Here is a 143341-nt window from a genome sequence, read left to right as displayed (position 1 = left end):
AAAATACACTTCAAAGTGAAATGGAAGTTTTAAAAAAATTTTTTTTAATTTGTTCTAATTTGTTGTATTTGACAGTTTTTTCAAAAGAAAATAATCACTATCTCAATGATTGAAAGAAATGGTGAATTTCCAAGGTAACTTGGAAGGAGTCAGGAAGGGAGGCCAGAATCAAAGCCACATCTGAGGGTTTTAAGGGAAAAAGAGACTTCTTTTCAGAAGAAATCAAATATTTAGGGAGGGGTGACAGAGGGTGGCTGTGACAATGTGGTTAACTAGAGAGCATGCAGGATGAAATCAGTACCATATCTGGATACAACAAAACAAAATTTCAATTTTTTAGGTAACACAAAAAAAATTGAAAAAAATTAAAATTGCATTTAAATGAAAGGAGTCATTCGGTACAATTTCTAGATTTGTTGTAAAACTCAGTCCTGGAAACTCAATGTACTTGAAGCTCCCAAATCCCTCTCTGTTGCTATCCAACTGAGTAGTGTTGGCTGTCATGCGCTCTTCAAAAGGAAGTCACTGGGCTGTCAGCACTCCGTGTTTAGGTCGACCTAGCCCATCACGGCGGTGAGGGCAGGTGGCTCATTTTCAATTCTGATTTTCCTAAAAGCATACTTTGACAAGTTCAGGGGGCAGAGTTGCCAAAGCTCAGTGCCTAACTCAGCTCCTGTCAGGCAGAAATGGTAACCAAATTCACAGAGCCTGCAGGACTCACTGCTGGTACACAACACTTGGCTGCCAACACTGTAATGGTTTATTAACTTAATTACCCTGTAAGGATTTTACACTTCAGTTATGTGTCAAAGTTAGAAATGTGAGACACAATTCCAAGGTTGCTGCTAGGGTTATAATTGTGTCTCTTTCCTTCTTTCTGTGACATTAAGTTTTCAATATTAAAAGATTATTTTATGACAATGTTCTAATTCTTTCCAAATCTAATAATGGCACATTTCTGCTCTGGCCAAGATGAAGTAGCAGCAGCCCTCCTGCCTTACACAATTAGACAATGTTGAATATGTGAAATAATATGTTCTAGAATGTGGGTAACTCAAAGGGAAAAATCCCTAAGAGAAGAGAAATAAAGCAATGCCTCAACTTAAAGACTGAAAGCAGTTTCCAAGCTACAGCATAGGAAGAAGAATCCGAAAGAGCCCAGTGGTCTCCCTGAGCTAAAGAAAAAGAGATTGAAATCTGGGAAGGTCAAGGTGGCAAGAATTTTCAAGGCAAAATACTGGAGAAAAAAGAGAAAAAAAAAAAAAAAAAAAAGAATGAGTGAGGGTTCTAGATATTTCCAGAGAGGAACTCTTTAGCTAATGTTGATCTGTGACTATGTGAGAGGCAACTCTCAAAGTCCAAGAAAAGAACTACTGGAAAGTAGAATGCAGAGCAGTGCCCTGTGCTCACACAGGGCTGGAAATGGTCTGTGTCCCCACCATCCAGGAGGGAAAGACCTTGTGATACCTGAGGCCATCCTCAGAAGAGACCTGCTTTGATGTGGGCTACCAGTCCAAACATTGCCCTAGACTAAAAGTCTTAACAAAGCTAAAAGCAAGCCTCAAAAATATCTGATTCCAAAAAATTTAAGTGATAGAATAAAATTCAACACTAGTGAAGAATAGAAAAAACCTACTGCTCAGGAAGAAGAAAAACTTACACTGTACTGCATCCAACAAAAGCCACCTTGCAAAGAGACATGAGAAAAGTTATGGCAGCAGGAATAGCTAGAAACAGGAGTAGTGACTCAACATCTGAAGAGGATGAATGATTGCTATAAATAGCCCACATATGTTCAAGAAGGTGTAGGAAAACATGAGCATGATGTGAGAAATGTAACAAATGCAAAGATCCAAACAGACTTCTAGAGATGGAAAGGAAGATGTCTGAAATGAAAAATGCACTGGGTAAATTAGACACTGTGGAAGAGAAGATCAGTGGACATGAGCACGACAGGATAGACGCTATTCAGAATGAAGTAGAAAAACGACGGGGGGACATCCAAGTCTTGGTGATGATGAACAATGCCATGTAGTCTAACCTACATTTTTCTTCCACACCGGGAATTGAACCCAGGAACTCACAGGATGAACCAAGGAGCTACACCCGTAGCCCATAACTAAATTTCTGGAACCTAGCTACAAAGAGAATAATTTTCGAACCTGTCCCCAAAACACACACGTTAAGCAAGAGAAAAAGATATAAGAATGACAGAGACTTCGCAGGAGTTATGACTTTTAGGAGATAATGAAGCAACAGTATTTAAAGAGTTAGAAGGGAAAAAAATCTCCCAACCAAAAAATCTTCACTTAGTAAGAAAGTTTTAATTAGAAATCCTTGAGGAATCATTAGAAGGGCAAACTGAAGAGGAACAACTATCATTAAAAGAAGTCAATTCAAAAGAAGTCAGAGAAAAATATTACCATGAAAACAGGAAACAAATATAAAAAATAAATAGAAAGATGACGACTTTAACTTCAACTCTATCAACAATTACACTCAATGTAAAGGGTCCCTCATGATCAGGCCCCCTGTGATGGTCTTCTGGTGTGCCCACTTGTCTGAATCACAATTTCATACTTTAATCAGGCAGTAATCTATGCTGCTGTGGAGTTATTTTGTAGATGTGATTAAATTGGGCAGCTTTAAGCAAGTGAGATTATCCTGGATAATCTGGGCAGGCCTTATTCAGTCGGTTGAAAGGTCAAAAGGAAGCTGAGTGGTTATATTAATATCAAAGTAATTTTAGATGAAGCAAATTAAAAGGGATAAAGCAGGTGCATTTTTAAATTGTAAATGAATCAATTCCTCAAGAAGATAAAAACACGTGTATTTATCCAATAACAGAATTTCAAAATACATAAAGTAAAATCTGGCAGAAATCAAAAGAAATTGGCAAATTCACAGTTACACTCTGAGATTTCAATCCTATTTTGTTTTTCAATAAAATAGAGCAAATAGACCCAAATAGTAGATAGGCCAAGATACTAAAGGTATAGAAAACTTGAACAAGAGACCGTGAGAGACCTTTTTTTTTTTTTTTTTTTTGAGAGCCCTTTTAAAACTACGTTTTATGACCTAGCCTCAGAAGGCAAGCATTGTCACTCTGTCATATTCTAGGGGCACACAGATTCGGGGTGGAGGGTCCTGAAGATGAGAATCGCAGGAGGAAATCTCAGAAGCTGGATATTGCAGATAACAGAAGCCGGAAGGCCAGGGTGGAATATCATTACCTAAGATTGGATATACTTTTATACACTCTTAAATTGTCCACTCGACAATGGCGGACGAGAGCAGCCGGGGGGGCTTGCAATGCAAACGCTCGGCTCTCGTGCAGGGTGGATGGGGGTATTTGAAACGAAGACACCTACTCTTGGACTCTGATTTCTCTCTCACTTGGTACAACATGTTTTTTCTTTTTTTTAAGGGTTTTGCTAACCTCATCTGACAGGGTCTGGCTTGATTTTTATTTTCCTCGATCAACTGTAGAATGAAGTCATCAAAATCATTTTGGCAGATATTAAACTCTTTTCTTCAAGAAAAATCAGTGAGCATCAGAGTTTGTGGTGAGAATCTGCTTCCCAGTGAACAGCTTGAGCTGTATCAGGGGTCTTGTGACAATTTTTTCCCCTCCTTCTCAAGCTGCTACGATAATATTTCCATCGTGGAGAAGAGGAGACACCCCCGGCTTCCTCGTGCCGGTCTCTCTGGTGCTCCTGCGAAGCCGCTGCCTCCTGCTTTGTATTTTTTATTTGGCACCGTGCGTAGCTGTTGCTGAAGGAAAGACTCCAACTATTTAAAAATTGATGTATTATCTTTCATTAAAGTCAGAATATCCCTGTAGCTGCTGCAACTTGAGTGGAATCAGGAGCAACAGATGAGGAATTTGTAACCAGGCAAAGCACCATGGCAACAAGTAATTAAAGTTGATTATAATTGTAAGACATTTATTCAGGATTTTTTTTTTAAATCCTTCAGAAAAATTCAACATGAACGAACGTGTCTCAGAGTTTCAAGGCACACACATGGACAATAAGTAAGCAGCGCTCCTGTTAGACTCGGTCATGCAAGCAGGGGAGCACGTTCTGAGCTTGAGAAAGACCTGCGCTCCCGCGCTCCCGCCCTCCTGCCCGGCAGCCGGCCCTAATTAAGCCCAGGTGGAATTCTGCAGGGAAGCCGGCCGCAGCCCGGAGTAGACCCTCGCTCAGAGGCAACCTCGCTCCTGCTGGTTTGCCGTCCAGGCTGGTCCTCAGAAACTTGTCTGATCCACATGCACTCAAATTTCAGCCCTAATGATATCATTTCAGGTGCATCTAGCTGCACTGTTCTGGGATGCACATCATCCCTGAACCTGGAGCCTGAGAGGTAACCGCAGTGGGATTGAACTTCACTTACCCAAGTATAACTCCAGGTGAGCCTTCCCCAGAGCATCCCTCAGGGAGCATCTCAAAAAGGGCTGGGGAGTCTCTGGTTCGATAAACTTAGGAAGCACAGCACACCCTCTCTTTGCCCTAGGAACATTCTGTTGACATTGGCCAACTCCCAGCAACTGCTGGACTTTTTCATTAACCCAGTGTTTCCCAAAGATATTTGACTACGGAACCTCTTACCTAATATCTGTTTTATTAACATCTGGCCTTGGCCACATTGTAAGGACGCTGGTGTTCCACGGAGTGCCCAGTGCGAGTGCTGCCCTGTCATGCTCCCTGCCTGGAGCCAGTGACGTCGTTGGTTCTCAGGCCTCTCTGGACACTGGGATCGTTTGAGGTGCTGTGATGCCCAGCTTCTGGCCCTGGGCGTGGTTGTCCCAGCAGCAGAACTGAGACGCTCCAGTGATGGCTCTGGGCTGCCCGGGGACAGAGGTGAGGCTGGGGTGGCCTTGCCTGGCTCTGGTCAGCAGTAGCCCTAAGTCTGTCCTGCACTGGGCAGCACACTGCAGATTGTCACATGTAAGATCAACTCTTTAGCATCAAAAAAAAAGAGAGAAAAAAATCCAGAAAAGGGCTGTGGCTTTGTTTTCCGGGGAACCCTCCACCGATTGACCATCACAGGATGTGATCAGGATGGCTTTGTGACTGTCATGGGCTCAGGGTATCAGTGCCCCTACATGAAAACTCTATTTACAACTCCACGGGGTAAAGACAAAGATTACCCAGGCCGACTAAGAAGTCGAGCATTTTTTCAACTATTAAAGTTCTTTTGTTTCCTTCTGATTTTAAAAGAAACTTTTTCCTGGTCCTCTCAAAGTCTTCTCCCCGCCTGGCCAATGGAGAACCAGCTCTGGATGTGACTTCACTGAAGGACTGTGGACCAGATGCAGGAAAGCTAGTGCTAGGTCAGGTGTGCAGAGCAGCAACTCCTAATAATTCCTCGTTGGACTTGGGTCCACGAGACTCAAAGTCACTAGCTAACTAAAGGGTTGATTGATCCTTTACCCCATAGGAAGAGCAGGTTCTCTGGAGCAGTAAGAATTGTTGTTTTTAAACACCAAGGGGCAGGGGTCACAGTTTGTCCTCTTTAAAGTCTTTAGTCTTGCTCCCATCAGTGACAGTGATATAGTACGGATTCCCTGCCACTCAAAGAATGGATTATGTCAAGGAGTGCCTGGTGTCCTCATTTGCGAGTTTTTGGATGGGCGACATCTTGGGTCTAACCCCAGACCCAATGAACTAGAATTTATGTTTTAATAAGAACCCTAGGTAATTCATGTGCACATTAAAATTCAAGATGCATGCCTATGAATAATTTATTTAAATAATCAGACCTAAGAATCAGTGATTCCTTGTTCCAACAGAGGCCAAGGAGAGAGAGGGAGAGATTTTAGAGCTTCCCAGGAAACCTACCCATCCTGGTCACAGGTTGTAAAGTTAACTTGGTTCCTAGTGGTGCTCCTGGTAGATGTGTCAATCAGCTTTCCATCACTAGGATGAAATGCCTGAGATAATCAGCTTATCAAAAGAAAAGATTCATTTTGGCTCACAAAATAAGTGAACCATGTGGAGCTCTCTGTCCACGACGAATTGGCCCATGCCTGTGGGAAGCAGCCCATTACGGAGAGAGCTCATGGTGGAACGAATCCTCTTGCTTTGTGCCCAGGGAGCAAAATGGTGCAGGAGGAAGAGATGGAGGTCCCACAACACCCTTTAAAGGGCATGCCCCCAGTGACCTAAATACACCCCACCTTCTACAGGTTCTCCCACTTCCAACAAGGCTACTGAAGAACAAGGCCTTTGGGGGCCATTCCAGACTGCAACCACAGCAACGGTCTGAACAATTGGACCTTGAATAAATGAAACCAACACTAACAATGACCACGAGCCCGATAGAGGAAGAACTCTGGATGTCGTAAATTAAGTTGCAGGTCAGAGAAAGGAGGGAGAAAAGAGAGAAGTTTAATCGTATGCTTCAAGCTAAATCAAGAGAGATGAAGAAGCAGCAGCCCTATGTTCCTTTCCTAAGTGATACATTCAGCCACCCAGGCCAGACCCTGTTCTGCTTTTAGAACCAACCAGCCAAGAAGCACCAGAAGCTTCTCTCTGGATGACCCTCTGACTGTAAGACTCGGCCTGCTTCACATCCTGCTCACTGGTCCTCAGCCTATGCAGGTTTCATGTGAGCAATGTGTGTTTCACCCCACGTTTGCAGTGTAAAACACCTGGCCCCGTAGGTCACCTGGACCTTGGCCCAACAGCTCTCTGGCCATGCTGCTGGCTTAGGGACTGTCTGGGGACCGTGCTTTCATTTTTGGTTAGCATCAGTAATAACTCAGTAAGCCATTTCAGAGACCTCTTGTTCCCACAAGTTTGATATAACAAGCCTGCTGTCACAATAGCACTTGACAATGCAGAAGATGGCTCAGGGGTCCCAGGGAGGAGGCTTTGACTCAGTGAAGGGAGAGGCCGGACTTTCTAGGGTATAGGTTCTTGGCCACCCAGGCTGGGACTCAAGGAAAGGCTACATTCCCTTGAGGGAGGGGTTGGAAGAAGCCAAGCAGAGGAAAACAAAGCAAGGCAGAAGCCCAGACCAGGAAACTGAGCCCACGAGACCCTTTGGGGCCAACATGGGACACGGCTGGCTCTGAGGATGGAGGAGTCCCCAGCCCTGAGCTGTCACTCATCAGCCACTGAGCCTTGGTGCTGTCTGGACCACACGGCAACCAGGATTAGTAAGGAGCCATCAGGGGAAGAAAGGAGAGTCAGGCCTGGGCTCAGAGCTGCTGACGAATGAAGTCCCTGGAGGTGCAAAACCTCTCCGCCCTCCCGCAAGGCACCTCAAAGACACAGGCGAGCTTGTGCCAGGATCAGTGGGGTCTGGGCCCAGGAAACGCCCAAGCCTTTCGGCTACCCCACCACAGGACACTGCGTTCCGTCACTCTTCCCCTTAACCTCTCTCTCCTTTGTTCATTTTTCTTTTCTGAGTCCGTAAGTGAATAGCTTCTCCCCACCCCCGCCGCTCAACCCCTGTGGTTGAAAGAATACAAAACTGTGCTTCATCTTTTGGTTTCTCGCTGATGGGACAGTAAAGCTTAAAATGTTGGCCCATCTCTCTATGTTATTTTAAAATACATTTTGGGGGGAAATAGATAATAAACATATATAAGATGAAATTCAGAAAACGGCAAGTGCTGTACCATGAAACACTCCTGCCTCCTTCACTTGAGGTGGGACCCTTGTCCATCTTCTGATTTTCCTTAGTTACAGATTTTTCCACACACATATAACCAAGGCGCTTCAGCCCCAGCCCTATGCTGGGCTCGCCGGTGGTCTTTGGCTATTTTTTTTTTTTTTTTTTCCATTGACCTTTCAATCAGCTGAATGTCATCCTCTGGAAGTTTCTTCAAAAGCTTCTCATGGAACTGGCTGCCTAAGCTCTTGTAAATCCAAAGAGCTTCCATATTGGCCTTGCCTGGTACAGAGGCTCTGATACAGGTTTTTCTGTTAGGACTCTGTAGACCTCCTTCCACTGACTTCAGGTTTGCCACGGCTCTGGAGCCAGGCTGGCAATTCCCCGGGAGAGGTGATTCCATCTCTTGCCCCAGTTGTCCAAGGGATGCTTTCGTTCTCTCTGAGGTTCAAAAACCCAGGTGAGTACCCACACTGGTGTTTCCATTTAAATCTTTTCCTCCAGGGCATATGTTGTGATTTTTCAAACTAAACAGTCCAGTCTTCTTCTATTTCTGGGATTATCATTGAATTATACATTTATTTTCCCTTTTTTGTAGGAATGCTGCTTTTTAATTGGCAGGTGTAGGGGCATGCAGTTACCGTGCACGGCCTATTATTTTAAGGCGCATGCGCTTCGTGAAAAGACAAACGCAAGCTCTCTAACCTGCAGGACCTCATGGAGCTACCATTTTAATAGCACGAGCATTTTGCACCCATTCTTCGCATTTTCCAAGAATATAGTTACTGTTAGCGACAGCTGCCCTGCAGTACAATAGATCTCCTGAGCTCATTCCTTCGGGCGTGGGATTCTGTGTCCTTGGCTAACCTCTCCCCCTCTTCCCTAGCCCATCTCCAAGGGCTGTTTTCTTCTGCTGTTTTGCTTCCTTCTTTGGAGGCTTCGGCTATGCGTGTGTTGGGTCTCCTCAGTCTTGCCTCCCACGTCCTCTCCAGGCCTCTTTCCACTGTGGCTCTTGGGGACTGCCTCTTCCGTCTGTCAGTAACAGGCACAGAGTGAGGAAAGGGAGGCCATCCTTAAAACCAGGGCTAATGGCAGGGGCAACATGTTTTCTCCACGGATGGGTTGATTAGTTCACTTACTGTTCTTTTCCCTTGGGTTATTAGAGCAGCTACCCTTGACTTCAAATCTCTCTCTCTCTCTCTCTCTCTCTCTCTCTCTCTCTCTCTCTCTCTCTCCACTATAATTCCTCCTAGTTATTCAGAAGACTTCAACAAGCCCTATAGCATACACACAGCCCGGAGTTGCTGATTCATTAGGAAAATTGGGGGAAGAGGAAGAAAAGGGAAGAGTGGCCTTCTTTGTGCAGAGCCCCAGAAGGGAGCTCAACCCAGGCCCGGGTGAGAGGCACTGGCGAGGCACTTGTGAAACAGTGCCAGCAAACACCCCGGAAGGCGACGGACTCCACTTCCAGGTCATTGTTTGGGTCCCTTCTCTCTCCCCGAGAGGCACAGGCCCTGATCACCAGAGGCGTGGACGCATCCCGTAGGTAGCGAGGATTCGTAGGTGTGATCACTTGAGGTAGAGGAGAGGAGCCCTGGATGCCAACAAGAAAGAGAGTTGGTATTGCTTACAAAAATAAAAAGGTCACATTTTTGAGCCCCTTTTCAGAAATTCTTCCCTGTGACCCTCTCAAAGACCCTGTGAAGAAACTCAGGTTTAGAAAAGTCAAATGATTTGCTCAGAAAAATTCAGCTAAAATGTATTGAAAGTAGATTAGAATTCCACTGCACATCTGAAAGGTCTCCGCTCACAGCTCAGCCAGCCATTCCCCACCAGAGGCTGCCGACACCAAGAAACCCCCTGAAACATTCTCTCAGGCATGAAGCCTCCCTTGTCCAGCGTCTCCACGAGGCTCGCCGGCTTCATCTCAACCAGGGCCTTGCAGCCTCGAGGATCCGAGGGTGAAGAAGAAGGACTGGGGTGTCTGGACACTCCCGCCTCTGAGCTTCCAGCCCCCGGGTTGTCTGCGATCTCGGGACACCGTGGCTCCCGCCCTTCCCACACGACCCCTGAACAGCTGTGGGAGATTCCACGGCGCGAGGAAGCTGGAGCCCAGAGACCCTCCTACTTTCTCCTCCTCTGCAAAACCCTTGCAAAACTTCAGAAGACTTGAGCTCACCTCTGCTCAGAGTGGAAGGAAACTTTGAAGGAAGCCATAGAAGAGAAACGGGAGCCGACGCAGCTGTGCACCCTCTGCACCCAGTTGCAGCCCTCCTTACCCTCCATGATGAGTAGGAGCATCTCACCCTAGAGGCCAGCAAACTGAGGGTCAGTGGGGAAGAAGAGCCTGCCTGTGATCAAAGGCTCTTCAGTAGTAAAGTCCCACTCGGCTCTGGGTCTCCCTGGGCCATGCATTTGCCTCTGAGCAGGTAAGAAGTGTCTCTAGTGGACCAAGCAAAAGACCCTCCCCTCAAAAATGCCTCCATCTCTGATGAGGCACTTACCAGAAGCCAAATCCAGGACAGCCATCTTGTGGACTGTGTCCTTCTGCTCCTTGGAGGGTGGAATGGAAAAACGTCACACAAGAGTCCCACGCCTTCCCTGTGCCTGTCTCTGTGTCTCTGTCTGCCTCGCTGTCTCTCAAGTCTTCTCTCACCACCTCCACCCACCCCAGACCATAGGGTTGTCCCCATGGTGCCCAGGCAGAAACATTCTCCAAGGTCCAGGGATGGCACTGTAATTTGGCGTGCAAGAAGGAAAACAATTTTGGACTCAGGGTCAAACTACGGTTTCTAATCCGGCAGCTGCAAAGCAGGAGAGGTATTGGTGATTGGTGCCTAAGTCACACCATTCGGAACTCTGAGGACAGGGGCTCTGATTATTTATCCCCATTTAAACCCAACCAAGTAACTCGTCTTGTTATCTACCATGCCTCCAGGCCCAGCACACCGTCTGGCGTGTGAGACAGTCCACGTGTAATTAAAATGGTGCATATAGGTAGTGATGGGCTTCCCCCGAGAGGCGGCCGAGTCTGCAGACCCCAGGGCACTGCAGAGCTGGCCCTAAGACACAGGTGCCAACTCAGTCACACTGCTCTTGATCCGCTTTCCCCTCCAGTTCCAATTTTCAAGAGGATTGATGCCTCACCACAGATTTCCCTAAAATGTCACAAAAAGGGAATGATAATAAAGCTTACTTCGCCTATCTATCCTATTTTGATGTAATCCAAAACATCACATTTCCCCAAATATAAAACCTCTGCCAAAGACCCAGGATGTAGGTGATGGCTTGTCTTTATTAAATACATGCTGACTGTCTTAAAAGGCATCAACTCGTTAGACCAAGATGAGCTCTCTTCTTGCTGCCCAAGTGGCCCAGCCTGTACTGCTGCCTCGAGAGCCTACTTGGGCCTCCACTGCCCCCTGCTGCCGGGGCACAAGCTCGTCAGTTCCTCCTGGGTCCTTCCCAGCCAGCCTTCAGGAGAGACACCAGCCCTGGCCCACTGGATTGCACCTGTGGGAGACCTAAAGCAGCAAAGCCTTGCTCAGGTTCCTGAGCCACAGAAATATGGAAACAATCAAGGTGTTGTTTTAAGTGCCAAGTTTGTGGCAATGTGTGGAACCGCGGAGGATGGCTTCTCCCTGTGGAGAACCCCTCTCCCCAGACACCGGCTGTACTTCCTAGGGCTTCCATCCCGAAGGACCCAAACTGGCTGCCTTGGAAGTTTCTTGTCTCACAGACCTGAGGCCAGAAGTCCAAAATCAGTATGTTGGCAGAGTCCTGCTCACTTTGAAAGCACAGAGAGGTGGTTTCCTCTCACTTCTCGCCCTTTGGGGGTCTCTTCCACCTGCGCCCCTTGACAAACAACCATGCTGCTCTCGTCTCTGCTTCTGTTGCCCCAGGCTTCTCCCTGGGCTCCTGTTTTCAAGGTTCTCTTCTTAGAAGGACACAGGCATACTGGATTGGGGTCCCACCCTACTCCCATCTGACCCCATCGCAATTTAACTAATTCCTTCTGCACTGACCCTATTTTGAAACAAAACTACATTCAGAAAGGCTGAGGGTGAAAGACTTACACATAATTGTTTTCTGGGGGGAGGACAGTGAAAAGCTCAACTCATTCATTCCCTAGACCCAGGATGCTTTTAACTTGCATGCTGCCATATTCTGCATTAAACCAGCTTTATCTGTTTTGATCACAATCTCTTCACGGAGGGTAAGGGCCTGTGCTATTCCTGACCCCCATGTGACTGATTACATAGGAAATGAAAGTCGGAGGTTTCTGGGACATCCATCACCTTAACATTTAGCCAGCGCCCTGAAAGCCCACTGGTGCTCCACCGCCGAGTACATGCTTCTGCCGGACACCTTTGGAACATTTCCAGTTGACGTGGGCATTGCTTGGGGGAAGAAGTGGCAGAGCAGAAGGATGTTTCTTTTTACCACTATCGTGAGTCCTGGAAGACCCAGGGAGTCCAGGGTGCAGCAGATGACAAGAAGTTTAAGAAGAAATGGAAAGCTCCATGAGTCTCCAGATAAGTGTTTCGTAATGGCAAGAAGACCTTGCGCTTAGGCCTTATGCTCCAGTTTATGTGGATATGTCCTTCCTAGCAGCGGGCCTTTACCCAGCGGGCACCCAGGATGTGCCGGGGACCCCACCTCTGTAACAAGGTCGGGCTGCAGAGCAGCGCAGGCAGCTGTGGCGCTGGGTGGAATCACCACCTCCACGTGCAGCAGAGCCAGCCGAGCCCACTGAGCCCACACACCGAGTGGTTCCGCACCAGGTCGCCCCCAGAGGCCTCACAGGCCGTTGGTCTGATGGGTGACCTAGCACCCTTTTCCCGTTCTATACTACCCAGAGGAAGAACGAGAGAAGGCGCGTTTGTGGGAAAGGGGTCAGAGGAAGGATAGTGCCAGCCACGAGGGGGGACAGGGCCGCGGATTCACAGGATGAAGCAGGCCCAGGGGCACCGGAGGGCCACCCATTCCCCTCCCCTTCTCTGCCCGCGAGGCTCAGAAGTGAGTATGGGAGACGTCTCAGGAGTGTGAAGCCCCGCTGAGCACCAGCAGCCTGAAGATTCCGATTAAAGACAAGAAGCCAGAGCAGAGCAGGAGTCAGGCAGCACGCCCACCACACCAGAACCCCAAAATGTTGCTGGCCAGGCCAGCACCCTGGGGCTTGAGTCAGCTCAGGAGGGGCCTCGGTTGTTGGGTTGTGAAGAGGCCGTCCCCAAACAAACACTGTGCTTTCTCCGAGCGCTGAAGTCCCCAGGGGGGCAGCACATTTGGAAAGACCTGGGGAGGACCTGCCAGGTCCACAGGCTGTAGGTGGCGAGCCCTTTGGCCATTGGGACGCTGGGTCTTTCCTCTGACCTTGCCCTCAGTAGCCCATGAGCCGGGACAGCCCTTCAGCTTTGGCGGGCTGGGCTCTGGTTCTTGTGTAAGGAGAGATGTGTCCAAGGTGAGGGTGCCACACTGACACCCTGGCGCGAACCAGCCACCCACCATGACGGAAGCCACGAGGTCCGCAGCAACTCCAGAGTGCAGGCGCAGGGGGCCTGAGGCTTCAGGGAGTCTCTGGTCCTCTCAGCTCTGGCCTCGGCCGTGGGCCCGCTTCATCTCCAGCCTCGTAGCGGGAGGAGAGGCCTGAGAGCAAGACGGCGTGCGCAGGAGCCTCCAGCAGCCCTTCCTTGCCTGCCCCTGGCCTGAAGGAGGCAGGGCCCATTTCTGAACCAGTCGCTGGTCTGCCCACCAGGGCTCGAGCGCACAGGAAGGGAGGGCGAAGACTCTGATCTTGCCTGCAGGAGGCCTCGCAGGGTTCCTCCAACGTGGAAGAGCCAACAGGCTTTATGAAATAACAAAACCAGATAAAGCCTGGACAGAGCCGGGAAACCAAAAGCAAAGGTTTGGGGTTTTTTTTGTTGTTGTTGTTGTTGTTTTGTTTTTTTTTTTTTAAAGAAACTTAATTTTAGATAATTAAGCTAAATTGTTTCTGGGTTGTCTGGTGACCCCATGTACAACTTCAGGGCCAATGTTGGCTCTTCACCAACTTCAAAGAGACGTTCTGTGTGAACTGTCCCCCGTCCCGGGGGAGCACCCCACACAGGCCTCCCCCCCACGTGGTGCTGAGACCTCCCTAAAGAGGAGTTCCCGGCATGGACGTGCAGACAGGCAGGTGGAGAGCTGCTGCGTCTGCCCCGTGTTCCCAGCGTGCAAACACGTGTCGTCCAGGGCTCGTGTACGTACCCGTGTGTGTGTGCTGTGTGTTTCTTTAACTCAGAGTCAAGGAGCATCACTCAATAGTTACTGGCCAAAGTAGTGCTGGAGCTTTAATTCGACAGTGCTCATCAACTGCCTTCTCGATGACACTCGGTAAGTCACTTTCAGACTCTTAGAATTGCACACTCTTCTTATAAGCTCATGCCAGGCAGTGATCACATTTGTGCCTCAGCAGGATGGCTGGTGAGATAATAATTCTATGATTTCTTTCATTGTTTCTAATTATAACCTTGTGTATCAAAATAGCAGTTTGTATGACAATCAAGTGTTTTATGCTTGATGAGAAAAGATGGGACAGACCCCTGCCACACTGGTGTTTGCTCAGTGCAATTATTACCTTCGTGATGATTATTTTGGCAAGGTCTTCACTTAGATACCATCTTGAAGCCAAGTGATTCGATGTCCAGATGATGTGGTTCAGATGCAGTTGCTTCAGTACTTAGAAATGGACGCGCAGATGGCCTCCAAATGGGCCATTTGAGCATCGACAGGAGGAGGGGATCTCAGAAAGGCTGGACTCTATCCCACTATCCTTGTTGCCCAGAATATGTCACCAAGTTTAAGTGACACTCAAGCATTCCCAAGGAGCAAATAATTAGACGTTAGTGAAATATGAGTTGAGGCCCAGATGCTCTAGCTCTGAGGGACAGAGTTCACCGACCTTTCTCTGCTGCCTTCTCCAGAACAAAGGCGCCCAGACTCCCCAGGCCCCCAGGAAGGCCGGCAGCCCCAGCCTTTATTCTATTAAACAGCAAAGAACAGGAGCCAATGGACCCAAAGCATTTCTGTTCCAAGTGCTTCAGGATGGTTTGTTCTGACTCGGGATTTACTTTCAGGGTTGAGACCCATAAAAGAAAAGTCACAGAGACACACATTTTTAATCCATGTCTGGCACCAAAATCGAGGAACGTGAGCTATAGCCGTGATGACAATATGTCAAAAAGGTGACCAGACGGCCTAAGCGCCGGTTCGCGCCTGATTCTCGGAGTTCGTTTCCTGAGTGTCGCGGGCCGGATGCCTGCGATGGCTGAGTGGAAGTGAGTCACAGAGTGATCACGTCTTGCACCAACTAGTATAAAATAACATTTACAGGAATTGCAGGTTTCGAGTGAAGGGCTTCCTGCACACCTACCTGTCATTTGTCATGCTCCATGCCAAAATGAGGGTGTGTCCTTTGTCCCAGTAATTCACCTCTAGGAAATCTTCCTAAGCAAATGACTCGACACTCAAGACGTAAGTTCAGGTGTACTCAGCTCCTTATTATTCATCGTAGCTCAAAGGCAAAACATCAGGAGTTTGCAAGGCCTGCTCAAGTGCAGGGCAGGTGCTGTCTTAGGAAGGTCTCCTCGTTAAGGCATCAGTTTCCCAGGACTGCGGGAACAAAACACCACCCCCTGGGCACTTCCGGGCCTGCCTCACTGATGTCAGAATGCATGCCTGTGACAGGATGGGACTTCCAAGAAGACGGTGGGTGAAGAGCTCCTGCCACTGCCTTAGAAGCAGAATTCTCAAAGGAAACGAAGAAGAGCCCGTGGCCTGAGACCCAGAACTCAGACCTCTGGCATGACAGCCACCTTGCCAAGTGTCAGAAGGAGGGAGGCTTCTGAGGAGATGGTGAAGCGTGCTCCTTGGAGGGAGGAGCCCAGCCCTGGGGAGAAGGGCAGGAGAGGCCAGTGCCTGGGAGAAAGGATCAGGGACCATCTGAAGTCACTGATTCCGAGGGCTCGTGTCTGATCGGCAACTGAGGAGAGAATGCATGGGGCCTGGGGTCCAACTACCTCCAGGAGGTTGAGAAGACAAGGGAAGAGATGTCCAAGGGCTTTGGAGGCAGGGACAGGAGAGGGCTGCTCTGGGGGACTGGCCTGTCCAGTGTTTCTAGGGACAAAAGACACGTGGGCGTTTTCCAGGACCCCACAAGGTCAGCAGGGAGCAAACCAGTGTATTCACCTGCTAGGGCCACCATGGGGAAGGACCACAAATAGGGCCTGAAAGGACAGATGGATTTTTCTGTCACAGTTCTTGAGGCCAAAAGTGTGGGGTCAGGCGTTGGCAGGGCGGTGTCTCTCCTGGGCCCTGGTGACTCCAGCAGCGCTGGGCATTGCGTGACCTGTGCACCTGTGACTGCAACCTCTGCCTCCAGCCCCACAGCCTTCTTTCTGCCTCTTGTTTTCTTAACTTATGAGGACACGGCTCCTTCCAGGACAGCCGGCACCAGCACACAGTGGGTCTCCTCAGTGAGTCTGGCCTGACCATGTGGAAGCGGGAGACACTTAGAGAAAGACCAAAGTGCTGGAGGTTGGCCTGGGGCTGAGTGAGGAGTCACAGAGACCCTGAAGGACAGGCCTTCGTCCACTCGGGAATCCAAGGAGGAGGGAGCACAGGACAGCCCTGCAGAGCCTGAGAGGCCAGGCCAGGACACGAAGATGCCCAGCCTCCTAAGAGCCGGGCAGGCCCCGTGTCTGCTCACAGTGTGCTGGCACGGAGCCGACGCTCAGGCCCTAGGCCGCTGCCGTCAGGCTCACCTCCCACAGGTGTGAGGCGGGAGAGAAGAGGGCGGCCGCACAGGGGACAGGAGCTCACGTGCGTATGTCGGTGCGCACTAGGCGGGCATGCGTCCAAACACAGCACTATCCTAACGGAAGTCCTGCGTCTGTGGGGTGAATCTAACCAGAGAGCCTGTTGTTACCTGAGCGTGACCAGAGCCAGCCAACCTCGTCATTCCGGGTCGGAGGAGGATCCGCATGAGACTTTAAAGGAAGCACAGACACAATATATGTGTGAGCTCCTGGTTGGTCTTCTTTACTCACTGGTTTTCATGTAATGCTTTCTCTTAGAAAGCGTTTTCCTGAAACTCAGTCCTGCCATCCTGGAAGCCACCAGGGCTGAGAATGGAAGGTTCCTAACTGGCGCATGGTTGGGAGTGGGAGGCGATGACCTCCCTGTCCCCCGAAGCCCCAATGGCGTCCACCTGCAGGACACCCAACAGGAGACGGAGGAGAAAATGGGTAGCCAGGGAAAGAAAGGGGGCAGGCAGAGCGGGCTGAGCGGCGGGCGGGCTCTGCACCGCAGCAGCACGCGGGGCCTGCGCTGGGGAAGCGCAGCAGGCTTGCCCTCCTGCCCAAGAGCGAGACACGGCTTCCAATTTAACCACGACCTGGTACAGAACCTGGCGAAGACGCCCAGCCTGCTCTTCTCTCCACAAGCCCAGGCCTGGCCGCTCACTGAGCCACCCTTAGCAAACACAGCCACCTAGCGCCCTTGGCCCAGCGGCCCACGGCAGCTCCGAGCCACCCAGCCACCGTGCAAAGTGCCTTTGTTTTTCCTGCCCTCCTCCCGCAGGTCATTCAAAGCCATTCCTCCTCAGCCCGGTGCAGAGGAAGACAAGGCTCAGGGGTCCTGTCTGTTCATGAAGTTCGTTTTCCCTTCTGAGGGAGGTTTCATTTGGCTTTTAGGGAGGCCAATTTTCTGTTGAACGGGAGCCAAGGGAGTGTCTATGTGGATATCAAAAGAAAGAAGCCAGGCTCCTGGGCAAAGGACAACCTGGAAGTGCCCCAGCACCTGTCCGTGCCATGAGCCGAAATCCCAGGCTCTCGATTTAGAAAAGAAAAAGCCCACAGGCAAGACCGTGGGTGTTGAGCAGGGTCCTTTGGGGTAAAATAATTCCCATCCCCTGCAGAGTCCCCTGTGCTCTCAGAGGACCAAGGTTGCTGGACTGGCTTAGGGAGCCACCTAATGCGCAGGTACTGTGGGGCAGGGGCTTGCGAGGGGGCCAGGAACTGCTTTGTAAGAAGCAGACCCTGGGGGCCCTCAGGACGTGGCTGCCACCAGCCCCCTCCTTTTTTTTTATTTTTTACCTCTGCAGCTCCAAGGATTCTTTTCTTCTTTAGGGGCAAGGGGGACAGAATGGGAGAGCAGAGGTGGGAACCCTGATTTACCTCTCCCTAGTGATGGGACCAGGTGGTCTCCAAGCCCTCCTCGTTGGTCAGCCTCTACCCGACAAATTCTATGGCATCATGCAGGTAAAGAGCCTGTGTGGCCCGTGGCATCAATAACTGTCAGCTGTTTTGGACGATTTGACTGTGGTAGCTGGGAGGGGGCTGAATAATGCTCTCCCAAGCCCCAGGATGTCCTCCTGCCCATCTGTGATGTGACTATTTTACTGTATTAGTTTGCTAGGACTGCTGTAACAAAAGACCCTAGACGGAGTGGCTTGACAACAGAAATCTGTCCTCTTACAGTTCTGGAGGCTGGGGTCCAACATCAAGGTGTCGGCAGGATCATTCTGGGACCTACCTCCTTGGCTTGTACACGGCGTCTCCTTCCTGCATCTGCCCGAGGTCTTTCCTCCGTGTGTGTCTGGGTCCTGACTTCCTTGTCTTTTAAGGAGGAGAGTGTACACTGGGGCTCACTCTGGGTGTTGTGCAGTCTATGGATTTGGAAAAATACACATGTACGTATCCACAACTGCAGTTATTCAGGACAGCTTCCTGCCTGTCCTCTCTGCACGCGTTAGGGTAGACGGTGTCATTTAAGGCTGGCCCTCTTCATCATCTGTGGGTACAGATTTGCTCATGGTCTTCCTTTATTATCCTTTCAGTGTCCAGGGTTCCGCAGGGATGGTCTCCTGTCTTTTCTGATAGTTGTTTGTGTCATCTCACTGCTGTTCTTAATTAGCCCATAAGATCATCAATGTTATTGATCTTTTCCAAGAACCAGCTTTTGGTCTCATTGATTTTTCCCTGTTAATTTTCTGCACTCAATTTTGTTGATTTAAGCTCTAATCTTTATTATTTCTCTTCTGCTTACTTTGGGTTTAATTTTTTCTTCTTTTCTGGTTTTGGAAGGTGTAAGCTTAGATGATTGATTCTAGATCTTTCTTCTTTTCTTGTGTGAATATATTCAGTGCTATAAAGTTCCCTCGAAGCACTGCTTTCACTGCATCCCGAACCTTTGATAAGTTGTATTTTCATTTTTATTTAGTTAAAAATTTTTTTTCAAAATTTTTTTGAGATTTTTTTTTTCTCTTTAGCCCAGGTGCTATTCAAAAGTATGTTGTTTCATTTCCAAGTGTTTAGGGGATTTTCTAGCTGTCTTTCCGTTGTAGATTTAGAGTTTAGCCCCACTGTGTTCTGAGCGCAGGCACTATATGGTTTCTACTCCTCTAACTTTGCTAAGGTGTCTTTTACAGAGTGTGGTCCACCTTGGTTAAAGCACCATGTGAACTGAGAAGAACACAGAATCTACTCATTAGATGAGGCTGGCTGTGGATGTCACTTATATCCTGTTGAGTGGTGGTGCTGTTGAGTTTAACATGGACTTACTGATTGTCTGCCCGCCACGTGTTGAAGTTTCACAATGTCAGAGTGGACCCATGGAGTCTGGTTCCGTCGTTCTTCCTCTCATAGTCTGATGCTCTACTGCTAGGTGCGTACACACTACAGCCTGTTAGGTCCTCCAGAGATGCACCCTGTTGTCAGGGTGTAATTTCCCTCTTCATCCCTGACCACTTCCCTCGTGCCAAGTCTGCTCCATCTGAAATTAATGCACTCCTCTTGCTTCCTTTTGATTAGTGTCAGCATGTATATCTTTCTCCACATCTTTACTTCTAATCTGTGCACCTGTGCACTTAAAGCAGCATTGTTTTTGTAGACAAGATATAACTAGGTCTTGTTTTTCCATCCACTCTGATAACCTCTGTCTTTTAGTTGGTGTATCCAGACAGCTGGTGTTTAAATTGACTTATGATATGGCTGGATTAATATCTATCATATTTGCTATTATTTTCCGCTTCTTGCCCTTATTCCTTGCTCCTATTTTGTCTTCATACTTTTTCTTACTTTGGTGGTTTTGATTGGACATGTTATATAATTCTATTTGCTGCTCACCTCAAAGCCAGAAAGCAAAAGATAGGGAAAGGAAGGGCCTGGGGTCCCCCTCTCCCTTCCGAGGGCACACTCCCAGTGACCCAAGACCTCCCTGAAGGCCCCCTCTTTAAGGTTCCAGCACCTCCCAGTAGCATCACCTGCTGGACACCAAGCCTTTAAGACCTGGCCTTTGGTGGACGTTTCAGTTGAAACCACAGCAAACTGATTTCCTGAAGTTTGAATATGACATGCCTAGGTGTGTTTGCTTTCGGTATTTCTCCTGCCTGGTGTTCTCTGAGCTTCCTGGAACTGTGATTTAGTGACATTAACTTTGGGACACTCTGATTCATTATTGCTTCAAACATTGCTTTTGTTTCTGCCCCTCTTTTCCTTCCAGAGTTCTCTGTGCACACGGTACACCTCTCAGTTGACCTTTTTCTCTGCACTCTGCTCTTCAGTTTTTCATTTTGGAATTTTCTATTAATTTATCCTTGGTTCAGAGGTTTTCCTCAGTAGTTTGCAGTCTATTAAAGAGCCCATCAAAGGCATTCTTCCTTTCTTTTACAGCATTTTTATCTCTAACATTTCTTTTTGATTTTTCCATTTCTCTGATTACATTAGCCATCTGTTCTTGCATGCTATTTTCCACTTAAGCCTCTAGCATATTAATCATAATTTTAAAATATTATTTGCTATAACTTGAAAGTCCCTCCAAAATTCATATTAAAATTTAATTGCCATTGTGATAAAGAGATGAGACATTTAAGAGGTGATGAGGTCATGGGAATATCAACCTTATGAGTGAAACAAGGTTGTTTCATGGAAGTGAGTTAGTTATAGAAGGTGTATTTGGCCTGCTCTCTTGCTGTGTAATGCCATCTATCATGTTATGATGCATGAAGAAGGTCCTCACCAGATGCTGACCCTCAACCTTGAACTTCAGGCTTCAGAGACAAATAAAAGGGGTTTTTTTGCTTGAAATTTATCCAGTCTACGCATTCTGTTATAGTAGCAGAAAACAGACTAAGCCACTAAGACAAAAATCTGATAATTCTAATATTCCTGCAATATCTGACTCTGGGTCTGAAGTTTTTCACTCTATTTAAAGTGTGTGTATGTGTGTGTGTGCGTGTGTGTGAGTGTGTGTGTCAATTCCCCACTTGTCACACAGAATGACCTTATGGTCTGCCTCTTTGCTTCTCACCTTCACTTGTCCAGGTATCACCTCTCACCTTTTCCTCAAAGAAGCAAAGCCAGTTGCATCTTAAACCATGGATGTTTTTCCTCAGAGGCTTTAAATGGTTTCCTAGGCAGCGTGTCTTGTAGCACAAGTTACAAAAGTTGCAGTAAATTTTATTCTAATATTTTAACTTGTTAAATGCATGTGTTTTTTCTATACCCAAAGAGTGTGTGTGTGTGTGTGTGTGTGTGTGTGTGTGTGTGTGTGTGAAAGAGAGAGAGAGAGAGAGAGAGAGAGAGAAAGACTCTTTTCCTATTGGTGCACTTGAGCATTTTTTGTTCAATGATAAACATGATGTGGGGGGTGTTCACTGTGCAGGCCTGGTAAAGGTTCTGGAGATAAACCTCACCAAAGTGTGGAGGTGCACCCATGCCTACGAGGGGCCCCTGAGTTTTTAATCCTCAGACTTGTCCACTGTAAGCCTCCAGTAATTTGTCAATTACAGTTCAGGTTTTTCTATGCATGTGGATTTCAGCTATGCTGAGTTGTGACTTTCTGCACCTGCTGGTCTGTCTCTTATTTGGGGAACATCAGTCTACTTGTGACCTAATTTTTCTAAAGGATCTAAGAGTTGATTTTTAGCCTTTTCTACTCTTTACTTTTTGCTAAGAAGAGTGACAATTTCTAAGCTGCTTACACGCTGGACCAGAAAATCTGAGCTCTTATTTTAAAAGGGATTTCCTCCTGGTTAGCCATTTTGGGGTTCAGTCAGGGTGAGCTTGTTGGAAAGTAAATTATTGATTGAAAAACTGACCATTAACTCTATTAGTGTAGCCACATTCAAAGAGTACTTTAGAAATGAGTAGAGATCATTTGAAATAAAATAGACTTGCATAACACGCAGCACCAAAGGACAGCAGAGGGAAGCAGTTCATTTTAATACTGACTAAAGAGATAGTGAAAAATAAATGTTGGATGTTTTGTGAATTTGGTTCAACGAAGGATAATAACGGAAGCAATCTGCTACCAAGATGTAAAGGAAGGAAGCTAAACACAGACATTAGCACCCAAACTACATTCCAGGTTGGGAAGGCATGAATACACAAGCTGAGCTGGACCGGGAAGCTCAGCTCTCGGGATGGCAGGAGACCCTGCAAAGTGGAGATGATAGTGGTGTCAAGAGAGACTAGGGGAGCGTGTGGGCCAGGGTCCACATGCAAACCTAAGCACGTAAGCTTGAGGGACCGGGGGTCAAAGGCCTGGGGCTTCTCTCACTGACCTATCACTGTTCTGTACAAATAAATACTGTTGGCAAATTCACCAGCACAAACAGGTTTCGGTGACTCCTCCTCTTCTGCCCGTTAACATCTCCCTAAAGACTGGGCCTCGCACTGGGGAATCCATTCGTCTGCAGGGTCAGCTGGGAGTGGAGTGAAAATCCACAGCATACAGGACGCTCCTGTTCCTCTGGGAACAGGAGACAGCACAGGACAGGGACTGTGGGGTGGAGGTTGTCTGTGACCCTATCTCGCAGCGTTCCTGTGTAACCTCTCTGAGTCCAATGTCTCCTGAGTCAAATGTGTCTCCCCAAATTCGTGTGTTGAAGCTCTAATTACTAATTTGAAGGTAGGACTTTGGGGAGGTAAATAGGCTTAGTAAAGTCATGAGAGTAGGGTCCCCATGGTGGGGTTAGTATCCTTACAAGAAGAGGAACCAGGGCTTCATGTCTGCACTGTGTGAAGACATAGCGAATAGGCAGCCACCTGCAAGCCAGGAAGAGAGCTCTCCCCAGGACTCCTGGACTCCCAGCCTCCAGGACTGTGAGGAAGACACGTCTGCTGTTCAGGCTCCGCATCCATGGTATTTTGTTACAGCAGCACAAGCTGCAGCAAGCAGACTAAACATCAGTTTTACTTCATTTTTGAGTTACGCTGGTAGACCTGGAGTTCACTTTGAGTCTTTGAGTTTGTGAGCTGCTTGGACCAGTGGCTGCAGCTGCTACCATAGCAACTGTGTCTGAGCCTCTGACCACACAACAGCCACCTACCAACTGTGTTTAGGCTGAACCTCGGCCTCCTCCAGACGCCAGATGCCTGGGAGCACTGCTTCCTCACCCCAACTCTCTCTCCTTGCAAGCAATCTCATGTGGCAGGTGTTGAGGAAGTAGAGTAAGAAAGGAAGGAATAGTCTGGAAAACTCAGAGTTGACCCATCTGTTCATTTGAAAATGAACAGATTTTGAATCTAGCTTTGTTTTAAAAGTCTAGAGCTTGGCGATCTGAAGCAGGAGACATTCTACAGGGTCAGTCTAACTGGCCTTATGCATTTCCCTTACTTTTGTTCTGCACAGCACTAGCACCACACGGCCGCTGAACAAATTAAAAAATCTGGGTGAAATGCATGTGAAATCATTCTCACGATCGAAATTAAATGTCTTGTTGCAATCTGGAAAGGAAAGTAACGCAGAGCAGAGTCGGCCCCGGTGAGAACTGATTGTCCAGCTCCTCCCACATGTGGTGACCTGGATGGGGGTGGTGGACGATGTGATGTGTGACGTGTTGGCAACAGGCCTACTGAGACACTCCAGGGATGAAACCAAAAAGGAACATTAAATATTTGAATTCTGGGCAATTTTTAATCCCCAGCTGAGAAGGTACAGGAGAGTAAACACCCTCTCTAGAACCACGTGCACATTCCTGGGGTCCCCAAGAATGCCACACTGTTATTCCTGCTGCTGCTGATTCTCAGGGGAAAACCTCTCCCGACAGGTGGCTCCAGTCACACCTGCCTCTGGAGAGGGGCCAACATTTTTCTGTTGCAAGCCTCACCGTCACACAATGACATTTTTATGGAGATGTCTGTCACTGTTTGTCTTGTGCTGTGACTTCTACCAAGACGAGAGCCAAATGGGAATCCTAGCATTCCACAAGCCCACAACTGAGGGCAAGTGTTTACCACTCAGAAAAAGAGAGAAGTAAAGAAAAAGAAGTGCCACAAGTTCACTTTGTTTAACAGAATATTACTCACTTAAATTCTGGCCTGAAGGAATTGGGTCACGTTCGCTCTCGGAGACAGGCTCAGTGGAGGGTACAGAGCGCAGGGTCCCACAGCCTCAGTGCATCTTCCTGAGGTCTCTGCTGCAGGCAACAGCCTGATGTGGCCACGCCCCCGCCAAGGGCCACAGAGGCTGGGGGCGGCCTGTGCCCTAAGCTATGCTCAGTGCTGGTGTTGGCTCACACAATCCCAACGCACACGTTTCGGAAGGGATCCAACAGTCCTGTCCCCAGGCATTCCTGATGCAACCTAGCATTTGCCGACGTCAACAACTGCTGCAACAAGAAGTGACCATCTCATGCCTAGGGTGTGTTTGCTACTATTATCTCCAGAAGAGAGTGCAGAAAATGTGCTGGCAAGACTGTTTGGGAAAGACTGGAAAATTAAAAGGATAGAAAGCTACAAAAATATGTAAATAAATATATAAATTACTTTACATGCTGTTTAAATAAACCACACCTGTCCTCCAGGGATGTCTAAGGATAAGGTCTTTCATTAGACAAGTGTTGAAGGCCAGTGGGGCAGGAGGAGGTGTTGAACAGAGACTGCACAGACAGGCAGAAGAGGTCCTACAACCCTGATATCAAAGCCAAGCAAAGTAGCACAAAAATAAATTACCCATCACTCCCACTGATGAAAGTTGATGCAAACATTCTAAATGAAACAATGGCCATTTGAAAGAGTAGTGAACCCTAACCAGGTAGGGCTATTCCAGGAATGCAAAGATGGTTCAATCCCAGTGATTATCTGAAATAATTCATCCTAGCTTGTTAACAACGAAGAAATAATAAGATTGTTTTAATACATCTGATGAAACTCAATCCATGTTAGAGTTTATAACGTAAACAAACTCTAACAGTAGAAGAACACAGTCTTATGATTAGAAATACAGCTGTTCCCGCACTAGACCAGAAGCCAGCATTGTACTTAATGGTGAAACACTCAAATGCTGCTTAGAATGCTGACAAAGCAAGGGATGGGAGAAGGATGCTTTTCATCCCACTGTTAGCTGGGCCTGTTGGAGTGTGCTCGCCAAAGAAAATGGAGAAAAGAAAAAGGTGACATTTCAAAAATGGAAAGTCTGAATCAATAGTGTTTTGAAAGTTATGAATGAACACGTGGAACACTCAAGAGTATCATCTGAAAATCTAGTGGCAACAATAAGAACTTTCAGCAGGAAACCAGGCCCAAAACCTAAAATGGATTAATCAGTCTTTATCGTAAAGTATAATGGTGAAAGATCCCTGTAATAATAATAGCCAAAAGAGTAATCCCAAGGAACAGTTTTAAACATAAATATGCAGAACACATAAAAGAAAATTCTTAAACCTTATTAGGGGATGTAAGAGTCCAATAATTGGAAATACGTGCCTTAGTCACACAGAATAAAACTCGAAAATCTAAAGATGTCATTGTTGTAAGAAAGGATCTATAAATTTGATGTAATTGACTAGATTTAAAATGTCAAGATAACTTTTCCATAATTTGACAATCCGATCTTCAATTTGAATTAAAGTAAGTGCATGAGAACACGCAGGAAAGTCCTGGGTGGAAATAGAAGCGTGGGAGGGACAAGCCTTGGCAGACCCTGTACAGTGCAGTGTGAAGACTTCCCACTGCAGCACTGACCAGGCCCCTCTGTGTCCAGGCCCAGGTGCACCGTGGTGACAAGGCTCATCGTTGTCACCATCTTCAGCCCAAGCCTTGGGAACGGACATGGGTGTCAGTCCCAGTAGGGACCCTGATGAACCCTGGGATTCTCTCGTCCTCAGACCCTGGCACTACCCTCGGTCCCTCACAAATGTACCCAGATCAGGTGTAGTTCTAAACAGGTGGCTTGCAGCACATGGACCTCACTCCCACGGGACCCTCCTTGCAAAACCTACTTGGATGGAGAGTTCACTTCACTACTGATTTCCTAGACCAAGAGATTCGAAGGGAAAGCAGCGACAGTATTTTCATGGGGATGGTGATGACAGTGACACTTCTTACTCCTTAGCCTCCCGATGAATGTTTTATTACTGAGCTTTATTTTTAGAGTGGTTTTAGTTTTACAGGAACATTGAGTAGAAAGCACAAGGGGTTGTGCCCTGCCCCCCCCGCCCCGGATTTATTAACACCTTGCCCTGTTGTGGTACATGGGTGATCTTCTCAACACTAAGACTAGACACGAGAGGAGGCACAGATCTCTTCTGACACGGAGCTGCCTGAGACTGCTTATTTTTTTAATAACAAGGAATTTGCAACCTTTGTAAGTCGAAAACACACTAAACACAGTCTCTTCATGAGTCTTCAACTCCTCAAATGCTTAACTAATACTAAAACGCTCATGTATTTAGTGTCTCATCTAAAAGTCTGATAGTTAATGTTATTGTTTTTATATCAGGCAATAAAAGGAAGAGTCTTATGAGGAAAGGAAAGCATTTATTACAGGCTACAGCCGATCACCAGGGAAGTTATGCCATTTGCTGTGTCTTTCTTCTCGGCAACTTCTCTTCCCTCCATGCATGTTTTGCTGTTAAGAGAGAAGGAAGGAAGAGTTAGACTGAAATGGTGACACCAGGGACCCAGGACTCCCGGGTCCGCTCAAGAGCAGATCCGGAAGACTGGAGCAACTGTGCAAAGCAGCCAGCTCCTTGACCAACCTCCAAAAAGAAGCAAGGGACCCCTGCAGGAAGAAGAGGTAATAAACTCAGGGGGACAGAGACTTCCTTCCAGAATTGAAGTTCATCTCCAAAAACAGAGGACCAGAGAGACACCTGGAGTGAGGTGCTGGCCCACTTCTAAGGAGGTGTTCGTGGCATGGGGCTGGGAAAGAAGGCACTGGTCCGAGCAGCAAAGACGTAGCTTTCTGCTGCTGTGGGCATCTGTGGCCCAGGGCTGGAGGGGGGATGTTCCTCCATCCACGGTTCCATTCAGTAAACGCCCACATGTGAAGCGCTTATTGGGAATTACAAAGATAAAAAAGGCGTAGCCCCAGGCTAAGAAAAATCACAAGCTAGTGGAGAAGATGGCCTATTCGGAGCAATTCCAAAGAGGCCTGCGTGCAGTCATCCCAAGGAAGGGCAAAGCAAGACAACGGCACTTAGGGCGGGCTGGGGCAGGGGCAGGAGACTCCTCCAAGCAAATCAGGGGCAGAGAGAAGCAGGGCTGCAGCCAGGGACACTGACAGGGACCACACTGCTGCGGGAGGTGCTCATGCACAGGAGCCGAGACTTCATCCTTCAGGTGAGCAGGCCTTTGAGCTGGTGAGGACTCGTGTCAGGTCCACACATGAGAGAGCCTGTGGGGGACCAGATGAGGCTGTGGGGAAATACCACACACAGCGGCTGGAGAAGCCCAGGCTGGAGCTGGGCAGACCCAGCAGCAAGGACAGTGCCCTGAGCAGCTCAGAGGAAGGATGAGCAGAGCTGGGCGACCCCCAGACAAGGAAGGGGTGGTTTTTGACGGATCTGTTTCAGGCCGGCAACTGGGAGAATGAACTGGATATGTTCCCAAGGGAAAAGCCCTGTTCCGAGCTCAATATGGAATATTCCAGTGTGGTGTCTGGTGAGCAGTGGTTCATTCAAGCCTGGGGTTTAAGTAGAGTGACCGGGTCACCAGAGCAGGGGGCATCAAAGTCCTGGTGATTGTCACCAGGGAAGGAAGGCGAGGGACCCAGGAAGAACAGGAAGAAGGCTTGGCCAGAACGGAGAACCAGCAGAGGGAGAAAAATCCCTGGGGCCAGAGAATGTCAGGAACCCAGGGGTCGCCAGCCTCCCACGGGGCCGGGAGGGTCAGCAGGGGAAGGGCGGAAGCGGGCAGGGGAGGCAACCAGGAGGAGATCACCATACAGGGAAGGGTCACTGTGCAGCAGAGGAGTGGACGAGGCCCTGGGGCGGCAAAGGGGAACAGCTTGTCTTAAAAGATGGGATGAGACGGGAACAAGAGAGACAGGAAAGGCCAGGCAAAGCTCCCTGCGGGCGCCGTCCTAAGGAGCCCTCACTGTGCGGGCTCTGTGCCCCAAAAGCAGCTACTCACTAGCACTCACTGCGTCTCCCAGAGCTGCTCAGGCTGCTTTCTCCTTCATTCCTGGACACACAGAGTGGCGGACACCCCAGTGGTCCCGCCCACCGTTCCCGGCTGGGGTCACCCGAGGCAACAGCGGGCTTCCTTCCAGCTCTGGTGCTGTGAACAGAGCCCTGTCCCAGGTCTGTTTAGTGCTATTCGAAGCATGTCTGCTATTTTGTTGACGATGTTGCTGTCTAAATGGCCTCGAGCAGAGCTCTGCCTAGTGCTGCTGTGCAGGGAGGCTGCCTTACGCAGAAAACGCACGTGTGATGTGCGTCTTTCAGGCGTGGGTTCTAATACTGCAGGCCACGAGTTCAATGTTAATGAGTCAATGAAATACGCTACATGAGGGCTCCAAGCAGAAGCACATGTACCACAAGGTCGCAAACTGATCTGTTGAGAAGCAGGTGACCAGAGGCTCTACCCTAACCCTGTATTTCCACAGGAGCAATAATTCTTTACTCGCTAATTCCACATCCACGACATCAGTAGACTGTAACTCCAGTCATCATGAGGATCACCTGTACTTGGTGATGCAGTTGGTGGGAGTGTGCAGTGAGTGACTGTCAGAGCAGAGCGTGAGGGGGTGGCCCATGGCCAGGGCCTGCCTCTACAGCCTCGGTTGGATGTTTCCCATCTTCTTGGGGCACCTGGCTCCCTTCAGTGGGTGGGCTCTCAGGGGAGACCATGAGAGGAGGTTTTCACTAATGAGTCTGATCCCTGAATATTAAAATCACTCATCAAGCCCACCTGGTGGCCCAGCCTTTAGGGGCCAGGCCCCCTACGTGGCTGATGGTGGGCAGGTAAGTTGCCAGCTCTCCCCGACACGGCCTTTGCCTTCCAGTTGGCAAAGACACTTCCAGTTCCACCCGACACAAAACAGATGTACCATGGCAAACAGCCCTTGATGTTCTGCCCTTGTATGCCACTCTAAACGTGCCGGCAAGACTCTTACAGGAAGGAAGGAGGAGGGCTTGGAGACCAGCCTCAGAAGCCAAATCTCCATCCCAGCACCTGAGCAGGGCCCCTACGCCCTCGGCTCCCTCATCCTTAAAGCAGAGGTGGCAAAATAAATCCTCCTCTGCAGTGCGACCTGACGGTGTACGGCAGCGGTGAAGGCCCTGGCACAGACCCCGGGCACAGGCGGGCATTAGATGAGCACTCCCTGAGCGAATGGGTGACCCCGGGCTGATTCTGTGCCCCATGCACTCCCTGACCACAGGCCTTGGGCACAGCTGCCGATTTCTGGCTCTTGGGAATCATGCTCGTCCACACCACAGCCTGGGGGAAGGCCAGGCCTGCTTCTGAGGCTCTCTGGCCACTATATTATTGATTAGTCAGAACCGTTCCAGCTACAGACCCCAAGAAAGTGCAGCACCCTCAAACAGATCCCTTTGACGTGACAGCTGGGGACTGGTTCTCCATATTTCTCACCATCAGGTTCAAAGTTAAAAAGTTCAGAACCATCTTATCAAATACTGCATTTCACCACCTACTTACGTATTAAATCATTCCTAGCAACCTTAAAGAACCTTAGGTTGGTGTTTATAAATCATAGAAACACTACGCTCCTATTTTATTCCAGGGCTGGGGTCAGGCTCTGAGAAGCCCATGATAAGTGAGCCAGTCTCGGCCCCAGAGCGCCCCCCAGAGGAAGAGCTCCACTCACCGTCTGAAAACAGCAACCTTGTTCCCGTCTGGCACTCATTCCTGCCTTCCTCTCAACCTGACCGACTAGGACACGCTGTTCTTAGCATCGTGAAATTGACGCAGAGACTGTTGTTAATAATTTTATGTGGACACGTAGTATTTTACTGTCTATTAAACTAAAATAATTAATAAACATAACAAAGCTCAAGAGTTTCATGTTCTAGTGAAAACAAAAGTAAACAAAGCATGGTAAAAATCCTTTGAAGAAACCAAGTCCTGACAGGTCCCCGGGCTGGGTGACTCCCCTGGGTGGGGAGCAGACTCAAAACCAGGCCCGGGTTCCACCCGCCTCTGGATCGGCCTCTCACTGGATCCCCTGCGCTGCCCTTACCAGCCTCATTTTCGGATTCTGAAACCTAGAGCTCTGCTGAAAGTCATGACCTCCTGTGCAGGCACATAGCTGGGGCTCCAGGCAAGGTCAAGATCCAGGCCAGGGCTGCGACATTTGGTCTTCAATCTCTGTTGCCTCTAAAGACATGTTTCCGGGGATCAGTTTCTTTGCCAAAATCAGGTGATGCATTTACGTTGCTATACATGAATGTACGCATACACCCAATGTAATCATATTATTAATGATTAGCTATATAATTGTATTATTAAAGCACTCTACAGGCAGTCCATTTGAGAATTCTACCCTCCCTGCTGCCTGGATGCCCTACGAGGCAAAAAAAAAAAAAAAAAAAAAGCAATGCACACCTATAAAAAAAGAAATAGGATGAATATTTTTCTTCGTAATGAAGAGTTTCTTGATCTCAGAATGAAGCTGGTTTTTATTTTTAGCACATGCCATAGATGAAAAAGAAAATCTGCCATTTGCATCCTTATCTAAAACGGCCTTGCTGGTGAGTTTCCCTTCTATTTTTGTAAAATGTCAGTTGACTTCTTTTAAGTCTAGTGGTTAAAAATTAATTATGCTACACTTGACTCATATATATATGTACTTTTTTTTTTTTTTTTTTTTGCAGAAGCTCTCAAGAACCCAAAATGAAGCATTTCATCATCCACTCAAAAAATATTTGCTGAGCACTGATGTACCGAGTGTCCCAGACTGCATGCAGGGCTCTGGGGAAGGAGGGCAGGGAAGTTCCTGAGCCCTGCGCTCAGGGAGTCTGGCAGAGCCCGAAGGACAGAGGAAACAAGCAGCTGCAGAGTCCTGAGATGAAGGCTACAGAAACCCCCGGGGGGACGTCACCCTTCGGCTTTGGTGCTTTGTGGCATCGTGAAGTGACCACTGAGCCATGGCCTGAAGGAAGGGGCAGCTGGTTGGGGTGATCTGGTGGCTGCAGCAGGAGGAGCTGCAGGGATTCAGTACTGCTGAGGCTTAGGAGCCGCTGAGGGCCACACCAGGGCATCCAGACCTCATGCTTGAAAGTCTGCAGCGTTACAGAAACTGCAAGTGTGTGTTGAGAATGTGTGTGTGTGTGTGTGTGTGTGTGTGCGCTGGGAGCCCGACCACACACTGAATCAACATCTGTAATTGCATCTTGAAATTCCTTTCATATGTGCCCTCATGAAGCTCCCTTAATACTTGGAGGTCTTCAAACACACCTAGCTCTGTTGGCTCTGCTCCCTGGGCACTGGGAACTTACGTCCTGGCAAGACTCTGGGGTGATGAAGCACAGCTTGGGCTCCAGCCCTCCAGCCCCGGGGTGATGTGAGGCTGTTCCGCTGCTGGGCTCCACATCTGGCTTCTGAACACCTCTGCTTTTCTCCGCAAGTGAAGCTAGCCTCCAAGCCCCCAAGCGGAGGATGACTCGAATCTCCTCTGTGTTTCAAGACAATCTGAGGGCAGCATGCCAGGAGGGCAGCATGCCAGGTGGGCAGCGTGCGATCAGGACCCCAGGCAAGACTGCTATCAGGGGCTCAGGGGTGGTGTGCAGAAAGAAGCAGCAGAGAAAAGGTGGGGGGAAATAATCAACGCTGGCCCCTGTGGATGCTGGGATGAAGATCAGTGAGGCCCCACGGACTCTTAGCTGGATCAAATTAGGTGGCTAGCGATGCCGTCAATCAAAAAAGGGAACTGGGCAGGAGGCTGAATTTCAGGAGGCCACAGGAGACCCCCACACCTGCACCTTGCAGCCAGTTGACATAGGGCCTGGGGGTCCTTCAGAGCTTGGTAAGAGACACAAGTTGAAAGACACATTGGTGACGGTTAATGTCTAAAGAATAGGGACAGCACTGGGCTGAGGAGCTCCTTCAAAGGGTCACCGCTATTTAAGTTACAGATGGAGGAAGGGAAACCAGATCGAATTTCACACATTGGAAGGATTAAACTCTGAGTTGCAAAGAAGCAGAGAAGTGAGGAGCGTGGGGCAGGAAGGAGGGGGACTCGTGGATGGGGGTGAGACGGGCAGAGGAAGGTGCTGTCCTCTGCTCCTTGGGTGTCGCTCTTGAAGTGGAGAAGCCCGGAAGGTCGAGGGAGGGCGCAGGGAACTCAAGAGACCATGGCTCGGCAGTCACTGGAGGAGGCCAACGCAGGAGGAAGGGCGGGTGGCCTGGGCAGCAAGCTACAGGGACCAGGGGCCAGCAGCCTTGGGCAGTCATGCCAAGTCCCTTCTGTTTCCACAGACCCCGCGCAGCTTCCCTCACCTCAGGGCTTTTACTCAAAGCCAGGATTGACTCTTGCTCTGGGCCGGTAGCTCGGGTTCCTTCTATATCCAGGAGGAAAACTCCTCAGATCTGCAGGTGGAAAGGAAAGCGCGGGCCGTCAGTCACGTGATGATCCGAGACAACACAGACTCGGGATGGTACACCAGCGGGAGGATCGTGCGTCTGAGCCTCCGCCAAGAGAACCCACGGGCCCCTTCACCTGCCTTCCTCTCCAAGTCCCCTGGCTCCCTGCAGCCTCGGGTTAGAGCAGAGCCCAGAGCGCTTCTCCCCCTCTGCCTCGCTCACGGGACCCGTCTCAGCCACTCCTTGAGCACCCGAGGGCAGGGACTGTCACCTTTCTCTTTCAGTCCCCTGCAGGAGCTACCCTGAGCCTGTCAGACACGCTTGTTGAATCAAATTGAAGTGTCAAGTTCACAGCCGCCTCTGAGTTGGCTCAGAGTCTGCCTCGGTGATGCTACCAAAGCCCAAGCATGTTTAGGATTTGGCTTAGGAGCCCTTCTGAGACACATGAAAGGCCAGTCCCATTAACCTAGGTCCATACGACAGTTCTCATCTCATATGGCATCTGTCCAGGGGGAGCCTCCACGGGCACCTCCTGGTGTCACACTCTTCAGCAGTACCCGCCCCCAGGCCAGGCTTGGTCTTCATAAGGAGCAGAGATCTGTCACTTGCAAGGTGAGGTTATGTAAGACTGCACCTCTCAGTGCCCCTTCCCTTGCTCATACTCATGTTCTCTCTCTCTCTCTCCATCGTCACTGGGGCAATGCCGCCATCTTTGCAGGATATTCGCACAGCCCCACTGAAATGCCCACATGGTGAGAAACTATAGCTCTCAGGCCCAAAGCCCAAGGAGAACTGAGACCTTCCTACAAGCCCGTGCAAGCGCTGGCAGGTGGATCTCCCATCCCCAGTCAAGCTTCGACTGAGCTCACAGCCCCCATTGACAGCACGTCTGCAACTTCCTTGTAACACCCGCCCCCTGAGCCAGAACCACCCAGCTAGGTTGCCCCTGGGTTCTTGAGCCCCAGAAACCGGGAGATCAAGATTGTTGTTTTAAGCTGCTAAATTGTGGGAAATTTTGATACACAGTAATAGATAAAGCTACCCAAGTTGGTTATTAATCTGATTTATAAGATTTATTTCCAAACAGCTTTTAGCAATTTTCAGAATCAAATACCAAGGGCCAGTATTTGCTACCACAACAAAAGAATAGGCCAGAGATTCTGAAGATAATTCCCAAGTGTTAAAAGAACATTTCCAGCAGTGGTCACACCTAAAGGAACTGTATATTTTCCCAAAGTGACAACGCAGAAAAGAAGCATTTTTCAGAAATAAGCTTCAGGTTTAAGCCCTAGCACTTCAAATAAATCATCATAAGCCTAATCTTAAAACACTGAGCTCATCACAATATGAGTATCTGTGTTATGTACTTTAATGGGAGATTCTGAACATGGGATGAATTTCATCAGTCTTCTAGAAAATGAATCAGACATAGAGTCAGACCAACCTGCTCAAAGTCTGGTCTGTCATGAACAGCCTGGACTGAAGTCCTACCCTGGCAGTGTGGCCTTGAGCAAGTTAACCCAGCCTCAGTCTGTTCACCTACAAAAGGGTGTGGACACAGAGCCACCTCCCCTGGGGTGCGGAAAGGTGTGAGCCCTCTCTAGGGTAAGCCTCCACATACGCCAGGCCGCACCCTGAGTTCTCTCGCGTCCTCGCCCAAACAAGCAGGGGCTCAGCTGGTTTGCAGAGCTACTGCCAAGATTCAGTGGGAAGCTGGTGTGACAGGGAAGGGACCACGCTCAGCTTCACCGCTCCTGAGGAGGTGGGTCATGTCTGGCAAAAAGATCATCAGTGTGGGATGCTTAGAGGCTGCTCTGGGTAGGGCAGGAAGAAAGGCCAGTGCTGACCTCCTCAGCTGGACTTGACATTTCAATTCCTGGTAACTCTTAAGTGAGTTAGTGCCACAATGTTACCTTTCCAATCATTTGCAAAGCAACTTTCTACATCCCTACTCTTCATTTTCAGTTAAAATATTTTGTATGTCAGGGTCTGACTCCTATGAAATGACGTTAGCACAGTCTGGGTTGATCAGAAAAGGATCTGATGGTCTCTGACAGAAGAAAATAAACCACTTACCAAGTGACCCATCATAAAATTGCTCATTTCTGGGTTCCTCAGGAATGAGACCTGTAATACAGTAACAGTCATAAGACAAGACTCCTCTGACCACTTCCAGAATGTTCTAGTATTGTGTGAATGATGCCACAAAACTGCAAAGAAGCTTCAGGAGATCACCAAAGAGTTTTGTCACCATCAGCACCAAGAGGATAAAGCATCAGAGACATAAAGACGGCTCCTAGATCACAGAACACTAGCCCGATCCCATTTCAAATTAGAGACCATACGACAAGGAAGAAGAGAAGAACCTTCTCCCCAACCAAGAGACTCAGAGACGGTCAGCTCAAGTCACACGGTGGGGACTACAGAGGTCATCCCCTGCCGGATGCGGTGAGTCCTGATTCCCACACTACACATCAGTGCACACCCAGGCCCTACAACTCAGATTGTGCACCAGGTGGGACAGTGTGTTCAAATGACAGCATCCTTGACATGTTTGCAGGGGTTTGAGGTCACCAGATCATGTGTGGGAAATCTAGGTAAAAATATGAGGGCACCTGAGGGGTGATCATATTACTATTATTATTTAGTAATAAGAAAGGAGCAAAAGTGAAATGAAATGCTGATTTTCTGTACCAGTGCGCTTGTTCGAAGGCTCTGCATAGGTGTCTCTACTTTTAAATGACTCACAAAGGAAGGCAATATGCAGTTGTTTCCAGGGAAAAAAGAGCAGGTCTCAGCTTACCAAATAGATAATTGTTTCTCCTTATATAGGACCTCATCATGTCCCCAAAAATCATCTGAAGAAATGAAATCATCATCAGTAGACATCAGCACATGAAAGAGAAAAAACAAGAAAATATATGGTTAAAAAAATCCCAAATATTCTCCAGACGACCCTGAGATACAACGCTTTATAATGCAGTGAGGATGCGTATTGTATGAAATGGTTTCATGTGATGTTCAACCATGTTCAACAAAGCACACAGGGAAGAGCTACTGAGCGAAGTTTAAATTGACTCTCAAACTCAGTGACTTGGAACATACTTCCAAATGTTGCAGATTAGAAATGGAATTTTGTTTCTTTCAACTTGCAAATAAACTAAATTTGGAGCAAATTTTGGTGTTTTCTTTCTGTGAAGGTCCCAGGGTTTCCTCAGTAGAACAAGGTGTTAACATCTACAAGCAGATGAAACCACTGAAGTCCACACAGTCGTCAAAAGCCACCTTCCTGCCTGCCTGCTGCCTGCGCCTTCCTGAACAGCCACAGGAAGTGGCCCGGCCCCCACAAGGTGGTTGACCCTGGGGAGGGGACACATGCTGAGATAATCTGATGGAGGAAGAATGGTCTTTTCAACAAATAATGCTGGTACAACTGGAAAGGACATGTAAGAACCAATGTCATTAGACTCCTTCCTCACACTACCTACAAAAATTAAATCAAAATGGACCAGACTTAAATATGAGACTCACACAAACAATAAAAGAAAAAAATTAGATTTAACAAAGGGTGTCATCAGGAAAGTGAAAAGACACACGAAGTAGGATAAGATATTTGTGAATCAACAGTAAAAGGGTAAAGAGCCCAATTAAAACACGGGAAGAAGATTACAATGGTCATTTCTCCGAAGAAGATATACAAATGACTGATCATTAATCACTAGGAAAATGAAAATTAAAGCACAGTGAGATACTACTTCACACCCACCAGAATGGCTAAAATAAGAGACAGACCATAACAAGTGTTGGCAAGAATGTGTGGAAAGCAGAACCCTCACACACTACTGGTAGGGATGTAAAATGGTGTAGTTGCTACTGAAAACAGTTTGGCAGTTCCTCAAAAGTTAAATAAAGAGCTACTATGTGATCCAGCAGTTAACTCCCAATAAAACTAAAATTACATACCATCACAAAAATGTGGCATGACTGTTCAGAACATTATTCACAATAGTCAAAAAGCAGAAATAACCCCCATGTTGATCAACGCATGAACAGATAAATCAAATGTGGCATATCCATGCAATGGAAAATTATTCAAAAATAAAAAGAAATAAAGTACCTTCCATTCCTTTGTAAAGGTTACATACGAGCATGTTCATACATTCTACAACATGTATGAACCCCCAAAAGTTGTTAAGTTAAACCAGCCAGTCATGAAGGGTCATGTATGATTCCACCTATATGAAATGGTCAGAGTGGAAAGATTCAGACACAAAAAACTGATCAGTGACTGATTAGACTGGGGAATAATGAGGAATAGAGAATGACTCATTCCAGAGCTCTCTTTCCGGAGAAATGGAAGTGTTCTGAATTTAGACAGTGCTGGCAGTGTGACAGGCATGTGAATCTCCCAAAAACTACCAAACTGTGCACGTTGAAGATGTGAGTGGCGTTGAATGGGAATCACATCTCAGCAAAGGTGTCATCTGAGGGAGGTCAAAGCATCACCTTAGGGCTGGCGATGCGGCTCAGTGGCGAGCACCTGCCCTGCTTGTGCAAGGCCCTGGGTTCAATTCCCACCTCCCTCGGAAGATCATGTTGTACACAGGAAATCAATTCAATCAATAAGCCAACAGTAAAGTTATATGTACAGAAGAGTTATATGTCACATGACCTAAGACAGACCAGCGTGAGTGAGGCCAAGAGATTCCTCCAGCTGGAGATGACCAACGCTTCCTCGTCCTCCAAGCTCGGCGTGGGGAATCTGGAGGCTCTGTGTCCTTAACTCCTGACCAGGGAGAAAGCCCTTCTGCAGGAGGAGAGAGAGGGAGGAGGAGGAGGAGGAGGAGAGGAGGAGGAATGGGGAGGAGGAGGGAAGGAGGGCCAGGACAGAACAGGAGAAGAACATGGGCATGGGGGTGAGGGCTCCTGGGTGAGTCAGCTGAGGCCAGCCCCCTCCCTTTCTGGAATGAGATACAGGGCATTACACCTCCCTGGCTTAGCCCATTTCTGTCTTCTTGGACTCCTTTTTGAATTGCTATTCTTTGAAATGGAAAGCAGCAAGTAAATTAATCCTTCCCTGAGCTGAGAATTGCGGCTGTCACTCTTCCTTGGTTCCTCTCTTCTGGAGGGTTTTGGGTCTCTTGGTTGAGCCCTGGCCAAACGTACCCCCTTCCCAATTAGAAGCGTGTCACAGTCAAGCTGGCTCCCAGGAGGCTGGAGAAGGTGAAGGAGCGCCCACCTGCCAGGGTTGGCAGCAGGCCGAGGGCTCCACACCGTGCCGTCTGGAGGCCTGTGTGCTACAACTCCTCTGAGAAACACGGAATTCAAATGCCTCTCGTGTTAAGGTGAGGAGCAGAATGTCTACAAATTTAGAAACTTCTTTTCTCAATTCCTTTATAGTCATCATTCTTTTTAGAACCAGGTAAGGGAAAGTTCAGACTTCACTTTTCAGGACCGCTTCACTTATTATATTCTTACCAGATATTTTCCCCTTGATTTCAGTCTTTATCAGTCATAATTTGGGGTTTGGGGACTATTTCTCTTGGCTTTCTTTTTTCTAGCTGTTACATTCCTTTCTCTGGAAGTCCTTCTATATTCTACATATGTTTTCCAAATGATCTTTATGTTCAATACTCTGGGGTTTTCTTATTTAGTTTTATTTCCTCTATTTTCTACTTTTAACAATGATTTATCTGTTCCATGACTAACTTCATCCTAGTCTGTGGTCTTTCTTGGTTGAAATATCACTGTTTTCACTGGAAGTGTTTAACAGCTGTCTAACTTTTCCTTCTTTCACGTAAGAAATCTTTCTTTAATACATACCTAGATCAAAACATTACATTGCATCCCCATAAATATGTACAATTATTATTTGCCCATTAAAACTTAAAATAAGAATTTTAAAAGAGATCCATTTCAGAGTTCCCAGGTATTATTTTAAATCTGTTCTTTTTCTTTTATACTATTTCCTTAATGTGTGCAAATCTTTTATTTTTAATTTGCTTATAATTCTTCATGATCCCCTAATATGGAGAGCAAGAAACCTAAGAGCTTATTTTCAAATTCCTCTTGTTCCAGAGACTGTCATAGTTTAACATCAGAGTTTAAAACCTGGAATTGGAAGAGAAGAGAATGATCTCATCACGCGGCTAGAAAGTCGAAACAGCGATGGGTTGCACAATCAGAATGGACTTGCCCAACCAAGACGGAAGAGGGCTCAGGCTAGGGACACTCACTGAAGGACTTTGCTTGTGTTGAAGGTCATGGAATGAACTGGAATCCAGTTCTCCCTGACTGACTACTGAACCCACCCCAGCCAGCATTCCTTCTCACCTCTCTGCCACTCCAGCACTCCATAGTGCTTCCACCCAGCGCCAATCCATTCTTGATCTGATTCACACACACCCAGCCCTGCTCCCTAAAGCCCTTCGGTATGTCCCGTGCGCCTTAGGAGGAGGCCAGGAACGGCAGACGTGACCACAGGCTCCACCTCCCCCTGGCTGGACCCTGAGGTCCCCCCGCACTGGCTGCTATTCATCTCTGTCCCCACCTGTGCCCACCCCCCTACATTTTTCTTATTCCAGTCCTAATGGATTTCTGTCCATTTCAACTCATCAGCTTCTTGGGCATTTCTGGGCATCCCCAAATGATTTCTTGTGCTGGAAAGCCCCTCCTGCCTTCCCTCCTCACCCTGTCCCTTTGTTCTGGCATCTGTCCACAGACTGGATCTTAGTTTGGACGTAGTTCCTGGGCAGCCCCGTCTGCCTGCCTTTCGGGTCTTCATTCCTCTCACCCAGATGCTTGCCCGTGGTCAGGGTGATTCCCACATGCTGGACACTTTCCCCAGGTCACTGTATAAACCCCACAAGGACTAGCACATGCTTGTCTCATCCCCCCCCCGCCACGTAAGCCACGTAATTGATACTAGCAAAACTCCTGTCACGCTCAGTGCTCCTAGGTTCTGGGTGACAGGGCCACAGATGTGGCACTGTGAAGGCTGACAGGCATGTAAGAGGGTGGATCAGGAGCCCCCTGGCACTCGTCCCAGCACCAAGAAAACATCCTTAAAGCACGTGTCACGCCAAGCTCAGAAATGACTTGGGAATTGACCCTCGAGCGTTGCCAGTGCGCAGGAGATCAGCCAGGAAGGTCACGCACAACTGGATTTTATTTCCCCTTTGCACCAAGAACAGCATCCAAAGCAATACGAAGTTCATTGCTTCCTAATTCTAAAATGGACTTGTCAGCCTGTGGCGAGGTGAATAACATGAGGGTGTAAACCTTAATGTGAACTTGAAAGTTTATACTCTTCTAATATAATTTTCACTACAGAATTAAATTTTCAAAAGTTGAATAAAAATAGAAAGTGCTGAGATACAGTTGTATAGTGGTGGGAAAATTTTTGAATACTTGTCAAGAATACCATCCCATTTTGAATGAACAAATAATGGAATAGCAATGTCTTTATCCCTGGTTTGGAGTCAAGAGGTCTCGTTTTCATACTGAATTTGAACCATTTCTTCCCCAGTTGCATTAACTCAGCAAATATTTACTGTGCATCTACCGGATATCAAACATTCCCTGCCCACAGGAGCTGTACAGTCTAGTAAGAAAACCAGTCAATCAACAGACAAAAAACACATAATATAATTTCAAGACAGAAATGTATGCTATTCATGTACAGTAGTATTTCAAGTCACTTCTAATGCGATAAGGGAAAAAAGGATTCTGCCACTCACTGACCATCTGTCCTGTGCCAGACTCTGGAGCTGAGGTTCCATGTCCATCAGCTCCCTGGAGCCTCTTAGCCACCCACAGGGTGGGCTTCATTACTTGCATTTAGCAGGTGAAGAAGCTGCAGATGGTGAAGAAGTAGAGACCAGGTGCCCCGACCAGGACTGCAGGCCTAGTGAATGGTCTGGACGCTGGACCAGCAAACATGCCCCTCTTCAGTCCACCCAGCCACATACCCAGATCTAAAACTGAAGAGCTGCTAATGGTCGCTTTAAAACCAGGTCCCATACCTCAGGGTGGGAGAAGCGGAGGGAGGAAGGGAAAAGGGAGAGGGAGGGAGAGGGAGGGAGAATGAAAAAGGCCTGGAAGACGCAGAGATGTGGACAATGGTCTTGCCGCCCTGGCAGGTTCCCCCTTCCGAGGCCTGCTGAGGCTGAGCTGCCCTGTCCAGCCACTCTGCCCACCACAGGCCCACCAGCCCCCAAGAGGCTGGTCTGAAAGGAGACCAGCGGCAGGCCTACCTCCTCACTGCTGTCAGACTCAGACGTGGAGGGCCAGTGGCAGTGAACCCAGGTCTCCTGCACCTGCCGGGCCGACAGCTGCACTGTACCTCTGCAGGCAGCCGCGGGCTGGAAAAGACCAGAGAGGAGTCACACGGGCAGCTCCGGCAAGGGCTGGCCTCTGTGCCACCCGCTGGCCATACTCTGGGCCTTCCCCAAATGAGCAGGCAGGGGAAATGCATTTCATTCTCCAGATGAAAACTTCTGAAGGCCTAAGAAGAAACAAATGAAATCTGGAACTCTCTCTTGGGCGTCTCATGAGTGACCAGTCTGGGAAGCTCATGTGTCCTGTTCTGGAGCGCTGAGCAGGCACCTTGAATCCTTCTCCTTTGAACAACCACACACGTACACTCTCACACACACTCACGCTCACACGAGTGGTAAAGACAGATTTTGTTAGAAAGAGATGCTTGGGATACGTTGGTTTGGGTCCTTTCTAAAACAGTCACAGTGAAAAGTTTCATGAAATGAACCACAAAACAGTGAGCCCCCTTCTAAGGACCAAGGCCCAGAGAAGTCGTGCGTCCGAACGCAAACCCCATGAGAAACAAACCCCAGATTCAAGGGGCTCCTGCTGCAGGGTGGACTGAGCGGCGTGCCCTGTGCTGATCACTGGGGAAACAGAAACCAGCATGCTGTGTCCCTGGACCCACAGAGGCTGACCTCGTAGGGAGACGCAGTGCGCCAGGGTCGGCGTGACGTGGCGTGACCCGAGCCAGGAGCATGCTCTGCGGTCTGCATGTGTTTATAGCAGAATTTGAAAAAGGCCGGAGCCGTACTTCAGTGCTGGGCTCTCTGCGTTCACTTTACATGATCAGCTGAGGCACCAGGTGCCAAAGGACTTTCCAGAATCACTCAGGACCACAAACTCCCCAGCTCGAGAGCCCGCGTCCTCAATCATGAGCACACTGCTCGCTCCAGGCAGTGCTGTGAACACAGCGGGTTGGCCGGGGACCAGCCAGGCCTCACTCATTCTGGGACTGCAGCTCAGCCCCTGGGTCATGGAAGGAACGAGGCTCTTCTTTACACTAGTTTCTGGGGTCACACTTACCATGTAGTGGCCCCTCTGGAAGGCACAGGTAGAGGGATCTGCTCCAGAATCTCTCGTGCATGTAGTTTCTCGAATGCCAAACTCTAAATCCATGATCACATTGTCTTCATCCAGAACATTGACCTTCCCAAAAACAAGGCATCAGTTTACAACAGATGTGTTTATAAAGACCCCAGTGCTGGACAGGATGCCCTCTGCCCAGTGAGAAAACACGTACAGAGTCGCCCACCACGAAAGTTAAGAGTCATCTTAGTGGTCAGCTCGGCACCCCCCTCATTCCGAAGACCAGAGAGGAAGAGTGATTTACCAAAATCATATGGTATTCTGGACAAACATGAACCAATAAAATTCTATTGTCATGAAAAAAAATGGGATCAGAATGTAAGTGTCCTCCCAAGGCAATGTGGCTTCCGGAAATCTACACTGACAGGCGAGTCCCAATATTCACGGACTCCACTGCTGTGATTCGCCCAGTGACTGCACTTTATTTATAACTCCCAGACTAACACTTGCTGTGCTTCCGCCGTCATGCCTGGACACGTGCAGCGTGCATGTTCCCAGACTGAGATGCTCTGCCTTTTTCCTCCGTGCTAATACCGCTAGCTAATCTGCTTTGTGTGGTCTCTTCAGCTCCGCGCGTTTTTCATTTTGTTGTTGCATTTTTGGTGCTTTTTGTGGATCATTTTGGCCCCTGAAACCTAGTGCTGAAGAGCTGTCCAGGACTCCTAAGGGTGTCAGCAAAGGAGCTGAGCGCCCGGGAGCCCTGGATAGACCACAGTGCTTCTGTGACACGCCCCGTGGGGAAAACGCTCGTGTTTGACGAGCGGGCGTAGGAGGGGATCCCGGGGCTCTGGGCAGAGGGCTCAGTGTTCCTGCATCTGGGGTGCATGTCGAACCAGCCATCCTTGAACAGGAACTCACAAAACCAAGGTTATATACTAGTGGGTCATGAAACGCCCCGAGTCCTGCAGGAGCCCAACCCCGTGCTCCCCCAGGAGCAACGGTCCAGCCTTTGCAAATTCAGTGCTTATCGCGATTTATTGAGCTACCATAAACACCACAAAGGGTGAGAATCAACTCTATGGATTTTTAGGTGTCATTTTCCTGAAAGAATGCTCTGTTTCTTAATAATTACTGAAATAAGTAATTAAGCAACAAGTGTGTCTCTACTGTGTACAGTGTGGTCCAGCTCTGGCTCCTGCATGAGCGGTTCTGCTTATGAACACACATGATTTTCTACTCCTTTCGATCAACGACAGGATTGTGGGGGGCTCTTCAAGGCTCCTGACAAATCCAAGAAGTTCAGAGGACGCGGAACCACCGTGGTCTGTGGAGCCTCCCGGGAGCGGCACCAGAGCGAGAGCCCGGGTCAGCGCTTGTCTATCTAAGCCCCTTCCCAAGGGCGCAGGACCCGAGCCGAGGCTCACCCCGTCTCTCCAGCGTCCTGTGAGTGGTTCCTCCCACCTTCATGCTGCTCCAGCCCCAGGGAACTGGCTCTGCCTTTTCCTCCCCTGGTGGGCTCCTTCCCGCCCCTCAAATCTCAGCTTACCTTTTCCAGTACCAATTTTCTAATGACTGGCTAAGAATAATTTAGAAAAAAAAAAAAAAAATGCAAATAAGTAGAAAGCAAAATGGACCAAAATGGGCACAGACACATTGAGGGTCACAAGTTTTCTCCATGACTTTGCCTCAAATCGGACCCTGGATGCATCCATCTCTCTGCCATCACTGCTGCTATCGCCTGAGGGCACCCTCCAAATACGAGCCACATAGACTTCTTTTCTTTATAAATTACCCAGCCTCAGGTATTCTGCTATACTCTAACAGGAATTGACTGCTCTTCTTCAAATGTGTCCTCCGGAAGTTCATGTGCTGGGAACCTGGTGCCCGGTATGGGGATATGGGGAGGTGGGGCCTTTGGGGAGGTGACTGGAAGCGGAGAGGCCTGCCCTCCTGGGTGGAGTCATCGCTTCAGGAAGTAACGTGTCATTTTTGGAGTGACTTTGTTTTAAAAGTGGGATCTTCGTGTTTGCTCTGTCTGGCCGTGTGATCCCTCCACTGTGGTAAGGCAGCAAGAAGGCTCTTACCAAATGCTGACCAGATCTTCAGACTTCTCAGCCTCCAGAATTTTGAGCTAAACAAACCCTTTTCCTTCATGAACTATTAAGTCTCAGATATTTTGTTGTAATAACAGAACATGAACTAAGACGCAGACTAAGTGCCCATCTCCCTGGGTTCCACGCCAGCATCGCCCCAGTCTTCACGCCTTCCCTTGTACCTTCTCCCTACAGCTGCCGGAGACAGCACGCAGTGACTGATTCACTCCCACCCAACTTATGAGTTGAAACCCTGGTCCCATTGCGATGGCATTTGGAGGGGGAGTCTTGAGGGAATGAGAAGTCTTTGCGGGTAGAGCCCTCACGAATGGACCAGCGTTCCTACGCGAGGCCAGGGATGCAGCTTAGTTCTCCTTGTGCCAGGTGAAGATCCTGTGAGAACTTGGCCTCCTGCAACCTGGGAATGGCCTCACCAGAAGCCGGCACTCTGGTGCTCTGATCTAGGACTTCCGAACTCCAGAACTGTGAGAAAGAAATTTCTTTTGTTCATAATTGACCCAGCCCATGGTACTTTGTTGTAGAACCCCACGCTGACTGAGACTGAGCTCTCCCGATGCAAACGTCTTCCCCGTGGCCACCTGTGGCCCTAACTCCTCAAAATCAAGACCTCAGTTCCCAACTCATGCTCACCTCTTTGACCTCGTTCCCTTCCCATCTTTCGCCACCGGCTGGCAGGGCTCCAGACTCTCCTAGCCCTTTTGTCCTCTGGGGCTGGGCCTTCCCAGTGGCTCTGCCCAGCACTCTCCAAACCTCCCTCTAAAGGTCTTCCCATGGCCTCACCTCTTATCACTCAGGGAGTCTTAACTCAGGTGTGACAGACTCAGTGGAGACGCTCCCCTTCTGACTGGAGCCCCAGCCTGGCCACATCCATCTGTCTGACTGCTGGGTGGAGTGGGGTGTAAGGGAAGAAGTCAGGACTGGGGAGACACTGGTGCATGACCCCGATAGGCAGTTGTCTTAGTCTGTGTCTTAGTCCGTTTTCTGTTGCTATAAAAAAAAAACACCTACTCCGTTCATGAGGGCTCTACCTGTTGATCTTCTCCACAGCACCTGCTCCTCCCTCCCAATGGACCTGCCTCTCCTCCCTCCTCAGTAGAATCTGTCCTCTTCACTCTCTGTCCCCAGTACAGGGCCTGGGTCCACCTTTCTTTTCTCCATTTGTGTCCACTTAGGAAGCAGCCTAGGTGAATCTGATGTCAAAGTTGGAGCAAGGAAGACAGCACTGCTCAAGTGCCTCACCCAACTAGGATGGAGAGCTGGTCTGCTGGGGTCATCTGTAGTGTGTTTGTGAAAGACATGATGGACACACACCACATAAAGCAAAATGAGAAGTGCTTCCAAGAGGAAAGAAGTCTCGCCAGGAGAGATCAAAGAAGGAGGGTCTTCCTTAAAATGGAAGAGAAAAAAATGAGTTTTCAAAGACAGGACTCATTATATGTAGCTTGACCCATGAACATGAATAATCTTTAAACACTGAGAACAGGCAAAAACAGGTCAACTTCCTGGTAGGAGAGCAGGGTACTTGAATAGACAGGTGTCTCTTACTTAAGTACCTTCAGGGACCACACACATCATCCGGCAATGCATCTTTTAGGTTCATGTGTCTGGGCTCAAGTCTGTGGCCACACCAAGATGGCGCACATGCTAGCCTGTGCCTCACACTAGCTCATCCCTATAGGCTGGATTTCCATGATATTCCTCATCAGTCTTCCTGGAATAAGTCCTTATTCATTTAGTTAACTACTAACTCTGTCCTGTAGAGAGCAATAGCTAAATTACAAGTAAATGTAAACTGTTGATCTTCAAGCTTGGAAGGGGACATGGATTCTACAACACTACAAGGGGATTCTAATCAATGCCCATGGGAAGTGGCATTTGGAAGCCAACACAGCTGGCAGGAGTCTCCAGCCTGACCCCCAGCTCTCTTCCAGCAGGCGGGCTTGGTCACAGCGGTTGGCCACACCTACCTGGCAGGGCCTGCTCACCACAGCATCCAGGTCTACACAGCCCTGCTCTGACCGTGGGAGCCAGGTGTGGGGATGAGTACCCAACTAAACTTAGCCCATCCCCTCACGACCTGCCATCCAGTTAGAACGCCAACTAAGACAACTCAATTACTCAACTCAGAATTTGGAAAAGAGAAGATGAGGCAGCTTCTGAAGGTCTGGCTGGCTGTGTTGTATTTGAAGATGGGGCCAGGAATCCACAGAGCACGTGTGCTCTGAGTAACGGGGAACAAGCCACGTGTGAGCTGAGGAGGGACCCAGCATTGAGAGCAGGGGACTGAGAGGCAGAGGGAGAGCCAGGGCCGCCAGGCCGGCTGAGGTCTGCAGGCTGGGCCGCGTCTCCCTGCCGCCGCTGCTGCTGTGCCGCCTGGCTGCTCAGATGTGGCCGTGGCAGGAAACCTTAAAGAACCCCACTGTCTCTCCTTTGCCCTGAATTAGCTTGAGGGCCTTTCTGTCCCTACCTCCTGAGAGCCCATAAGATGCCAGCCAGGCAGTGAAGTTGCCTGGGGACGGGAAGGAGGGCGGCCAGGAGGCCTGTCCTTCCCTTTCCTCTGCAGGACCGTTTACATTGTCCCTTGCCTTTCTAGACTTGGCCATTGGAAACCCAGGAAAAGTCCTCTTCCACTCCAGTTCTCCAGGCTATTAGGAAACAGGAACTCACAAACTCACAAGGAAGGCGGCGTCTTCAACTCAAATGCCGGGATGCATTTCCCACAGGTACTCAGAGCAGAAGCGCCGGACTGAAAGGAGGCTCATTTCCACTGAGTGAGCCTCGCTGGGCCAGACGGAGCCTGAGCAGCACTCCGCAGGCAGCGGACAGAGAACAGGGCAGGGCTGGAGGGAAGGACGCACAGAGCCACTCCGGAGCCTTGCGACAAAACCGTAATGAGTCCCTTCTCTGTCCCAAGGGATCAGTGTGACGGGGATGACTTTTAAAACCAGAAAAATAAGACCAAAGAAGTCATCCACCAAACTGGCCAAGGACAGGACCGGAAGCACGAGGGCGCGGCAGCGTGGAGACGGGGCACTTACTCTCTTTAAGGAGCTCCGGAAGGCCCGGAACAGGTACGGACTCAGGGACCGAGAGTTCACTTTGGCCATCGCAGCGCTGAGGGCTTCCCGCAGGGAGGCGGAATCATAGTCGTACACGGGGAAACCTGGACACACAAGCACACCGCCACCGTGAGATCAGAGGGCTGTGTGGCCCCAAGAGCAGGCCCCTGCAGCTCCTTACCCCAGCAAGGCCAGTAGTCCATCCCGAGGACCAGCACCAGCACCTTCAGGGCCGTCCCCATTCTGGGAAGAATACTTTGGTCAGAGCCAGGGAGTCTCTCCGTGGCTCAGCTCTTCCTGAGAGCGGGAGTCTTTATCAACTGTGACCGGCCGCTCCCTCCCACTGGCCCCGTCTGGAACTTAACCAGAAACATTGATCCTGGGGCCAATGTTTACTGCTGACTTTTCCTATGGAAAGGATCCAGTTTGGGGCCGCTTTTGAAGTTGAGACCTCACCAGGGGACTTTAGCTCATGGCAGAAGACATGAAGTAGCCCAGGACTGGACCTGTGTGTTAAAAATTAATTACATTAATGAAAATTATTATTAAAATTCCATTCTTTTGGGGGCAGGAGCTATTGCTGCCTCTTCAACTTTTTTTTGGTACCAGGGATTGAACGCGGGGTGCTTAACCACTGAGCCACATCCCATTTCCTTTTTTGTATATTTTGAGACAGGGTCTTGCTAAGTTGCTTATGGCCTCACTAAGCTGCTGAGGCTGGCTTCGAACCTGCGATCCTCCTGCATCAGCCTCCTGAGCCACTGGATTACAGGTGAGCACCCCTGTTCCTGGCAAAATGTGTTAATTTTGAAGTTATCTAGTGAGCTCCCTCTCCTGGTGCTCGGGATGTGTGTGAAATGATGTGGGTGTTCTGAGTGCTTTTTTAAAATTACAACTTCAAGGAGCATTTTATAGGGGTCCTAAATATGCTAAGCAAAGTACCTGTGAAGGGAAGCTTCCACACATGGAGCTGCTAGGTGCTCGTGGCCATTTTTGCCCACTGCCTGGATGATAAGGTATAAGGCTGATGATTCTCAGGCACCGTGAGATGTCGTAGTGGCTTGTGAATCACTGAAAATGGGCAGTACTTGGTAGGAAACACGTCTGTCACAGGTAGGCTGCTGTGTTCTCGTTCAGAATTTAACACCTTAGAAGCTGTCCTATGCTGTGGCCCAGAAAGACCCGCCCCGGCGTCCTGGCTCCTCTGCACACTGCCTGTGTGTTCTTGGGCATGGTACTCAACACTTCTGAACCTCTGTCTCCTCCTCTATTAAATGGCTATAAATGGGTAGGTGTCAGGGTTCTCCAGAGAAAGAGACACAGGGAGACGCAGCAGAGGGGACTGGGTCCCGCCGTCCTGGAGTGGCCCGCCCACATCTAGAGGCAGCAGGTAGAGAGCCAGGAAGAGCTGAGGCTGGGGCCGCAGCCGCCTGCGGGCAGATCCCTTCTGCTCAGGGAGGTGAAACTCCTCCTGTTGAGACAGGGCTGCTTGGATGAGGTCCACCCACAGAGTGGACAGTCCTCTGCCTCACCCAGTCTCATCTCATTTTAAAAACACCTTCACAGAAACAGGTGGAGGAGTGTTTGACGAGGCGACTGGGAACGGCCGTGGACGCCATCCGAGTGGTCACGCAGGCCTGGCCGTCACCAAGGGGCTCAGGGAAGGGTCTGGCCAGGGCTCACTGCTCAGTGGGTGGTAACCACTGGTGGGGTCCCACGCAGCAGGTGTGTTTTAGCATCTGCTCTGCGCGGGAGCAGGTGGCGAGGACACCTTCCGCCCACAGAGCTGGCTGTCCTGCTCACACAGGGCCCCGTGAGCGCCAGCCACAGAGTGCAGGCCCCGGGCACGCAGAGGGGCCCGGGAAGCACTCTCGGAGGCCGGCCGCCGGCATTGCTTCCTCCTGTCAGGCTCAGTGCCAGGCAACTCTTCTTTATGTGCCCCTTGGCCTGGCACAAAGGAGGCTTCTAAACCCCCGGAGGACCTTGGCGTCCAACATCCATGCACCCCTCTCAGCTGCCACTCTGGCCCTGCAATTTCTGACCACCCACCAGCTTGTCTTGGGCCACCCTTCCTCCCTCACCAGGTCCCGGCTGCCCAGGCGTCCTCAGGACACCGCCATAACTGGGATCGGGAGTGTCCCCCAAAGGCCCACATGGTGAAGGCCCGGTCCCCAGCCTACAGTGGCACTGGAAGGTGGTGGAGCCTCTCAGAGTGGGAGGTATTAGTTCACTGGGGGCGTGTCCGTGAGGTGGATGCAGGGTCCCAGTTTCTTACCCTTCCTCCTCTCACTTCCTCTTCCAGCCATGAGGTGAACAGGCACCTGCCACAGTATGCTGTGCTGCCACAAGCCCAAAGCAACAAGGTCAAATGGTTGAGGGCTGAAACTACCGCAAACTTTTTTCTTTATAATTTGGCTATCTCAGGTGTCTTGTGACAGTACTGGAAAGCTGACTAACACAGACACCAAAGGACTTCCATCCCAAGGCCTCTGCATGTTCGATCCCTTCTGACCAGCGTTAACTCCCAGAGTCAGCTCCTCCCACTAATCAGGTGGCATCTTTAATAGCACCTTCTCAGAGACAGTCCTTGATCTGCCACCTGCCCACACCCCACTGTCCTCTATGGCAGGTCAGCCCCCCCTCCCTCCCACCCCAGCATGCACCATACATCTGGAGTAACATTGCCTGCTTGCTTCAGCCGTCTTCCTCCTCTGATAGACTCCAACTTCCAGGGACTGGGGAACGACCGTCTTCCTGTTCAGCAGAGCTGTTTTAGTGTCTGCTCTGTGTGTGGTGGCCTTCCTCCAGACCGAGCACCCAGATAAGAACATAATGATCTGCTGAGTGAGGGAGTTGGTGGTGTGCTTAGTCTCTCTGAACCTTTCCCCAAATCTTCCCATTCGAAGCAGGCTCCACTCTCTGGGGTGTAACAGGTGCACGGGCAGCAGGCCACGAGGTGACGGCCACTCAGATTTGTCATTCTGCTACTTTCAACCTGTTTGAACTCAATTCCATTAGTGTCGTCCAGATTTAACCAATGGTGCTGACTGGCACCAAACCCCACGGTCTCATTCCATGAGCAGGAATAATATAAGTAACTGCAGAAGAGCGGGAGGTGGCGGGACAGCAGCAGCGTCACGTCGCCAGCACAGGGCTCTTGATGTTCTGTTTCGGGGGGATCCTAGTACTTCTGATTCTCTGGGCTACACCTGAGCGTCAGCACCAGGACGGGCGCTGATTCACGTGAAAAAGCAATGGTTACAAAGGCCTGTGCGGCTTTCCCTCGCAACTGGCAGGCCCCAAGGACCCAGCACGAGCCCTCCCTCGACATTCGGGCCAGGAGGATTTCCTCCATTATTCCTTCTCCGATTCGCACAAATGTGTGCAGCATTCATCCAGAATCTTCTGCTGTCCCAACACAAATTATTAAGTTAAGGGATTAAGAATCACGCATCATTCGGTGAAGAGTGTTGTCTCGCCTTTTTACACAGCCCCTGGAAATTTATATAAAACTCCCCACGGGAAGTCTGTAGCAGGAGCAGCGGGATGCTGGAGAGCAGCGTGGAGCAGCCTGAGATCCTTCGCCATCGCTGCCAGCCATCATTTCCCCAAGGGTGCTCCTTTTTCTTTTGGTCGTCTGCACCCTGGTTTTGTTTGAGACAAATCACTAAAGTGAGAGTAAACAGAATCTTCATTCGACCCATAAATCACAAGTTTCGTAGCTGCCTTCCAACGACGCGCAGGAGCGTCCTTCCTGAACTCCTGAAGGCCGCCACCAAGACTCGCCCCATGGCCTGGAGCCGCCCTCTCCGTGCTCTGCGAACTCAGCTCCACCGTTGGGTTTGTTCTGGAGGCTTCGACGTGCTCATGCGCAAAGCGGGAGATCTGCAAGCGCCACCCCAGACCAGCTGGGACCCCTGAGAAGGGGACCCCTAAAGCCCCTCCCAGAACCACCACACCAAAACGCCAGAGGAGCCCCGCCGTGCGGAGTCGGTTCAAGCTCAAGCTTGAGAAGCAGAGCAGAGCAGGGCTGCGGCCAGGCCTCAGCCCCGGCATCAGCAATGCCTGAAGGCACCTTCAGCTCCCTAGGCAGGACAGGGTGCAGCTGGCACGCGACGGGTAGAGGCTGGGGTGCTGCTGGACCCCCACAGTGCTCGGCATGGCGCCCGCAGCAGAGCTCTGGGGTCGGGAGCTGAGAGGCGGAAGGCCACGTGGTACCACAGGCAAAGCAGGCGCCCGCAGCCCGGCGAGCCCAGGAGTCCTGGGGAGGTGAGGCCACGGTTTCTGCTCTCAGGACCCCTTGGCACCTCGCCTGCCAGGGTCCGCAGACGGCACCCCCCAATTCCTGGGAGCGCGCGGTTTCTGGAGGAGCCTCAGGGGCCGGAAGTCCCCCGGGCTAGCACTGGGCTTCCCACCTGGCTGAGGTTCGAGGAACCCGGGAGTCGGGAGACCCGGGTCCCCACCACCAGCGCCCGCACAGCATTCCTTGCAACCGCGTGCAAACGAAGCCCAAACGCCGGTCCACGCAGCTGGATGCGCAATGGGCACTGGACATGCGGTGGGCGCCGGCTTCCATGGTCTACCGTGGGCGCCTTTCCCGCGTCTGGTCAGCTCCTGGCCCCATAGCACGGAATGGCCCTTACTGCACATGTCCTGCTCTGCGGTTAAAGCCAACTGAGGGGGGTGCTTTCCGAATGGACCAAACCCACTTCATGGATGATTATGTGCTAAATACTCCCCACCCCCAAAAAAACTTTATTTTTTATTTTTATTTTTTAAATTTTGTTTGTTAATTTTTATTCTGTTTTAGGTGTTTTATGTCCTTTAAAAGATTTTAACTTGTTTTAAACCCACTGAACTCATTTTGGGCTTCTGCAGCCGGTCCTCCTCCCACCTAGAAATCATACGCCTCTGAGCGTCAGTTACGCCTTCTCTTCCTACATTCAACATCTAATCCATTTGGACATAATGTGGATAAAAGTTGTGAAATAAGGGTCTAGCAATATACCTACGAGGTGGAGACCCTTCCTACTTGGGACATCCAGTCAAACTTCCGTTTCCCAAACAAGCCATGGCTGACCCAAAGACGTGCTTCACGCAGACCAGGGAACAGGCTAACTAAAAGGAAGAATTTGTTGGAATCGGCTTCCTCCTAATGTGATCAAAATTGAGTAACCTTTAAATAAGATGAAAATTTACTTCTCTCATTATGGAAAGAAAGCATCAGGATAAGCAGCCCTCTGCATATCCTGATCATTGATCCTTGTCGTTGTGGTCCAGAATGGCCACTAGAACTCCAGCCATCACATTCCATTCCACACACCTTGACGAACAAAGGACAGAGAAGGGCGAACCTCCTCCCTTGAAGGACATTTCCTGAAGGTCTTTTATCTCGTGGGTCAAAATTAAATTACAGAGTTATCGTGCTGTGGGCGAGGCCGGGGAATGTAAGCTCCTTCATGGGAGAAGAGACGTTGGACGGTAAGCATCCACCTTTGCCAAGAACCGAGAGTGGTGAGTGGGCATTTCCAGAAGGCGGGGCTGCAGGAGGCTGGGGGGCATCTGGGCCAAGGTGTCTGAAGTACAGCTGGAGTTCCTGGAGTCCCTGCTGAAGAATCCCGAGAACAGGCTGCTATTTCTGGTGGAGAGTTTGAATTTCTGATAGTGCAGAGAACATAAAGCACATTTTAAAGATGAAACGTGGTTATTTCCAGGAAAAATAGACATTTGATCAGGAGATAATGGTCAGTGAGGAAAGACTTGGTCACAGCGTGGCAACACACACGTCCACACAGCAGCAGCGTGAATTGGTGTCCTTGGATCCTTTGCTTATGCCACGCCTTACAGTCTCACTTTGTTTCTGCATTTCTCGTTTTTTCTTTCCGCCTGAGATCCAAGAAAGCATTGCAAAACCCAGTGGCTGAAGAGGGCTCTGCGCACCATCAGAAAGGACCCAGGCAACACTGGGGCCACCTTTAGTGATTGTCGCTAAAGAGCACCCTCCTAACACACTTCAGGGATGCAGGGCAGCCCTGTGAAGCACAGACGGCCGTATTGCACAGCAGGGTTCTAGGAGCTTGTGCTGCATGAATGAACGCCAAATCTCTTTTCCCCTCCCCATTCCCTGGCCATTGCAATCCCCATTCTGCTTTCTGCTTCTAGGAGTGGGGCTGCTTCACATGAGTGGAATTGGGCTGTATCTCTCCTTCTGTGAGGGGTTTCTTTAACTTAGCACAAAGTCCTCAAAGTTTGTCTGTATTACAGCCCTGGGCAGTATTTTCTCCTTTTTTATGTCTGAGTAATATTCCACTGAAGGGATGCACCACACTTCCTTTGTCCAGTCATCTGCCAAGGGACACTCTATTCACTCTCAGCTGCTGTGAACACGGCATGCAAAAATCTCTCCCAGAGCCTGGTTTCAGATCTTTGGGAGAAATACCCAGGAGACTGCTGGACCTCAAGGTAGCTCTGCTTTAAGCTCTGGGGACCCTTCCCACCTTACTCCTTAGCAGCTGCTCCAGTTTACACTCCTGTCAGCAGGGCACTCAGGGCAGAGACGGAAGGCTGCTGGGAGACGGAGGCAAAGGTTTCGGGGTGCAGGGGGCAAGAGGTTTGGACAGGTCGAAGTTACTCCAGTGGGAAGGGTGCCGGTGAGACCAGAGAGGAGACCAGAGGAACCCGGGCGCCCGCAGCATAGAGCAGGGCGGCGGGCCCAGAAAACCACGGGCCCAGACACCTTGGTACACACACACACACACACACCACACCACACACACACACAACCTCACACACACACACACCACACACACAACCTCACACACACACCCACACACACACACACCACACACACAAACAAAACCTCACATACACACACACGTGTGCACACACACCACACACACACAAAATCTCACACACTTGTGCACACACGTGCACACACACCACACATGCACACGCAAGCTCACACACACGTGTGCACACACACCACACACACACACAAAATCTCACACACTTGTACACATGTGCACACACACCACACATGCACACACAAGTTCACACACACATGTGCACACACACCACACACACGCACACAAGCTCACACACACACTCACACACTTGTGCGCGCACAGGCAGCAGGGCCCAGAGCTGCTCTTCCTCCTCCTCTCCGCACCCGCCAACGCGCTCTCCGATCAGCCTGCAGCCTTCCTTCCCCTCCACGCCAGCCTGGCACCTGCCAGCCCCCTCATGTTCCCACCCCCAGGTTCGGTCTCAGGACCAAGGCTGCCTGCTGAGCCCGCAGAGCCCGCAGGTGCTGCGGAGAGGGCGCCGAGGCGGCTTCCAGCCTTCGTTGTTCCGTGCCTGCCCTTTCCTCTCAGCCCCATTGACCTACAGAAATGGAAAGGAGCCCAAGTGACCAGGCGGAGCAGGTGTGTGGGGACCTGACCTCCTCACACGGGAAGTCACCAATCCAGCACCCAAGGAGGGCACAGCTCAGGAACCACGCGGTCAACGCCTTCTCCTTCTTCAAATAAGGAAGCCAAAGCCCCGGAGGGTTCGCGATCCGTCTCCTGGTGGGCATTTTTCCTTCGTAGGGACTGTGAAGTGCCGGAGAGCTCAGCGGCCCACCGGCTGCAGAGATAAGCTGGGGTCCTCCAGGAGCAGGAGCTCATCTTCCTCTCCACGCTGACCAGTGCTGCCATCCCAGTCGGCCACCCTCCAGTCTGAAAAGGAAAGCCCCTGTCTTTTAAGAGGGTGAGACGCTGTGCCGCCTAATTACAGAAGGAGCAGAGAGCAAACCTCACGGGAAGGAGGCCTGGCTCGGGGACTCCAGGGCTGGAATGCAGAGGTCTCGGGAGTGGAGGGAAAATGCCTTCTGACCTGGACGTGCCCTCACTTGGAAGAGAGTTTGCAGATTCCCAAGACTCCGAAGGACAGAGGGGACAATGCCCCAGAGCCCCAGTGGGCTCTGAAGGGCCCAGTGGGTAGGATGGGAGCTCTGCAGGACACAGGCTACTCCCCAGGGGTGAGCTGTGCAAAACCTGCAGGGGCGCTGCACCCCCACCCTGGCCAGGCGCCAGGGACTCCTGTCTTGGTAGTTCCAGGTCACTGAAAGTGCACCACTCAGAACAAAGCATCCTGCATCATCTTATGCATCTGAAAGCAACTGACAGCTGGCAGGGCTGGCAAGGAGATCCACGCAGGACTAACAGAGCGAGCGACGGCCTAGCAGGTTCAAGGCAAGCAGGGAAAGCCCGGGGGAGTTTGCATCTTGCAGTGGTTTTGCCTCCACAGGGAGATTCATCCAGAGGACAGGAGGGGCGGGTGGAAGGTAAGAGCCCTGGCCATCCACCTAGAAGAGCAGCTTGGATTCTCCACTCATCTCAGAAGCAAAAAGGAACAACAACAACAAAAATAAATGAAGCAGCATCCTGGGCGCCTCAGAGCTAAAATAAAGTGGAGGCAGTGAGGGTGGAGGATGGGGCCGTGTGGGGCAGGGACTTCCCACCTCCCGGCTCTGTGCGGGCAGTGACCCGAGTCACCCTGGACATAACAGGAGCCAACACTTGGTGGCAGGAATTGCTCGTGGGTGCTTTTGAAAAGCAACATGGCCAGATGAGCCCAGGGAGTTTGTGCCTTGGTTTCCGCGATGTCTGGAAATACCTCCTGCAGACTCTAGGAAAGTGCCACTCAGCTTGAATCTGGGGACCCCCAGCTTTATTGCTTCTTTTTAAAAGGAAAACAGTCCCTGTGCCCAGGAGGAAGCCCCCAAGCTCTTTGCCACCACTGACACAGCTCCCGAAGGCACTGGCTTATTTTCACTTTTCCTGGCAAAAGGCATCTCCACGTGTGCAGGGGAGTTAGGGTTAGGGTTAGGGTTAGCCGCAAGACGCGGCCCAGAACACGGCTGTGGAAGTGCGCGTGTGCGCCGCACCACGGCAGCCGTGGGCCCCGCGTGGGCCTGGTCTTTGGAGGACGAGGCGTCATCTAAGCCTGGTTCAGGGTTAGGATCGAGCCCGGGCTTCCCCACAGCGCACACGTTCCCTCTTCCTCCGACTCCTGCCTGGTGAGTCCCGTTAGCTGGGACCTTTAGCAGGGTCCTGCCTTCTCCGCAGGGTCTGGCTCGGGCTGCCCCTCCGGCCTGCTCCCCTGCAGCCTTACAGAAGCACCATCATAGCCCTTGACCCTTGACTGCGACTACCTAGGATTTTCCTTTCCCTCCTGTGACATCCAGGAGGACAGGAGTGGGGTCACAGCTGGGCACAGTGAGGCACCACACCAGGGTCTGGGAACGCGATCAGTGAGATGATGCATAAGCCCAGGTCTTTGTCCTGAGAGAGCTCCTAGTCAATGGGGGAACAGATCGGCAATGGTCAACTGTACGGGTCAACTGAGGGACGTGGGTGCCCAGGTATCTGGTTAAGCATGAGGCCTGGTGTGTCCGGGAGGCTGTGTGGGGATGAGACTCACATTTGAATTGGTGGAGGGAGTAGTCACTTCCCTCCATAGGGTGGCTGGGTTCATCCAGAAGGCAGAGAGAGGGTGGACTCTCTGCCTGACATTGGCCTTCCCCCTTGGCCTGGGTGCACACTGTCATTCGTCCAGTCTCCTAAATCTTGAGACTAAAGACTCAGACTGCAGCTGCACCCCCAGCTTCAGCCGGGCAGCTCAAGGCCCCTCTCAGCCTCTCATGTCTCACTGACACATGCAGAACCCAACAGTGACCTCCTCGAGACCAGGACCCCTCCTAGACAGCCCACGGGGGCTGCTGTCAAGCTCATAAGTGGGGTTTCATCCTCAGGTGGAGAAGGAGCAGTGGTCTCTGGGAACAAGGAAGGGACAGAGCAGTGCTTAATGAGGGGTGAGCAGTATTTCCATCAGGTAAGAGGGACAAACGTGGAGATCAGAGGACACACAGAGAAGGGCGAAAAGCAGGCGATCCCTCATGCACGGAGCTCCTGCCACAGACCCGCAGGCCTGGTAGAGGGAACAAAAGACAATATCTCTTCCCTCAAGGGCTAGCAGGAGAAGAGAGAGGGAGACACACACGGACGGTGCTGGGGCCTCATGGCCTCAGCCTCCTGATACACACCCGACCAGGAAGAGCTATGGAAATGTCAAGGGGCTGAGCAGGTGGATGGTGCCTGGCCAGGGCCTGTGGTGAGGGACTCCTCCTCTAGCCGCAGGCCAGGAGTGGCAGTGAGAGGAAGGTCTCTTAGGACAGAGATGCTAGAGGCCGCTCCGGGGCAGAGGCTGGTCATAGCAGGCTTTTGGAGGAGGTGATGCTCAAGTTGGGCTCTGGCGGTAGAGTAGGAGTTTGCAAGAAAGAGTGGTGGAAGAGACCCCAGACAGGGGACACGTGAGGACAGTGACCACGAGCAGCGCCGACATGGGCGGAGCACTTCCAGGCGGCCAGGCCTGGGCCTCGGAACCTCCCCAGCTCCCCCATGGAATCCCCTCAACCCTCCAGGAAGAGCGGTCATTTCACACATGAGCACATCAAAGCACACAGAGTTCACGTGGCCCCAAGTCACGGAGCCAGCAGACAGCAAAGCAAACTTGTCCCACGCTTCTGAGTGACGTCACTACATTGCTCCTAGGGGAAAATCCACTGAGGTAAGAAACGAAAGAGGGGAAGAAGTCCACGATGAGGAGGAACAATACAGCACAGAGGGCTGGATGGCCAGGGTAGGCAACTCCCGGGAAGAACCGCCACTCAGCTCAGGACGGGGCCGCCGTGGGCAGCCGGCAGCAGTCACTGCCCAGGCAGCTTCCCTGGCCTTTGAGAACTAGGCATGGAGCGTCGTGTGAGGTCTGCCGAACCGAGCGAGGACCAGACTGCGAGATCCGCAGGCCGCACATCAGGGAGCGAGGCAGAGCTCAGTGGGGAACCAAGAACCCCTGGCAAGGAGCGGGAGGTTCTTCCCTGAGTTTCAGGAGGATGGCGCTCTTGGCCGTGATGAGGAGAACGGGAGTGGTGAGGACTCAGATGGAAACAGGGTCTAAAGGATACCTTTGTGATCTGGTCTGATGGGAACCCCGGGGGGCGAGGACAGGGCATGGTCCATGTTCTAGAAGATTCTGTGTGATCCACTAACATGACTTCTTTTATTTTTCTGCAGTGCTGGGGATAGAACCAGGCCTGGCACATGCTAAGCAAACACTCTACTGCACAGCTAAAGCCCTACCCAGATTTGTATAGTTCTTTCCTGAAAATGTGCACGTCAGGGAGAAGGGTGCCCCAGACACGCTCTCCTTAACTCACTCCTCTAGCCTGCCCCGCCTTTGATGGCTTCTCTCTCTTCCCACTCAGTCCTCCCCAACATTCCCCAGCAACCTCAGATTCCTCCCCCGCCCCAGTCACAGCCGTTGGTGACCATGTTTAGCTGCTCATGTCTTGCCCTCCACCATGAGGTGTTGGTGGGGCACTTCTGCCCCTTGAGACAAGAAAGGGGAGCTGACTTTCTGCACTCAGTTGTAGAAAGTAAGGGTGAGCGTTCCTGGGGACTGCTCTGATCCTTCCACCAGAACCCCGATTCAGGGTCCCTCTGCTTGGCGTCTGGCCCTGCCTTTGACCCCGTGTCTCTCAGCGTGAATCCTGTTTCTTAAATGCACCTCGTCTTCTCAGGTAGATTGTAAACTGGAGGAAGACTGAGCCTGCCAACTCCTTTCATTTATTTTGCCATTCTACCACCAAAGAAGTCTCAGGAGACAGTCAGTGACAAGCCCTGCAGAGATGAGGAAATGAGGGGCATTTCTCATCAAGCAAGACTTCTGTCAAGGGCAGGAAAAGCTGATTTTAAAAAATAAACGTTCTCAATGGGACTTGCAGCCCCCAAAGCACCAACTGGCTCCCAAGTGGATGGCATGTGGCTCAGAAATGTCTGCTCGGTGCTGATAAGCACGGGGGGCAGGTCCCAAAGGTGGGTTTTCTGCAGATTTCCATCTTCTAGACAATATGTGTCATCATGTCTGGGCTGAAGGGTCACGGTGGCAGCAAGACATGTGGCTCCGGCCCCAGCTCCAGCTCCCACTTGGGGCCTGACTTCTGAGCCTCTATTTGAGACAGAGGCTGTAGGTGGCAATCGTCTCCATGACAACCACACACTGAGTTCCCCGTGCACCAAGGAGAAGCAGTTGGGGAAGACACACTTTGCCAATTTTTTCAGGAACATCTGTGGACCTGGACCAGAAGGACCTAGGCACACTCGAGGGGATATCACTCCAACATGGTGGAGGCTCTGTTGTCAGGTGATGGCAGACAGCGGACTTCCATGTTGGCCCCAAAACAGAGCTTGTGCACTTATGTGAGACCCCTGCAACCTCAGAAATAACTGGCACCACAGGGGGTGGCTCTGGTGTCAGACGTGTGCCTGAACATAAAACCACCAAGAGTGCCTGCCCCACAGCCTCCAAATCTGCCTCTGTTGACACGAACCACAGGGGCTTCCTTCCACTGCATGCAATCAGAATGTTCTAGGCATCAGCTCAGAGACAGCAGCTCACGTAACTTGGGGAACCAAATCCCTTCAAAAATGACTCTGACTCAATGAAAGGATTTTATTTTTTTCCACTCTCAGTAGAATAGCAAAAGCAACACGTGACAATTCCTCTGTTATTTAATTCATTAACAGTCATTTGAATCAAGCCACAGAATTCTCCAATTGTGCACAAGTACACAGAACACATCCATCGTACACGAAGATGTAGCACCTTTGACTAGAGGAATATTCGATACGTGAGCTGTTTTCATGAGCTGCACTAGAAACAATGATTTTGCAAAAGTCACGTAGAGCGACCACGCAGAAACATCCCGCAGAGGACCTGCGTGGGAAACCACATGAACACGTCCACGCGGGGCGATCAGCAGGTAGAAAGATGCTAACTTGTACCTCTGGGAGTTCTGACTTGATTTACCGATGTTATTCAAATTCCCCACCTGAATAGAGGGGCTGCTCACTGAGCTGCTCTTCTTCCTGTACAGTCTTATGTTTGCCATTTGCATTATTTTTTCTGACCAGCATGGAGAGGAATGACCTTCCTGGTGGTTTCAGAAACAGCAGGTATTCTAGTTGCCATGGTGACATGGAAGTGACATTCTCTCTCTGAGAAATTTTGAACTTTCTATTCACTGACCATTTTTGTCATGTAAATTTTCTCCCAAACACTTTCTGGACCTGAAGCCATGAACTGATAGACCCTATTGAAGAGGATTCCTTTCTAGGCCATTGTCAGGATTAAGTAAAAAGTCACCTTCTATTTGAATTCATTCCCTGCAAACCTTGTAAAGGTTGTGAATAGTCATTCTAAATACCTGCCCAGATAAAATGAAACTCAACTTTTTTTGGTTAATGCTTTTGTGGTTTTTGTAATTAGATGTTCATTGAATAGCTTCTTTCCAAGATTCCCTTCTTCAGCCACAGAGTTTATAGTCTATTCAAAGCTGAAAAACCAGTAATGGTATTTAAATTGCCTGATACACCTCCAGAGCTTCCCTTTGGAGCTCAGATGCCACCACTTCCAGCGCAAGTGAGAACTAGGTGTGCTCAGTAAGATAATTCTCTAATTCTGTATCAATGCCTTCACCACCCATAATATTTTAAAAAGCATATTAGCTTCTTCTTACACTACGGATTAAATATAATATTTAAATAGCTATAGCTTCATGTGTTTCACATCGTATACTCAAGTTAACAATTCCTATTTGCTATACATTGAGGACAAAGCCTTAGAAGTGGTTTGATAATCACTAGATATTCCGTGGAATCTAAGCCTTGGGGAATTTTCCCAAATGCAGAAAAAGATTCATGCACAAAAATGTTCATCCCAATGGGCAACTGGAAACAGCCTTCAATGACCAACAGTAGAGACATCACTAGAGGTTGAATACTATGCAATTGCTGATACAACATTAAAGAATACCATGAATTTAAAGAAAACATCTTTGATGAAATATCATGTGAAAAAGCTTATACAAAACCATATATGCAATATGATGACATTATGTAACATTTTGGAAGGGAAATAAAATGTGCATAGAAAAAACTAGACAGAGAAACTCGGAAACATGAACTGTGATGACCTTCAGGTATTGGTGTTCTTCCTACATCTCTCTGTAGTCTAAATTTTCTATAATATCCAGGTATCATTTTTAATGAAAAAAACAATAAATCAGAGGAGCAAGAGGAGTGCCCAGGGAGACCACGGCGCCTCTGGAGGGCCCACTGCAGGTGGCTGTTGGCGTGGTCAGGAGCGTGCAGCCCTCCGCAGCAGCGCCCGCCCCGAGGTGAAGAGGGAGTCACCGCGGAGCCCCTGCCTTGAAGCTGAGAGGCCGGAGGAGGCATGAAAAGAGCCCCCCTGAACAGAGCAGGGTCCTCCTGCCCCAGCACATTTTAGAATCTGACCTGATTGGGAGACTTTTAACAAGATGCCAACAAATTGGTCACATAATACAAAAAAGGAGAAGTAGAGACTCAATTGGAAATAAACAAAATAACCACACGGGACTAAGGCAGGGTCAGGCTCTTCCGAGTAGGAGAGATGCTCTCCTTCAGGACTCGCGGTCGGCAGTAAGAAAGGGGAAGAGCCTTCGCACAAGGCACGGAGACACAGCAGGGGCCCCAGAGGCAGATGCACTTGGAGGAAAAGTTCTTCCCTTACGTTCGTCCCCGTGTGAGAGCATCACATGCTCGCTTCCCAGATTTCGGCACATGGGGTGACTAAAGCCATCCGCCCTGAGTCCAGGGACCTGGAAAGTTCTCATGCAGCAGTCAGTAGCGGGACAGTGACAGCTTCCCTCTCCCGTCAGGCAGATGGCTGGCGTTCCTGTGAACACAAAGGAGAGCGCTGTGTGAGCGGACCTGGCTCTCCGCTTGGGGCCAGCCGGCTGTGCTGGGTGCTGTGCCACCCTGGGACGGGGTCCCAGCATTCTATCGAAGTCCAGGGATTTCCTTTTGGTGTTCAGTGGCGCGGAGGAGGCTTCTCTCTGAAGGGGTGCGTGCCGGCCAGCAGGCCAGAGGAACCCCGTGAGTTAGCTGGGCGGCCCGCCTCACCCCTCACGATCTAGGTTAAAGCCCCGAACGTCTCTGAGGGCTTTCTTTACTCGGCGGTTCCTGTGTAAGAAAGAAGTGAGTTGATAGTGAAGTGAAGCTCGGGAGTAAGTTGTCCCAGTGCAGCGAAGACGCCCAGAGGAACAGCTGGGTTCTTCTGCTTTCAGGATGCGCGCTGGCGTGCAGAGAGGCACCTGCCGGAGCTCCCTCCCGGCTCCTGGGAGGACCGGGTACAAAGGCTGTGGAGAGCCTACGGCCGCCTCTCACCCTGGCCTCCCTTCCTTTCAACCAGGGTGTGAAGCACAGCCATCATTTAGTCCCTCCCAAACCACCCGAGGAAGGGCTGGAGATGCGAGGGCCTGCGCCAGTCCCACCCTGCCTGGACCTGTGCCAGCTCGCAGTGTCCTGCGCTGAGGCTCTGTCCCCTTGACTCTATCCCAGGGAAAGGCTCCACCTCACCCCTCAGAGACAGAGGCATCAGAAGGCACCACAAGAGGGACGTCTGAGTCGCCTGTTGCTGGGTGCCTAGAAAATCAGATATTCAGTGAAATTCTTAAGGATACCACGGCCAGAAAATGTCCAAAAACTCATCTTGTATCTAGAAGTAAAAGGCACACAAAAACTGGGTGTGCCAAAGTCAGTTTTCAAAGCAGTCGGTGGCTGAGGACGGAGGGACGCCCCTCTACCTGTTCTCCGGAGCACCGTGTCCTGACGCCTCTCACGGTGCGTGCTCACACACACCGGCACCCGCAGCGACAGTTCCGTTCTGCTCGCCATATAATTAACTCTCAGTACAGGACTGAAGGTCGGTGGCGGGCAGGAGGCAGGTGGACAGGAGGGAAGCTGTGCCCCACCCGCCTCACCTCAGTCGGGGCCCAGGGGTGGATGTGCAGGTCTGAACTTGAATCTTTTCTGGCTCTCACAACTCCTTAATCACCACTAGATTGTTAAGACTCATCCTGAATTGTTTTATCTGTTCCTGATTGGGTTTTTTCTATCTTTTAGATCATAAAACAAAATGGCAAGTGCTTCAAAATCCAAATTATAATTTATTATCAGGTTGGCTACTATTTTTATGGAACACTGCTGTGAAGAGTTGAACAAAGCTCTTCGGAACACGCAAGGCATACATTCTCTTATTTCACTTTTCAGTGCAGGGCACAGACCCAGGGCCTCCCCCGTGCGAGGCAAACGTGCCACCACCCAGCTACGCCCCAGCCCCCGGCTGGATTCCTGAGCGCTCCCGATGTCCTTGCCTTTTGGATCATGTCAGATATGCATCCATTTTTCTCTAACAGAGCTCTCCACAGCAGAGGGCTTTTAGATGCAAGCAGTAACTGTCAGCACTCAAGGATAAGAACTGAGTGACCAGAAAGACGGAAAGGAGCACAATGTCCCAAGATTCCCCCGGAGCACACCCATTCCGCAAATGGAAATACTGCACTCGGAGTGCTTAATGCACAGGCGGCCTCAGTGCGAGGGTCAGTGCAGGTGACCACACAGCTCCAGGGCCTAGCAGTCACTCACTGAGTGATAAGGGCAGGCAGGAGGCTTTGTTTCCATTCTCTGAACCGTACTTCCTCAAAAAGCATCTAATCCAAGCCCACAGCTGTTTTACCCTAACTCCCCACTTCCTTAACAACACTCTCAACGTTTGGCCCCACGGCCGGGACGGGTAACAGGAAATATACTCACAGCACATGGTAGACCCTGGAGCAAAGCTCTGAGCTGTATCTTGCCAGTTACCCGAATTACATCCTCTTCCTGCCGAGGAGCTGTTGCTAAAACCCCTGACTGCCTCACCAAAGCACTTTGGGCTAGAAAACACGATCACCCTCCATTTGTATATCCCAAACCAAGAAACATAATAATGAATTACAAGGATATCGCACATCTTCAGGTGATCTATAAAGATATCTCCAATATACTGTTAATGGAGAAAAAAAGTAGCAAGTCTTAAAAGAGCGTGACCATGTTTCAATTCATGTCAAAGAGCTGAATAGGTTGCAAGCACTTTAAAAGCTCCTGAGGCTACTTGCAACCCATAGCTAGCAGTGGGCAGGGACACATGGGAGAAGGTTCTGTGTACTCATCTCTGCAGTTTTTGTTTTTTGCACAATGCATTATTTTCAAATATGATAACATAGAACAAATGAGAACATTATCATGATTTTAAAATAGTCTTAAACTATAAATTTTCAGACCAAAGAATAGAATAACCCATTAGAATAACTCACCTTGATATAAAGAGATTTTTCTCCACGAGAGTTCACGTCATTTTATTTGATTTTATTAGCAATCTCTTTCAGAAGACCCTTGAGATCATTAAGCTTGGAAAGGGAAAAAAATAGAACTGGTCTTAAAATGAATTTTCCAACATTCAATTTTAAACAATCGCTCGATGGCTTTTTGATAAACAGATGTATGTTGTAAGCAAAGTGCACATATCTAGGACAGGGAAGAATGAGAGTGGCAGGTGCAATTTCAACCCCGTTTATTGCTTACTTTCTGACATCCTAGCACTAGCAATTAGTAAACCAACTGATACTAGTGTTATTCAAATGCCAATCACTAGTGATTCCCACACAGAAAAAACAGATTGCAAAGACACAGAGGAGTAATACACGAAAATAAGAATGTTACATGTAATGTCATACTAAAAGATCATAAGACACTGAGAGTTTTGCTTTGTAAAAGTGCAATACTGAGAAAATTATATGAGATGATACTAATAAATCAAAATTTTTTGCCAATGAAGTTTTCTCCCCAAACACACCCACAGTTTAAATATGAAAACATAATTTAAATAAAAGGTAAAATAAAAGTATTACTGATACACATGTTATACAACTTTATTACACAAGATGCATGAACTCATTTTAAATTACATGTCATATTGATATAGTGATAAAAGTTCATGGTCATAATGTTATTTCTGTATACCTGGCTGCCAACTTGGTATACCAATCACATAAGGGGAAAAAAAAAATGTCTTTAATTTGGATTTGTTTTCAGTAATAACCTCTTTTTTTAACTTAAAGAAAAGAAGAAGAATAAAAAGAAACCATAAGGGCTAATGGATACCTAAAAAATAATAAAATAAAATAGGGCACAGTAGGATCTCTACTTACAGACTTAAGGTCAGTTGTGAATAACTTTGTTTCTGATATAATGAGATGGAGAAATGCTTTGCTCCCTATGGGAGATTCTGTTAATAGTGAATTGACTTTAATAAGCTGTTTAAAGTAGAGCAGAAGACTCCAAGAGGAAAATAAATGAAATGAAGAACAGAAAAAGTCTAAAAGGAATCAGAAAACTGAGGGGTTTTTTTTGTTTGTTTTCTTGGTTTTTTTTTTTTTTTTTTTTTTTTTTTTTTTAGATAAACAAAATTGATGAACCCTTAGAAAGACTAAAAATAACCTCATTTCCTGTTGTGGTGGCATGTTGAATTCCACCTTCCTTCTGATGAACCAGGGTGCCCCCCGCCCCAGCCCCCATGCTGGGAAGGACAGTCAGCTCCAAGCACTGGAGCAACGGTCAAGCAGGCACATGGGACGTGGGCTGGACAAAAGCCACAGGGCCTCTGCCAGTATAAACAAGTCTCCCACGTGAGGATCTTGCTGGTCACAGATCAGACAGCTGTGCAGTAGGCTGTCCCCGTGAGACGCTCACTGTGAACACCCCCCAGCATCCCACCGTTTCCTTTGGCACAGGTTCCTAACCATTCTGGTCTAGAATCTCAGCTCAGCTTGGGGATCTCAAGACACATACAACCTACCAAGATTGAATCAAGAAGCAATACAGGGCCTGGGCAAGCCAAAGATGGAGAAAGAGGCTGCACAGTATCTGAAAGCTTCTAAGGAAGAAAAGCCTGGGAACAGATGGATTCACAAGTGAGTCCTACCAGACAGTTATGCCAAACAAAAACTAGAAGCAGAGATGTGTTTGAAGCACCAAAGCCAAAGATGACAGAAGAAAACTGCCAGCCAATATCCCTGGTGAGTAAAGACACAAAAATCCTCAATACAGTATTAGCAAACTAATCCAAGAGCACATTAAAAGGATCATACACCAAGTGATATTCATCTCTGGGATGTAAGGATGGTTCAACATGTGAAAATTAATCAATGTGATGAGCCACATTAACAGAAGGAAGACAAAAACCACATGATCAGCTCAGTAGATGCAGAAACAGTGAATGACAAATTTCAACACACTTTCATGAAGAAAACTCAACAAATAAGCATAGAAGGAATTTATCTTGACAGTAACGGAGATGCATATTTTATTTATGGATATATACATACGTATGTGTATATACATATAGAAAGAGAGAGAGAGAGAGAGGGATGTATCTTTCCATATGTAATGGGTAAAAACAAAAGCTTTTCCTCTGAAGTAAAACAAGAATGCCCAACCTCACCATTGCTATTCAAACTGATACCAGAGCAATCAGGCAAGAAAAAGAAATAAAAGGCATACAAATGTATTTTCAGGTGATATTATATGTAGATAACCCTAAGACTCCACCAAACAAATGCTGGAAACAATAAATGAATTCAAAACCCCAAAGCACTTTTTAACAAAAACAGAAGAAAATCCTAAAATTTGTATGGAACCACAAACGACCCTGGGTAGCCAAGGCAATTCTGCACAAGAACAAAGCCAGAGGCAACATTCCTTCTGATTTCAACATACTTTACAAAGCTAAGTAATCAGAACAGTAGGGGACTGATATAAAAACAGACATATAGACCCAGGAGACAGAGAGGAAAACCTGGAAACAAACCCATGTACTTTCAGTGAAAGGATCTGTGACAAGAAGACCAAGAAGACAAAGAGGGAAATGGTCTCTTCAATGAATGACATTGGGAATACTGGGTATCTACAAGCCAAAGAATGAAATTGGATTTTTAGAAATCAACTAAAAATGGATCAAGGAGTTAAATGAACCATGACTTGAAACCGTAACATTCCGAGGAGAAAAACATGGGGAAATCTCCATATTTTAGTTCTGGGTGGTGAGTTTTTGGACACAGTCCCCAAAGCACAGAACAAAAGCAGAAAGAGTCAAGTGCATCATAGACAAGAGCTTCTTCACAGAAAAAGAAAGCCCAGGGAACGGGAAGGGACATCTGCAAACATAAGGAAGCCATGCCACTCCATGCACAAACGCACATGACCCAATGCAAAAATGGGTGGAGGGCCCAAGTAGACACTTCTCAGAACAAGAAACTCGGATGGCTGACGGGTATAGGAAAAGGTGCACAGCATCCCGAGTCACCAGGGAGAGGCAAATCAAAACCACAACGAGATGCCACCTCCCCCTGTCAGGGTGGCTACTGTCACCAAGACAGACATTGGTGAGAACGTGAAGAAGAGGAAGCCCGTGTGCACTGTTGATGGTAACGTAAACTGTATCACTATTATGCAGAACGGTATGGAAGTTCTTCAAGAAATTAAAGACAGAATGACCATAGGATCCAGCAAGGCCAATTTGGGGTAAGTTTCCAAAAAATTGAAATGAGGATTGTGAGGAGATGTCGCCTTACCAGATGCATTACAGCATTATCCCAGCAACAGCCAAAATGGGGAAACCACCTGTCAACCAACGGATGGAAGTACGAAGAAAGAGTGGGGGATGTGCACGATGCAGAACTCTTCGGCCCTTAAGAGAGAAAGGAAATCCTGCCGTCTGCAATAGCAGAGATGGAGCTGGGGACTCTGTACTCAGGGAAATGAGCAAGACACAGAGAGATCTCACTGTCATGCAGAACCTAAAATAATCAAACTCACAGAAGGAGAGAGTTGAAGGGCGGCTGCCAGGGGCGGGGGGGAAGGGAAATGGGGCGACGATGGTCAAACAGCATGAAGTTTCAGTTATGCAAGACGCAAGAGTGCTAGAGACCCGCAGGACAGCCTGCTGACAGTCGATGACAACACTCTATTGTGTACGTGAAATTTGCCGAGAGGACAGGCCTTAAACCAAGGCTCACCACACACAGCACACAAATAGTAACTGTGAGAGGAGACAGAGCTGGATTGTGGTGATGGTTTCGCAATGCAGACACGGATCAAACGGCAAGCCATCTGCCTTAAATAGACACAATTTCTAGGTCAGTGACATCTCCATCAAACTGTTTTAAAAGAAAGTTAATTTAAAAGAAAAAAGACTCCAAAAGCTTGCTCAAAAATAAAAGATCAAAAGATGATCCCTGAAACTCTATGCAAGTGGAAAGGAGGGGCCTTTCTGTTGTGCAGGGAGGGGGAACAGAGGAAGAAGTAAGAAAGGGGGTCAGAGCAGCCTGTGAGCCGGGGAGAGGCAGCCAGGCAGCGTGGGCTCTGCCCTGCGCAGCTGAGGTTTCCTGCCATCCACCGCCCAGACCTCCGAGAAGCCTGGTGCATGCAGTTTTGGGGGGAACCGGTGAAGGGCTGGCTCCAGGGTCAGGTGGGTGCAAAGGAGGCAGCCTGCAAACACGTCTTCAAGGTCATAGAGACCACTAGCTTGTGTGCTTATGGGGACAGCTTTCAATTCTCAGTGACTTCCCAGGACACCACTGCCCTGCCTCACCATCCCCACTGATCAACAGTGCCCCAGAACTCACAGGCTAGGGGTCTTTTTCCACGAAAAATCTGGATAGCTCGTCTAGTGTCCTTAACGCCCTCTACTCTTCTGATCCCAGGTCAGTGGGTTTCCCAGAAGTCCCAGGCCACGTTCCTTTCTACATCCTCTGTCCACTCTGCACATCCCAGAGGAGGGTCTGGACAAGGTCGGCTTGGGGAAGCTTCATCTCAGTCCCTAAGTTGGCCTTCCACCCCAGTGAATGCACAAGTAAAGACAAAACAGCAATCTAACGCAGACGGTCTTCCCTACGGAGCCCGTGCCTGGACAAGTCCCTAGCACCTTGACTGCCTCACCGGATGGCTTAAGAACCTCCAATGCAGCCTTCCTATAACCTGGAGTGCTCACTGGAAGGAGCACAACAGGCACGTCCCTCTTGGGTATTAAATTTCCCCAGAACCTTCTTTTGCATGGAAGTAAAATTCAGCTTTTCACAGAGGCAACCACATACAATAACTCCCGCCTCTCCACATCTTCCCCTTCAGCTCCCCTGGTGAATGCTGTCCCCCCTTATCTGCTTAGAACAATCCACTCTTCTCCTGACCTAGGGCCTTCACAGCTGCCTACCCTGCTTCCTTCCACAGGCAAGCTGTTGAATGCTTGCCAGAGTCTACATAGAAAATCGATATTACCATTTATTCCTACATGAGTCAACTTGAAAATGATCCTATACCCAAACCATTTAATAAAGGATTAATTCATAAAATTCAGGGGCCAGGTTTACTTTGAGACTCAGCCTAATGCCTGGTATATAGCAGGTTCTCAGCAAAACATTCTGTGGTCCACATGCAGATACAGCAGATGATACACTTTAATATAAGTGTGTGATGTGGAAAAATCAAGGTATTATAAAAGGTTTTATAAATGTCTAATGTAAGCACCCAATCTTGGAATCTGATTTCCTATTTTTTCTTTTACGTGTTCTCTTGATGGTCTTCAAATCTTCTTGAATCCTTAATTGGAGTGCTTTGCTCCTCTCTGTCCTCGGACTGTAACCATGGTGCACAGCCTGGCATGATCACTAGCGTGCAGGCTCTTGGCTCTAATGGTTAGGGTCTCCCAGACCCTCAGGAGAACCAAGGTGGCCACAGCAAGAGACACGCCACTGTGTGACAGCAGGTCTCCAGAGACGGCCACACCTCCCGCTCACCTGCACGCACAGGCTACTCTCACACCAAGAGGACCATCTGCTCCTCCCTCACCCGACTCGGGGCTGGTCCCAGGGCTGCGGGGACACTGTACGGGAAGTGACACCATGCCAGTTCAGGCCCAGCTTTCGACAGCACTGGCAGCTTCTTTTCTGACTCTTAGCAGCCAGCCTCTGTGTAAGGAGGGGGCTGCCCCAGGACCACCCTGCTGTGGTCAGCCCAGCCACAGGGAGAGACCCTAATAGACAGGACACCATGTGTAGGTACCAGCTTCTGGCCTGACCATCAGCTGACCCAGCCCAGTAAGCTCAGCTGGGACCACAGGAAGCAGAACTGCCCAGCTGAGCCCTTCCCAAATTCCTGACCCACGGCACCATGAGAAAAACGCATGTGGGAAGCCATAAATGAGAGCTAATCATCTGTTATGTGGTAGTGGACGACCACGTGGTGACCAATACCCTTGTCAGCACAGACCACATTGTGGCCCCAAGTAGTTACTCCAGGGCACAGAGGCAGCTCCAGGGAAGGGAGCAAGAGGGACGCGAAGGAAGGAGGAGCCACTCGAGCGGGCAGGCTCAGGCCACCACGCGGGTCCTCCAGGTGCCACAAGCCGGAGTTTTTAAAAGGTGGGCAAGTGACACAAATAAGTAAACAAGAACTTGTGAACAGATAAAGTCTCAAGTTGGGGCTGGGCAAAGGGCGGCTTTCGTTCATCGTTCATTCCACAAACACTGTTGGGCCCCAGCTATGGACAGGTCCCTGGGTGCTAGGGATCCTGCCAAACCAGACGGGGCATGCTCTAGCCTCAAAGAGCACGACACTGCGCAAGCACACAGATGTCACCCTCCCAGATGCCATCTCAAAACACCAGGATAAAATACCATACACAGCCCTACGGGGATCCGGGACTCAGGACTTCATCCAGCTCCTGCCGAAGCTGAGCACCACGTCTGACTGTCCGCACAGGTGTCCTCGTGTGTGCCCATGCAAGTCGGTAAGAAGCCAGACTGGAGGCAAAGGCTCACTTCCAAACAGCAGCCTGAGCCTTCCGGGTGTCTCCCTGGAATGGCCTACATCTCCGCCGTCCTTCACGGCAGAGAAAAAGATAAAGACACAAACGGTCTTGGAGTTCCTGAAAGCAGCACTTCAGAACCTCTCCCCCTGTGGTCGGGGAGCATGGGGCACCATGCCCGAGTCCCAGTCCCCAGCTCTCACCCAGTGAATGGAGACAGCTGAGCATAAATAGTTGCATCTGATTTTTTTTTTTAACAATTAGCTTCCTTTGTTTTCTGACCACAACCATTGCCACTAGTTGAAAGCTCAAAGATATTAAAGATGGAAAAAAAATAAAAATAAACATAACTACAAATAGAACCATACCTTTGTATCCAGTTGTCTAAACCGATGCCTCATCCTAGAAGTGAGGAAATGAGAAAAGGAGAGGAGTGAGAGAAAGAACCCAGGGGCTCCTGGGCTCCATGTAGTCTTTCCAAGGACAAGACCCAGAGCATCTCCATTTTCAGCTCAATCAAGGGTCTGGTGAATTTACCTTTTGATTTTCTTCCCAATCGCCAAGCGAAGCAGGAGTCCTTTCTCGCCCCAATCAGAAGGACAGCAAACAAATGCTGCTTCTGCTGTAGGCTGTGCCGCAGTTCCACACCCAAGATCTCAGAGCCCCACAACTCTGGGTCCCCACCCTGCTATGAGCTCCTGCAACCTCACTAAGGGATAGTTGTCTTGCACGTATTCATACTTGTTGGAGTGACTGTGGAGGCCTGAACTCTTGGGAAGAGTGGCAGCTGTCTGGGAAGACGGCCGACTGTCATGAGCAGAGATGCTCTGGCAGACTCACACACTCCATGCACGGTCTGCAGCCTGCGCTGGGACTCATCCAGAAGTGTGTGGTGGCTGTGTCTGTGAGGCACGTGGACATCCATAGCAATTCCATGCAATTTAAAACTGGTGTCTCGGACTTTTCAGGAATAGTTTATAACAGATCAACCAAATACTGTTTCCATTTTGTAATCTCTGTGCTTTTGCATCTCAGAGATAAACAGGTGTTGTCCCTGCAAGATAATGCCAATTGCCCAAGTTCTTCCTGGAGCAATCTCTGCAGGCATGGCTCTCCATACCCCGTTCCATGCTCCAAATACCTCTTTCTCCCCCAGGGCCCTGAAGGACAATCAGGACAGTGGGGCGGGGGTGGGTAATATCTTTGTGGTGCTCTTGCTCCTCAGTAAAGCTTCGCTGGTTTTTACAGAGCATGCACATATAAAGCCTACACCCAGTTTATATATATAAAAGGAGCCTTGCAAAGCAGAAATGAGCGGCTGACATACTCCTCTGAGGTGTCATTGGCCTTGGTGTTGATCTTGACGAGGTAATTCTCCTTCATGACACCCTCCCAGGCCAAAGTCTCATTGTCCTCATTTCTGAAACCTTGAATGATAAGAAGAGAAAAACATTGGAATTGTTTCTTCTGCCTCTGGCTTACTAAATCAACACCTGCTAAGCATTTTGGGAGACTCTGGAACTAGGAAGATGAGATTCACTCTGCACCGGCTGATCCGATGAACACTACTTACTAGCCACAGCCCAGAGCAACGGAATAGGTGCTGCATCTATTTCCTGCCACTCTGACATTTAACACAGTTCTGTTGGAGTAGAGGATTCAACACTTGACATGCTTCTGTCGAAAGATCATCCTCCCTCTTGGGGGCCACAGGCGTGCCATGTCTCCATGTGCAGTTGCTTTTAATACTAATAATCAATATATCCTTAGATTCAGATTATAGAGAATACTGGGGAGATTTCATGGTACTGGGACGTAAAATAACATACAATAAAGTTTAATATTAATACTTAGATGAAATAATAAGTAAGCAATTACGATTTGCTCAAATTTGTAAGGAGCCTGTGATTTCTTTTAGTATACAAATTCTCTAAGATTATATACGAGAATGTATTCCTCTGAGCTTTAATGTGGTGTTTGGTCTTCATTGCTTTCTTAGTGTTTATGATTAAGTTTAAGGATATTTTTCCCACTTAATAAAAATAAATAGGTTAATCGTAAGTACAATTTTATTCTTCCTATATCTAGTTAGAGTTTTAGTCCATCATTGAGTACATGAAATAGAATAAATATTAACTGTAACCTGATTCCTCTATTCTCTGTTAGTAATAAAAAAACATTCCACTGTTAATAACTAACATGAGCGTTCTTGGAAGGGGTAACTCCTACAGAAACTTAAAGTCGTATTCTTTCAGGGAAATAAACGGAGCATGGTGTCCTCTACCTTGCTGGGAACTGTTTTTCTTTTTATTTAAGCTATTATACAATAAAAACATGTTTCTTGAATAAGATCATTAATTAAAGTCTTGAAGATTTTTTACTTAACATTTCCTTGTATTAACCATGAAATGATGTCATCAAAACCAAAGAAAAAACATACGAAAAGACACTATGAACAATAAAGATCCAGATTCAGCCTCAGAACACTTGGTGTCTCTGTGCTGTTTCTCCACCGCGCCGACGCCTCCCATCCATCTCACACCCCCGACTGCTGCTAGGGCTGGACCCCAGCAAATAGGAATCGGGTCTTGGTAACAGTGAGGAATTCGAGCTGCTGTGTGAAATAAGAATGCCATCTATATTCTAAGTAGGAATCTGTTAGATATTGTCTCTGTGTTTTGTGACTTAGCAAAATCATCCCACTGAGACTTTGGTTCTCCTCTTCCATTTTGATGACATTACAATGTCACTTAGTTGGATAGGCACTAAACGTTTACCAATCCTCGACCTAAAGCCAGGATGGGGCTTTGGAGGAGAGGAAAGCAAGCCCATGCCACGGTTCCTGTCCTCCTGAAGCAGGCAGTCTGGGAGAGGACCTCAAAGAAAACTCTTGGCCTTTCCCTTTCATCTAAGCCCGGGCATGTCCACTAAGATTCTTAGTTCAATTGGATAAGGTGCCTGAGCCTTTCAGCTGCCACAGTGGACATCTAACCTCCTTGTAAATTCATGGGGACAGGAAGCACAGGTTTGTGCAGGTGGCCACTTGGGATAGATTTAAGCAGTTTTTACTTTTAACTTACCATTTAAAGGTATTGGTTCTTGTGTTAGAATTTAGGGATTATAATATCTTCCTGGATTTAGAGAGAATTAATTAGGGCCAAAGACAGGACGACTGAGCAAGTGGCTGGACTTGAGCGAATCCTCCAGAGCAAATTCATTTCTAAATGCTGGTTACTCACTTCACAAAGTCATTCTTACCCAACTTTTCTTCAACTGTATTGTTCCTAGCAAAGTAGTTTCCAATGTCATTTCTTCGAACAAAGGTCTATGCAGGAGCCCAAGAGGAATACTTAAAAATCAACACAGAAGGACGGAGGCTCCTGAACACAGGTGGGCAGAGAACAGAAGTGACACACAGCCCCTCCTTAATGGGCAGAAACACCAGCTGGCAGGATGACAGAGCATTTTCTCTGATCCTGCTGCAGAATTAGCCAGGTCTGAACTACGGACTCCATGCTGTGTTGGCAAGGTGGTGGACAAAGAGGCCACGCGGGATGGGAAACAGCCTTGCGGGGGTGGGGATGAGAGGCCGGGGGTGGGACGGGCGGCACGCAAGACCCGGAAGTATGCTGTCTCCAGCTGCAGATTTGTTTTCTAGAAGTTGTTTCTAGAAATTGTTCTAGAAATCATTATTTCTAGAAAAAATATTAATGATGTGCTGCAAAATAAATGATGTGCTAAGAAATGACTGCATACAACCCTTTATCAGAGCATCATATGTTAATAAGAGTCAAAATGACCTATGTGCTTAACAACCAGGGATTGGTTAAATTAATTAAGGTATAGTCATAGACTGGACTGTTCCACAGTTAACAATTATCATAATATGTATTTTAAATGTGTGAATATTGAAAAGGTTTACAATGTAGTATTAGTTAAATGGACAAATTTGACTAGAGTGTATATGCATAGAATATCTCAATTATTACATATCCACATAAGAGTAATAGAATAAATGCCAGAATGCTGACAATATTTATCTCTGGATGGAGGGATTCCATGTGCCCTTGATCTGTACCTTGTGCTTTTCTGTAGTTTCCAAATGTCCTGCAATGAATATGCATTGCTTTCTGAATCACAAAAAATATATATATATTTTATAAAAAATGCAATTGCTGAGTAGCATACCTTCTATTACTTGAAATTATTCCAAAACAAGTGCCCAAAGTGCAGATTTGGATTCAGCCTTCCTGAAAGTTATTTGACAAATCTTGCACTTTTCTCCAAAGAAGGGCGGTTTCAAAATCACACCCACGATTTAGCCATCACTTGGAGGCAAATGCAGCACACGGGCGCTCTCCCCATCTGCCCTGTGCCACCGCGGCGGAGAGGGGTCCTGGCCTGCTGTGGACTCTCAGTCCCTCTGTGTCTTTGTTCCTTCCTGAGAATCAGACCCGCTGGAAGAAGCAGAACACCAGCAGCTCACAAAGGTTCTCTACCTATTGCGAGGTCACACCGCTCTAAGGCACGACGGAGGAGGGCCACATTAACACTGGCCATTTCTGGCCCATCTGTTTGCTTCCTGGAGCTGAAGCTCTGTTCTAATCGTTGGCCCACCTGGGGGGATTTGTTTCTGCTTTATGTTCACATCACGATTAGTCACTGGAGACGTGTGGGGAAGGTAGGGCTCTCATCTGGTTTTCTTAACCCGGCCTGAACCTGGGGGTGGGCTTGTCTGCTTACACACTGCTCGTCTTGGTTCCCCTGATCCCGGGCTGAGTGTCTTGGACTTGGAGAATGGACCTTAATCCCATAGAGACCACCTGAATCCCAGTCCCAAGGGGCAACCTGCTGCCTCCTGGGGCCATTCATCTCAGGTCCAGGTGGTACTAGGGAGCAGATATTGCTTTCTCTTTACACTAAGTCAAAATCATCCTCACTGCAACCTGTACCTATTGTTTGCTTTTTCTTTGGATTCACTTAAGAAAAAAATAAAAGAAACTTAACAAGCCTTCCTAAGGCGTACATTGGTTCCCTGGGTCTTCTCCCAGGTCCTAGGGATGCTCACCTATGAAATGGTTTCAAGACAGAGCCACCAACAGCCCTGGGAATGTCATGACATGCCCCTGCTACTTGTATATGGTCTTAGAGTGCCCTGAGATTCCAGAACTTCCAGAGCCCACCCCCCCCCCAAAGACTTCTCATTCTTCATTTGCCTTCTGCGACAAAATCATGGAAAGAGAGAGCAGCTTCTCCTGACAGTCCACATACCTTCCTCTAGAAAGGCAACCTCACGCGTGTAACAGTGAAGGACATTCCCAAAGCGACAGGCGGTGCCTTGATAACGCTGCTAAGGGAGGTGACCAGGACACGAGTAGAGTGTGGTTGGTACACTTACATTCCGTCTGTCGTGGGTCAGCGCTCTGGAGACAGCCCGGAAATATGTTAAAATCAAGGTTGTGCTTAGGGGTATCTTGCCTCCATTTCTGTGTAAAGACCCCACCAAAAAAAAAAAAAAAAAAATCGATGGTTCTTGATAAATTTTTCTTAATTGTCATCAATTATCATGTTTAGGTTCGTAAAATTTTATTCTTACTTTCTGAATGAAAACATCTGGGGTTCCGTTAAAGGGACAAGCACAAACAGCCCAATATGGAACATGAACCCAATGAGGGCAGTTAGTGACTGTTTCATTAGACACCACGAGGAAGGGATAGGACCCAATGTCCGGCGCCACTGGGAGACGCACACCTACCAGCAGGAGCAAGGCTCGCACGGAGAGAAACTCCAGCTCCTCCGGCCAAAGGCCACGAAGAGAAAAGAACAAGCTGTTGTGTCCCCCAGAGGCTTAGCCTTAGACTTCCACCTTCCAACCTGCCCTCAGCTGACAGGAAATACCGGCAATCAACACTGACTAGATCACAGTCAGGGCACACGCACGTGCAAATACTAGCAACAAATCCCACCGTGACGCGTGATTACAACGCACAAATAAAAACACGGAAAACTGCCCTCGACGCCCATTTTTTCCCATTATAATGAGGACCTTCCTCATCTACCCCAGTGGAGGGAAGTCTAACGTCTCCCCCTCTCCACTCTTGAGGGGCCGCTCCTCCCAGGTCCTGAGAATTGTGCACGGTGACTGTGGCGGCCCCAGAACAGGCGCTGCGGTTTCTCCGCTCGCTCCATCTGAGGGAGCAAGCCAGCGGCCGGCGGGTTCTGGAATGCACGCTCAAGACTCGCCACCATCTCCAGCACCGCCGTGTCTCTTGTCTACGTGTTTCAGTCCTCTGGGGTTCGGGAAGGCACCCTGGGCACAGGGCCTGGGCCAGAGGGAGGATGGCGTGATCCGGAACTTGGTGTGGGACACGCGTGAACCGCGGGTTAGTCTCCCAGCCCTGGGCCTGGGGACTCCTCTCCTCCTACCTGTCCCCCTCCTCCTGCCTCTGACCACTCCTGACTGCAGACCCATCCCAGTTCCTCCCGCGTCTCAGCCGCGGCTTCCTTCCTCTACTGGGTCCTCCCTGGCCCACTGCGGCCCAGGGTCAGGTCCTTCATGGGCTATCCCGACACCACGCTCACTCTTCCGAAGTGGCGAGTCCCACACCTTCCAGCTGAGGCTTGTTAGTGTCCATCCTCGCCCTCTATCTATGAGCCCTGGTCGAGGCATGGGAAGTCTCTCTCACTTAGCCCTGTGTCCATTGTGCCTGGCCGGCTCTGGTGGACACCGACAGGCATCCCCTCCCCAGACCCCTTCCTGCCACAGGCTCCCTGCAGTTCCATCTCAGGTTTGGCTCCGTGAGACCACGGCCAGGAGCCCAGCCCCAGGTCCCATTTCCCGGCTGCACTCCCAGAGCTGGAATTCTAAGGAGCTTTCCTCGGCTGGTGGTCCTGCAGGAGCGGACCCTCCTGCTGTGCCTCCGCCTTTGCAGCACTTACTTCTTACGAGCTGATGGGGGACACGCCCCTCCATGCCCAGCTTCCTCGCCTACCCCCGATTTCCGCCCAGCCCTGTCCTGTCTCTCTCCTAAATCAGATCCGCAGTACACACTGGGAGGGTTTCCACAAAAAGCCTCCCAAAGAGAATTGTGGGAAGCGCGGTTGGGAGGGAGGCTCTTGCTTTTGCAAAGTATGTGCACCGTGATTTCCCTTTTTGATATTTTATGAGAACATTTTTGCTGGCCCTTGGTGTCTGCCTAGGACAAGTGATGATGGGATTCAGGACATGCTGCCCCAAATACAGCCCCTTGCATGTCATGCTAGGCCTTTCCAGCTGGGGGACTTGGGAAATGGCAGAAGTGGGACACTCTCTCTGACTGTCCGCTGCAGCACATCCTAATACCAACACAGGACTGCTGACCTCACCTGAAGCAGGTCTAAGGCCCCGTGTGAGACGGGCCCACCTCATGGGGCGGAGAGAGGCGTCCCCGTCTCTGAGGGTGAAGGGCACAGAGAGGAGGCTGAGCCACAGGCTGTGCCAGGTCCCAGCCCTTCACCCTGAGGTCAGACCCCTGGCCCTTTCCTATTTCCCTACCGCCCTCTGTTCTTCATCAAACCTCCTCTAAAAAGCCTCCTCTGCTTCTTTCCATCTTAGTTTCATCTTGAAGCTCCAGTGTCACATAAAATCCACAGCGAATGGACTCCGAGGCGTTCCTTTGGTGACTGTGCTTTCTACGGGAGCCTCAGCCTCCACCCAAGATGGGCAGGAAAAGACGCGTCTCCTGGCCCCAGACGACACCGCTGAACAACGCGCCACCTCCTCCGCCTCAGGAGCCCTTTCCGTCCGGGAGCTGCAGGCGGCTTTCCAGCTCTGAGGCTGGTGTCACGCGCCCACAGACCCCCTCGGAGAGGCCCTTCCAACCATGGACGTAAAGCCGGACCCGCGAACCATCCTGAGGACGTGCGCATTTGGGGAGTGGGGCAGAGGGCAGTGGGCTGGGAGCCCAGCTCTGAGCTGCTCACGTTTAACCAGCGCTGAGCCCATGAGGGGTCAGTCCCAGGCCCCCGCCACGCTGCTCATGTCTGCAGGTTGGTTCCCAGAGCGGTGCCAACGCGAGGGGGCGGGACGGTTGAGGCGTGGGACCGAGTGGAAGGTCCCTGCGGTGTGTCCTGATGGGACTGTGCACCCCAGTCTCGGGCTCTCTGTTTCCAGGCCCACCATATAAGTGGTCTTCTCCACCACAGGGTCCCTGCAGTGCCACCCAGGGCCCTGGACAAAGGCACCAGGCCGCGGGGCTTCCCAGTCTTGACTGGACCCGCCACAACCAGGAGATGAATAAAGCTTTTCCAGGGGAATGCCTCAGGCATTCGTAGTCATGGGAAGCTCAGGGTCAGGCAGTCAGCGAGGAGGGGCGGCGGAGCTGCAATGGCACCTGAGGGTGTGCAGATGGTATCGGATGGGCTTACCGGAGGAGGCCGGAGGAGCAGGCTAGGGAATCTAGGGGCAGAAGACCGGACTGCAGACAGAAGTGCAGGCAGTGAAGGCAGGTGACAATGACCAGCCTCACATGGAGACGGGGACTGTCCTGGGAATGGCCAGAGGTCGCCCTGGGCACACCATGGCAAAGAGCCTGCATGCACTTTTGTCCTTGCCCCAAGACTTCGAGGGAGGCCAAGCCTGCAGGGGACGGACTAGTTCAGCTGGCAGAGGAGGCACTCGGGCTGCTTTTAACTTACAGCCAGAATCAGGAGCAAAAGGGAGCAGAGCAGAAAGATTTGCAGGAAAGGAGAGAAAACGCCTCTCAAGGTGCGACCGAAAGAGGTAGTGCCAACCAAAGAAGCCAGCGCCTGGCTTCCCCATGTTCACCAACGAGACGCTCAGAGCCCGCAGCACTCGGGAGCGGGGACACCTCTGAGAGGTGGGCCTCGGGAGCAGGCCCTTAAAGACATTATGGGACCCCAGTCTCTGAGTCACTCCCTGCTTCCTTGCTCGTGACGAGGCATTTGTTCTAGCATGTGTCCCCTGCCGCTGCCATCCAGCGCCCTTGGCAGGCCCAAAGTAATGGCTTCACCCAATCTTGGAATGGAACCTCCAGAACTGTAAGCTAAATAACCTTTCTTCTTTATAAGTTAATTGCCTCAGGTGTTACATCATAGTGATGAAAAGCTGACAAGTCCAAGCAACCAAAAAAGTCAAGTACCCTGCTAAAGTCAGGGCTATAAATTTCATGTAGCAATGGAGAGCAAAACTAGTGTCACAAGTTGATACTATCCCACGAATTCTGCTAGTTTAACATACTAGTTAGTCAGTTCAATACTTTACCTATTTAGATAACATACTATTTACATATGTTTCATGTCTGTCCAAAAGTCTTTACCCCCAAATGCAGAGCTATAACGCTCTCTCAATCTCCTCTCCTGCCCCCTCTTTAAAGCTGTGCAGATGTGAGCAGGGACCACGCCTCCTTCCCGGATCCACTGAACCCCAGTCCCGGCCAGGCCAGCCACTCACAGCAGGCAGAGGACCCCACGCGCCTCTCCTTGCAGCAGCACTTGAAGCACTTCTTGACCACCATGTAGAAGTAGGCGAAGACCACGAAGGGGAAGGGGATGTTGAGGCGGCTGCAGTACTCCTGCACCAGGAAGTATCTCTGGAACTTCCAGACCTGGTCGTTGTTCTCCTGGACGGTGCCCACCGTGTAGCTGGCGGAGGAGAGGGAGACAAGTCAGCGATCGCTCGCGTGCCTCCTCCCGGACCCAGGAACAGCGACACTGAACAACCCCCACCATGGCTGAAGCCCAGACAGGACGCAGTCCACGCTGACCAGGGACCAGGATGACCTGCCCAGCCACCTTCTGTCCACACTGGCCCCAGGAGTGGCTAGCTTTTGCTTGGTTCTTTGCTGGTCACAAAACCATGTTCAATGAACTTCGAAATCATTTTAACTTCAAGACCTTTCAAGGAGACTCTTTTTTCATTTGTTTGTTATTGTGTAAGCTAAAAAGAGGCCCAGAATGTAGACACCCTTAGGAATGATTTGCCCCCTTAGACATGTCTACTTGCAACGCTTGTTAAATATTTATTCAGACTGTTAAAAATGACCTTCCCAAGAGGCATAGTGGCCAAGCCTGTAATCCCAGTGGCTTGGGAGGCTGAGGCAGGAGGATCAAGTTCAAAGCCAGCCTCAGCAACAATGAGGTGCTAAGCAACTCAGTGAGACCCTGACTCTAAATAAAATACAAAACAGGGCCGGGGATGTGGCTCAGGGGTCAAGTGCCCCTGAGTGCAATCCTGGGTACCACCCCAAAAATGACCGTCCCTTTGACCCAGTGACTTTGCTTCTGGAAATTTAACCAAAGAAAAAAGGAGATACTGCGGAAGAAAAGGGCATGTGGATGGATGTACACACAGGGCTACTGGCCACAGCACTGCAGGCGAAGCTGCCCCTTCCCCTGCCCGGCAGAGAAGAACCACCTCGTGCTCAACAGTAGGAAAGCACATTGTGAGGGACGGTCCCCAGTGAGTTTCACAAGCAGCCACAAGACTTGCTCATGGAGGTGTTTATGCTTTGGGACAATTTATGTAAGGGAAAATGACTAGCCGTGAACTTGCCCTTACCACCTACTCTGTGAATCACAGCACACAGGGAGAAAGGGACCTGTCACCAGTCGGGATCGTCACCAGCACCACATCGTTCTCCTCTTTCCTGCTTTCCAAGTGTTGTACGAACAGCATGAATTACTTACATAATTATAAAAAGGTCTATTTTATGTTCAAACCCCAAACTAACTATACCAACGATGTTCCAGTTGCAAATTGAATCAAAACTATAAAACAGGCCACACAACACACGAGGACACTACTTGGCAGTCTACTTAATGAATTGATTTAATCTACAAAGAACTCTATAAGTCCTACTATCATCTCCAACTGACAGGTCAGGAAACTGAGGCACAGCTGGATAAGTAAATTGCCTGAGTCCCCAGCTCGGGGGAGCTAGCCATCCAGCCCAGTGTCTCTTCTGCCGCAGCAGAATGAAACATGAAATGTTTTAATAGCTTTGCTGTATTTCAAAAAAGGGTTTGAGCTATGCTCTATTTCAAACTAATGGGATTGGATTACTTGGCTTTTTTCTAAACTACAAAGCATTTTACAATTTGTAGCAAGTGCCTCTTAACCATGGTGAGATCTTTAAGGGTAAGGAGTTTGTGTTTGTTGAACATCTACTATGTGAAAGTTCCTACGCCTGGCATGTGACATGGTCACTTGACTGATCTTCATGTCAACCTCATATGGTAGATTTCTTCTTCTAGGTGGTAGACAGACAGGACTGTGCTCTGTCAGCACAACACACTGAATCCAAGAGTTGACCTCCCGTTTCTTCCAAATGTAAGTCAGGCTGCTTGGAGGCTAATACCAAGCTGCGCTACCAGCCTTCTCTGGTTCTGACGCCCACAAAGGGCACCACACGCTGCTGCTAATGCAGTAAGACAGATCAACCGCGCCTCCCAGGTTAATGACATCCAGCCTAAGAACCTGCCAGAAATCAATTTTTTTGCCAAACAACTGGCCCAAGTTATTGTCCCTAAAAGCATCTTAAAATTTTACCTAGTTAGTCCAGAATGGATTATGCTGAGTGCCCAAAATTCAAACACACACAAAAAAGTACCTGCATCTGCTTCCAGGCACCCAATGCTGTTTGCAGAGGTTTTATCTGGAACAAATTCACAAGTTCGGCTGACGGGAGGAGCATTTATGAAGCTTACAGCAGGACAGGTGTCCTCTCTGGCAGGTGGCCCTCCCTCCCGTCCTTAGAGCTCAGAGTGGAACGGCTGCCAGGAAGGGCCACCCAGCAAGAGGGTGGCACTGGGGCTCACCTAGTCCCTGGGAGTCAGTTAAAACATCGGCATCTTCCAGATGTGCAGGAGGAACTGGCAAACAGTAACCAGGGTCCCGTCCAGACCCCCGCCTGTTTTTTACAGCCCTCGAGCTAAGAATGGTGAAGAGGAGCAGACAGGTCCGAACGGGTCAAGTTCATTGGCACTGCTTCTTTGGGTGCTTGGGCCAAAGCAGAGCCCCAGGCTGCCCCGTCTGCGAGCCCTGACCCAGTGCCTGCGAAACACGGCTCTGCGTTTGCCCCATCCTCCATTTTAAAGAGCTCTGACCCACGTTTTGCAGTTTTGTTTCTTCCTTAGGATAAACCTACGGGACCTACGAGGTGACCCCAAGGACCATCCTGTACCTCAAGGGACAGGTGGATCCCATGACCAGCATCCTTTCCCCACGTAAATGGTGAACACCTGCATGCACACCCCTCAGGGCAAGGGTGAACCGGCAGAGCCCTGGATATCGTCCCTAAGAGCTCAGATTCGGCAGGCCCCCGTTGGCCGGGCCGAGGTGGCCTAGACGCTGAGGTCCACTTCCCCGTACGAAGGCAGCTTCCACAAAGCCCAAGGCCGTTCCAGACTCAGCCAGGCAGAACGGGGGCCCTGGGGCGGCTGACAATTGAGCGCTGCTCCATATTCTTCAGCCATTACTTCCAGCACCTGCAGAGGACAAAGGGAGCCCAGCAGAGAAGGGCTTTCTGGTGCCAGCAGGTTCCCAGCACACCCAGCGGGGCCACACAAGCCCAAGAGCGGCCCAGGGACCATCTCGTGCCCAGGGTCTCACCCACCCTAGCGCTGAGGGTCCCGGTCTCCCTGCCAACCACTGAACACAGCTGCATCTTCCCTGAAGTCTGTGCTGTTCCCATTGATGCCACATCTCCAGTGGTGCCTGTGTCCTTGAATCCTGTCCCTGGTAACCTTCTGTTGGCCAGAGGTGAGCAGAGACAACCAAAGCCAACTGCCGAGACCAGCCGAGCACCCTCTGCTGAGCAGGGCAGGAACAGGAAGCAGAAATCCCACAGAAGGCCGAATCCTCAGGAACCCACCGAGACTGGAAATGTCACTCACAGAGAGCAGACGTTTAGAATCCAGAGAGCCTTGTGCCTAACGAAACCCAGAAGTAGGTTAAAAGAATAACATGCCGTGACCACAGAATGGAAAGATGACCGAATATTCAGAACATTTATATTATCTATCATTTGTATCATGCATCATAATACTAGATCAAAAGGCAAATATGATTTCAATAGTTGCTAGAAAGTCTCTGGCAGTGCTCAACATACTTTCCTGATTAGGAAAAAGATGAGAAGAAAGGAGTTTAATAAATAGGGAATAAGAAGAAACTTCCAGAATGTGATAAAAATAAAAGAAAACAGAATTCAGGAAGAAGACTCATTCAAAAAGAAATAAGCAAAACTTTAATAGCCTACCTACAATTGGAAAGTAGTCATCACCATAACATGATAGAGATTCTGTTCACGATCATACATGGCTGAAGACAAATTAACAAAATCTCTGATAGACCCATATGAAAAAGCATACAACTTTACTGAGCACTATATATATTTGAATAAACAGAGATCACACTATTTTTCTAGATCGTAAGAAGCTGGTTTCTCCTAAATAATTCTAAAAAGTCAGCATCATCACAATAAAATTCACAAGATTTTTTTTCTTCCTTTTGGAAGGAAAAAGAAAGGATTTGCAAGATGGGTTTTGAGCTTCTCCACACAATTAAATCTACAAGAACAGCCAGGAAAGTTTGGAATAAGAATAATGAGGAGGACTTGTACAACAGATGCTAAAATGATAAAAAAAAAAAAAAAAAATTTAAATTTCAGTAATGAAAGCCATTTGGTAGTAAAAACCAAAATAGAAAGACTGATTGAATCAGAACGCAACGTCTGCAAAATATTCACAAAGAAAAAGTAGATGCTAACACTACGGCAGGACTTCAGAATGACCTCACGTCCAGGGAGCGTGTCAGCAGCCCCGGCTCAGCGGACCCCCTCCCAGCTCCCTGCAGAGCGCAGCTCGGCCAGCCAGCACCGCCGGCGCCCAGGGCCACCTGTGAGCCCTTGGCTGCCCCGCTGTGCGTGGCAGTGTCTGCCCATCCCGGCTCCCCAACATCGGTGTGTTTCAAAATAACTAGAAGAGAGGAGTTCGAAGTTTCCCAACAAGAAATGATGACCGTCTGAGAAAATGGATGCGCTGATTATCCCTACGTGGCCACAGCGCGCCGCGCGCGGAGTGAAACACCACACTGTGCCTCCTCAGCAGGCACAACTGTCGTGTGGGAATCTGGAAAAAGAAGATGCCTTCTTCTCTCAAACCGTAAAGGCAACCAACCGAGCGGCAGCCTGGGGAACCCGGACAGGTGTCCTCGTTTCACTACTCGCGGGATGAAGTGGTTTGACAGGAGGGATGGCAAAGGGCGTGGTGGATCTGAAGTGGGTTGGATGCCCTCTGAGAGGACGTGGCTGACAGAAGGAAATAAATGGGATGATCCCAGGATGTGGAATGGGGCAGGAGGCCAGCGCAGCCAGCGGGAGCAAATGAGCCGCTTCAACTCGCCGGCTTCTAAATGAGAATTCAACGTGGTGCCCGGCGTTGCTATCGAGCATCACACCAAGACGGCGCCCTGCACCTGCGGAAGGCCCGGGAGATCCCTGGCCCAGGAAGTGTCCCTGCTCTTTAGAAGAACCTCCGCATGCTGCCCGTCTCTCCAACGCCCCCCCAGCCTCACTCATCTCTCCCACTTGACCAGCCCCCTCCAGGGCCTGGGCTCCAGGTGCAGGACCTCCAAGCACGGCTCCTCCTCCTGTCCTGCTGATCGGAGCTCCGCTGCAACACTCCGCCTGGAGTTAAAGCTCCCTCCGTGACTAGCTTCTCCACGCCGATCAGATGCAGTCTCGTGACACGGTATCATGACTTAATGTTCATGTCCTACATGACATCGTAACACAGCATGTACCACGTGTTGTTGAAGTAGCCCGGGCCTTTAGTTTGCATGCGGATTATTTCTTCTTTCTACTTTTCTGCACATTGATGATAAGCATATATTGTTCCCAAGATCGGAAAGTAATTATTCTTGGAAGTTATTCTAGATCACAGGGCTGAGGGGACCTCGTCAGAGCTGCAGGGGGTGAGTTCCTCTTCAGGACACGGTGTCTCAAGGGCCAGAGCTCCGGGTAAGGTCACCGGAGTTGACTCCTGACTGCGAGTTCACATCACGCCTCTGACAAGCCACAAGGGCCTGGGATGGGTGGTTTTAATGTCGAATGATCACCGTGCTTGCAGACACTTCCTTTCGCTGCTGAGCACCACCTCCAGAGCGCTGCGACACGCCTGTGCGACGCTCAAGGGTGTGCTCACCATGCTGTTAACAAGGTGGCCTTTGTGCACGGTGCAGTTTTCACACGCGTATTCTGATGTGGTGCCAGTCAGGGTCACGGGCTGGGCCTGTGCTCACACAGTAAGCCCGAGCCACTTTAAAAGCCACCAGAAACCCACGGATCACACGGGCCCCTCTAGCTGCTCTCTAGCCAGGGATTAGCAGAGGAAGAGCCCTGGTTTAAGCCAGGCCTCGGCCTGCTCCCCAGGAAGGGGAAACCCCGCTCCCACACGTAAGCACCAAAGCGGGCAAGAGCGTCCAGGCGTGGCTGGGGCCTCGAGGGAGGAGATGGGTCAAGCCAGAGCCCGGGCCTTGGCCCAGACGCTGTGCCGGACTTTCACCTCCTTACCCGCAGGGGTCGGTCTGGGCTCCTGTCCCTCTGAACTCCCATCATCCATGACCATCACGCAGGTAACGGATTGCAAGTGTGGCGTGGTCCTCGTGAACAATTCACAGCGCGGATCCTGAGACTGACCTGAGTTGGCAACTCAAGCGTCATGGGCGCTGCCGGCCTGGTGCTGGATTTCCGGAGTTGTGGTCACGTTCGGTTTTCACTGGACCTCTCCAGGGTGAGCCCAGTGGAACACGTCGTCTCCACAGAGCACCCGCTGCCCGTCTCCACCGGCCCTTCCTTCAAGTTTGGGAGACGCTCTTCCCTCCTTGCTGTGGACACGTGGCTACCTGTCACCTGCCACGTCCCTCTGCCAGCTCAGACTGCAGGCCCCTTTGACATGTGGACATCGTTTGGACACTGTCTGGCTTCCTGAGCGAGAAGCTTCTGGATTCCTGCGTCCCTCCCTCGTTGTGAGTGGGAGGGCAGGGGCAGCGATTCCCTCTTTGAGAACTCATGACGCTGGTGGCCACACGGCCCCCACAGCCCGGCACTCAGAGCAGATGCCGTGCATCTGGGATGGACCCCTGGCTGGTCTGCCCACCACTGAGGCTTCTCGGCAGCCCTGCACCAGGAAGCACACCCTGTGGCCACGGCTGAATAATGAACTGGACCTGGAAAGGACCTCACCGCTTGGCCACACCCGCACAGTGTAAGGGCTGAAATCAAGGCACAGGCCCATCCTTGGAGCTCACTGTCCAGAAGAAAAAGTCCCTACTGCTGAAGGACAGTGCTTCAGGGGCCAAGGACCCTCCTCACAAAATAGGGGGACATTTTTAGGTGCTGGGCTCACGAAGGGAAGGGAAGGAGAGGGTGGAGCAGGGAGTCCCGACAGCAGGACCAGCCTCTGTGGGTGGCCCTATTCAGGGAGGGACAGGTGGGCTGCCCAGGGGTGGATGGCAGGGTGGGCCTAAAGGTGTGTTCCAGGGTCAAGTCACACGGCCCCCTGGGGAAGATGAAGAGACCGAAATGTACCCTGAAAGATAAGGAGGAGTAACAGAATCCTCTGAGGGGTCAGTGGACGGCAGGAGACCAGATGGCCACTCTGCGATACCCCCAGAGGCACATGACCCACCCAAACCTGCCCACCTCTGACAAATAGGACAGGTGACCCTCGTGTGCAGCCTGGGTGCATCTCGCAGCCTCAGGCCTCTGCATAGCAACTGCCTGCCCTCGTCTCCTTTCTAAATTAAAAAGCAGTATGTGGTTGCAACAAATGAAATGTATAATGAAAGTTTTAAGTTATTAGTTTTTGTGGCTAGAAAACAAGATTTTAGCCTAAAACTAGTCTACGATTTGTTTTTTATATTAATAATGTCATCCTTCCAATAAACACAGATCTAACTTTGCCTTTTTAACGGTTGTATAATATTCCACAGTATGGATATAAGGCACTTTATTCAACCATTCCCCTATTGACAGGCATTAAAAATGACCCAACAGACACCTTTGTGTATACATCTGTCAGATTCCCAGATGTGAGTGTTTGATTGAAGATCTGTGTTTTTCCTGTCAGTAGCTGTGGTCAAATGACTTTCCAGAGACTTGGTAGTAATTTGTGCTCAGCAGCAATGTCACCCGCCAGCCTTGTCTCCAACATGGTTCAAAACCAGCACCTGGCTCGGTCTGAACTTTCCCTCCCACAGAGCCAAGCTCCTCTTCACGTGCTTATTGGTTATTTGAATTTTCCTTCTCTGAACCGCATGCTCATTTTCTCTAGCAGTTTTTCTCTGGGATTCTCTTTCTCTTAAAAACTGCAGGAGTTCTTCCTGTATTAGGAATTAGAAGCCTGTGTTCGTCCACATGCATTGCGAACATGCTTCCCAGTCTCTCCTTTACCCCTTCATTTCGAATCTCTTTTATCTTAAAAAAAAAAAAAAAAAAAAGTCGTCTTATGAAACTAAATGTGTTTATTTAATCTGTCATTCATAGCTTCTGGGTTTCTGGTTTTGACTGAAGTGTTCTGATCCACATCAAGTTTTAATAAATAATTTGTTAAATGCATATATTTGTTTGTAAACAGTCTGTCTGCCGGAATTAGTGTGGTTAAAAGACCATCTACCCTAAAGGAACAGCATAAAACAAGGGCCCCCACCGAGACTGCGCAGGGGACTCTGGAACCCTCCTAGGAAAGATGAAGTGGGAATGGAAAACGTCATTTTCTAAGAATACCAAGGAGCATCGCCTAAGCCAATAGAGCATGTTCGCGCCATGGCCGCCCCGCCCCCGCCTCATCAGAACGAGCCCCAGAGAAGACCTGCTCTCCGGGCTCTGCTCCGAATCTGTATTTAAACTGAAATGTTTACAGCAGCAACTGAAGTCCTTCAAAGGCCAGACTCCACACCAGTGGGTCCCGAAAAGCACAAGCCACCTCGGAGCACAACAGAGCTGCCCCAAGGTCACCGCTGTGCTGGCCCCAGGGTGCCCGGAGACGCAGCTCGTGGGTGCTGCACACACGGCCTCCATTCACTGCAGGTGGCTGAGGTGCTCGTCACTGGTGACGTCACTGGTGTCCCCTCAACTTGAGGCTCAGCTGCTTTTTTTTTGGGGGGGTGCTGGGGATTGAACCCAGGGCCCTGAGCTTGCAAGGCAGGCACTCTGCCGCCTGCGCTATCTCCCCAGCCCCAGACTCATCTTCTAACAGTGCCTTTAAGGACCACCCCAGACTGCCCTCCACCCTCCAGGGCAGGCCTGGGCTGCTCTGCTCATGGACCCTCCCGGCCCGCCCGGCGCAGGGTGGACATCCATGGACACGTGACTGGGCACATACCCGAACATGGCGACCAGCAGGTTGACCAGCAGGATGTTGGTGGACAGCATGTAGATGCACACCAGGGGGATGGTGATCCACTCGGGGAAGCGCGGCAGGCTGTGCTCATCCAGCTCCACGCACAGCGGCTTGGACTCGTTGCCGGTGAAGGTGCAGTGGGCGAAGTCGTAGGTGGTACCTGAGGGGTGGGACCAAAGGCCCAGTGAGGCCTCAGCACGCTGGGGGCCCAGGATGTGGTCACCGGGATCCAAGCGAGGTCGTCCCTAGAATCACCTGCCCTCCACCCGTGCTTAGTGAGCCACTCCCGTCAAACAGCGACTTCACTGAGATCAAGAGCAAAGGTCGCGCAGAGAACACAGGTCCTGCGGCCTCCGCAGGTGGCCAGGTGTCCAGGCACACAGCTTAGAGGTTCGGCCCATGAGACACGCATAGGGGCTTTGAGGTCACCGACGGAGGACGTTCACCCAGAACAGCCTCCCAGAGGGAAGGGTTTCTGAGCTGAGAGCAGAAGGATGCGCAGGAGCCACGCCCATGTGCCAACCGGGAGGAGCAGGTGCCGAGCATCTCAGCGGAGGCAAGGGCCCTGCGGCCTGCGAGTCACTGAAGACATCGGCCTCCCAAAATGAGAGACCAAGATGTGCAGAGACCAGACAAGCTCTGTTTAAAGAAAACTTCCCATGAAACATGGGAAGCCATTAGACGTTTTTAAGCAGGGACAACACTTCGGATTCTCTCTATCAAAGGATCTCTCTGGCTGCAGCGGAGATTGGACGGAGCCAGAGGGGAGGCCGGAGGTTGTGGTGAAGGTGCAGGAGACAGAAGTGAGGACGGTGGGGGTGTGGAGAAGAGCAGTAGGGGGTAAAGCATTTTGGAGACAAGTCAGCACAACTAGCTGAGGACTCGGATGTCAGGGTGGACTCTGAGGAGGGTCAAGAGTGACATCGAGGCTGGGCAGAGCTGTGCACATGGTGGACAGGCCCTGGCACTGGCCTCAGGGGAAGGCCAAGTCTGGAAGGGAGGCCGGGACCCTTCAGGATGTGCTGAGCCACCTCAGAGGGGGCAGCAGCCTGCCCTTCAGCCCGAGAGTGGCTGAAGACCAGGAGCCTCTCCTGAGCACATGTAAGGTCCAGGTGGTCAGAGGCGCCCCGCAGGAAGATGACCCGTGAAAGACCCGAGACAGAGAGGTGGAGTCGCCTCCCAAGGGCACACAGCACACTAGGGCCGAGAGTGCAGCACCCGCTGCCACGGGCTCCTAGGACCCCGCGTACTGCTCCCCCACGGGACCCAGACCACCCACAGGGAGGACTGTCCTGAGGACACAGCGGCTTATGGGAGACGGCGAAAGTGGGAGCAGGCTGGGGATGACAATGACGAAGTGGAGAACTGTTCCCGATACGCTGGCAGAGGCTTCCGCGGGGGCAGAGAGACGGAAGACGAGAAAGCCACGGGGACGGAGGAGGCCTCCACCGGGGCAGGCGCGGGCCCGAGGACACGGGCAGCGTCGTTCACGGTGGAAGACAGGAACCCACGCCGGGCCATGGCAGCAGCACCCGGGCTGTGCCAGGGTCGCGCAAGCTCGCACCAGCCGCACCCGGGCAGCTCCGCCCGTGTAGGCCGGCTGGGCCCGTCGAAGCCGCCAGGCCTCCATCGCCTGCCTCCGAACCCGGCACTGGGCTAGCGTTAGAGTCTAAATTCCAGGTCCCAAAGCAAATTTTTTTCAAAATTGCTCTTTTTGAATAAACGGGCGCCCGTCACCCTGCTTTGGAGGAAAGCCTGGCTCAGACACGTCCTTCTGAACTACCAGCCGGGTTCCTCTCGCTGCCACGTGCTGTGGAAACCATTCTTCACGAGGTTTGAAAACCGAAACGCTGGGTGCAGGCAGCAAAGCAAGGGTATTCGGGATTGGTTTTCGACCTGTGGCTTGGCCCACACCGCCCAGTGAGCGCCCGAGGCTGTGCTCAGCACTGGCCTCCTCCCAGAGCCACGCTGGGCTTACCGTCCACGTCGCTGGGCACCTGGCCGAACATGGCCAGGTAGGGCTCATAGATGACGGAGCGGAAGATCCACCTCCAGCGCTGCTCATTCTGCCTCAGGATGCCTTGCCTGGCCACCCCGAAGGCCACCATCCACACGGCAAAGAGGAACAGGAAGAAGAAGACATCCACCAACTGCCAAGGAAGGACATCAGAACCGTCAGGACTGTGTCCACAGGCAGCTGGCCCCTCAGCCTGGCTATTCTCAGTTGGCCACAGTTCCAGGGTCCTGAAAATCCAGGTCGCCCAGCGTTCATTTGCTAATTTTTAAAAAGTGGCCAACATCACTTTTGAGTCCGGGGAAAGCTTCTTTCCAGAATCAGACCTGGCGGGTGCATTTTCACTGACTGGTCTCCAAACCAGCTCAGCACCAGCAGCTGAGCGACAGCCGGCTCAAGAACAAAAGCGACCTACTGGCAGGGCCTCTGCGTCTAGACCTCACATACTCGCATTCTTTAAACCCCTAAATTATTTCTGTAGGTATTTTTCCCCCTTAGGAAACAAAAGCAGTCTTTATTAGACAAGAATGGACAACTTGATTTTTTTAATTTTTTGCACACATAGCATGACTTCATGGTGACTAGCTGCTTCAGATATGCTTTGAGCTAAAACCACAAGCTGGGCCTCGGTGTTGGACAGGAACCTCCAGATGAGCTCATCCAAACCCCATCTCACTGCAAGACAGACGGCGGAGGCCTGGGCCACAGAGAAGCAGCCATGCGCGATGTGGTGTGAGGTGTGTTGGGGGTCCTCCTCCAGGTGTCCATGGTCTGGGGTTCAAGTTCCAACCCTCCCCTCCCTGCCCACGCTCTTAGTAAATTGTTAGGACTCCAGTGGAAGCACAGTGTGACATCTGAACAGGTGACATTATTTCCCACCCCTGCCATCTCTCCTGAAAGTTTAACCTGGGGACGCCCAGGGAAGAAGGCCACCATCAGTCGTTAGTGGAGCTGAGTGGGGCAACAGACCCGGCGACGAGGATCCTCGGCCCTTACCATCCTCTGCAGCATTATGATCTTGGGTCCTAAGTTTCTGCTCACAGTGAAAATGTGGATCAACCTGAGGGTGAATATAATGTAATCCAGGCAGAAAATGACTCGGCCAGAGTACAGAGAACTTTTATTAGAAGGGTGGAGCCTGTGGAAAGAAGGAGAACAGAACTTGTGAGAGGCTGACAAAGCATCACAAGGTCAAGTTTTTAAAAGTAACCACGTGTCAGGGAGCAGCTGAGAGCGGGGAGCCCAGCGTGTGGAACCAGGGCAGGAGAGCCCCCGCCGCGGCCTTCAGCCAGGTGGGCTCCACAGAAGGCCCAAACGGAGCTCTGGGGGCTCCTGGCTCCTTGTCCCTTGTCCTCAAGGACTCCCGCCGGAACCCAGGCGCACGCCTGCCGGCCTTCCTGGCTCACAAGGCGATGTCCTTGATGATGCCAACCCCCTCCCAGGCCCTGGGGCTTGACCCTGCCAACCTCCCTCAAAAACTCACCCGTTTCTCCCTGAGCACTGGATTAGCTAAGCTCTGCTACCCTGCCCCTGAAGGCCACGTGTGCTCGCCACCTGGAACCATCTAGAAACCACATCCAGTCAAGATTCAAACACTGAGGTCTCCAACCCAAGCAGGAAGGAACGAGGGAGAAATGGAGTCGGTGCCCCTTGGCCACGGAGGGTATTCGTGGGGTAAACGTGAGCAGCGCCCTGTGCGCCCGCCACAGGCAGCAGCCCATCTTGGCCTGGAGGGCTGTGCGTCACCAGCCTCTTCCCCTGGGAGGGTACCCGGCTTTTTGGCCCTCGATGGCAATTTTGGATGAGTCCGTCTGATCATGCACGCTGGCCCTGGGGCTGGGGAAGAACACTGGCGACTGAAGACAGGCTCCGTGGCCAGCCTTGAGGTCAGGGTCACATGTCTTAGGTTATATGCCCCAAATGAACCAGTGTTTATGAACCAGAAGGTATTCAGCATCCTCATCACCCTTTCCTCTCCTCAGTGTCGAATTCTCTCTCCCCAGAGTCTAAAAGGCCAAAGAGGAAACGCAACCTCATGCCAACCAAGCTGGGTCTCTAGAAAGCAGGGTGAGGGCCTTTCCCAATCGTCTCCAGTGAGGACACAAACAACAGGGGGTCCCAAGAGCTTTTCTCCACTTTGGTACTCACAATGTCGAAAATTGGGGGAAGCAAGGAGGCCAACTCACCGAAACACAATTCCTGCTATGAAGTAGAACAGCCCCAGCGTGTCCATGACGTTCCACAGGTCGGTGAAGTAATTCACCCCGTTCATGTACCACTGGAACACAGGAGGGACACAGGTCGGCAGCTTGTGACCACCGCCTACTTCCCGTCTTCCCCCAGGTCCTCTCTGAGCCCACCATGCTGTGCCAAGAGAGTAACACGGCCCTGCTACCAGGGATCCCAGGCTGGGCTGGACGCCAGCTGCTCTGCTGTTCGTGTGTTGCTGGTCTGACAAGAGAAAGGCCTCCTGCGTCCTCCTGTTCTTCAAGATGAACCTGCAGGGGCACCACCTGTGGGGGCGCCTGGGGGCTACCTCGTACTGTGGTGCAGACAGTCGGTTCTAGAGGGTACTGGCCCTGCCGCTGGCGTTGTCGACTGCGGTATCCACGTAAGGTTCGTCTGGCACGTGACAGTAAAATACCTTAACTAAAGGATTATCCAGGAGGAGACGCCTCTCTGGCCATCCACAGACGGGATCTGGGGGTCCCTGGTGGACCCCCACTCGAAGTATATTTACTGAGGGCCCACAGGATCACAGACCGTGGGCAGCCTCCTGGGACACAGAGGCACCAGTGGGCGCAACACTGACCCTCAAGGAGTCCACCGTTCCAGGAAGAGACAGGCGTTAACCAAGGTAAAAAATAAATGTGGCGAGTGCTGGAGCGGGGAGCAGGAGGGGGACCCAAGTGAGCTCAGTAAGGGACCACCAGGTGTACCTGTGCCACCAGGTGTACCTGTGCCACCAGAGTTACCTGTGCCACCAGAGTTACCTGTGCCACCAGAGTTACCTGTGCCACCGGAGTTACCTGTGCCACCAGAGTTACCTGTGCACGGCAGGAAAGCCGTGGCAAAGCGGGGCCTGGAAGGGCACCACAGAGCTCGTCTCTCCACCTGAGACTGGCTGTACTCAGGTGTCCCCTTCCTACTCTGACCGGGACACCGAGGCCTAGAGGCCTCCCTGTTCTGAATCTCCAGATCCCACAAGCTCCCCGGGAGGAGCGGAGACGCCAACTTCTCAGGCATCTCCTTCCCTGCGAGCGAGCGGAAAGGGCAGCTCACAGGGTCAAAGGGGCAGGCTGCTCTGAACAGGGGCCGTGGAGCCCGGGTGGAGCCGCCTGGACCACGCTCACTGTGAAGACTGACCAGCGGCTGGGAACCCACGTGAATCCCTGAGGAGGCCGCAGGGGTGTCCGGCTGGGCGGCGTGATTCCCACCTGCACAGCCACGCGCTCTTCTGTGTCTGGGTGAGATGAGGGTCTGCCCCAGGTACAGGTCTGCCTGGCTCCCCTGAGAGGAGGCAGGTGGTTCACAGCACCAGCCCAACCTCGCCCAGGTGGCCTTCAGAAGTCACCCTGGTCTGTATGCAAGGACATCTTAGATCACTTCTGGGGCTCCAGGAACCACTGAGGAAGAAAGTTCTTTCTATTTCACTATTAGTATTACTATTATTATTACCAATGAAAAGAGGCCTCTTCTCTGAGCACAAGAGCAGAGGCAGGCTGAATTTGTAAAATACCAGAACAGTGTTTCAGGGTCTCTCTCAGGATCTGGGGACACTGTGGGCCTCAGGATTGAATAGTGCTGTCTGTGACGGTACCGAGCAACTTACCCCAACTTAAACAAACATCCGCAATGTCTGCCTAGCAGGGCCAAGAGGGATTGAGCAACTGTGCTGTGCTATTGACTGTCTCGGTTAAAAATCTCAACTCAGCACATCAGGATCTGCCCCCAGGCCAAGGGGCACTGGAAGACACCCCAGAGCACAGCACTTTGACTCCCAGACACAATCTAAATCAGGCAGCATCTACTTCGGGGTTGATTTCCTCTCACAAGTGTTAACCAGTTTAATTAAGATCACACTCGGCCAGAGGAGCCACTTCCTGGGGGAAAGGAATCCCTTAGGAATCCAAAGGCACCAGCGGCAGACAAGAAAGAGAAACAGTGACCCCAAGTGTCGGGTTCTTTAACAACGAGAGCCTTCACAGCTGCCTGCAGACTGCCGGGGAGACCCCAGAGCTGCTGTGTGCAGGATAGTCGCGCTAACCCTGCTCCCTTCACTGGGGAACACTGACTGGACACCTCACACGGCCTATCACGCGTCTGCATTCTGAAGGCCACGAGCGGGCACTCTCAGGCTTCCCTTCCTCCACAGCCCCAGGGACCACTCCCGACCCACTTTCCCTCCCAATGTCCCTGCCCACTGGTGCCTCTGTCCTGTACCCTCCCTGCGCTCAGCCTAACCTGCCCCAGCTTTCTCCAAGCAGGATGCACCTGTCCTGGGTCTCTCCCACATGGCCAAACAGGGGACTTAGTAGCGAAAGGTGCAGATGACGCTCCTATGGAGATGTCTGTGACTTACAGACTTCTGATTTCCCTGTAGCAATTCCTCTGGGCCAACCGTTGTGGTGCTGGCCACCCCTCTCCCCTCCTCAAGAGCTCCCAGGAATGACCCCATCCATCATTCCGAAGTGGTGGAAAATTCCACAGACAAAAAGATATTTGTCTATGGGGTTCGTTGCTCTATCTTCGGGGTCTCATGCAGTGCCTTGCACACAGTAGGTGCTCACTAAACATTTGTTGAAAGACAAATATGAATCAGGTATTGGGCTTTTAGAATTAGGCATGTCTCCCTGCAGATTCAGTCCAGGCCAAGCTCTTCCTTCCCAAGGAACCAAGTCCTTTCTCTCTGCTTCACAGTTTCATAGTTTCTGTAGATGCCTGAAGGATGCCTGGCACCTCTGTATCTTAACGTCCTGAGAGGCAGGATCGTGGATGAGACTGGTGGAGAAACATGTGAGAAGACCAGGGTGGGAAGAAGCAGGAAAAGCCACTTTCGACTTTTTTCCAACATTCCGAGAAGAGGCACCAAGGTCCCCTCTGCATGGAAGGGTACCCAGAGCACCTGATGCCAGGGGGTGCGGGCAGGGCCCACCCATCTCCCCAGGAGTTGTTGCCATGGCTACCCATCAGGCACACAACTCTTGTGAGAGTAGTGAAGACCCCGTGACACCCACTCCTTCATTAGACACACATACACATAGGAGCGCGCGTGCGCACACGCACACGCACGGCAGCACAGTGAGAACACCAGCTCCTGGCCTGCCCGAGCATCAGATGTGAACAGGAAACCGACATCCAAACCAGCAGGGGGAGCTGTGTCCAGGTGAGGAAGAGGGGCCGGGAGGTCAGGACACAGAACGTGCCTGCAGCTCCCGCTGGGTTCTGCTCCCTCCTCTCCTGGAGACTGCTTCCTGCTTCCCTCCAGCTCTGCTTCCCTTGGGTGGTCATTCCCCCACCTTTGCTGCTGCCACACCACAAGTCAGGAAAGATCTGGGCACAGAAGACAGCAGCTGGAGGCCACGTGCAGGCGTCAGGGGCTGAATCACACCCCCAAACTGAAGTCCTAACCCTCAGGACCTTGGAACACGACTTCCTCTGGATGGGTCATGGCAGAGGTAACTGAGTCAAGAGTAAGTCACACTGAGGAAGAGGGGCCTCATCCCAAGGACCACTGTCCTTAGGAAATGGGGAATTAGGACACAGACCGGCAGGCAGGGAAGACGCCACATGGACTTGAAGCAGGTCAGAGTGTTGCCCAGGCACGCCAATGACTGCCCGAAGCCAGGAAGCCCGGGGGAGGACGGCCCGGGCAGGAGCCACCCGCCCAAGCCTGGCCTTGCACTCCAGCTGCAGAACAGTGAGCAATGAGCTCCTGCCGCTCAAGCCATCGGGCCTCCGTGTTTTGTCCCCAGAGCCCCACAAACTGTCACAAAGCACGACCTGGACAGGGCTGTGGCCCCAGGAGGCAGAGCATGGGCTCCCGTGGGCTGATCCGAAATCATGAAGACACTCTGCACACCCACTGAACCTGGACCTGGAAGAGCTGCCGGGGACAGAAAACCCGCCAGCCCGCCATGTTCCACACTGGCTCGCTCCACGGGTCCTCTCCCACCTCCAGCTCCCACGGGGACACAGGAAGGCAGGTGCGGGGCTCCGCCCAGGGCAGACATAACTAACTGATCAAGACGCTCCCTGCTGAGAACAGACGGACCCTCAAACCCCAAGTCCTGGAACCCACACACCCACACACAAAAGGACTGAGTTGGCAGCACAGCGGAAACCAGCCGAGGGCTCTTAGCCGGCAGGGGCTCTTTGCCCCTCCAGATCTCTTCCTGCACTGGGCCTACTGCCCCGCAAACTGCAAGCCCCCGTAAGCAGCAAGCACGCAGCACACACGTGCTGACCCCACACACGGGGCCTTGGGCTCAGAAGGCACAGAGCAGTGGCGGCAGCCTTCCCTAGGGCTATGAGCCAGGCCGCGGGCAGGGTTCCCAGACGGTTTTTCAAGCAGGTTCGGGGACAGCCTCGATCTTCACCATCAACACTTATTTCTTTGAGAATTACTAATTAGGGACCTGCGACCGGCGAAGCAGGGCTCCAGTTTTGGATTCAATGGTGGAGAGAGGAAGCCCCAATCTGCCGATGGCAGGAAACCAAGACACACCTGATGAACCATTCACCCCACTCCCGGAAGCCCCCAGGGAACCCTGACTGTAAAACACGGTGGCTCTGACACACAGGGTGGTCCTCCCAGCCACCCTGCCACCTGCTATGCGCCCCCTCCCCAGGTGACAGTCACGGTAGGAACACTGATGACGACGGCAGGGGTCAGGGGTCTCCGTCCCCTGAACACCTCCCACGCGGACTAATCCATCACCGCGGATCAGCCGCAGTTAGAGAGCGGAGCCCGCTGCCGGCAGATCTCACCGGGTCGCCGGGAGTCCGCGGATGCGCCTCCAGGACGCGGGCAAGCGGCCAATGGGGACACTGACGTCCTGCCTTGCGCTCCGGCCCCAGAAGCAGCTCCCTCTGCCGGGCACTAGCGAGAGGTGCCCCGCCGCCTCGGCCCTCCTACCTGCCTCACTTCGTCACAGAACAGGACGAAGACCAGCGCGTAGAGGATCAGCTCGGGCGTGTGCGGCACCGAGTGGAAGTCCATGAGCAGCACGTAGGCGAAGAGCAGCAGGAAGGCGATGTAGAAGACCACGTTCCAGGAGAAGACCACGAAGGGGGACGTGAAGAAGGCCACGTAGTGCCACAGGAGCCGCCTGTGCTTGTCGATGGGCTTCTTCCTGGACCGAGGGGCCGGGGCGCGTCAGGGTGCGGGCACGCGGGGCACGCGCACACTCACACACACGCAGCAGGAAGGGGCGCGCGGGGCTCCAGGACTGACCCAGCCAGGGCTCGGCCAAACTCAACTCCGCCTGCACCCCGAGGACGTGACCCCACCGCCACCTGAATCCAAACCCAGGAAAAGCCTGATGCGCTGGACATCTGGGTTCCCGGTCAGGTGGCCCTCACTGGACAGCGCAGGGCACCCTCGCGCACCAGCACGGTGCGCAGTTCCTACCTGAAGGACACGAAGCCGCAGCCCACCAGGGGAATGAGAAACAGGCACAGAATGATCTTCCAGTTCTTGGTGTCTCGGGAGATCTCGCCATACCATTGCTTGGAAAGAAAATTCTACGGGAAACAGACAACACGGATCCTGCTCCTGCCACCGTGGAGGATGGCAGGCCACCTTTCTCCTAGCCGCCCGCCTCCCCAAAACCACTCCGTCTGAGCTGGCACTCCTACAGGCTGCCAGGACTGGAGGGCTGAGAGAGCAACCTAAAATCCCGTTTGTTAAGTCTTCTTCTAAGTCGGGGTCTGTGAGCGTCACCGGCTGCTGGGTGCGAATTCAACACATGCATTTGACCAGCTCTGAGTCTCACGGTGTGCCTCTACACCGGTATCTTTCTGCCTCCTTTCTCTAACGATCACAGATTCACAGGCATGGCTGACACTGTCTGTGGGTCCCCAGGGATTCCTTTCTGCAACTCAGGTTGCAGTCTTGCTGGGAAACGAACAGGAAATCAGGACGGGAGAGACTGAGGTCAATGACAGTTTCAGCTAAAACGCTGGAACCGCTTTCCCCAGACTGTACCAGCCCCTGGAGGTGGGGCAGCCGCTTCTCCAAGGTGGAAATTAAAAAGCAAGAGCTGAGGCTGGGGAGGGGCCACGCCTGACCACAGCAAAGGAACCCACAGCTCTGGGGAAAGAGCCTGACCAGCGGAAGGAGCTTGCTGTGTCTGAGGGCAGAGCAACAGGGGAGCCGCGCCTCCGGGGTGCCCACCGGGAGCTGGGCCTGGCCAGCCATGCCCATGGCTCTGGGGAGGAGGAGAAGGAGTGGGAGGGCAGCTGAACCCAGAGGAGGAAGAGAGCTTCTGTGACCGCCTGGCTCTGGAGACGAGGGCTGGTCACCGGGAGCAGCCGCAGTAAGCAGCAAGGTGCAGGTAGTGGGTGAGCCCCGTCAGGAGGGGCGAAACGCATGCCAATTCTACAGGGTCTCCCGGTGGTCGCAGTGGAGTGGAGCCCCCGTGGCCACACGGGGCTTCCTCTTCAGCGCAGGGAGTCTGCGCCTCCCCGTCTTGCTGCTCTCAGGGGCTCCCCTCTGTAATGCACAGCCTGCATGCCAATCCTTGCTTTGGGGTCTCCTGGGGGGCACAAAGGCGGGTTCAGCCCTCCTCACTCCCCTCCTTCTGCTGGTGCCAGGCCATCACCCTGCGGCCCCATTAGGCCCCACTCACAGAGAGTAACATCATGGTTGGCCGCCACTGCCACCAACAACATTCTGATCCCACACAGCAACCCGACTACAGGAAGCAAGGTCCCCTACAGACCCCGTGGGCACAGTGGTGAGATTTTTAGGGAACATTAGTGACCCGGCATCTAACCAAAACCCTCAGCCAGGAACACCAGTCAGCAGACCCGGGCCTCCAGTTCAAGACCCCTGTGAGACCGGCTGGGGCCTGAGATGAGGCGGCCTCCCAGGCAACCAACCCAGCCTCCCAGGCACAGTGCCAGCCTCACCAACCCCCACGCTGCAGCAGAGGCCAAAACAGAAGAGCGAGGCCGAGTCCTTAGCTCAGCTCAGGACTCTGGCCCTCGCCGGCTCCAGCTCCCCAGCAGGGCCGGTGGATTTGCTCATAAACCCTGGGTGACTCCTGACTGCCTGCGTGATGGAAGTCAGCACCGTCGGAGGCAATCTGCTAGGATCAAATCCCTGGGTGGCTGCTTCCTGGCAGGGCAGGCAGGGGACGTTCCAGAACCTCTGAGCCCTGAGTCCCATCAGCATGGTGGACACCCGCCTCCACTGTGCAGTGAAGACCAAGCGTGCAACAGGCGGGCTGGCGAGGGTTCGCGCCCACACCCCTCCTGGGAAGCGGTGGGCACCAGGTGAGGGCAGAAGCCCTCAGGACTGATTTTGCCCATTGGCAAGTTCCTCTGCTCGATTCCCACTGCTCGTCACTGTGAGAGTGACCAGGGCTGATGTGGAGACTACCCCTTCATGAAGTCTCTGGCCCAACGGCACAGCAACTCCTGGGCACAGACACCACTGCCCCTACTTGCAGGTAAGAACCGAGGCCTGTTATCCCAACCTATCGAATGCCCCCGCACGCACCCCTGTTAATCACCTGGTCCCCAGCCTGGTGCTAGTGGAGGTGGTGGAACACCCAGGAGGTGAGGCCCAGTGAGAGGGCCAGGTCTCCAGGGGTGTCCCTGTGAAGGGGAAGGCAGGACCCCAGCCCTTCTTCTAACTTTCTCTTTGCTTCCCAGCTGCCATGAGCTGAGCAGCTTCCTCTGCCACGTGTTTTCCACCAAGGCGTACTGCCACATCACAGGACTAAATGCCTTAGGGACAACTGGCCCCAGACTGAAACCTCCAAAACAGTGAGCCAGGATAAACATTTTCTCTTTATAAGTTGATTTTCTCAGGTATTGTGCAACAGTAACAGAAAGTTGATTAATACACTCCTGTACCTTCTCCTGAAGCAAGGACCTCTGCCTGAAGCAGAGATCTCACACCTAACACAGCCATCTCCCGTGCCAGCACCCAGCCATCCCTGCTATGGCTTTTATATTGGAGAGGAAGGTTAATTTTCAACATTGTTAATGCTGCTCGTCGTATCTGATGTCAAGGCCTATTTCTGGGCACATTGTTCTGTGACTGGCATTTACCTGCACCCCAGGCTGGGCGATGAAATGCTGGTCTGTGGCCTCCACCGCCAGCTCCAAACAGTTGCTTCCACCCCAAGCTTCACAGGAGTAAACCAGCAGCTGCTCCGCCAGGTCCTCGTCGCTGCTATAGCACTCCGTGAAAAGCTCTGCACCAGCACCAGAGAGGGATGCTGGAGTCAGGGCTGGCAAACGCGGGGAACTGGCCTGCCCCGCCCCAGCCACCCCCATCCTAGGACAGCGTGCACATGAGAACCCAGGCTTATAAAAGGCACAGAGAAGTCATTGCAACACAGTCGCTACTGAGCAGAGAGCTTCTCCGTCACACCACACTGCGCGGTCAGTGTGGTAGCAGGTGTCAATCAGAGCTCACGCACTCAGGCACAGGAGCCTCCCTGTTGGTGAGCTTTGGTCTGGGTGCAGGCACAAGGACTGGAGACCCTCTGCCTCCCCTTAGCCTGTACAGACCCTCCATCTCCGTCCTTCTGTGCTTTCTTGGTGAGATTTCTTTGCAGATAAGTCACGGCATGGAAGCAGTAAAAGGTGGAAGAAATACTGACTTGCAGCTTTCAGGGTGTGCTCACACCTCAAACCCAATGACAGAGAAGCCGCAGGGCCTCAGAGGATAATTTTTTAAAGTAAAAGTCCTAGGAACCACGGTCCGCCTGAGGTCACCCAGAATTTAATTTATTGAAAGAAATGACTACACTTCTCTTTCCCAGTATAAAGAAGCTGAGCACATGAGCATTTTTACAGTAGGTAAGACAATACACAAAGGTGTCATGCAGACATCACACTGCAAACTTAAAACTGCTGAGGGACAAGGAAACTCTGAGCAAGCCCGAGCTCTCTACAGTTGGATGACAATTGCCCCCAACTTCTCCCATTCCAAGTGGTCCTGTCCTCTGCGAAAAGGGCACTGACCAGATTTAATCAAGGACTGGAGAGCAAAGAGCAGCCAGTCGACTGGTCCAGAGGCATCCAGGAGAGCAAGGCTCAGCAATGCCTGCTGTTCCAGGCCACGGCTGACCTCCCCTGCAGGCCTCCTGGAACCTAGCTCCAAGGCCCATAACCTCAAGGAGCTGTACACCAGCCATCACTGGAGTCACCCTGTGCGACAACGAGGCATGGGAGACAACTGCCGCCTTTGCCTTAGTATAAAACCAAGTCTGCTTCAGACCTAGGGGTCCGAAGTCTTCTGAGAGCATTTATGTATACTTGAAACGCAGGCTCACTTGTTCACAGTGTCTTAACGGTATCCAAACACCCCGCAGCCTCCTGAGGTGCTGAGTTACTTAGACCTGAGCCCGGTGGCTTTGGAATGATAGTGCTCAAGATTTTCAGTCTCGGAAAAGTCCCAAGTGCCCGGCGCAGTAAGTCTGTGCACAGCGTGGGCGTCCGCATGGGTTTGCCGTTCTCTGTCGGGCCAGCAGGGGGCGCCCCGACACAGCGCGCCGCTCAGCCGCCTGGCTGGTCTGGGCCTTGGCCGGCCTGCATCTCCCCGCCCACCTGCACCACCCCTGGAGTCCCCGTGGGGCGACTCACCCACTGCGCGGGTCTCGTACTCGTTTGCCAGCTCCTCAGACTCCCCAGCGGCATTGATGTCATTCTTCACCTTGGCCAGCGTCTTCAGAAGCTTGCTGGCTCCCAGGGCTGCCAGAGTACAGCCCCTGGTCTTTTCAAGGGTGGAGAAACTTAGGTTACTTCAGAATCCCTGGAAGCAGTTGAGTCAACATTGATGGTAAACAAGAATGAACTCAGAGCAAGAGCAGGAACTGGCTAAGGCTCAACTATTTGTAATGTTTCAAGGTAGAATTTGTAATGAGCACAAAAGAGTCTTGGACCTGAATATGTTCAGTCCTGAACAGGGGCTAGCTCGACCCTGAAGACACTCAGTCTCTGGTGTAGACAAGAAATTAGCACAGGACAAGAAAACATCAGCAAGAGGAGATGACAGCTAATCCTCCATCACAGCATTGTCAGGTGGCGCAAAGAACTCCAAGGTGGGAAAAGTGGACGGGAACACAAAGGAGCTGGACGATGTAATTCGAGAGGCTGTATGTGTGGATTCAATGGTCCACACCCAACCCGATGCCCTCGAAGTGGAGACGTAGTGTTATGTGCTAAATCACAAAGAAAATTCCCAATAAATCTTCCAAAGCAGACTTTTACAAGCCCTATTTCCCATCTATAAAGCAATAAAGTCAGGAATTAACTTTTAAAATTAAATTTCAAACCTTCTCCCACTGGGAAGCATTCACACACCACACACGCTGAGAATCAGGAGCCCACTGGGTGCCTACACTCCAGGGACTACCCTACAGAATACACCTCCATCAACATGCAGCACAACCACGACGGCAGACAGGACCCCCTGGCGTGAGCAGACCTTCTTCGGGGAGCGATGTTTTAGTGCACACATGTGAGTTTTGAGGTCAGAATTGTTACAACCAAGCATGAGTTTGATGTGAACTCAACCTGGACGTTTACCTGTTCCCAGATGACTTTGGAAAGCTCCTTCTTGTTCTGCAGAATGGCCCAGATGAAGAGAGCTTGCAGCGGGTGCCGGGTAATGAAAGACACATCCTGGGAGGGAGCAGAGCACATGGTCAGCTTGTGGGAATGCAGCTCACTTCAGGTGCACAAGAAAACAGAGTCAGGAAGCCCAAGGGCGCACCCTATCTGGAGGGCTCCCTCCGTGGCTTTGTCTATGAGTCCATTCAATCCATCCCAGAGTGCTGTGGTTTTCATCTCTGCAACCCACCAGGGGGTATAATTTGACATGAAATCTTTTACCTATCATAAAATATGAAGTATAGCTAGATAAAAAAAAGTATCTAGAGTGAGAAAAAGGTGCTGAGAGCAATTTAAAAACTGAAAGACTTCTGACAGGTCAGAGAGAAAGCAATTCCCTCTCATAATATAACTGTTCCTCATCTAGGGGAAAAAAATGTTCAGATTAAATTCTAACTTTCCTGTAGTTTAAGTTCAATTATCAGAACATAAAATATGCTTGTTTCTTTGGATTCTCATGCAAAGATCTGACTCTTACTACATCAATTAGAATCCCAGCTGGTATTCAAGATTCAAGACATGTCTGATAGAAAACAACTGAATGTATACACTCCCTTTGGACTTCCTTTCAGGTTTCACCTAGGTCTTAAATGCATAAGGCATGGTTATATGTTGTGCTGCATCAGGTTTTCACATAAACAGTGTCCAAAACAAGCTCTCTGAACACTTCCACTTCTCAAAAACACCTAGCTTCTTCAGTTTTTTAACACACATACTTAAAAGTCCCCGAATCACGAAAGATAATGACCTCATTTGAGTTTCCCCAGGAGCGATTCCAAGATATGAATTTGAGGTAAGTAGGTTGTTTGGGAAGTGATCCCAGAGGACCCAACAGGAAAGTGAGAGCGTGAGGCATGAAGAGAAAGGCGTCGGTAAAAGGTGCAGAATCAAGCACGTTGCCGTGGTGGACACCAGAGACCAGCTCCACTAGGCAGCCCTGGACACCCGGGCGGAATGTGCACCACAGACATGGTCTGAGTTGGGGGAGAGCTGGGCTATTTATACACCAACTCAGTCACTGGGCTCTGACCAGAGCCAGCGTTCAGCAATAGTTGCTGGTGCTGGTCAATGGCAACCAGGCCTGCCTGTACTTCACGTGCAGGACCCAGGGAGCCCTGGAGACACCCACAGCGGCTCTCCAGTGGACCAGACAGTCCCTTGGGAGACAGTCACTGTCCCTTCTATGCACAGTAGGATACTTGGCAGTTCTTCAGTCCTTTACACGGGCAGCAGGGAGATACTTTAGCCAGCTCATGCTCGGTAGACCAAAACATGAGCAGGCAGCCACTTGTTTGCCCCCATTCCCCATTAAATGCCGTAAATGCTGCACCAAGCTTTGTGACTAAGAAAAGCTGCAACCAGTTTGAAACACAGCGTAGAGCATGGAGCAAAGCATTCGGAAACTCATCAGGTAGCTCTCTAAAATAAAGGCGGTAAAAGAAAATTAACGTCGACCTGTGGCCTACTTTATGGCAGTGAGGTAGGGAGTAGCGAGCGGGAAGGACCGAGGGAGACCCCCCACAAGGAAAACTCAAAAGATGGGAGAATTTCAGAAGGCAGCACGCACATGGAGTTCCACGTCCATCTCGTCCCTGCTACTTCTGTCTTCCTTCCAGAAGCCTCTTCGGAAGTTGGCAACCAGCTTCCAGACGAACGTGAGGAGGGCGTCGTTGTAGGAGTTCTTGGCAATCTGCAGGTTCCGGTACACGAGGGTGCTGAAGTGGTTGGAGAAGAGCTCGGTGAGGACGTCGTTGGTGAGGAACTTCTGCAGGTTCAAGCCGTTCTCCAGAAAGAGGCGGACGAATTTGGGTCTGTCCTTTATGAGAGCCGTGAACATGACTTCCTGAAGGTCTGCAGACTAAGGAGGAAGCAGAGGCATACTCACGCCTGCGTCCCAAAGAGGGGACACAAGGCTACAACCTCCCTCAGCCACGTCACATTTCCCGCTGTGAAGTAAGAACTTCAAACTCGCTTTCAACACATGGTGATATGGAGGAAGTGCATGGCGAGATCTTTGACGGTGGCCCTGAGGGCGTGGATGCCACGTGGGCTTTAGCCCGTGTGAGCTGGAGGTGGGTTCGCCTGTAGGAATTCACCCCACCACCTGGCACAGTGCAAGCGCTCAGCATGGGCGGCAGCAGTGTGGCCGAGCCCTTTCTCTGGAGTCTGCGGTAGACATGGATTGTAAGCCCCCTGCTACCTCTGCACCCCGTCCCATGGGATCACTGTGCTTCACACGTGCCTGAACCTCCGTGTGGTGACCCAGTTCTCAAACACAGTTGGCAAAATGGGGTTCATCAAACCACAGGCCACCAAGTGAGTATCTGCTCACGTTCCATAACCTAAGTCACTGGAACACGTGGCAGTTAGTGATGTTTGGTTATCTTTATCTCCATTTTCTGAGCTCCTGGTAAAACTAATACCATAGGAACTTACTGAAAATCTTAGAAAAATCTTTAGTCAGTGTCTACTTCAGACACAAGCCAGTGGGCTGCGGGCTAGGCCAGCTCCCAGACGTGTTGTATCCTCCAGGGGATTTATGGCAGTGTAAATGAGTCCATTGCCAACATTTGAAAATTCAAAGATTCATCAAAATCTATACTTCCAGCATCAAAATTTAGGAGTGGAAACCAGAGGTTCTGGCAACCCAAAATCCAGCAGCTAGAGCCAGGTGGCAGCCATTGCTCCCAGGATCCTGTGCTGTCTGTCCCCACAGTGCACCCAGCCCCCACTGCTGCCCACCCACCCCACTTCATTCACTTCTGTTTCCTGCCTGAGCCCTGGTCTGGGTGAACATCTCCTGCCAATGGCAGCATTATCGGCTTTTGTTTTTGTCCAGTGCTGGTCACAGAGGATCACACATTGCCTAGAGAGGGAGTTGTCAATGGTCCTTGGGTCCCTGCACTGTGCGTCCTGCTGGGCTGAGCAGGGAAGCAGCTCACCCAGGGAGGGGGCAGCTGTGCTTTCTCTGTCCTCAAGGCAGGTGTTCACCATGCCCAGTGTTTCATATTTCACTTAAATGCATTTCCCTTTCCACAAGTCACACACTGGGGACGTGAGCTTCGGTTCTGAAACCTGGGGGACTGGCTGAAGTACAGACAGCCGGGAGTCGACCTTGGGATTCTTGATTCAGCAAGTCTGAAGTGGAGTCCTGCTAACAAGACTGCACCACTAACAGGTTCCTGGGTTATGCCAGGTTAAGTGCCACCAGCCTGGGGACACACTGTGAGCACTGCTGGCTCATGGGAAAGGGGAAAGGCTGTGCAGCCAGACATGTCTCTCTCTGTTCCAACCCAATTCTACCATTTTCCAGCTGCATGACCAAGGGTGAGCCTCAGTGTCTGTGAAGATGAAATGAGACCCCGCAGGTCAAGCCCCTTTCAGAGGTTTCAGAGCAGGCCGTGAATAAGTCACGGAACTTCCCTCCTGCGATGCCCACAGAGCCCTGGTTTATCAACCAACAAAATGAGATCATCTTGCTGTGGACTAACGTGAGCAGCAAGTCAGCCAACACAAGGAGATTGCTTTGTGCACCGTGGAAGCCGAGGCAAATATCGTCATTACTCTAAAGATTTTATGCTTAAGCAAATACTTAAACGGTGCTTAATAAGTGCCAATGTTCTGAGCCCTTTAGAAGCATTGTCTGGTTTAACTATCATGACAGCAAAGTGAGCTAGGTAGTGCTGTTGTCTCCATCTTCAGATGAGCAAAGGTGTGCTGGTAACTGTTTAGCCACCAGCTTTCAGAAAGAACCGTGGGCCCCGTTTTGTAGAGTATGCTGATTCCTATGGTGTAAATACTACCACCACGGCCAATTTTCAGCTACCAATGTGAAGTCAGTGACTGCAGAATCAGGAGCAGATGTGCAGTACCAGACCATGTGTAGTATTTCCAGTTGGCAGAAATAACCTCCAGCACGTAATAGTAGTAAATGCAGCAAAAGAATTAGTGCTGAGTTTTGATTGTCTTACCTTTGCTTTTCATGAAATTTATTAAAATTTAAGTTTGCATAATTTTATTTTAATGATAACTATGTTTAACAACTTGACTCACAAAATCCTTAAAAATTCAGATGCCAGCTCTTACAAGTCAGTGCAAACTGGCCCAACACACCACGGCAGGAGGAGATTGAGATACAGAGAGGTTCAGGCCTTGCCAACGCCATGCAGATGGGCTGGCTCCAGAAAACATTCTCGGCCACTGTGCCCTTCACATTTAACAGTCTTTTTCCGAGCTGATCCAATTATATGTGCCTGAGTTCATGTTAATTCGTACTATCTGAACTTCCTTAAATAGACCATTTCACACACAGGGGCTCATTTACGAATCAATTCATAAATCTACTTCTAGTTCCTCACTAAAGCCCTGCAGCGTGAAATAGGGCTCGCTACACTGCACAGACCATAATTTGCCAAAGGAATGAATAACTTTAAAGATTCACGAGCCTTTACTTTGTTTGCACTGTTGTCATTACAGCTGATCACATGGAATATGAATCAAGTCCTAGTCTTTGCTTAAACAATACTACAGGTCTGATAGTGTTTTCTGAACCAGGTGCTAACGAGGAAAGTTATGAGATATACAGACACCTTCAAATCAATACCTACCTGTGTAAAATTAAATAAATCACCAATGACTTCAATTAATCCAGAGGAGCTTAAATGAAGAAGCAGTCTTGTAAACCTATTTTTACAGTTGGTAACTGCTCCTACTGAACTGAACTCCTAAAGTCAATTGAACTTTAGCTGTATACAACAGGTCCCCACTAGAAAATAGGGGCGTAGAACACTGGTCAGATTTAAAACTAAGAGAGGCAATCTGCTGGAAAAGACGGTTTTTATTGCATGTGCAACTTCTATATCCAAGATGCTTATTGGGCTCTGGGGATTCTGAGTAGCTCTAAGGCGTTCGTGGTGTGTTCTCAATCAACGTACGCATCTCACTGCTGATGAATCTCTTATCAGAATTTGACAAGGTGAGGCGGGGAGCGAGTACAGTCCTGCGGTCTTGATTTTGAGTGGAGCTACTTTTCCATACTCCCGCACCCGCGTTTCTCATACTTCTGCCCACCCACTTTCAAGAACAGATCTGCGTCCTGCACTGGAGAGAGAGCCACCTCTCACACAGAGGCTGAGGGGCCAGAAACCTCGGGTGGCATTGGTGGGTGGACATTATCTTACGCCACTGCCTTGAGCCTCACCGTCTCCTCGCGACACACCCAGCAGGCCATCGTCATTATCCCACGCTACAGAGGAGAAAATGAGGCCGGCAACATGGCACCGGAACAGAGCGACCCTCACGAGATTCGGCAGTGAAGACCTTGCCGGGACCAGCCACTGCTGAGACCACTGCGCTTCCTGACCCTGGAGACCCAGACGGCCCCTTGCTTACCTCCCACCTGCGATCGTTGGTGAAGATCTCATCGCTGGCCAGGTCCAGCTGGTTCCACTCCAGCAGGAGCTTCAGCTGCCCATTCCAGTTGTCCTTTTCTTGCTCATTGGTGCTGAAGGCTATAAGGAGGCAGCGAAAGGACCAGCAGAGCAAAGGCCCGCAAACAAGAGAGTCGGACCACTCCCCACGGCAAACGACCTGAGCCACTCGTCGAAGGTGATTCTAAGCCTTTTCTCTTGGAATCACTCAGATTCTCCCCATTGTCAATCACTCTTACCCCATGCCCTCTGTGCCCCAAAGGACACAACAAAGACCCACTCGGGCTGCAGCCTCTTCCCATCGCGTGTTCCACCAGGGTTGCTGTGGCACACTGACATTTCCACATAGACTCAGTCGCCCCACCAGTTCTGCTCCCAGGGTCACATCTGACTTGTATTAAATCTACTCTATGAAGTAATGAACCATTTCAAAACAGTGTTCTTCTTGCCTTTGCCAGAGCTAATATTTTCTGCATCTATATAGACATGATTTCATTTTAGTAAATACTATGATAACCAGGTTCTGGAAAGCACAAGGATGATTTTAAATGTAGCTGAGGTCTGAGTTGCACTTCCTAGGTGCTTGGCCCTACTCTGTATGCAGTACTCTTATTAACCACACAGCTTCATTCTAGATGGTCTGGGGTCTATTTACTTCAGGCTGCACAGGAGAATCATTTAAGCAGAGGTTCATTCATAAGCTTCAGGAGATTTGTAAACCCCTGGAATCGAATGCAAAGTTATTTATGTGTGTCAAGTATGTGTGCATCCATGTGGAACTCCAGGACAAATGTTCACAGTTTTTATCACATTCTCAGAGGAGTTTGAAACTCAAAAACAGTATTTTAAACCACTGCTAAAAATAGCTTTTTGGAGGTGTTGTTATCATATTTTATCAGTGTTTTAATGACATAAAAATTCTTATTCCATCAAATGCATATATTCAAGGAAATTCTCCTCTCCAAAGCAATAGTATTCTATCTTTCCAACTACAATAACAAAAATCAAGTGCAAGATAATACAGGTTAGTATCCCTTATCTGAAATCCTTGGAACCAAAAGTGATTGATATTTCAATTTTTTCAGATTTTGGAATATTTGCATAAGCATAAAGAGATTTTCCAGGGCCCAAATGTAAACAGGAAATTTATATAAGTTTTATATACATGTTACAACAGCTTTAATATGCAATATTTTAATAACTTTATATGTGTATGTGAAATAGCTTCATGGTATAGAATTCTTCACTTGTGACATCATATCAGCACATAAAATGTTTCATATTTTTGAGCATTTTGGATTTTGGAGTAGAGATGCTCAACCTTAATAAAGTGGCTTTTAAAAAGAAGTATATGTCCCCCAAAGCCATAGAAAGCAACACAAAGCTGAAACTGTACTTACCTTTGTACAAAGCATAGGAAATGGCATTGCTCACAATTTCATCCCCGGCTTCTTCCATTTTAATAACTGTTAGCAGGTGAGAACTTTCAAGAATTTCTTTGAGCTGGCAACATTTAAAGAACAAAGTTGTCAATCAGCTGATTTCAAGCATGAAGAACATAAACTCTCTTTTGATGAGAGATCTTCTTATTCCATATTTTAAAAATATCCTCCTACAGGGGAGTTCCAGATCTCTTTCTCTTATCTCCAACGTCTGAACCCAGAGCTTCTGCTTTATAAATTGTAATAATGAGTCCTTGACCTCAACAACAATAAAGTACTTGTTATATAAGCGCACACATATTTTAAAAACCTTTGAAAAAGCTGACTAGGGGAGGGAAGGAGAGAGACAATGTGTGATGAACCCTAGCATATCACAGATCTCAGTTTGAATAAGTAACTAAATGAAGACCATATAAACCATCCAAGTGTGGTCATAAAGACATAAGCAGTAGAAAGAAATGTTTACATGCAAAAAAGAACCAAGTGACTGAATAAAGAAATGAATAAGCTTCTATATTCTCCTTTGTGATCCTTCTAGAATTTTAAAATTTCGATCATGTTTTTTAATGAAAAAGTCCCCTAATTCAAAGTTCGGGGGCACTGGTGAGCCTGGCAGGAGCTTGGTGAGGAAGGATTCCTTGCTTCCTTCTGGAGGAGGAAGCAAGTCTGACTTCAATTGGACCCAGTGGGAAGTGATGGTGTATTCTCCTGGCAGAATCTGGAAACGAGGACCTGGAACTAAAGAATTTCAGCTGAATGGGAGAGAAAAATCTCAGGGTCTGATAGTTGGAAGATGGCATGATGCAGAATAAGAAGGCTTCTTGAATTTGGAAAATAGCAGGTGAGCTTTTAAGGCCTCTATTTCCTGGGAAGGTGATGAAGGAGGTCTTGGTTCAGAAGATACAGCACCCAGAGGTGATGAGGAAATAAATGAAAATGGCAGGAAAACACAAATCCTGGAGAGTTTAAGGGGGAGAGTAAGGTGATGAATGCATGGAGGGGAAGGCCAGCTTCACCATGTTTTCAGCTTTGTTCAGGCTGAAAGAAGGGAGTCCAGCTAGAAATGGCAGGCAAAGAGGAGGGATCCAGGACCCAGGATTGTAGGGCACAGTTCAGAGTGGGCAAAATCAAGGGGTGAGATATTTTTTCCTTTGAAATAAAAGGAAGAAAGGAAAATGAATGTGTCTGCAGAGCAAATTTGTGAGAGCCAGAGAGATCTGTGGGAACCAACTAACGGGTATCTCTCTTCCCATACACTTTTGCCTCCTACAAACCTGTGTCCCTGCTGCAGACAATTTGAACTTTCCTAAACATGGTTCTGATCACATTTTCTCCCTGACTCTAGGCTTTCAGTGGCATCTTTCTACACCCGAATAAAGACCAAATCCTCAAAACAGTGTACAAGGAGTTGGCTACTCTGGCCCCTCTGAAGTTCTTCAGCTTCCACTCACACTACCATATTTCAGCTCCTTGGGTATGTCAGACCAGCCTCTCACCTCAGGACCTTTGTACTTTCTATTCCCACCAACACAATCCCAACCCTCTTCTCATCCACTCTCATCTTTTAAACACTTTCTCCTATATCACTTCTTCTGCAAGTCTTTCACAAAGTTCCACATCAGGACCACCTCCCTTGACACATGTTAGTTTTCTTCAGAACACTTATTTCATTTGAAATTATATGATGCATTTATTGTAATTACTCAACATGAATTTTTTTTCAACTTCTGCTTCCTCTATGAATACAGACTATTCTGTTGTGTACACAATTTTTTTCTGTAGTGCCTATGCCAAAATATAGCACACAGTATGTGCTCAATAAATACCAATTAGATAGTTTTAAATGAATAAACAATATCTAGATTGGCTAATGGATTAGGATACCATTAGTAGATCAAGTTCTTGAGAACTTCAGGAACAGATTGGGGGAATTACTATGAACACTATTAGAAGGAAGAAAGTGTGGTCCCAGTGGAAGAAGTATAAGGGATTTTTTGGAGAGGTCAAGAAACCTTGAGTTCAGGTTTTCAGGTTGATCATCCTCATGATGATCAGTGAAGTTACCTAGGATTACCCTGGAAAATTGCTTATATATTTCACTGAATGTATACATTCATTCATGAATAATCCTACTTTTAAGCCTGATCTGTTTCCATGAAACCCTATATAAGTGCATAATTAAAATGCCAGACAAATTTTCATTTTTGGTGCATGTCTCCTGATTGACATGATTATAAATATATTTCATTAGATATGAATGTGAATTAGATATGAATCCCAGAAAGGATAATATAAACGTAAGGGTAAAATGGGCCTAACTTTTAGTTTAAGATGAATTGTCTATGTTAGTTTTCTTGAAGTAGAAATAAAAATCCTCAAAAGTGTTGGAGGACCCATTAGGTGGCTTCTGTTCTTCAACATGACATGGTGTAGACTCAACATGTCAACTTGTACAAGGAGTAAGAGGAAAGTCACTGAAATGAGTTGGACCACCTTTGATAGATAAACTAAGAGTTACCTATTCCTTCCCTATAAAAATCCTTGCAGTGACCACTCAATTTCTCCCACCCAATAGAGGATAGTAAGACTGGAGACCAATGTGCAACATCTTACTTTGATATGGACACTTGGAATTGGTCTGTTTATATGTTTGTAACTGACCCAACCTATTCAGTTATGCGTATGTAGAGAATCAGTCAACAAGAGGAAGGTGACCCTCCCTTCCTTTCTGCAGGCTGCCACACACCATCAGAACGGCCCCCCAGTATTCTCGCCCTTCACCTACTCAGGGTGGAGAGTGACATTGGTCTTCCCCAACCAGACCTTGGCTGCTCCTCTTGTTGGCATCTGCTCCTTGCAGAGTGCTAGGGCTCTGGTCTGCATCCACTGCCCACCTAACCTGGTGGGGAAGCCAGTAGTTGTCTGGTGCCAGGTTGGGTGGGCCCGACTCTCCCACCATGGGCCTCGGCATATGGATTCCTGTGGTGGAGGCACCTCTATGCCTCATCTTCCACTTTGCCTTCCCCACCCATAAAGCTGCTGCTTTCCATCTCCATTTGCCTGGGTTTCATGTCTGTCTCTCAACTGAACTTAGATCAGACACAAGAAAATCCCAGTGAGAGTTTTAGACAATGAAGCTTAATCCAGAAAGGACTTGTACCCTGGTCATTGCAAGATCCCCTGCTGCATCAGGGTGATTGGTAATAGCCCTTTTGTGTGAACATAAATAAGAACAGGAGGGTCCCATTTCACATAATTTACTAAAGGGTTCCTTGTGCCAAGAGGGCAAGAGGGTTGACTTTTATCATTGTTTACTAGGAGGTTTGCCTGGATAGTCATAAGAATGACAAAGACCACCATAAACAAGAGGAAAGGGTCTCCCCTATTCCAGAATGTTGATTTTCTGCATTTGATATTTTGAACTAAATACTGTTAAAATACCCTTCTAGTGAAAGAATCATCATCATTATTATTTATACTAAGTCTAATCTTCAACTCTCATGATGAAATGGGCTCTAGATGAAAATAATTCTATATCTGAGTCTGTTATTTTCTTTATGGGAAAAATTCCCAAGTGGCAGCACATGCTCCTACAAATATCGAAATACCCAAGGCCATTTTGAATGGGTCGATGTGAACGCACTTGTCAACATTTATGTGCACCTTGTAATGAACCCAGTGGTAGGAAAACAAGTATTCCAAATCAACAACGGTTATGGATCAAAGGAAAATGAGAAAGCGTAACACTAACATGTCCAGATAGTTTTAGAAGCATAGCCACTAACAGTATAGTAAGTTCTCAATATGTCCAGCTTCCTCGTATAAATCCAAAGAGAAAGGTGAGAGATGCTGGGCTCAATCACAGGCCAGTTAGTGTAGTCAGGAGAGACACTTTCTCCAGTAGACAGGGGCTCGGGTAGAGTGCCCTTCTAAAACTTCATTATCAAGGATTTCTCCCCCCACCGTCACCACTACGTACAAAACACGGAGCACATCTGCTGTCATTGTGGCCTAAGAGACAGTGCGAGCTTTGCAGACTGCTCTGAATTCAATCCCTTTAGAAGGAAAGGATGCTTGGAGAGTCACTTAGCTTGTCTGCATTTCAGTTTCCAGCAAGACGCTTGGTGCCGACCAAAGAGAGTCTCAAAGTCTCAGAGGACAGACCAACACCTGCAGTGACTAGTGGAGGGGCACATGAGGTCCCCCTTCCCTCCTGCTCGGCCTCTTCCTCCTCAGCTCGCCACACGGCCCCCTGCGCTCACCCATTTGATCCAGCTCTCAGTCTCCTCCTCGGGCAGCCGGGACACGGTGCGGGGTAGAAAGCGCACCAGCTTCTCCTTCACCGTGGAAGATGTCAGGTCGCCCTCCACCTCCACCAGGCTGGCGATCACGTCGGCCATCTGCCCCGAGCCCTCCACCACCACACAAGGGATCTTACTCTTGATGGAGGTGTTGATGGCCTGGGACGGCGGAGAGAGAAAGGCACAGCGGTCATCCACAGAGTCCAGCTCGGGACTGAGGGCCTAAAGCAAGTCAGGGAACAAAACCCCCTGACACCTCCTTGCCCCTTTTCCTTGGGGACTTCTACTTTTGAATCAGAAGCGAATGAAGCTTCTGTAATTACTTTATGAACAACAAAGTTCAGCAGGCCCCAAGGAATCTGGTGTCAATGTCAACTTCCAAAGCAAGGACACCAGTGACAAAATATCCTTGTCTACAACATCCATCATTCCAAACGTTGACATCTCTAAGTGACAATGACTAAGACTCTGTTCATCATTACTGTTGGTCGCTTATCTGATGGAAGTGACCAAAGCTCATATTTTTAAGGTCTGAAAATACCTTAAAAGCAGTAGCTCCAGGCTCTGTGTCTGTTCATTATATATATCCCTTCTCGAATAATTTAACTTGCCGTTGTTATTAAAAGAGAACAAAAGGCAGTCGCGGAGTGAGCTGGGGGGTGAGCCAGGCCACCTACATCACGGGGGTAAATGGCAGGCAGATAATCCGCCCAGCCAGCAGGCCAAGGACAGACGTCATAACTGAGCGACCCCACCTGACCCCTGCACCTAGGTCGATGCCATCACTGGTTGGTCGCAGTCACAGAGCGAGCTGGCGGGCGAGTCAGGCCACTTGCATCACAGAGGTAGCAGGTGGGCACCCAACCCACCTGCCTTGTGGAGCTGGGCGGCGGGTAGCCAACCCGCCCAACCACCAGGCCAAAGACAGACGCCACCACTGAATAACCCCGTCCGACCACCTCACAAGGTTTGTCGCCATCACGGAGTTAGCCAGAGGCTTCTTTATAGGCTGGTACAGGCACTTTGAATTACTCCCGAGGGCGTGGCCATCATCGTTGGAAGGGCAACTCCCTTCCTGAATCACCTACAAGACGTTAGAGGACCTCTGACAAGACCCAGGAGCCAAGAAGAGGAGGTATTGAGAGACTTGGGACCAACTCAGAGCCACCGGAGAATATACCCCACCTGAAGGCACCACCCCAAGAAGGCCAGCTTCCTAGGGGAGCACCGCATTCTCAAGTTCCTCCAAGACTTCAGGCTACTGAAGGCTAAGAGGTGAGTTATTGGAAATCTACAGAGACAATATTATCAATAGAGGAAATCTGCAATATCCCAGAGTTTCACTACTAGAGGGGTATATACCTGAGCAATATGAGAAAACAAGGGAAGAAAATGTCCCAAACCAACCTAGATGGTATAGCAATAATAGCCTATGACAGCATGTCAGAAGAAATGTCAGAAAGGGAGTTCAGAATGTACATAATCAAAATGATCAGGGAAGCAAACAAGGAGATGAAAGAGCAAATGCAGGCTTTGAATGATCGCACCAATAGACAGTTAAAAGAGCAAATACAGGAAGCAAAAGATCATTTCAATAAAGAGTTAGAGATATTGAAAAAAAAAAACAAACAAACAAACAGAAATTCCTGAAATGAAGGAAACAATAAACCAAGTTAAAAATTCCATAGAAAGTATAACCAATAGGATAGAATGTCTGGAAGACAGAACCTCAGCTATCAAAGACAAAATAGTTAATCTTGAAAACAAAGTTGACCAAACAGAGAAAATGGTAAGAAATCATGAACAGAATCTACAAGAACTATGGGATATCATGAAAAGGCCAAATTTAAGAATCATTGGGATTGAGGAAGGCACAGAGATACAAACCAAAGGAATGAACAACCTATTCAATGAAATAATATCAGAAAATTTCCCAAATCTGAAGAATGAAATGGAAAATCAAGTATGAGAGGCTTATAGGACTCCAAATACACAAAATTACAATAGACTCACACCAAGGCACATTATAATGGAAATACCTAACATACAAAATAAAGACAGAATTTTAAAGGCTGCGAGAGAAAATAATCAAATTACATTCAGGGGGAAACCAATATGCAAATCAACAGATTTTTCAATCTAGGCCCTAAAAGCTAGAAGGGCCTGGAACAACATTTTTCAAGCTCTGAAAGAAAATGGATGCCAACCAAGAATCCTATACCCAGCAAAACTTACCTTCAGATTTGACGACAAAATAAAATCCTTCTGCGGGGGCGCCTGGCTCTCCTTGCAGTGCTTGACAGAGTTCCACTCAAGGATGATTGCAGAGACTCATCCTAAAAGGATTGCATGCCAGCTGTATGCCTCCCTAGCTTGGATGTTATTCTGTGGAGTTTTCCTAATAATATATTACTCACTTCAGTCTGGGGATCTTGCTAGAAGTGATGGGAATAATTCTACAAATGTCCAGAAAAACATCATGGAGACAAAACACATGTTGAAACCCTGGGATGTTAACCTCACTACAGGAGAATGTTTTTATTATGTTAAAAATCAAACACTGTATTTACTGGCACAGCCAGGACGTGTTGGGACACAGAAACTTATAGATAACAATGTTTCCCCAAGTTCTAAGCACAAAGCACCTCCCACAGTAGCTACTAGATATGGACCAGCTTGTTTTATCAATGGCAAGCCCTGGTACCCCCTAAAGGCAAGCCCTTAGAGAAGGTAGATATAGATCTCCCCCTATCTCCTACAGGGTGGTTTAATCCAGATGATGGTTGTGTTTACGTGTGGTGGTAAGGTAAAAGAATAAGGTTTCACAACATTCCTTCCTTCCTAAAAGGATATGTCACCCCTATAATAAACGTTGGTACACAATAACCATTGGGATCGCTGCCCTCCTGTAGCCCTTAACTCAGCAATTTAGATATTAACCAGATGGACCTAGTAGAGATGGTCACATGAGATTATTTGTCTATCGCTTTACCGTAAAAAGTAATAAGAATAGTCTTAGGTCATATAGAGTTTAGATATGAAGGAAATAAACATTGTATTAGCTCATTGACTTAGTTAAATATTCTTAAAATAATTGTGATTAGGTAAGGATAATCTGTAAGGTTACTGTTTTCTCATAATCTTTCGGTAAAAACAATTTCTGCCTATGCTTTGGAAACTTCTTTGATTTTATTAATCACAAGCCCGTCATCAAAGCCTGAAGAAAAATGTATATAAACCCAGCCTTCCCCAGAATAAAGTGGGATTGATTGCACCAGAACTAGAGTCTGTGTCTTTTATTCTCCATCCATCGCCAATGCTGTCTCCCTGTGCCCTGTTTACCAGTGTGGAACCCATGGACTCCTGCTAGGGCTGGACCCCGGCATCCTTCCATGATAAACAAAAGCTAAAAGAATTTTACAAAAAGAAAGCCGGCATTACAGAACATTCTCAGCAAAATATTCCATGAGGAAGAGATGAAAAACAACGATGTAAATCAGCAAAGGGAGGAACTATCCTAAAGGAACAACCAGATAAAGGAGAAATCAAGTCGTATCAAAAAAAAAATGAGCCAAATGATCAGGAATACAAATCATATCTCAATAATAACCCTGAATGTTAATGGCCTGAACTCATCAATCAAAAGACATAGAAGGCAGATTGGATTAAAAAAGAAAGATCCAACAATTTGCTGATGCAAGAGACTCATCTCATAGAAAGAGATACCCACAGACTAAAGGTGAAAGGATGGGGAAAAACATACCATGCACATGGACTCAGCAAAAAAGCCAGAGCATTCATCCTCATATCAGATAATGAGGACTTCAAGCCAAAGTTAGTCAGAAGGAATAAAGAAGGACATTTCATACTGCTTAAGGGAAGCATAAATCAGCAAGACATAACAATCATAAATATCTATGCCCCAAACAGTGGCTCATCCATATATTTCAAACAAATCCTTCTCAATGCCAGAAATCAAATAGACCACAACACAATAACACTAGGTGATTTTAACACACCTCTCTCACCACTGGACAGATCCTCCAAACAAAAATTGAAAAAGAAACCATAGATCTCAAAAACACAATCAATAATTTAGACTTAACAGACATTTATAGAATATACCATCCAATGAAGACCGAATACACTTTCTTCTCAGCAGCACATGTATCCTTCTCTAAAATAGACCATATATTATGCCACAAAGCTACTGTTAGCAAATACAAGAAGATAGAGACACTACCTTGTATTCTATCAGATCATAATGGATTGAAATTAGATATAATTGACAGTATAAAACAGAAACTACTCCAACACCTGGAGATTAAATAATACACTGTTGTATGATGAATGGATAACAGAAGATATCAGGAAGGAGATTTAAAAATTCTTAGAGGTAAATGAGAACAAAGAAACAATGTATCAAAATCTCTGGGACATTATGAAAGCAGTTCTTAGAGGAAAATTTATTTCATGCAGTGCATTCAATAAAAGAAGAAAAAAAATCAACAAATAAACGACCTGACACTACAGCTCAAAGCCCTAGAAAAAGAAGAATAGAGCAACACCAAAAGTAGTAGAAGACAGGAAATAATTAAAATTAGGGCTGAAATCAACAAAATTGAAACAAAAGAAACAATACAAAAAATTGACAAAATAAATAGTTGGTTCTTTGAAAAAATGAACAAAATTGATAAACCCTTAGCCACACTAACAAAGATGAGAGAAAACCCAAATCACTAAAATTCAGAATGAACAAGGAAATATCACAACAGACATGATTGAAATACAAAACATAATTAGAAGCTATTTTGAAAATCTATACTCCAACAAAATAGAAAATCTTGAAGACATCAACAGCATTCTAGAGACATATGAATTACCTAAGCTGAATGAGGAGGACACACACAATTTAAATAGGTCAATTTCAAGTACTGAAATAGAAGAAGTCATCAAAAGCCTACCAACAAAGAAAAGTCCGGGACCAGATGGGTTCTCAGCGAAGTTCTACAAAACCTTTAAAGAAGAGCTCATTCCAATACTCCTCAAAGTATTCCATGAAATAGAAGAGGAGGGAACCCTCCCAAACTCTTTCTATGAAGCCAATGTCACCCTGATACCTAAACCAGACAGAGACACATGGAGGAAAGAAAATTTCAGACCAATATCCTAAATGAACATTGATGCAAAAATTCTCAACAAAATCTTGCCAATCGCATACAAAAATATATTTAAAAGATAGTGCACACAATCAAGTGGGTTTTATCCCAGAGATGCAAGGTTGGTTCAACATCCGGAAATCGATAAATGTAATTCACCATATCAATAGACTTAAAGTCAAGAATCACATGATTATTTTGATAGATGCAGAAAAAGCATATGATAAAATACAGCATCCCTTCATGCTCAAACACTGGGAAAAATAGGGATAGTGGAAACATTCCTTAACACTGTAAAGGCCATCTATGCTAAGCCCATGGTCAATATCATTCTAAATGGTGAAAAACTGAAAGCATTCCCCCTAAAAACTGGAACAAGGCAGGGATGCCCTCTTTCACCACTTCTATTCAACATTTTCCTCAAAACTCTAGCCAGAGCAATTAGACAGACCAAGGAAATTAAAGGGATACGAACAGGAAAAGAAGAACTCAAACTATCCCTATTTGCTGATGACATGATTATATATTTAGAGGAACCAGGAAATTCCACCAGAAAACTTTTAGAATTCATAAGTGAATTCAGTAAAGTAGCAGGTTACAAGATCAATACTCATAAATCTAATGCATTTTTATACATAAGTGATGAATCTTCAGAAAGAGAAGTTAACAAAACTACCCCATTCACAATAGCTTTGAAAAAAATAAAATACTTGGGAATCAATCTAACAAAAGAGGTGAAAGACCTCTACAATGAGAACTACAGAACACTAAAGAAAGAAGTTAAAGAAAACCTTAGAAGATGGAAAGATCTCCCATGTTCTTGGATAGGCAGAATTAATATTGTCAAAATGGCCATACTACCAAAAGTGCTACACAGATTCAATGCAATCCCAATTAAAATCCCAATGACGTACCTTACAGAAATAGAGCAAGCAATCATGAAATTCATCTGGAAATATAAGAAACCCAGAATAGCTAAAGCAATCCTTAGCAGGAAGAGTGAAGCAAGGGTTATTATAATACCAGACCTCCAACTATACTACAAAGCAATAGTAACAAAAACAGCATGGTATTGGCACCAAAATAGACAGGTAGATCAATGGTACAGAATAGAGGACACGGACACAAACCCAAATAAATATAATTTTCTCATACTAGACAAAGGTGCCAAAAATATGCAATGGAGAAAAGATAGCCTCTTCAACAAAAGGTGCTGGGAAAACTGGAAATCCATATGCAACAGAATGAAACTAAACCCCTATCTCTCACCCTGCGCAGAAATCAACTCACAATGGATCAAGGACCTTGAAATCAGACCAGAAACCCTGCATCTAATAGAAGAAAAATCAATCCAAATCTTCACCTTGTTGGCTTAGGATCAGACTTCCTTAACAGGACTCCCATAGCACAAGAAATAAAAGCAAGAATCAATAACTGGGATAGATTCAAACTAAATAGCTTTCTCTCAGCAAAGGAAACTATCAGCAATGCAAAGAGAGAGCCTACAGAGTGGGAGAAAATCTTTGCCACTCATACTTCAGATAGAGCACTAATTTCCAGAATATATAAAGAACTCAAAAAACTCTACACCAAGAATACAAATAACCCAATCAACAAATGGGCTAAGGAAATGAACAGACACTTCACAGAAGAAGATGTACAAGCAATCAACATATGAAAAAATGTTCAACATCTTTAGTAACAAGAGAAATGCAAATCAAAACTACCCTAAGATTCCATCTCACCCCAATTAGAATGGCAATTATCAAGAATACAAGCAACAATAGGTGTTGGCGAGGATGTGGGGAACAAAGTACACTCATACATTGCTGGTGGGGCTGCAAATTAGTGCAGCCACTCTGGAAAGCAGTGTGGAGATTCCTTAGAAAACATGGAATGGACCTACCATTTGACCCAGCTATCCCACTCCTCAGCCTATACCCAAAGGACTTAAAATCAGCATTTTAAACTATATATCATCAGAGATATAGTCACAACAATGTTCACATCTGCTCAATTCACAATAGCCAGATTGTGGAACCAATCTAGATGCCCCTCAATTGATGAATGGATAAAGAAACTGTGGTATATATACCATGGAATATTACTCAGCCATAAAGAATAATAAAATTATGGCATTTGCAGGCAAATGGATGCAGTTGGAGAATATCATGCTAAGTGATATAAGCCAATCTCAAAAAAACCAAAGGACGAATGATCTCACTGATAAGCAGATGATGACACATATAGGGGGTGGGAACCTGGCAAGAATGGAGGAAGGAGGGACTGTATAGAGGGATAAGATGGGGGAGGGGTGGAGGGAGGAAAAAAATAACAGAATGAATCAAAAACCTTATCCTAGGTAAATGTATGATTACACAAATGGTATGCCTCTACTTCGTGTACAAACAGAGAAACAAGATGTACCCCATTTGTTTACAATAAAAACGAATTTTTTAAAAAAAAAAGAGAGAGAGAACAAAATGACCGCCTACCAGACCTTTATTTATTTCCTTTACAATAACTGCAGAGGTCAGCAAAGGGGACTGAGAATTCTAATCCCTGGACAGCAGAGTAAAGTGATCTGACTGCACATGGGCACAGAGGAAACCGCGAGGCCCCTTCCTCCAGGACTGGATGCTTCCCCGAGGGAAGAGGTGGCCCCTAAAGGCAGAGTGTGGAGCCGGGCTGACGGCTGAGCAAGCAGGCTGGGAGCCCTCTGCCTGCACGTGGGCAGAGGGCGAGTGCTGCATGCAGAGCTGAAGATCGCTGGCTGTCCCCTCCCCTGCTCGGGTCTCCGTCCCCTTGTGTGGGCTGTGAGCTGGCTGAGCAGACCTCTGTGCTGAGTGCTGTAGAAACACCTGCCTAGACCTGCAGAGCCTCTGTTCTGTCCCTCCATCCAAAGCCAAAAAACCTTCATTCCAAGCCTAACCTGTGAGAGAAGTGTGATACATGCAACCGCCTTTCAGTGACTTTTTCCCCATCTCTCCTCTTTTATGTGGCTGCTTTTTAGTATTCACTGGTGACCATTCCACATTGAAAAAAAAAAAAAAAAAGGTCTCTTTTAATTAAAGACTGAAAAGTCTCTCCCTGAAAGACCTTTAAAAATGGTCTCAAGAGTGATCTCATAGTAGACACTACTCCGTAAATACCTGTCGAATGGATGAGTGAAGAGACCACCATCCTAGAGAAAGCTGACGAGAAGAGCCAGACTAGGATTCCAAGTAACTCTGCCAACAAGGGCTTGCAACTCTAGGAATGTTCTCTGGTAATGGAGAGGAGCAGGCGGAGGACTGGAGGTATCTTTAACCCCCAATTAGGTTAAAGCGGGATGGGAAAGGCCATATGGAAATCGCTTAACAAGAAGAGGGAAACACGACTTTCTCACAAGGTCCTATTCCGAGAAAAATGATCTCTTCAAACACTGACTCAAATACAGTCACCCTGATGGTCTCTTAAAGTCCAACCACAGGCCAGCTGCAGCCAAGGTGAGCTCAGCCGTGTCCAGAGCCTACGGGGGCTAGAAAGCTGAGCCCTTGCTTAGTAGCTCAGTGTCAGAGGTACCCTGTCAGAGTCACTGAGGGCTTGGGCTGCTTCCTGTGAAGGGCCACAGGTGATTCGGGGCATCCGATTTGTGACAGTGGGTGTGTGACAGCACGTCGGGTGGCCAGTTTTCCAACACACACACCACTTGCCATCCCTCAGGTCCGTGAGTGAATGGCACTTGTTCTCTTGGGCAGACTGACTGTCAAGGTCTACACTAAACAAAAGCTACTCTTGTCGCTTCAAATCTTCCTCCCAAGTCTTCTCTGCTGAGGAATGACCTGAGTCTGTTAAGGGGACAGCATGTGGTGGAAGACACTTCCTATTTGTAGTCGTAGAAGAAACTGTTCAAGAGAGATTACATAAACCCAAACTCTAAGAATGCAAATCTGTAGGGTAAGTTTGTTAACCCATCTCCTGGAAAACCAAACCAGGACTCACTTTCAAAGTCTCTCTTCCACCTCCTTGGGCAAAACACACAATGGGGATCTTGCCACCATAGTTGGAATCTGCAAAACATAAAAAGTAAACTTCACTTGGGACTCAGTAGAAACGCTCCCCTACCTGAGCAGGTGTGCTGGAGTTTCTTCCCTGCGAGCCCAGGAAGGACGCGTTCAGCCATGGACTTGACCTTGATGCTACTGGTTGATCACAATTGGTGAATTTAGGTGCACCAGACTAGAAATATTATGATTTGGAGTCATCGTGCAATCTGTTACTTGTATTTAACGTACTAAAGACTGTGCTTGTTTACTTTGGCTAATATGATTAGAGTAGGTTCAAGTTTATCTTACAATGATGATGTTCTCTCATTTGCACAATGGGGCGTTCTCTTGAGAGAGTTTGGTGTGTAAACATATCACATTGTGAAAGAGAACAATGGAGAACATCTCCAAGAAGTCCCCGTGGTGGGATCTGTCACTAAATCACAAGGTAATCTGGTTCCACGGCAGGACACATCCCAACACCTCGTCTGCAGGAAGAGAAGGTGTATGTCACTTAACACATCAAATAAACCAACGTTTATTTGAAACCCCTGAAAACCAACGTTTTAGGTGGCTGTATTCCACAGATGGAGCCAAGACTCAAGGAAGAAAACCATCCAGCTGTTAAACAAGTGGGTCAGTTTTTTATCATTTCTATCCTAGTTAAAGGCATTGCATTTTAAACTATGTTTGCCATCATGGATCTTATTTGTTCTTAAGTGCTATCCAGTGGAATAAAAGACTGCAGACGACCTGTATTGACAAAGGAGAGTGGGAAGACGGCACTAGCCACGCCTTCCGCATGTCAAAGGGCACCATTTACAGGGACCCGGGCAGAGCCGCCCGTGATGAGTGGAGGCAGAAGAGATCTCGTGGCTTTTCCTAGGCAATGAAGACAGCTACCCAGGAGGGCTCTTCAGGTGTCACCCCGCAGCTGGCCGATACAACTGCTGAGCTGCCACTTTTACTGGACTCACCCAGACTCACACTTCCTGAGCACTGACCTTGACTTGTGCGCTCGGAGATGTATTTCTCCAGCTGATTCCGGAGCTTGGCTTCAACGGTGGGGTGTCCGTGACACCCATTGTCCACAAGCAGCAAGTGGGTGTGATTGTTGTCCAGAACATACAGCGGGTCCCTCGTGAAGTCATCCATGATGTACTGAGCTGAAAAATACCCCTGGAAAGTACAGGGAATTCGTCTCTGAGATTTTATTCGCTGACCAAGATGCACGATAGCATTTTTATGGTCATGGTAAAGCTGATCCTTGGGCTCAACTCTACCTCCTCCCATGTTCCTAAATTCAGAAGGATCTCGGGGCTCTGCTCATACTTCCTTTTAAGAAAGTAAAGGCTCAAAATGGCTCAGCCAACCTGCCCACTGTCACATATATGACCAGTGGCACTATAAAGATCAGATTCCCAGTCCAGTTCTTGGTCCATTGCCTCATGCTCTTTTGCATCAATTCACCGGAGTGAAGCGCATTCAAGAAATCACATAGGCGTGTATGTGATGTGTGCACGCACACACGTGCTCATGTGTCTACGTGTCTGGGTACACAAGCAGAGGCGGACACTAACAGGCACACGTACATGTTTGTCTGGAATCAATCACATACTGGCACCTGTGCTAGGGTCTCAGGATTAGGAAATGGATAAAAGTATGCACATGAGAAGTGCTCAGTAACAAGAGCACTAAAAAGAGTGATTAAATGGATACTTTGTCACAACAGTACCAGAGAAAAAAGACAATAGAAGAATCCTTGCCAAGAGTATTCCTGACCCTCCGGCTCCACCCAGGTTGTTTAGCTGTTAAAGTACAAGGGCTGCATTAAAAGGGGTTATGACCTTGTTAAAGTACCAGGGCTGCATTAAAAGGTGTTATGACCTTGACTCCAAGAGAAGAATGTGAGTTGAAAGCCCCAGGCAGAAAGAAAAGCTATTGCTTCTACTGATGACGTGTAAAACCAGAACAAGGCCAGAAGGAATGTCCGATGGCGTAGTCTCTTCTCCAAGTGGCCCTCGTCCAGTTAGAAGCTCCAAGAGGGAAGTCCTGGCTGTGACAGGTGAGGTGATGTTTTCAAGACAGGCACACCCAGGTGTTTGACAAGGAGCCCCACAAACTTTCCTAGGTCAAATAATTCCCATTTCCTTTACACTCTTCCAGAATACAACCCAATTCCAAAACCTTAACTGGAAAAGAATCAGAAGAAAAAACTAAAGATCAACCTCTTGGATGCATAAAGACACGAACAACCCAACAAATCACTGGCTAATTAAAGGCAGCAGAACAATGAAGGAATCATCCAAGTTGTTTCCAGGATTCAGCCCCTTAGAATGTGGGTTAAAGGAGAATAATAACCCATAAATGCAAAAGATCTCCCAAACTCAGCTCTCATTCTTGATTTAAGAAATTATAAACTAGAAATAAAAGGATGATTCTATGACTTTTAAGTCTGTGTCTATTGAACCTTGGCCAAATCATGTGGATCTGTCAAAGGCTAAACCACTGCCACTCATTATGAGACTGGAGTGCTGGATGCCTGCTGAGGTTCCTGCTTTCAGAAGCACCCTAGACTGGACATTCTAGCCAATGTAAGATGATAAGCAAAAGACACAGGGCACAATCAAATGGAAGCGCTGTTTTAATTTTTTAATTTTTTTATGATAACATGGAGAATCTACTGAAAAACTATTAGAACTAGGAAGAGTCTGATATGTCTCTGATTCAAAACAACAATAAGCAAATCAATACTTTCATGTGCACCAGCAAAAATCACTTTAAAAATTACATTAAATAGAACCCCCACTTATAACAATAAAAATATAAAATCCCTAGAAATAACATAGAACCTAACAAAGAAAACTGCAGAACTATTCTGCAAGACTCAGACTTGCAAAAGATGAAAGGCACATATTCCTGGAAGAAGAAGTATATTACATTAATTTCAATTTTTCCAGTATCAGCTCAAGGCTTAACATGACTCTACTCAAAGAGTGCATTACTATTCTTGTTTGTTTTGTCCTATGACTGTATCTGACAAAGGTCTTCTCAAGTTTAAGTGAAATAAAGTGTGAGAACAAATAGCCAGGAAAAATTTGCAAAAGGGGAATAATCAGTAGATGCCTGAACTATCGTTTTTATTGCATACAGAGTGCCACAATAATTTTTAAAGTGTCGTACTGCCTCAAGAGAGAGCAGACGATGGAAGACGAGAGGGGAAGGTGCTGAAAGAGATCATAAACATGTGCAGAACTCATGTTTGTGGGGTGGCATTGTTTCAGGTCAGCTAGACCTGTCCTTTCACAGACCCATCAGTGGTGGGGGCTGGAATGGAGCCTCGAGTAGAAACCAGGGGACGAGATGACCCCCAAGCTGTTAGGAACAGGTGGTCCAACTATAGCAAAGATCAATCACTGCAGACCAGGGAAAGAGGAAAGACACCAGGAAGCAGCCACAGGATCATCTGGGCGCACTAGGAAACCACGTTAAATCACCAGGTGTCACTAACAGAACTAGTACCAGAAGGCTCTAAAAGCAACGCGTTTACCATAGAAACGAAAATGAAGGAAGAAAGACAAGAATCATAATTACACGTAATTCCACAACCCAGTGACAGTCCCCACCAAGAGTTTAGTATGCTCAGTTCTTTTTAGATAAAATACACATTTATAATATGTATTATTCTAAGTACATAATATATATTAATAATACGTATTATATGTATAAATATATTTCACACTAAAAATTCTATTTCCCGTACTATTCAAACACCTTTGGAAAGAGTATCTCTTAATAGCGCCATGATTTCCCCTCACATCGTATAGTATCCACCTGAAGACTTCCCTATCTGGAAATAAATGTTACCAGGTAATAAAAATCTAGTCATAGAAATTGAGTAATAAGTATTACTCAATATTTAGGTTTATGCCAAATCTTACCTATTACAATAAATGCTTCAGTGAACATCTCTGCCCAAATATTAAATCCTCTAGTGATGGATTTACAAATCTGATTGCCGAACCTACTGTGTGAAAAGGTTTATGCTCTAGACACAGATTTCTAATGATTTTATAGAAAGGGCAGAGATTTGCTCTTTCTCCAAAATTGTATGAAGACCCCATGCTTCTGTATGTAACGGAAGGCTATAAACGTTTTCTAAATCAGCAATGGCTGGGCTATCACTGTTGTTCACTGGGTTAAACCATCCAACTTAGCATGCTATGGGAGCTGATTTTTCACTGCCCTTTGCCTATACTCAGTGAGAATTCCTCTATTCGGATTTTCTTGTTCTTCTTGAATCAATTTGGGAAAATTATAGTTTTACAGAAACATAGCAATTTTCATGAGGTTTTTCGGATTTATTGATATACAAGTAGATTTAGCATCCTCAGAATTTTTCTCAATATCAATTCTTATGTCTAATTTCTCAGCTCCACGTAATCTAAAATTATATTCCAGAAAGTAATTCTTGACCCAGTATGTATTTTCAAATGGCGCGTTGTCTCCTCACTTCTGAGTGATTGACATTTTCCGTTAAATCCTGACTCATCCATTTCATGTCTCACCTGTAGACTGAGAATGTGTCCCCTACACGGCCTCCAGGGAAACACTGAAGTCTTTTTCAATCCACTTCAAGGATGTTGTGAATCAATACCTGTACTGTGTCCACCATGGGATAATCACCCACCCTAAGGTGGCTCTGTGTCCGTGACATCACCGGTGGAAGATGGCACTCGGTCCCACCCAGCCTGCCACCACCCTCCATGCTTGGCTCCAGCCCCCACCCCCCGAAGGTGCCAATTGATGTGAGACCATTTCACCATCGTTGGCGAGTGTCTACTAATAACAGAAACCACCCTTCCCTGTGACGTTGAGATAGATCTGCCCCATGACCATACAGCAGGCTGTGATGGGAACAAGTCGGAGAAGGGAGCCAGCTCCAGACCTGGAGAGGAGCCACACCCAGACCTCTCTGCTCCATCCTCCTCCACTCTGCCGTGCTGCCTCCCGGGGATGCTTGACCTGCCACTCTCCCCTTCCCCTTGGAAGTCCCCAAGATGGCAGCAGAGATACAAAAGTAAAACCATTTTAAAAACCCACAGTGATCCCAAACTCCTTACCACTTACTGTCTGAACTTCTACCGAGCCCTGGATGGAAGAAGGTGAAGAATAAATGTAGGTTTCTGAACATTAGGTCCAAAGCCTCTGGGCAGGGACCATCTGTTGCTTAAGAAGGCCCCCAACTCACCAGAAATACTGTCTGCAAACCCCACACTTGCTGAAGACTCCACACGGCCACCTTGTGTTTTGAACCTGAATTGTGCCTTGATTCCTCTCTGATGCAGTCACAGGAAACAGCCAGGTGGGTCTCAGCCTTCTTACTGCCCAACTAAGTAGGGAGCACAATACGTGGCCTGAATTCCTATGGGGGGCGGCCAGCAGCAATGGTACTACACCAACACTTGGAATATTTTGGGATGAATTCAGGTCCTAGTTACAGAGAATGAGGGACCCAATTCTCACGTGAGGTTGCTGGGAATGAACTGTGATGAAAGAGCGTATCCACTGTCCAGTCCTTCCTGGGGGTTCCGGAAGCATGCCATCTTCTGTTCATTCCAGACACCCAAAGACCGTCCTCCTAAGGCTGGCCTGGGCACCACACAGCCAGTGTCCAGGCCACGGCCTGTGCCCTGAGCTCTCTCCCACATCTCCTCCCTTCCCACCTGTACCTCGGCATCACCACTGCGGATGAGGGTGTCCCGGTTGGAGACCATGCCCCAGGCTGCTATGCCGATGGCCACGATGTTCTCTTCCGAGCTCCTGCTGATGGTGTTATCTCTCACCACCTCACCGATGTACCTCATCAGGCCGTAATGGGTGCCACCCGTGAGGATCCAAGCACCTGTCAGCCAGGGGAGAGCACATGTCTGGCTGTGCCCACAGGCCCCTGGGGAGCACCAGGGTGCGGCACTGGCAGGCCCACCATGGAAGGTGAGGGAGGGCCTCCGGTGCTCCTGAGAGGCGGTCCTCAGGAAACAATCCTGGCCCCACTCGAGGTCTGTGTCACCAGCCTCTCTGGCACATTGGGTCAGCAAATCTGCATCCGCAGTCAGTCTCCAGGGGATTCTTTTTACCAGTAGTAAAGGCCTGGCCTGAGCCTTTAAGTGAGCTAGGCAGATCAGGCTGGGCTAGCAGTGCACCCTGCCTGCAGACCCTGCAGCTTGGATTGGAGTGGGACCTTCCTGGAATAGCCCTGGTGCCTGCAAGTTTGCTTTGCTTTATAATTACTGAATTCTGCACACAGGTCAGGTTCATGTTTGATCATCTCAATGGCAAGGGATTTGAGGGGGGTACATGTGTGTGTGTACAAAACAGAAGTACATAAAATATCCATGAAATATTATTTAGCATAATGGAAATGAAACTCATCTCATCTGCTGCCTGTGCAGGAATCCACGGAGGGTAGTGACTGGCCTCTGTTGGCTCTAACAGTGGAACCCCAGGGGTTACGATGCAGCCTCTCCTCCGGCTGTAATTTTTCTTTACTCTTTGTCTCCAAATTCAACTACTGTCTTCAGCAAAGAGGAACACGCTCAGTTATCTCCCACATCTGTGTCCTTCCAGTATTTTAAGATAACTTTGCTGTGACCCTTACAAGCCTCCGACCCGCTTCCTTCGGCCACTTCTCACAGGGCTGATGTTCCCCCTAAATGACCAACATGGAGGACCAGGAGACCATTAACTTCCCCTCTCTGGTCATCTCACCACCCTAAAGAGAAACAGGCCCTCATTCATGGCAGGCATTTTGTCTGTTTTCTTCTGCTATATTCCCAGCACCTAAAATGATTCTGGCACACAGTGGGCACTTAATAAGTGTTTGTTGGATGGATGGATGCTATGTGTGCTCAGGATTTAGTAGTAAGGAAGCTTAATTGCTTAAATCCTTAACAAAGTGACTACACACAGTGACCCCTCAAACCGGTCAAGACGTTGAAAAGAATAAATGGGTGAGATCACAACTTCTTTTCCATATTACAGAAAAACCCACATCTAAATAAGACTCCTTAGTTCTGTCAGTCAACTAACCTTCGTAAAAGAAACCTCAGAACGTTACACTCAGATAACTGAGCCTACTTCTAAGAAAAGATCGGCCTCGCCTAGATGGAGGACCATTCCCTGAGCTGCTGGTGTGTACTCTGCAAATAGCAGTGGACGACACAGAAGGGCTGAGGACCAGCGCCAGATGCAGGAAAACTGGAAAATCCCTGGGGATCTGGAGCGCAAAAGGACAAAAGACAACCTTGGCTCTAAAGGACACCCTGAGGATGTGAGAGATGGCTGTGACCAGATAACGGTACCAGTCAGTGTTGACTAGTGGGTGTAACGGTCCCACTGGGGTGAGGAAGGTCCCTGCTCTTGGAGAGGCATGCTGGCAAACTTGGGGGCTAAGGGCCACCATGCCTAAAACCTGCTTCAGGTCCTGACCCCCCAAAAAACATAACATGTAGGTATTTGTGAAAGAAGAACAGACACATGAGGAAATGTTAACGGGGGAATCTAGGAGGAGCTTGTGAGAGTGTTCATTGTATCATTCTTGCAGCTTCTCAGTGGACTCAAAAATTTTCAGAATAAAGTTAAAAAGAAAGACGAGAATACTAAGCTGAGCGTTTCAAGTAACAATGTCACCATCGTTTGTATCTCAGATGCTCACGCGGTACTTACAATCTGCACTATCTCTACTTCCAAAAGTACGTCATTGACCTCAAAAATTAAAGGACAAGCAAACGTTCCTTTTGGACGTGCCAGGATATTCTTGGTGAGATTTTATATGTGTAAATAATAAAATGAAACCTTTAGATTGAAATAAACACAATCACCCTGAGGAAGCGCCTTAGGGCGATGGGAAGTTACTAGGGAAGCCACTGCCCGCGCCTGCCAGTCTGTCCCCTTGAGAATGCTGCAGTAACCAAGCAACGGTCGGCCCCGCGGTGGCCGCGCGCCCCCGGCAGGTGGCACCTTTGGACTGCGCGATGTAGATGAGGCGGCTGAAGATCTTGCGCATGCGCGGCTTCAGGGCGAAGTTTTTGGCGCCGCCCGTCACGGAAATGACCAGGTTGGGCGTTTTCAGGTGCCAGTGCTGGGTCAGCAGCTCATAGAGGGTCTCCGCGTCCGTGTCGCAGGACAAACGGATGTACTGTGGGGAGAGGGAAGGCGTCAGGGTGGAGGCCCAAACCCCGTGCACCGCCGGCCTCCACCCAACCCGGCGGCGTGTGCAGCAGGGCAGCCGCGGGCGGATCTGCATCTTCGAGCCCGGGTGCGGACACCTTGAGGGGCCCAGGCTGGGGCAAGCAGAGCTGTGCGCAGGCAGGAGAGGTGCTGGGCCATCGTGGAGCAGAGGCCATGGAGGAGACAGCAGTGCAGGGAGCCCGTGGCCTTCAGGGCCGCCAGGACAGGGCTCGGGAATGAGAGGGATCCAAGGCTCCCAGCCAGGACAGCCTGTGGGCAGTGCTGTCATCCAGGCAGGGAACACCAAGGATCTGCAGAGGCCCTCATCTGACCATTGGACACGGGTGCAAAACTCTGCCTGAGTTCACAACATGAGCGTGAGAGGGACATGTCACCTTATCAAGGACCACAGGTATTCTCAGGAAAACCACACCCCAAGCTCAGTGGACAGCTCACAAAAGCTCACTGACCTTTTGAGGCCATGAGGCCCAACATGAGTATTATAAAGGAGCCCACAGTATGTGTACAGAAGCTGGGGACAACCCAGTCCAGCTGAGCATAATCTGGTCACCACTTTGTGACCTTTGCAAAAACGTATCTTTTCCTGCTGTTGTTTCTGGCCTGGTACTATTAGACCATTAGCAGTACGTCCAGGTTGCCCAGTTGCCGCAGCATATAAATCATCTCGCTAAAGGAGAAAGGGCACTTACCTTGCCTTTCTTCCCCAGGGCCTCAAACTGAATGTCCCCAAAGGCATCTGTGGGAAACTCCTTGGTGTGTTTCTTGTAATTCCACTTCTCGCTTTGGTTGACCTGGGTGCCTTCCATGTGATGGCTCTGTGTGTAGCCACATTTGCACACGTTTTCCCTGAGCCAATGACATTGGTGGAAAGGGGCAGATTTCATTCAGTCTACTTAAATAGTTCATCATGGGATAAACCGTGCATTACTAACTTAAACATGAAAAGAAGTTCTACATCATGTTTTATTTTCAGACCATTTTCCTTATCTATATTGTTTGTACAGAAGCTATTCTTGTTTATTTTTTATTCGCCAACACGCTGGCCCTGTGCCAGGAGCTGGGATAGGGAAGCAGAGCCCTGCCCCCCAGGGAGCCTTTTGGCCAAGCAAGTAGGCATGAGGCTGTTGTGGGACTGATCTCTGAAACCAGGGATCAATTTATTCAGCTTCTCGTCTGGGTCATAACACCCAGAAGGGGGCAGCCATCAGCACCAACCCCACCACTTTCCTGGCTGTTATTGCTCTTCCTAAGTGAGGTGAGCAGTCCTTCCCAAGGGCTGTACTCACTGGGTTGACACAGTTCCCTGGAAGGGGCCCAAGTGTTCCAGAGTCCAGAGAGACCAACCTTTCTATACTGGATATTAGCTACTTGGGAGACTTTCAGGGAAGACAAAGTGCAAGAAACAAACACTAGCTCTCCCCATGAGTACAACAGAACTAAGGGCAATTGTCCATTTGATGACACATGCACCACAGGAAATTGGAAGAGGATAGAAAGATAGTGACAACTCCTCTTCCTCTTCTTCCACAATGTGCTTCAATCACTCAGCAACATTGATTGAAACGGCACTCTGAGTCAGACCCGGACTGAGCTTCGTGACTTCCCAGGATGAACTGGATGCGATTCCTGTCCTCAGTTGCTCATGGTCCCTTGGGAGCAGCTAAGTACAGACCTGGCCAAGTTATTGAGGAACAGGAAAAGCACTTCCTTTGATCCTGGCACCACCCTGTTCCTGCCATCCTGACTGTGAGGGCTGGAAATGAGGCCAGGTGTGTAGCTGACCTGTCCACGGCGTGTGCTCTGTAAGGTGACCCTCAACTGATGGGGATGCCAAGCACACACGCCCAGAAGTAACAAAGGAAGAGCAACCCAAAAGAAGCAGAACATCTAAAAACACCTCGATGATTATTTGACCCCTCTATCCAGAGCTACATTCCACCTCAAGTGTAGGATTTCCAAACAGTTGAACAGTAACAAAAGAAGTTCTAATTTGGTAAAAAAAAAAAAAAAGAAACAACCGTTCACCCTCCTCCTGGCTTTTTTTCTGCCTGTCCCACCCCTTGGTTCTGTCCCTCCTAGTCTTTCTCTAATCCATCTTTGGACAGGATTCGAAAGAGTGGTAGGAATTTGAGGGACCAAGGCCAGTGGAGAAGGACAACAGACTGTGGTCATAAACCTTGCCCAAGGTACAGTTATGGGAAAAATCATCTCACCAGGGGTCACCACAAGCCACTGGCTCCCCTAAGGGAAAGGCTGCCACGACAGGTTGTGGGGGCTCCTCGTGGCGATTACCCATTTGACACAGGGCCTGGGGGAATTGAAACCACTTGCAACCTCATCCATACAATCAGCTTCTGAATCCCGTGAACCGTGCACAATCGATAGGCCCAGAAACAGAACATTAAGCCAGGGTTGACATTAGTGTCCCTTTCTTGGGAATATGGGACCAAAAGAATAGCTCCCATCTCCCCTCAGGACAAGGCCTGCCCCAGGGAAGACTGAGGCAATACAGCATCAATCCAACTGAGAAGAAAGAAAGCAGGTGTCCAAGAGGTGGAGACGAGAGGTGGGTGGACAGGACGAAGGCGTCCCCACGGTGCAGTCCTGGTTTCCAGCCGTCCTGGGGCTCAGTCACCCAGTCACTCTCTTCTGTAAGTGGCTTTCCTGTCTCCACAGCAAATCCCCTCTTTAAGGCTAAACTAGTTGAGCTTTTCATAACCAAAAACCTTAATTACTATAGAGGATGGACATTGCCTTTATTCAAAATATTTGTCAAAAAATTCAATATTTGCTAGAGTTATAAAGATCAAGCTGGAGACCAGATCCCAAAATCAACCCTCTCCAGTAGCATCCTGTCCTGCAATCAGAACAGCTCCCAAGGGCATCATTCCATTTCACCAAGAAAAAAAGTCACCGAGAATTGAGCACAGTTTGCTCAGCCCTTTCTCTTACAGAGCCCCTGGGGACTTCCCAAGCTGTGGCTGACACCCAACTCTCCTCTCCTGTCCCCATCTCTGTTACAGTTCCACATTCTTTGGAACGTGTCCACACCCACCCAAGTTCATCGCAGGATGGGAAGAGAATTCCCTCCCTCCTCTCTCTTCTTTAACTGAAGACAGACTCTTGACCCTTTTTCTGCGAAGGGTCAAGGTGAGTCTCAGGTGACTTTAACAAAGAGAGTTATCTGGCTCCATTTTGATGGTTTATGGGCTGGCAGCCCTCCAACCTCCACTTTGTGTGAATTGGATTCAGATGAAGAGGGTTTGCTCTAAAGGCTTGAGGAGCTCAGATACCTGGAGGAGGAAGAGGGATGGTAGAGAGAAAAGCTGAAGAGGACAGGAGGGCACCAGGACCCTCGTTCCAGCCCTCAGACCAAGAAGGCTGAATCCTACAGAGCTATGCTATCCAATATGGTAGCAACTAACCACATTTGGCTGTTTAATTTTGCATAGAAATTAAATAAAATTAGAGAATCCAGTTCCTCAGTTGTAATGGCCACATTTCAAGTGATCAGTAGACACAAGTGACTGGCTTCCATATTGGACAGCACAGATAAAGAATACTTCCACCCTGTCAGAAAGTTCTGCTGTAGTGTCACAAAAGCATCATGCTCCCTGTTTCTGCCTGGAACCCGGTGTGGCCAAGGTAGTGAGAATCGAGGAAAGCAAACCCAGATCCAGGGAATACCACCTCAAGAGTGCCAAGAGGTTACCCAGCAGGGGTAATGGTCCAGCATCACCCTCCGGTAGCCTGTCAAGAATCAGATACCTGCAAGGGGTTAGAGTTGACTGGGCCTGGCACATGTGTGACAGCCCCAGGTTCTCTTAGAGGAGACTTTAGGTAGCAGGTCAACTAGTATGACAGATTGCAGCAATCACTTCCTTTGATTCACTTGTCTGATGGCATATTCTCATTACCTATGGAGAGTTAGAAATAATAAATATGGGGAAGCTTATTGCCTTTCCTCTGGACACTCTGCATTCCTTGTGCAATGGGTATCCCTGTCCTCTGTTTGTGTTGCTGAGATCTGCGACAGCTTACCATGTCTCCCATTATTCTGACCCACACTCGAGATGCAATCAAGCACAGTAAGGTGGAGTGATGCATTTCCTTTACTTATTCCACTTCCTCTTCTGCTAGTAACTACACCCTGCTTCTCCTCTGAGGAAGCATCCCTTTCTACACTGAGTCATGGAGGACACATCACCAGCTCAACTCGGAATCAATATATTTCATTCTCCAATCCCAGGGGAGGCTGAGAGAGGGGCACATGGCCCAGGCCAGGACAGCTAGAGCCATGAACATCTGCCCAGGACTTTGGCAGAACCTCTAGGGACAAGGCCCTTTTCCCCCAGCAAGTACAATGATAAGCCAAAGAATGGAGACCATTTATCCACCATGTGTGAAGAGCCTGCTCACCACAGAAGGACAGAAACTACAGGTGGGGAGAAGACTGACAGGTGACATCATTGGGCCCCTGGATCTAGCTGTGCTTTTCTGCACAGCTACCAGTATTACACCCCTCAGACCCTCTACTTCCTTGAAAGCTCATGAGATTGGACACCTGGAACTGAGAACGTGTTGATGAATTTGACCTGCCTGGAGCGTTGTCATTAAAAATGGAGGCAGCTGGAGAGAAAGAAAAGGTACCATCTTGGAATCAGGGTGTTTGGGTTCGAATCCCTATCTATCTTCCAGGCGATCGTGGAAGAATACTGAACCCACTTGGCTTGTCTCTCAAATGATAATCCCAGCCACCTTGCAAGGGCATTTATAGTATTATAAATCAAGTATATAAAGTCCTATGACATAGCCAATGCTCAGAAAATACGTGTTGAATGAATGGATCTAAACTGTGTTCTCTACCAGTCAAATGAATAGACTAACAGCAAAGTTCTTCAATGAAGCGTTTGGAGATCAGATAGCTGGCTGGCAGAGTTTGTACTCATCAGATGATTCATGAGGAGCACATTTATATCAATGACAAAGCAGAGATCTCCTAGTTTTTCTGCTGTTCATTTTCTAACTCACACCAAGTCAGAGAACCGGTTAGGCTCATGGTAGGTATTTTATGTGCTTCCTTATTGAATCCTTATCACAACCCATGAGGTATTTTTTGCTAGGTTTATAGGATAAGAGAATTCAATTCCAAAAAATATAATTGGCTCAGGGTCACACGGTGAGGGGCAGCCAAGTCAAGGTTGGAATCAAAGCTGACTTTGAAGCTCCTGCCCGCTTCCATTCTGCTCTCTTCACTGCCTCCATTCAGCAGAGGCCCAGTCCTTCAGTCATAAACCACAGCAGCAACCTCCAATCCATGAATGCCACATTCTCCCCAACAGGCAAAAGAGAAGGAGCAGAGAGGAACAAGAAGAGCAGGCGTCGGCTTAGAGAAGTCTAATTAGATCCAGATACGTCTACCACCAGACCGATCGGCAGCATCCCTCCCATTCACTCGCTTGCTGGCTCATCTGTGTTGGACACGTCACAGCCTTGATGTGCCCGGCACAGAAACTCAGAGCAGATGAAAGCCCAGTTACAAAGGAAGGTACAGAGCCCACGGCTGGGAAGAAGGGCCTGATAGGGGAGCACAAACATGCCATTGCCTAGCAACTGCTATGGAGCAGTTGTCAAGGCCCCACGGTGGGCTCCCAGGCTTCTGGGAGTACTGCAGGGGTGACGGTCCCTCTCAGCAACCTTAGCAGCTGCTGTAGCTCCAAAGCTAAAAATACCCAGGAAATCATATAATTCAAGGTACTTGCCAGATCCTCTTGATCACACACCATTTCTGGGAATTACAAGATGAAAATGGCCTTCATAATGCACTAATGGGCTTTTATTTGTTTGCTGTAATGGTGGCTAATAATTAATTTTTAAACACGGAAGCGAAAATGGAGGGAAACGGTAGCTTACGTGGCCTTGGAATCTTTGGTAAAGAAGACGCATTCCCGCTTCTTAAAATTCGCTTGAATAAAATTCACCAAGTCCTTTGGAGAAAAACATTGGATAACACATTACTGGCTGATTCATGCCTCCTTACAAGATGAACGAATACCAAATACGTCCCAAGCCACTTCAGGGGTCCACCTCGGGCATGCGACCTTTGCTCATGCTTTTGGACTACACTGGGTTTTTGGTTTTAGTTTTGTTTTGTTGTTTTGTTTTTAGGGAGCATACATTTACATTTTTATAGTTAAATGCAAATGCTTCAAAAGTTCTTAGAGTCATCTGGTACATAGAAATTATGCATTTCTGTCTCTAAGACTACCAGGAGGAGTAAGCACTGCATTAAAGTCTAGCATTTAAAAAAATGTATCAGCACTGATTTCCATTCCTCTTCTGCTTGCTTTTGAAAAGATGTTTCAAAGCCTCCTTCCATGGTTGTATTTATTCCCTGGTGGGCAAGGTGGTTAGGCATATCTGAGGCTAATTATAACAAACACCAAAGCCTTTACAAACCAAAAGTTTTCTTTAGGTTGGCAGAAGCAAGCTATTTGAAAATAGATGAAAAAATACTTTTAAAATACCTACACTCTTCAAAATGAGTGAAGAGATCTGTAACACATTAATCATCATATGACTGACCAGAATGTAAAAGGATAACAAATCAGACAGATAGCCCAGTGGAGAAAAAGCCAGGAGACAAGAGCAGCCGTTGAATGAAAGAGAACATAAATAACCCTGAGCGCACAGAACTGGCTCTCAGTACGAATGAGACAAACGTGAAGTTAACCACCGTGAGCCTCGATCCACGCACACCAGTGAAAAGGACAGTGAACACCAGCAGGGTGAAGGGGAGAGCCCTGGGTCTCCGGGTGGAGAAACTGGTACGAACAGGCAGAAACGGGCTCCCTGTTGCCTGTAAAGCCACTTCCCTAGGGAGCAGGCCCTAGTGGAGAGAGGCAGGGGTTTCCTGAGTGACCCGCACACTCTGAATGCCTGGTGGTGAGATTGTGGCTTTAAGGAGCATCTCAGCCTCGGGAGTCGGACCTGCTGGGGCTTCACTTCCCAGCAGCCTGAATCCACTCCCTGCGGCACCAGGTGCTGACAGCTGAGCGCTCCGGCCACATCCTGCACAGTCATCACAGAGAGCTGATAACAAAGCCAGGCCGGCTCCTTTCCCACAGCCAGGCCTTCACCTGCAGCACTGCAGGATGGGGTCTCTCTCCCCTCCTCACACCCCACACCCTGCGGAGGCAAGCCCTGAGGAATCAGAGAATGGGATCACAGCTTCCTCTTTCCCATCCTTTGAACCCAAGTTGCCCCCAAAATTCTGTTTCCAAATGCCATGAAAAAGAAATAGACACCTTCACCCACTGGCCTCAACCCCAAGGACATGCCTCGGGGAGACCTGGGGAGCATACCCTAGGGTGTGAAGAGTGCTGTCAATCCCGATGGCAAGAGCCAGAAACCCAGAAGTCCAGCTCCTCAGGCTGGACAGACACAGGCACGTGGCCGAACTCTACACAGTGGGAATGATCAGCAGTGGCTGCTCCAATCATTGTAGACGAATCTCAGAACCAGAGTAAAGAACTCACCAAAGAATCCTTACAATGCACGAATACAAGAAGTGGACAGAGTCAGACATCCCTAAAAAGCCAGGAACCGGGACTGAGACCCAGAATTCAGGACAGCGGTTATGACCTCTGACAACAGAGGGCCTGACCACCCTCAGGGAGGGCCCAGGGGAGCTTATGAAACACTAAGCTTTCCACATCTCAAGCCGGTGGTGGGTACCGGGCATTGCCGGTGATCTTTAAGCTAGAAATTTCCATGTGGATTTCACAGCAAAAAGTTTCAAAATGCTCATCTGTATGGAAGAATTTTAAAAATCTGTGATGTCCATTTTTGCTCATATTTTTGATTCACTTAAATAATTTGAGTCTACCTCCCATGGATGTGAAAAGTCAGCAGCCCTGTGCATTGCAGAATCGGGGCTCCTAGAAGGGCTGATGGTAAAAACGGCCTGCTGCTAATAATTCCCTCTCTAAATGCACTTGGCAGGGGCACTGCTCAGGGGCAACAGGGGCCCCCAGAACTGAGGGGCGAAGCAGGAGCCCCAGGAGCCCAGCAGGAGGAGACATCAGCCTTGGCCCAGCTCCCAGGGCGCCGAGGCCTGAGGCTGAGTGGACCCAGCCAGGGGCCCTCCTCCCTCCCGGGGTGCTCCATCGTCTGGGGTCAGAGGAGAAGAGCAAGGGGTGGAACAGCGGGGAAGCCACCAAAGCCCCTGCACAGTTTCTCAGAGCCAGGTCTACGACGCCACAGGGGCAGGCTCTCAGGAGGGCTCAGTCCTGGGGGCCTGAAGTGCAGGGCAGCACCCCAGGACAGTGCCTCCTTCAATTTCACGCCCTGAGCATCTCGCTTGCCTGGTCCTGGCCGTGGGAGGCTGGCCCCAGCCAGAGGAGGGCGGAACCCCTTGGCTGTGCACCAAGCCAGCCCCCAGTATCCACCAGGCAGAGCCAAACACTGGCGTGACCAGCACCCCCTGCCCCCATTCCTACTCCTCCCTGTCTTTGTAAAACTAGCTGATATCTTGGCTTTGAACTGTATAGTCAGAGGGAACTGGACATCCAACTGGAAAGTTAGCCTTATTTCCTGGCAGATGAGAGTATTTGAGGTGGTCAGAGAGTGCAGGACCTGTGGAGACATGTCAGCAGAGGGTGTCCTGCTGGTGTCCTCTTCTAAGAAGCCACGACCTGGCATGGCTGAGGCCTGAAGGCAGGTGGGTGCTGTCTTGGGTTGAGGAGAGACAGGCCAGCAAGTACTGAGGAGTTTACTATAGGAACCACTGTGAGTTCACCCAAACTGAGACCCTGACCACCAACTGGCAAAAGGGACTTGGATTTGAGAATCAATCCTGAACCCAGTGGGCCAGAAGCAGGAGCAGCGTGCACGAAGAAGTGAACCAAACATTGAAAATATGGGGTTTAAAATTTCCTGGAAGGGCTGGGGATATTCTCAGCTGGTAGAGTGCTTGCCTTGCATGCACAATGGCCCTGGGTTCAATCCCCAGCTCCACCAAAAAAAAAAAAAAATTTCCTGGAAGTCATTGGTGATTTGTTAGGGTGGCCGTTAAAAACTTAAAACAGAAATGCTTGGAAGCAACACAGAAATGAAAGTGCTTTTACAGTCAAGAAAAATCACTCAGAAAGCAAATGGGAGGTTGAGAGATTCTTTTTAAAGAAGGCAGACGGGTCACCAAACAATCCTAACTGCCCAGGCGCTTGGCAAGTGGCGGGGTCGACTTACGCTCTCGCTGTAGGACACGTCTGTGCTCCGAGACACGCTGGAGTACAGGGTCCGGGTGCTGCCCAGGACGCCGTTCCTCCTGCTCCTCATGCTGAACCTGGCACCCTCGAAGGACATCTTGCCTGTGAAGATTTGGGGATGAGTGTGTGTTACACAACAAAAGGGTTTCCTTCAGAGCTTGCCTGTCCCTCTTTGCCATGTGGCCCACCAGGGAGATTTTATCCCTGAACCAATCCTTTTCAGTCCGAGATCCGGCTGGCCTTTCCACCCTTCAGCACGCCTTGCCTGGTGCCCCTGCCTGGGTGCCACCTCCCGAGGTGGCAGAGCACATGGTGCCATATTGCGACATCCTCCAGCCTGGGTGCCCTGGGGGCAGACTGTCTCATCCGACCCTCCTGGAGCACCTCACCCGGCTCACACCGGCTACTTGCTAGGGTGATGGACATGGAGTAACTAGCATATTACATGGACAGAGGACACGCCACTGGACCAGGAGAATCCTGGCTCTGGTCAAGCCAAGCAAAGAGGGAAAGGGACCTTGAAAGAGGGCCCCCGGCAGGGCCAGAGGACAGTGGGCCCCAGAACAACCTGAGACTTTACAGCAGCTGCATGGGCCCCCAGCAGGCTGGCACTTCCACCCAGGCTGTGGGACAGGCTAGGGAGCCTCCTGTGTCCTGAAGATGCTTCTTAACTTTCCTCACTCTTCCCACTCCAAGACACTCTTGTCCAAGCTCTGGAGACCCCTTTCCTGTCTCCTGAGCTCCAACTTGGACCCTCATCCAAACTATCCAGACAAAACCCTCGACCAAACTATCTCAATTCCCCAAGTGGTCCTGCAGATGCGGTTGGCAGGACATTTCTAGAACAAACTCAGCGTCCTTCCTATACACCCGCCCTGCATCCCCTCCTCCAGGGACCGCACTCCTCCCTGTCTGTCCTCACACATGCAGGTGGCAGCTCCCCCTGGCCCCCACCCGGCTCTCTGCACACAGCTGCGGTCGGTCAGGAGCCTGGCGGCTTCCCCAGCCTGAACACACACGCCTCCTCCCCGCTGAGCCCCTCGTTCCCCATCTGAGCCCCTCTGTCGGAGCCCTCTTACCCCACCCCTCCACCTCTCCACCTCCTGCCCATCCTCCAGGTCTGGGCTCACACCTCCTCTCTCCAGGGAGAAGCTCCAGGATGTGCACACGGCGGGCACCACGCCATTAGCATCAGGACTGTTTAATGATCTGTTCCACCCTGTTAGCTTGCGGAGGCCAAAACCACGTCCACCTGGAGCACCACTAGATTTCCAGGATCCAGCACAGCACAGGAGGCAGATCCACACACCATTTATTGCATGAATCATTTGAACAAGTCAGTACCCCCTCGAAAATCCTCCTTTGATCTGCAAATGACCCTCAGGTTGACGACCTGACTTGCAGATGCAGAGAGAG

At 49.3% G+C, this 143341-nt stretch overlaps 2 protein-coding genes and 1 long non-coding RNA gene across 3 annotated transcripts; 1 reads left to right on the top strand and 2 right to left on the bottom strand.

The window, feature by feature from the left end:
* Positions 1-16684: 16684 nt before the first annotated feature.
* On the top strand, positions 16685-19205 carry LOC306656717. The gene is made up of 3 exons (XR_013762621.1): positions 16685-17642; positions 18141-18352; positions 19091-19205. It is a non-coding gene; the product is annotated as an uncharacterized lncRNA (long non-coding RNA).
* Positions 19206-26401: 7196 nt separating this feature from the next.
* SPP2 (secreted phosphoprotein 2) lies at positions 26402-47292 on the bottom strand. The gene is made up of 8 exons (XM_079132248.1): positions 47135-47292; positions 46933-47057; positions 41778-41900; positions 40688-40795; positions 35236-35290; positions 34509-34559; positions 32349-32438; positions 26402-26514 (listed from the first exon to the last, which is right to left on the bottom strand). The coding sequence occupies exons 1-7, from the start codon at positions 47193-47195 to the stop codon at positions 32359-32361; spliced, it is 603 nt and encodes a 200-aa protein (XP_078988374.1). The 5' UTR covers positions 47196-47292; the 3' UTR covers positions 26402-26514; positions 32349-32358.
* Positions 47293-64233: 16941 nt separating this feature from the next.
* On the bottom strand, positions 64234-143110 carry TRPM8 (transient receptor potential cation channel subfamily M member 8). The gene is made up of 25 exons (XM_079131540.1): positions 143058-143110; positions 141906-142027; positions 138570-138643; positions 133346-133502; positions 132426-132603; positions 130139-130311; positions 125411-125585; positions 124363-124430; positions 115181-115378; positions 110877-110979; positions 109439-109557; positions 105615-105905; positions 103964-104059; positions 103019-103148; positions 101477-101622; positions 98826-98938; positions 98331-98547; positions 93379-93470; positions 92189-92330; positions 91157-91328; positions 89161-89338; positions 80231-80421; positions 72107-72206; positions 71148-71181; positions 64234-64327 (listed from the first exon to the last, which is right to left on the bottom strand). Exons 2-25 carry the CDS (start codon positions 142020-142022, stop codon positions 64277-64279), a joined length of 3315 nt encoding a protein of 1104 aa, XP_078987666.1. The 5' UTR covers positions 142023-142027; positions 143058-143110; the 3' UTR covers positions 64234-64276.
* Positions 143111-143341: the final 231 nt, after the last annotated feature.

The sequence above is a fragment of the Sciurus vulgaris genome (genome assembly GCF_902686455.1).
Source record: "Sciurus vulgaris genome assembly, chromosome: 3".
Taxonomy (NCBI): domain Eukaryota; kingdom Metazoa; phylum Chordata; class Mammalia; order Rodentia; family Sciuridae; genus Sciurus; species Sciurus vulgaris.
Note: the sequence above shows the minus strand (reverse complement) of the source record. Positions and strands in the feature narration are given on the sequence as shown.

Bases quoted from the DNA above. Each gene is read 5' to 3' on its own strand.
- SPP2 (XM_079132248.1), bottom strand. From the start codon at position 47,195: ATGGGGACGGCCCTGAAGGTGCTGGTGCTGGTCCTCGGGATGGACTAC. The intron at 35,291-40,687 runs GTAGGCCTGCCG...TCATTTCTTCAG, and splicing joins AGTCTGACAGCAGTGAGGAG to ATGATTTTTGGGGACATGAT. The intron at 34,560-35,235 runs GTAAGCTGAGAC...ACTGTATTACAG, and splicing joins GAGAAACAATTATCTATTTG to GTCTCATTCCTGAGGAACCC.
- TRPM8 (XM_079131540.1), bottom strand. From the start codon at position 142,022: ATGTCCTTCGAGGGTGCCAGGTTCAGCATGAGGAGCAGGAGGAACGGC. The intron at 132,604-133,345 runs GTAAGTGCCCTT...CTCTCCCCACAG, and splicing joins CCCTGGGGAAGAAAGGCAAG to TACATCCGTTTGTCCTGCGA. The intron at 89,339-91,156 runs GTAAGCCCAGCG...CCCACCCCTCAG, and splicing joins GGTGCCCAGCGACGTGGACG to GTACCACCTACGACTTCGCC.